Consider the following 133,790-nt stretch of genomic DNA (forward strand, 5'->3'; position numbering starts at 1 on the left):
TTTAGACCTGGTCTTTTCACGATCGGATAGCTATCCGATCAGAGAAAATGCATGAAGTCACCAGGTGCAAACAGACCCTTTGACGTTCTTCAAGCGCTTAGATATACACGGAGCGTTCGAAAGCAGGCGTCTATCAGAGGATCCCTAATATATGCTTTCAAATGCTCCCGTGTATATCTAAGCGCTCGGTGAAGAACGTCAAAGATGTCTACGACTGTCACATCAATGGTATAAAAGTGCGTCAAGACTTTGAACTTAAACGTGGCTGGGGCATCTATTTTACTCACACTGCTGTCCGCCATCCTGTTAATAACCTCTTTTTCTTAGGCTAGTTAACTTAAGTTCACGTTTCCCTCATTCATGTGTCGAGCACCGCCTTGAAGTAGGACGCTTTGAGCAAAGAAATCTATATATAGCGCTTTATTTTTTTTAATTAAAATATCGATATTTGGCGCAGCGATTCGATTCTCGTATCGCACAGAGAAGGATGACGATATATCGCCATATCGATATTTTGTCCCACCCCTATTTATGAACAACATTAGTTTCTCGTTCTGAAGCTAAAATATTATTCAATAAGTGATAATACCAGGCCATTGTCAGCACACAAGATCCAAATTCCCAAATCATTTTTAAAATAAATAAAGAGCAATAAACATTCAAGAAGGAAACCCTCAATTAAAAAGAATAATTACTTGAAGGGTCTATATGTAGAATTCAGAAACACTTGTTACTAGCGACATTGGTGGCCGTTAAGTGAACTGCAGCCAGCAACTTATTGCATGTGCACACATAACGATAGTCTACTCACTGCAAATTTTTCTATTGTCTTTTTTTTTTTTTTTTTTGCTACAAGTAAAAAGTTGGAAATACCTTTGCAGTGACTATTAACGTAACATCCAGACGCCGTCCACGCTGCTGTGAGCGATGGTTAGATGAATATGTGAATATGTCCTGCACGCTTTCCTCTCAATAACACAAATAAACACAAAAATAACAGAGGTGAGGAAGCAAGCATATGATCACTGCTATGTGGATGTTTGCACAAGCTCTGCAATTCATCATGTCGACAGATGAGGTAATTAAAATAAAATTATGATAGTTTGATTATAAAGTATATTTTAGACTATATAGAGTTTGTCTTTGCATGATACATTGACATTACAGTACAGAATAGCTCTCTCGGCATTACATTCGTTTCATGTATCAGAAGAGAGGCTCTTGTGTAAACGTCACATCCTTTTGATTTTCCCGGCAAAAACGTCCTGAGTCCATCATATAAAAATCTGTCTACATGCTTTCATAGCTTTCATCTAGGAAGTCTCGTTTTTTAGGTTTTGTTAAAAGTTGTTCACACATTGGTAATAAAAACCAATTTATTCATGAAAATTCTTACATATATCCCCTTTAAGGCAGCCCATACAGAGGGCCTAATTTCATAACAAATAAAGTGATTCGACAGGGAAAAATGCTCAAACAAAAATTCATTGTACAGATGAGGCAGAGAAACCCCTTCAGATATAAAGTAATCCTATACTGAGCTCATTTGTAGCTTCTCTGTATGTAGTTGCTGAATGGGTTTGCGCTGTTGTCTTTGTCACACATAATTATTGAGGATAATGCAAAAGAAATTAATGCTCTCTAGTGATAACTTCCCATCTGTTGCATCACAGTATGTTAGGAATAGGTGCGAGGTGAGAGAGCATGTTGTGAACCCACTGCCAACCTAATTGTATGTTGACTTTCTAACGCTTATGTAATTCACTGCATTCTCTTTAATAATGCCTGATTTCTGAATCCATTATTTCTGAAAAAAAAAATTGTGTTCCACAGAAAATAGAATAAAACAAGTAAATGAAGTATGAAGCATCAAGTAAATTATGGCAGAATTTGAATTGATTTAAATCTGAAGTTGAACATTTAAATTTCAGTGCTGACTAAAGTAATGTAGTCCTATAAGGTTTGAATTGTATTTTACCATTTAAGACATTAGAAGGAATTTGATGACCTTTATAAACATGACACTGAACTGCCCAACAGCAAATAAAATTCCAATATCAAATGCAATCTGATATATTGATATATTTATGTGGATTCACACACTCCAGAACATTAAATCACAGTGACAGACACCATCTGAAAGACATATGTTTGAGTCCACGCATACACAGCAGTTTCACATGCTGGACGTGGGACACAGAGATTTGTATGGTCACAAAGAAAACAGGTGAGAGTCTCCAAAAGTGATAATTCCCATGTACCTCCTGACCCAGGAGAAACGATCACCCTGCTGAGTGTGTGTGTGTGTGTGTGTGTGTGTTTGGTCTGGAATATGAGAAATTCATCTCAAAATACTGACAATTCACTCTACTTTGACTAAATCTCAGCTGCCAAACTGACATATAGTCTTTTGAGTAATTTAATTTATTAAAGATCTTATTCTCAATATTTTTTTCTGCTTCTCAACCTGTGTGAGTGTAGTACTCAAATATAATCTCTCTTAAGTCATGCATTTTGTACCTATACCATGGAATACCAGCTTTTTTTGGACATACAATCCTCGATATTCCTTAGAAGACATTGGTATGTAAATATGGTAGCCATTCACAGTATATACCAAAGCACCGTGGTATTAGCATCTCTGTACCATAGTACTGCCAATGGGGTTCATCCATCCACTTATCTGTCCATTGATCGATCCGTCCGTCCGTCTGTCTGTCCATCCACCATTCTGTCCAATTTACGAGCCTTTGAACATTTTCAATATAATCAAAACTAACATATTGAAATTATTAAATGATTCTTGAAGTGCTGCATGTATTCTTCAAAATTAATGAATTTGGCTTCAGTAAATTGAGTGTTCAGCTTGAAATTGAGTTGAAGCAAAGGTAATTATGGGAGAAGAAAAGACAAAATGAACAGGTCTGGGCATGTTCTACAGGTTAAAATGCATGACATCATACTTCCATTAACATCTTCATATTGGTACAACATCTTTGAATGAGGAGCACACATCCCAAATTTTACAACATAATTGTCTCTTTGCAAAGCTATAAAGAGAATAAATTGGTTATTTTATCAGAAAAATGTGGTTTGTAGCAACAGGTCACATTAATAGAGATATAATGAAGAAAGATAAAAAAAAAAAAGTGTCAAGGACAAGACAAGGAATTCTTGACCTGTGAAAAGCACAAAGAAAATACATCATATCACAGTTTATTATAGGTTTAGACAAATATAGAACTACACACAAACATAGATCAAAGGGGACAAGAACGTTTGTTGTGTATATATATTTAATTTAATTTTATATAAATATTTAATAATTAAATATATATATATTTCATTCAATGGGCCTTTATTATTACAGTATATATTATATACAGTATAGCATACAATTACATACTACATACATACTTGTATGCAAACTATTGGGGTACAAACAGACCCCAAACAATGTACAAAGTCACTTATCAATTCAGTTGGCAGAATGGCTGTTAATTCTATATGTATTTCATCTGTTTTCACATCTAGACAAGAAACGTTACACGCACACACACCCAATCAGGCTTTCCCACGCTCTACACTGGGTGAAGATGGGGGTTTCTGTGACCAATTGATCTTCGGCCCTGTCCAACAAATCTAGCACTGATCACCTGAAAACAGGAAACAGGTGGTATCAAGGGTTATGTCTCCACTCCTGTTCACACCCTCCTGGTGAGGATCACTTTTACACACACACACACACACACACACACACACACACACACACACACACACACACACACACACACACACACACACACAGCCAGGGATCATGCCGACATTTACGACAGGCCCTGTAGTTTGAGGTAAACACATGGTGAGGAAAGTAAACACATGCTCTCTCCATTAGTCACATGAACGACAACAACAACAACAAAACAACATTAACCAGTCAGAGCAGGACAGCATGGAAAACCACCATTGTCTTTAGAATCACAAATTAAACAGAGGACTAATGAGATTAATAGGATTTCAACACTAAACATATTTCTTATTTTTATGTTTGATTTTGACTCACATCACACACTTAAATATAAAGGTTCCAAAAAGTTTTTTTTTTTTTTTTTTTTTTTATACAGAAATGCCTTAGGCTTAGAACCGTTTTTGGTTCCCCAAAGAACCCTTTTCCAATATAAAAAACTTTGTGCATTTGAAAGGTTCCATGAACATCAAAGGTTCTTTAAAGTACCGTAGTACCTTTTATTTTTTCTGGTGCTGTTTGTGTTTGTTTAATATTTTTTTTTTTTTTAGGGGATTTTATGGTAGGCTACTACATTATATTTATGCAGTAGTTATAATCCATTTATTCACTTTTTGAACATACAGTTGTGGTCATAATTATTGGCACCCTTGGTAAATATGATCAAAGATGGCTGTAAAAATAAATCTGCATTGTTTATCCTTTTGATCTTCTATTAATAAAATTAGCAAAAAACTAACCTTTCATTGAAGGAAAAGAATTGAATGTGGGATGTTATTGGCATTCTTTTATTCAATACTTTTTGCAACCTCCTTTTCCCAAGATAACAGCTCTGAGTCTTCTCCTATAATGCCTGATGAGTTTGGAGAACACCTGACAAGAGATCAGAGACCATTCCTTCATGCAGAATCTCTCCAGATCCTTCAGATTCCCAGCTCCATGTTGGTGCTTCTTCTCTTCAGTTCACTCCACTCATTTCTTTAGGGTTCAGGTCAGGGGACTAGGATGGCCATGGCAGAAGCTTCATTTTGTGCTCAGTGACACATTTTTGTGTTGGTTTTGATGTTTGTTTTGGATCATTATCCTGATGGAAGATCCAACCATGGCCCATTATTGGATTTCTAGCAGAAGCGTTCAGGTTTTGATTTTTTATCTGTTGGTATTTGATAGAATCCATGATTCCATGTATCTGAACAAGATGTCCAGGACCTCCAGCAGAAAAATAGGCCCACAACATTAAAGATCCAGCAGTATATTTAACCATGGGCATGGGTACTTTTTATCCATGTGTGCACCAAACCCATCTGGTGGGTTTGCTGCCAAAAAGCTCTTTTTTTAATTTGATCTGACCATAAAAGCCAGTCCCGTTTGAAGTTCCAGTCTTGTCTGACGACTGAATATGCTGGAGGATTTTTCTTGAAAGCCTCCCGAAGAACTTGTGGGGATGTAGTTGCCGTTTGATCATTTTTTTAGGCTTTCTGAGTCTCAAGACTCAACTAATCTCTGCAATTCTCCAGCTGTGATTCTTGGAGAGTCTTTTGCCGCTCAAACTTTCCTCCTCACCACGAATTAGGACGATACAGACACATATCCTCGTCCAGACAGATTTGTAACATCTTTAGTTGATTGGAACTTCTTAATTATTGCCCTGATAGTGGAAATGGGGATTTTCAACTATTTTCTTACAGCCACTTTCTACTTTGTGAAGCTCAGCAATCTTTTGCTGCACATCAGAACTATATTCTTTGGTTTTACTCATTGTGATGAATGGAAAGGAAGCCATGGCTGGACAATAATCATGATCACCCTGGTGTGCCAAAAAAAGTAAATATGAATGGGAATATATTCCGAGAAAATTCTAGGGGTGCCAATAATTGTGGCCAACGTGTTTTGGAGAAAAACATTTATTTCATAATGATCAAAAGGATAAACAATGCAGATTTATTTTTACAGTCATATTTGATCATATTTACCAAGGGTGCCAATAATTTTGACCACCACTGTAGAGCTGAAAATGAAATTTCCAACTTAAACTGTCATAAATCTTGAATGCTTTGGAGCACAGACTGAAAGGGATAATTCACCCACAAATTAAAGTTCTGTCATCATTTACTCACCCTCAAGTTTCAAACTTGTATAAAATGTCTTTGTTCTGCTTCCAAATATCTTCCTGTGTTCTGCAGAACAAAGAAATTTATACAGGTTTGGAACTACATGAGGGTGAGTAAATGATGACAGAAATTTCATTTTTGGGTGAACTATCCCTTTAAGTTTGGTCTCTTTTTAAAGACAACACTTGGCATATTATTGCTGAAGTGATATAAGTTTTAAAAAGTGAACTTGAAAAAGTTATAAAATGTTACATTTATTGTTATGAATTTTTTTTTTTTTCAATTTTTATATGAAATATATATTTTCCAAAACACATTTTACGCTAAAACTGTGAGAAAATCAAAGTCATAAATCTGAACAAGCTGTGTTCCAAATTTTAAATTGATATCTCAAAAAATTAGCTTTCAATAATAATTTGTTTATGTGCAGTACCAAAGTTTCTAACAGATGAAATTCGCCTCCCATTCATGTCCAATGCAGTAATTTTTGACCACAAACAATACAAGTGTGACTTTTTTCAGGACCATTTAACCTTTTCAAATCATTTCCATGATTTTTGTTTTGTGTGTTCACATAGCAAGTGCCAAAACCTTTACCAAGTTTTGCACCATTCCAATAAAATGGATTTTTTTTAAGAGTGCATGTATGTTATGACTCATTACATTTTGATACTCCAGAACGTAAATAGGCTTATTACTCTCAAAACTCTGCATAACAAAACAAATTTTATAAACGCTATTAATATCTGTTTTTTAATATTTCAGACATTTTGTGCACCTATTCTGTTTGTCCTTACAAAACCTAAATTGTATAAATGTATAAATTATGGTAAGTGCATACAAAACCTCACGCTTTGGATAAAAGTGTCCTCCAAATCAATAAACGTGAATCACAGGATAATATAATCATACTCAAATATCTATAATAAGTTAATAAAGTTTTCATATACAGCAGAATTTCCGAAGTTTTACTGTGGCTCTACAAATATATAGATCAATTTTGTTTCATGCATGCTGTTATCTTTATGGGACCCTGTCATGGAACACATAAAATAGCAGCTGCCATCTAAAAAGAATACATTCAGAGATACCAGTGGATAGAGTAACACCAGTAGACTAATGTCATCTAGTAAGCATTCAGCTCATGAGGAGATAGCATGGCAAACCAATTACGCTGCCCCTGAAGAAAATGTGACAGACAATGCATTGAGGCATGACATAATCAATTATTGTTAGCATAGAAATAGCAGATATAAAAAAGATCACGAGGAAAGATATTTGTTATGCATGACACATTTGCAGTGATTCTTTAGTCACGGTACGCAACTTACATAAGCAGTTCACGACAGCAGTGAATGGGAATGTCCATATTACAATTTGACAGATGAAACAATCTGAAATGAAATTGGTCGTTTTCAAGAGATAAATCATGTTGATTAGGCATTGTTCAAATATCAATGATAACATTCATATGGAACACAATAACCTCATTACAACTGAAAATCACATATTGAAAAGCTGATCTTGTAGTTTGTACAAAAGCTGCAATTTTGTTGTGTAAATTAGATTACAGATGCCCAGTTCTATATAGCTATATCTGTTTGACTAGTTTTGATGTGATTGGGTTTCTATAAAGTGTATAAAAACATACTTAAATTGTTTTTTCATCGCATAACTCGACCCACTCCCACTCATGTCTACATGCAAGTAAATAGAATGTGAATTTAAGGAAGCAGAATTAACCCTAAAATGGGTTCAAAACGTGATATATATATTATATTAAAATATTATAAACTGCAAAAATTCAGGTCAAGTAAGTTTGAAAATGGGAGCATGCCATGAGAAGACCACTGATCGCAGTTCATGTGACTACAGTGGTTCAACCATAAAGTTATGAAGCAATGAGAATACTTTTTGTGTACCAAAAAAACAAAACGACTTTATTCAACTATATCTATTGAAGGGCGATTTCAAAACACTGCTTCATGAAGCTTCGAAGCTTTATGAATCTTTTGTTTCGAATCAGTGGTTCGGAGCGTCAAAGTCACGTGATTTCAGTAAACAAGGCTTTGTTACATCATAAGTGTTTCAAATTTCAATGTAGTTCATGTAGTTTCAATAGTTCAAAACAAAAGATTCATAAAGCTTCGAAGCTTCATGAAGTAGGTTTTGAAATCACCCATCACAGATATTGTTGAATAAACTCGTTATTTATTTATTTATTTTTTTGGCGCACAAAAGGTATTCTTGTCACTTTATAACATTAAGGTTGAACCACTGTAGTCACATGAACTGTTTTAAATATGTCTTTAGTAGCTTTCTGGGCATCTGAAAGTGTTAATGATCTTGCTGGCAATGCAGGCCTCACTGAGCCATCGGATTTTATCAAAAATATCTTGATTTGTGTTCTGAAGATGAATGAAGGTCTTACGGGTGTGGAACAACATGAGGGAGAGCAATTAATGACAGAATTTTCATTTTTAAGTGAACTAACCCTTTAATATATATTATTCAGTTTAATTTTAGATTTGTGTTTATTTTGTGGTACTTTAAGTGTTAAAATGGAATTAAATTCAAAGGAAAAAAAAAAAAAAAAAAAAAAAAAAAAAAAAAAAAATATATATATATATATATATATATATATATATATATATATATATATATATATATATATATATATATATATATATATATATATATTCCTTTGAATTTAATTCCATTTTAACACTTAAAGCACCACAAAAAAAAAAACTCAAAATAAACACAAATCTAAAATTAAACTATAAAATATAAATATATATATAAAATGACATTTGTATTTGATTTTTAAACATTTCAACAGTTCATTTCCCAATAAGTTATTATTAGTCGGGTCTGATTGGTGTTTGTATTGATCAATCAGAAGCTTAACTCTCTGAATGAGGTCCAGTGGGTTTGGGGTGTGTGAGGTCTGGGGGGTCTGGGGGGGTGTAGGGGGTGTTCAGGCTTGGCTGGTAAAACACAGTAGCAGGTGAGCTGGGACGATGTGGCAAGGTGGCCCCTGGGCTGAGTGATATCCCAGAGTGCACTGTAAATCTCTGCCTGCCGTTTTACTGCTGCACCGGGGCGGCTCACCGCTAAATCACCGGCTATGAAGCGATGACGGGAAGAATGACTGTTTTCATAACCTCGCTCGGCTGTCAGTGATATGAACACACACACCACATACACGTTCCCCCTCTCTTTTCCTGGTGTAAACACACTTTTCCTTTCAAGACTTTCATAAAAACACTTGAAGACAGGTAGAAAAGAATAAAAGCTTCAAAGAAAAGCTGCTTAATATCGCAAAGTTTAAGTATAGAGTATATTTCTTTCTTTGCTCCACATATATGTATGTGTGATACATACATATATGTGATTAATATGGTATTATGACATGGTACCATAGTTATTATGATGTTTTATTTGATATATACCATAAGACATATTCCTTGGTAATATACCATGGTATTTTTTGAAGTACCTTTGAGTTCTATACATGAAAGAGCATATGAATATGGTAATCATTCAGCAACATGGTAGAAATATCAAAGTACAATGGTATTACCATCTGACTACATCTGATACAGTACCATGACTATACTATGATAATCCTAAAGTATTTTTTGTAAGGCCATCTCTCTGTTCTCACACTTTAAATCTGTCAGGTGGTGCAGAAGGTGGTCTGCTGAAGAGACCGAAGAAATATTTTGTACACCACTGAAGGGTACATGATACTACAGGCTTTTTGTGGGAACAGGAAAAAGTAGTACCTACCTACATTTCTTTAGAGACACGTACTGCTTTGGACCATGAATTCTCTGCAAACAGCTGGTGGCTGAAAATGATTCACCAGACCTTCAGATGAATTAATCAGAGTTAGTAACTCAAACCTAAAGTCAGCATGAAACGGAAGCTGCAACCGAGATTATGAAACCACCACCGAACAAGAAAAAAACCACAAAAAAAAAAACAACATAGGATGGGACTTGATTTAATCCATTGGTTGTTGATTATGTTGTGAAAAATGAGCATCGCATACTGCAATGGAGGCAGAATGTGGTTAACTTAGAGGGTTCAAATGAAAATTCTGTCATTAATTACTCACCCTCATGTCGTTCCAAACCCGTAAGACTTTTGTTCATCTTTGGAACACAAATTAAGATCTTTTGATGACAGAATGCTGTCAGATTTCCTTCCATAGACTGCTTTTGGAACGGTTTAGTCCAACTTTTCTAAAGAGATTCGATCACTTTTTATGATGAACAGATTTAATTTAGGCTTTTACTCGCATGTAAACATTGATCAGCGAACATAGGCAGAAGCTCAACCGAACCTGAATAATGCAAAAGAACAAACCTCTTCCGTAAGCTCAAATGCACCCATAAGGTTCATTCTTGTGTGTTACGCAGAATGTTTGAGCTTCCGGAAAAGGTTTCTTGTGCGTTATTTAGGTTCGGTTAAGCTTCTGCTTATGTAAATGCTGGATTTTCATAAGTATGTGAAGTTTGTGACACTGTTGTTGCAGTAAACTTGCACAATGTTCTTGAATAAATAATTTATTAGATGCAAGTCGGTCTGTTATTATAGGGACATCAACTTTACATTTTCATGCCCCTAAACATGACACAGAACAAAAACTGTGATTGGTTGCGTTACATTCCAGTTAAACATTCTTTTGGGTGGTCCTTGGCCAATGAAAGCTGCGATAGAGTCCAGACCTTCTGCCGTCAGTCTGCAGGTCTGGATACGTGAGACTAGGTTAGGTTAGGGTAGTAGAATAAGCTGACATGTAGTTGCAAAGTTACTTATAGTCAGTAGAATGTCTGTTGGGGGACCATCGAAATAAAGTGTTATCAAAATAATGGTTACACTGTATTACAAGGTGTCCTTGTTACAGTGTAATTACACATTAAGTAATTTTAATTAACAACATGTACTTACTATATGGCGAGAGAATGGTTTAGGTTAGTTGCATGTAATTATGCATAATTTACTGTTATTACTGTAGTAAATGTATCGTGTAACAAGGACACTGTAATATAAAGTCTTACAAAAAAATAATACGAAATGGATGGATGATTTCACAATAAGACCAGTAGCATGCATTAAGGAAATAAAAGGGGTCAATTTTGATTTCGTGACAATGAACAAAATATGTTTGAAATAACGTATGCTCAAATGAGATAAGCAGATTCAGTAATATCATTGGCCTTGATTTAAAGAGTTCACCCAAAAATGAAAATTACTGAAAAAATTAATTGAAGAAAAAAAAGTCGAAAAATAGTCAGAATTGCGGGAAATAAAGTCAGAATTGCAATATATAAACTCGCAATTGTGAGTTATAAAGTCAGAATTGCAAGATATAAAGTCCAATTCTGAGGAAAAAAAGACTTTTTTTCAGAATTACTAGCCATTTTGCAATTCTGACATTATAACTCGCAATTACGACTTTTATATCGCGCAATTCTGACTATTGCGAGTTTATAACTCCCAATTGTGAGAAAAGTCAGAATTGTGAGATAAAAAGTCACAATTACCTTTTTTATTTTTTATTTAGTGGCGGAAACAAGCTTCTATAGTAGTTTAACTCTTGTGTGGGAAAAAATATAACTAAGTTGTTCTTGACATTGTCTAAAAATATTTATGCTCAGAATTGCCAAGATACCAAAGTCTACAATCAAAAATCAGAGATGTCAATATGAACACAGAGGTTTCTCAAATTCTCCCAAGACCAAATTATTCAATTTACTTTACTGTAAGTCAACAATTGACTAATTGTTGCAGTAAGTCTCGAAAATTACAAAAAGAGGGACTCTGAGAGATAATTTTTTCACTAGGGAAGATTTTCTTCTTTAACTTGCGGTTAATGAGTAACCCCCTGACGCAACGTATGACGTAGGATGTAGGAGTTTCGTAAGCTGAGACGCCTCTCGATCTAAACAAATAGGGCTGGGCAACAAACTCAAGCTCCTCTTCTCTTATGTCGAAATCCTCCGACATTTCTCTTTAAAATTTCTTGCTTTAGACTTCTAATTCATGACCGGTGTTTTGTTTTGCTCTCTTGCTCTTCCGTCGCAAATCGATGCGTACGGCCATCTGCCGAAAGCTAGTTATTATAGTTAAAAAAAATTTAAATATGGATATTCTTCTCACAAAAACCCATCGTTTCACTTCAGAAGGCCTTTATTAACCCTCTGGAGCCATATGGATTACTTTTATTACGGATGGATGTATTTTTTTGGCTTCAAAAAGTGGCCCCCCATTCAACATCAATATAAAGGTTGCTGGAGCAAGGATATTTTTTAATATATATCCGATTGTGTCCTCTAGCTTGAGGGTGAGTGAATCATGGGATCATTTTCATTTTTGGGTGAACTATCCCTTTAAGAGTGGTCTACCCTCATGCTGAGATTTTTTTTTTTTTTTTGCGGAATAACTTAACTGCCGACAAATATGCCAACAAAGGTGTCAATATGCAGTCCAAGACCACTTTTATATTAATAGTTCAGGAAAACGGGCAGAGAAACAAAACATAAATGACAGAAACATGAAAGAAAAACTTGTATTATCAGTGTAATCTGACAAAATCCATTTTTTGCAGGCAACATATAAATTGCAAAAATCTCCCTGATAATAATTTCAGTAGTGCACCTTTAAATGATATAATAATATAATATAATTCCACAATTTAGCCCTCACTCTGTCCCATGGTCTCTTATTCTGGTCACCTGGAAATGCTCTCCTGATCCACTGTTTACTGGAGCAGCAGGAATGACCATTATCCACCACGGATCACAAAGAAAGGCCTGCAAACTCCGGATACCGAGTGAGAGTGAGAAAAAAGAAAAAGGGGAGAGGAGAGAGAAAGAGAGAGGGTCACACTTCTCTGACATGCATTCATCCGATGGGTCGTTTCATCCCTGAAAAACAAAAACATCACAGAAGAAAAGCAAAACTGGAAACCTGCAGGAAGGAAAAAAGAAACCCAACCAGGGGGGATAGAGCAGTAATTTAACCTCTCTCTCTCTCTCTCTCTCTCTCTCTCACACACACACACACACACACACTTGATAGATATCGCATGAAAGCATCATAAACTCAAGCTCTCTCTCCCCCTCTCGCTCTGAACTGTGTGATAAATGTTTAATTAGGAGACTAATTGTGTGTATAATTAACAGTCATCAATCTCATAACATCGGAGAGTAATCATCAGCTAATGCTATCAGATGTGTACTCACACACACACACACACACACACACACGCATCTCTGCACAAGCACTCGCACCAAAATATGCCATACATTTTTAATATGTTATTTAAATATCCATTAACACTCTATTATTGCACTTTATAAGGAATAAAACCTGCATAAATTATATATTTACATTTTTGAAGAAAATATGAGTGGTGCTATAGGGGTTTGCCAGGGTGATTTGGGTGGTTACTTACTGACTCAGGTCAGGTCTGGACTTTTTTCATTTTATTCTCCAGCAGGCAATAAAAATGGTAAGTCTGATCAAAGCCTTAGCCAGCACCACTAATGAATTACAATTATAAGACAATTATATAACCGACTGTTCACTGGAGTTCCAATAAGGCTTTTCACACACATTATAAAACAAAATGTACTTATAATGCAAGACTAGCATCAAGATACATCAACATATGGTGTGAGTTTAGAGATAATTACAAAATCCCAGTTTATCTGAAGAAACAATGTTTTTTTTTTCAGCATAACTAAGATACATTTTTTAAATAAACTTTTTAATAGCTTTGTCACAGATATAGTGGTAAAGACGAATGCTTACTTGAAGTAAGTGCTATTTTTTTATTTTATTTTTTGCAAAGTGAGGATCACACAGGAACTGAATTTTGCATGTAAATCTCACTACAGATGTCAAAAATTTGCACATCTTATGCTGTCAAATATGATAGGAGAGTGACATCCTTAAATTTTACCCTAGACATGGAAGTGAAACACAGGCATGCATGTCAGCAGATGGTGAAAGGAAAAAAAAATCTGCTAATAGCATGATGGAGGCTAGAGATTATGAGGAGTAAGATTATGTCAATGTCAAAACACAGGCACGGATATACGAGTGTACACTGCACTGCTTTAATACCGCCGTATCTGTTTAGTCCATTATAAGCCTCTACACACACATGAACAAACATGCACACACATGAACAAAGACATACGTGGTTTTACTATGATACCAGATACTCCTGAATGTCAGATAGGATCCTTCTGAATTTCCCCTCAGGGATCTATAAAACACCTCTATCTGTGTATCTGTGAGTGATATGTGGCCACTGAGGGTAATGTTGTGTTTACGTATTTGTAGAAACGACTACTAAATGTCAACAAAGCAGATATTTTCAAAGAAATATTGTGGATTCAATCGAACAAAATCAGATACACATGGATATGATTTTACTTTGTTTCTGACTTTCTGTTCACCCATGTTATGTGATACTTCCCTACTTAAAAATACCAATTTGTTCTTTCTAATCTATCCGTTGTTTTAAATCACTGTTTTTCAAACAGAGATATTTTTCTTTGACTGTCTTTATATAGGTAATATTTCATTTCATGCCATAATATTTATGTTTACACTTATATTGGCTTTGTCAAGATCAGTAGTTTATGGAAGCTTGTTTCCAGCATGGAATAAAACAATTTTTAACTTTTTATCTCACAATTTTGAGTTCACATCTTGCAATTCTGACTTTTTTCATATATATAAACTCGCAATTGCAGGTTATAAAGTCAGAATTGTGTAACATAAACTCACAGTGGTGAGAAATAAAGTCAAAATTGCGAAAAATAAAGTCAGAATTGCACAATATAAACTCGCAGTGGTGAGAAATAAAGTCAAAATTGCGAAAAAATAAAGTCCGAATTGCACAATATAAACTCGCAGTGGTGAGAAATAAAGTCAAAATTGCAAGAAATAAAGTCCGAATTGCACAACATAAACTCGCAGTGGTGAGAAATAAAGTCAAAATTGCGAAAAAATAAAGTCAGAATTGCACAATATAAACTCGCAGTGGTGAGAAATAAAGTCAAAATTGCAAGAAATAAAGTACGAACTGTGAGAAATAAGGTCAGAATTGCAAGATATAAACTGAATTGCGAGTTATAAAGTCAGAATTGCAAGATATAAACTGAATTGCGAAAAAATAAAGTCAGAATTGCACAATATAAACTTGCAGTGGTGAGAAATAAAGTCAAAATTGCGAAAAAATAAAGTCAGAATTGCACAATATAAACTTGCAGTGGTGAGAAATAAAGTCAAAATTGCGAAAAAATAAAGTCAGAATTGCACAATATAAACTCGCAGTGGTGAGAAATAAAGTCAAAATTGCAAGAAATAAAGTCCGAATTGTGAGAAATAAGGTCACGATTGCGCGATATAAACTCGCCTTTGCGAGAAATAGTCAGAATTGCCAGAAATAAAGTCAGAATTGCAATATATAAACTCGCAATTGAGAGTTATAGTCAGAATTGCAAGATATAAACTGAATTGCGAGAAATAAAGTCAGAATTGCGAAAAAATAAAGTCAGAATTGCACAATTTAAACTCACAGTGGTGAGAAATAAAGTCAAAATTGCGAAAAAATAAAGTCAGAATTGCAAGATATAAACTGAATTGCGAGAAATAAAGTCAAAATTGCGAAAAAATAAAGTCAGAATTGCACAATATAAACTCGCAGTGGTGAGAAATAAAGTCAAAATTGCGAACAAATAAAGTCAGAATTGCACAATATAAACTTGCAGTGGTGAGAAATAAAGTCAAAATTGCGAAAAAATAAAGTCAGAATTGCAAGATATAAACTGAATTGCGAGAAATAAAGTCAAAATTGCGAAAAAATAAAGTCAGAATTGCAAGATATAAACTGAATTGCGAGAAATAAAGTCAAAATTGCGAAAAAATAAAGTCAGAATTGCACAATATAAACTTGCAGTGGTGAGAAATAAAGTCAAAATTGCGAAAAAATAAAGTCAGAATTGCAAGATATAAACTGAATTGCGAGAAATAAAGTCAAAATTGCGAAAAAATAAAGTCAGAATTGCACAATATAAACTCGCAGTGGTGAGAAATAAAGTCAAAATTGCAAAAAAATAAAGTCAGAATTGCACAATATAAACTCGCAGTGGTGAGAAATAAAGTCAAAATTGCGAAAAAATAAAGTCAGAATTGCACAATATAAACTCGCAGTGGTGAGAAATAAAGTCAAAATTGCGAAAAAATAAAGTCAGAATTGCACAATATAAACTCGCAGTGGTGAGAAATAAAGTCAAAATTGCAAGAAATAAAGTCCGAACTGTGAGAAATAAGGTCACAATTGCGCGATATAAACTCGCATTTGCGAGAAATAGTCAGAATTGCGAGAAATAAAGTCAGAATTGCAATATATAAACTCGCAATTGAGAGTTATAGTCAGAATTGCAAGATATAAACTGAATTGCGAGTTATAAAGTCAGAATTGCAAGATATAAACTGAATTGCGAGAAATAAAGTCAGAATTGCGAAAAAATAAAGTCAGAATTGCACAATATAAACTTGCAGTGGTGAGAAATAAAGTCAAAATTGCGAAAAAATTAAGTCAGAATTGCACAATATAAACTCGCAGTGGTGAGAAATAAAGTCAAAATTGCGAAAAAATAAAGTCAGAATTGCACAATATAAACTCGCAGTGGTGAGAAATAAAGTCAAAATTGCAAGAAATAAAGTCCGAATTGTGAGAAATAAGGTCACGATTGCGCGATATAAACTCGCCTTTGCGAGAAATAGTCAGAATTGCCAGAAATAAAGTCAGAATTGCAATATATAAACTCGCAATTGAGAATTATAGTCAGAATTGCAAGATATAAACTGAATTGCGAGAAATAAAGTCAGAATTGCGAAAAAATAAAGTCAGAATTGCACAATTTAAACTCACAGTGGTGAGAAATAAAGTCAAAATTGTGAAAAAATAAAGTCAGAATTGCACAATATAAACTTGCAGTGGTGAGAAATAAAGTCAAAATTGTGAAAAATAAAGTCAGAATTGCACAATATAAACTCGCAGTGGTGAGAAATAAAGTCAAAATTGCAAGAAATAAAGTCCGAATTGTGAGAAATAAGGTCACAATTGCGCGATATAAACTCGCATTTGCGAGAAATAGTCAGAATTGCGAGAAATAAAGTCAGAATTGCAATATATAAACTCGCAATTGAGTTATAGTCAGAATTGCAAGATATAAACTGAATTGCGAGTTATAAAGTCAGAATTGCAAGATATAAACTGAATTGCGAGAAATAAAGTCAGAATTGCGAAAAAATAAAGTCAGAATTGCACAATATAAACTTGCAGTGGTGAGAAATAAAGTCAAAATTGCGAGAAAATAAAGTCAGAATTGCACAATATAAACTCGCAGTGGTGAGAAATAAAGTCAAAATTGCAAGAAATAAAGTCCGAATTGTGAGAAATAAGGTCACGATTGCGCGATATAAACTCGCCTTTGCGAGAAATAGTCAGAATTGCCAGAAATAAAGTCAGAATTGCAATATATAAACTCGCAACTGAGAATTATAGTCAGAATTGCAAGATATAAACTGAATTGCGAGAAATAAAGTCAGAATTGCGAAAAAATAAAGTCAGAATTGCACAATTTAAACTCACAGTGGTGAGAAATAAAGTCAAAATTGCGAAAAAATAAAGTCAGAATTGCACAATATAAACTCGCAGTGGTGAGAAATAAAGTCAAAATTGCAAGAAATAAAGTCCGAACTGTGAGAAATAAGGTCACAATTGCGCGATATAAACTCGCATTTGCGAGAAATAGTCAGAATTGCGAGAAATAAAGTCAGAATTGCAATATATAAACTCGCAATTGAGAGTTATAGTCAGAATTGCAAGATATAAACTGAAATGCGAGTTATAAAGTCAGAATTGCAAGATATAAACTGAATTGCGAGAAATAAAGTCAGAATTGCGAAAAAATAAAGTCAGAATTGCACAATATAAACTTGCAGTGGTGAGAAAAAGTCAAAATTACGAAAAAATAAAGTCAGAATTGCACAATATAAACTTGCAGTGGTGAGAAATAAAGTCAAAATTGCGAAAAAATAAAGTCAGAATTGCACAATATAAACTCGCAGTGGTGAGAAATAAAGTCAAAATTGCAAGAAATAAAGTCCGAATTGTGAGAAATAAGGTCACGATTGCGCGATATAAACTCGCCTTTGCGAGAAATAGTCAGAATTGCCAGAAATAAAGTCAGAATTGCAATATATAAACTCGCAATTGAGAGTTATAGTCAGAATTGCAAGATATAAACTGAATTGCGAGAAATAAAGTCAGAATTGCGAAAAAATAAAGTCAGAATTGCACAATTTAAACTCACAGTGGTGAGAAATAAAGTCAAAATTGCGAAAAAATAAAGTCAGAATTGCAAGATATAAACTGAATTGCGAGAAATAAAGTCAAAATTGCGAAAAAATTAAGTCAGAATTGCACAATATAAACTCGCAGTGGTGAGAAATAAAGTCAAAATTGAGAAAAAATAAAGTCAGAATTGCACAATATAAACTCGCAGTGGTGAGAAATAAAGTCAAAATTGCGAAAAAATAAAGTCAGAATTGCACAATATAAACTCGCAGTGGTGAGAAATAAAGTCAAAATTGCAAGAAATAAAGTCCGAACTGTGAGAAATAAGGTCACGATTGCACGACATAAACTCGCATTTGCGAGAAAGTCAGAATTGCCAGAAATAAAGTCAGAATTGCAATATATAAACTCGCAATTGAGAGTTATAGTCAGAATTGCAAGATATAAACTGAATTGCGAGAAATAAAGTCAGAATTGCGAAAAAATAAAGTCAGAATTGCACAATTTAAACTCACAGTGGTGAGAAATAAAGTCAAAATTGCGAAAAAATAAAGTCAGAATTGCAAGATATAAACTGAATTGCGAGAAATAAAGTCAAAATTGCGAAAAAATAAAGTCAGAATTGCACAATATAAACTTGCAGTAGCGAGAAATAAAGTCAAAATTGCGAAAAAATAAAGTCTGAATTGCACAATATAAACTTGCAGTAGCGAGAAATAAAGTCAAAATTGCGAAAAAATAAAGTCAGAATTGCACAATATAAACTTGCAGTAGCGAGAAATAAAGTCAAAATTGCGAAAAAATAAAGTCAGAATTGCACAATATAAACTTGCAGTAGCGAGAAATAAAGTCAAAATTGCGAAAAAATAAAGTCTGAATTGCACAATATAAACTCGCAGTGGTGAGAAATAAAGTCAAAATTGCGAAAAAATAAAGTCAGAATTGCACAATATAAACTTGCAGTAGCGAGAAATAAAGTCAAAATTGCGAAAAAATAAAGTCAGAATTGCACAATATAAACTCGCAGTGGTGAGAAATAAAGTCAAAATTGCAAGAAATAAAGTCCGAATTGTGAGAAATAAGGTCACGATTGCGCGAAATAAACTTGCATTTGCGAGAAATAGTCAGAATTGCCAGAAATAAAGTCAGAATTGCAATATATAAACTCGCAATTGAGAGTTATAGTCAGAATTGCAAGATATAAACTGAATTGCGAGAAATAAAGTCAGAATTGCAAGATATAAAGTCCAATTCTGAGGAAAAAAAGACTGACTTTTTTTTTCAGAATTACGAGCCATTTTGCAATTCTGACATTATAACGCGCAATTACGACTTTATATCTCGCAATTCTGACTATTGCGAGTTTATAACTCCCAATTGTGAAAAAAGGTCAGAATTGCGAGATGTAAACTTGCAATTGTGAGAAAAGTCAGAATTGTGAGATAAAAAGTCACAATTACCTTTTTTTATTTTTTATTTAGTGGCGGAAACAAGCTTCTATAGTAGTTTAACTCTTATGTGGGAAAAAATATAACAACAAAGTTTTTTTTACAGAAAATATTCTTTACACAAAATGATGTTCTTGACATTGTCTAAAAATATTTATGCTCAGAATTGCCAAGATACCAAAGTCTGCAATCAAAAATCAGAGATGAACACAGAGGTTTCTCAAATTCTCCCAAGACCAAATTATTCAATTTACTTTACTGTAAGTCAACAATTGACTAATTGTTGCAGTAAGTCTCGAAAATTACAAAAAGAGGGACTCTGAGAGATCATTTTTTCACTAGGGAAGATTTTCTTCCTTATTCTAAAATCAAATATAATTAACCTGTAAGAGTGACAAAACAAGATTATTTCAAAGCCATTAGATTCAGATACAGTGAACTTCACTGAACCCAATGCTATTTCGACTTCTCAGACTGCATCAGAATCTGCCTGCCAAAACAGTACAGTCTTTGTGTGGAACCGGTTTGAAAACATACTTCCACTTTGTGGAAAGATTAAATGATATTTGTGAGGTGTTTATGTGGATCATGTAAACAACTACACCTTGTGATATTCCAGCCTCTTTCTCATTCTACTCTCTCTCTCTCTCTCCCTCTCCCTCTCTTCATGCTCCCTCACTGCCTCTGTCAGATTGACATATTGGGTTAATAAGTGCCTCTCCCTAGCCTGAGCAAACTAATTAAATATTAATCCTGAAGTGGAGGTCAGAGAAAACTAACAAACAACCGCATGGATGCACACATGCTCAGACATAAATACACACACATATCTGCATTATCAGAAGTGTTTAAGCTGTCTAATTAATTTTTCTCCCCATATGGTGGAACTTGGCTGGGCTTTAAAGTGCACTGGCATGTTCACGAACACAGATAATCTCTCATATAGACACACACGCAAATCCTCATGAGATCGTACTAAAGCATGTTCAAAACAATCACCCAAACAAAGACAACCATTAAGGTTTGTGATCATTGTGATCTTTAATACTTTTATTAAACAAGGATTGCAAGAGTTAATAAAATGGTGTTCTTTTGGATTTTCTCTTCATCAAATAATCCTGAAAAATTTTTCAGAATTGATAATAAGAAATGTTTCTTGAGCAGCAAATCAGCATATTAGAATGATTTCTGAAGGATCATGTGACACTGAAGACTGGAGGAATGTTGCTGAAAATTCAGCTTTGCCATCACAGGAATAAATGAAATTTTACAATATATTAAAATTCAAATAAAAATGCAGTCTTGGTGAGTTTAAGAGATGATTTAATCCCAGTCAATGTGAACACATCTCTTGTTTTACCATCTATGAGGGTCTTATATGTCAATGAGGGGCTGACGCAAACAATTAAAACAAGTGAATGTGTAACTAAGGCGGAAGAAAAGGAAATGGTGTTGGAGGTTCAAACATCGGAAGCGTCATTCCCAGTGGACTAGGAATTATGGCATAATGATAAATTTCCCCTCTCCCCAACCATCCGACTGGATTTATAGCTTCACTTATTCCTGTCTTCATGGAGTCATCTGCTCACACTTACTGTATATCATGAGCTGGGTGTTGGAGAGTTTTCTCATATGGTATTATAATTATCTATTTAACAGGATCTATTATGACGGCAATACAAAGGGGAATCGTTTTTTACAACCTGCCATCTGTGTGTGAGTGAGCAACAACTAGTGGATCATTTGCTGAAGTCTTCATAAGATGTTGTGAAAAATGAATTAGCATTTAATGCACACTCTTAAATCATACGCATTAGCCAGCCATGTCAACTACAGGACGTTTCCTACCAGCATACTGCCAAATCGAAAGATTGTAGATTGTTTATAGAACCAGACAAACAACTTAAATTTACAGTCAATGAAAGTAAAACATGTAATAATTCAGCACAGATGATTTCTAAAAACCTTTCTGCAACCTGACAAATTTTATAGCCTAATGTTACATAGCAGAAAACCTTTTTTTTCTCTTTTCTTTTTTTTCTTCACTGTATTTACAATAGTTCATCCCAAAATATTGGGAATAATTACTGAAAAAAAGGAAATTCTGTCATTATTTACTCACCTCCATGTTGTTCCAAACCTGTATTTTTTTCTGTGGAACACACACACACACACACACACACACACACACACACACAAAAAAAGATATTTTGAGGAATGTTGCAATTTTTTTTTTTCTGTCCATAGAATGGAAGTCAATGGTAACCAAAACTGTTTGGTTATTGGTTATTTGGCTAGTTATTCTTCAAAATATCTTGTGTTCCAGAGAAAGAAAAAAAATCATTTAGGTAAATGATGATAGAATTTTCACTTTTGGGTGCTATCCCTTTAAGTTTCAGGAACCGAGAGTATATATGTTTTGTGAATCTTGTGACCGATTCATTAAAACAAACGGGTTCATAAGAGTCATTTGTTCATGATTCGGACATCACGGCTCATGCCATGTTTGTTGTTGCCTCTATATACTCAAACTCCATTGTTTCCTCCTTCTTATATAAATCTCATTTGTTTAAAAGACCTCAGAAGAACAGGCGAATCTCAACATAACACCGACTGTTACGTAACAGTCGGGGTGTACGCCCCCAACATTTGCATATGCCAGCTCATGTTCAAAGCATTACACAAGGGCAGCCAGTATTAACGTCTGGATGTGCACAGCTGAATCATCAGACTAGGTAAGCAAGCAAGAACAATAGCAAAAAATGGCAGATGGAGCGATAATAACTGACATGATCCATGATATCATGATATTTTTAGTGATATTTGTAAATTGTCTTTCTAAATGTTTCATTAGCATGTTTGCTAATGTACTGTTAAATGTGGTTAAAGTTATCATCGTTTCTTACTGTATTCACGGAGACAAGACTGTCGTTATTTTCATTTTTGAAACACTTGCAGTCTGTATAATTCATAAGCACAACTTCATTCTTTATAAATCTCTCCAACAGTGTGTAATGTTAGCTTTAGCCACGGAGCACAATCAAACTCATTCAGAATCAAATGTAAACATCCAAATAAATACCATACTTACGCGATTAGACATGTTGCATGACGAACACTTTGTAAAGATCCATTTTGAGGGTTATATTAGCTGTGTGAACGTTTTTTATGTTGTTTAAGGCAAGCGCGAGCTCTTGGGGCGTGGAGCACGAGATTTAAAGGGGCCGCACACCCTGAATCGACGCATTTATAATGATGCCCCAAAATAGGCAGTTAAAAAAATTAATTTAAAAAAAACTATGGGGTATTTTGAGCTAAAACTTCACAGACTTATATTACATCTTTTAAAAACATGTTCTTCGGCACCTTTAATGCCACCTCATCTAATGAAACTGCATAAGTTTTCCCATTATTCTCATTATTTTCATTATATTATCACCAACAACAGATATAAAAAACATTGTGACCATTTTTGTGGCAGTCTGGGGCCCTGCACTACACAAACCATTAAAGTAACATTAATAACTTTACTAATCTCCAAAGAACCATAGATCCATGATCTCAAAAGCCCACAATGAAGAGGTTTCCTTGCTGAACTTGAGCTGCTTTAAAAAACTTCAACTGAAAATGTCACTTGCTTTATGCCGTGTCTCTTTTCCTTCCGGTTTTCACCTAATGAACCTCTATGAACGTGTTTGGTTTCAGTCTCCCTCATGCATTCTCGCACCATCTTACCCACACTCTCTTCTTCTCGCACTTGATAAGGCTCATGGGAACCTTTTCTTTTCAATCAAGAGAGAGGAACTATTTATATGACCTGTGAACTTTGACAGAGAGAGCTGGACCCTTTACACTCTTAACAAGATTATCAGAGGCTGAGTTTGTGCTGTGCATTACATGGAGGAAGCCTATCAGTAGAAAATAAAGACTCACACTTATCTTTTCTCAGTCTATCGCTCTCTCTCTTAGTCTATATGAATGTTTAATGTCTGGCAAATGAGCTTCTGAGGAGAAGACCATCTTTTCACAGATAACTGTAACTGATGTAACCCTGTTCAAGCAATCACACACACTTTCAACATCTGCACATTGAAACCCACCAAGCATACCGTTAATGGAATTTGTAAAGAAAAATAAGAGATGAGGTTGTTGTCTAGTATCCACACGCACAAAAACTCTCTCTCTCACATATATGCATGCTATGGCTTCCTCGTGTTGCACCAAGACAAGGTAACTCCCACAGTGTCAGATAAATTTTCAAACTGCTGCCATTGAAAAAAAACACCCTCTCAAATAATTAAAACCAATTCATGTCAATTAGTTCCACATGGAATGCAAATTAAAAGAGCATAATTAATCAGAGCTCTTCGTTAAAGGGGGGAGGAGTAATTAGCAGGGTTTAATTCCGTCATTTTAATTGCATTTTTCTAATTGAAATTTCGTACACTTCTCTCACGTTCTGACATGGCATTATCTCAGTGAGGTGGAGGATTGCGCTCGCAGCATGTGTGATTGTGTGTCTTTAGGTGAGGTATTCATTTGCACCGGTGATGTGTGTACTTTAGCTTGATGATCTCTTAATGTATTATAATTATAATGTCAATGTCAATGTGACGTTAGGTGGAACAGCTCCTCAAAAGCCTTTTCTCAGATGTTACAGATTGGTCCGTCGTACAGTACGGATGCAATTAAATGTTAAAATGAATATACATAAAGAGAATGATAATTGATATCTATGCACGCATACATGTATTTTAGGTCTAAACACAGTGTCTGCGCAATAGCTATTGTACAGCTGGTACTTTAAGCATGGGTAATGATGCAACAATTGCAACTTAATGAAGGCAAAAGCTGTAAGACATCCTGATGATGATGATGATGATGTGTGTGAGCTCTGAGAATTATAATAATATGCTATAACTATAACACAGTAACACATTACTATAATATTAAAGGTTACAATTAACAACAGAGCCCAAACTACCAGTATTAAATTCAGTTTCTATTTATTTTTAGATATAATAATCAACATGCAGGTTTTGCATTAACTTCTAAATCTAATTATACAAATTATTTTTCAATTATTTTTCTACTTCAATTAATTTTTTATATATATATATATGGTCGCCATGGACCAATGTTAGTTCGAAGGCGTTTACCAGCCGAATTAAACTTTTTTTTGGAAAGTTTGCTTTGGCAAGCTGTTTCAAACTCCTGAAACTTGGCCTGATTTTGTTCTAAATTACGTCACACCAGTTTGTTCTTCGATTTCGATTTCGCTTGAAGTATATTATCGCCTTAATGCCATCTCATCTAATGAAACTGCATAAGTTTTCCCATTATTCTCATTATATTATCACCAACAACAGATAAAAAAACAAAAAATGTGACCATTTTTGTGGCAGTCTGGGGCCCTGCACTACACAAACCATTAATGTAATATTAATAACTTTACTAATCTCCAAAGGGCTGTAGAACTATGCATAATTGTTTTTTTTTATTAATTTATTTTTTTATCTTTAATTTTAAAGATGTTTGTTTTAAAATGAATTGTGAGTTGTGGATTGTATGTATATATTGCTATGTCGTATTTAACCTAAGAAAACTTTCTATCATTGGCGATAGAACTCTGAACATTGATCCATGATCTCAAAAGCCCACAATGAAGAGGTTTCCTTGCTGAACTTAAGCTGCTTTAAAAAAAGTTCAACTGAAAATGTCACTTTCTCACTTGCTTTATGCCGTGTCTCTCTTTCTTCCGGTTTTCACCTAATGTACTAATGAACCTCTACGAATGTGTTTGGTTTCTGTCTCCCTCATGCATTCTCGCACCATCTTACCCACACTCTCTTCTTCTCACACTTGATAAGGCTCATGGGAACCTTTTCTTTTCAATCAAGAGAGAGGAACTACAATGCAGCTTTTGCATTAACTTCTAAATCTAATTATACAAATTATTTTTCAATTATTATTCTAATTCAATTCATTTTTGAAATATAATCATTTGCACAGTTACTGTCATAACTTGTTTTCATGACAGAGTTATTTAAATATATATTAAATAAGATGTTACTTAAAAGTAAAGTCAATATAATTAATATATAAGTTTGTATAAGCATGTATTTAGTGAAATGCTCCCCTCTAGAGTTAGTGAACTAACATGCTGTGGACACTAAATGACTTGCCTGAGGTAAATGTAATGCTACATGCGATATTATTCTCAAGCTGTTTTATTGATGTCTTTCTGCGTTTTAAACACCGGTTGAGAACATATCTATGCATAAATTGCCTGTTCTTCTTCTGCTCTTTTTCCTGTTGTGACGGTTAGCAAACAGCATTGCATTACCGGACGGATTTGACTGTGGATCGCCTGTGACTGACTGTATTCATCCTCTGAGTGTATGCACTGAACCGTGACGTCTGTACTGTGACATTTCGAGGCAAAAACATGTACCATTGTTACATAACACACCCCTGTTATATGGTACTCCAAGGTACTAATACCATGGTATTACTAAAAGAATACCATGGTATTACTTTGGTACATGTCCAAAAAACACTGTATGGTGTATTACCATGGTGCTTCTTTGTAAGTGAGCAAGGTCAAATGCTGAATTTAAATACCATACTTGCATACAGTTCCACGGTTAGTCCAATGTACTTCAAAGAATACTAAGGTATTACCATGGTACATGTCCAAATACCATTGTATTTCCATTGTACCTTTTTCCGAAATAGCTGTTTGAGCACACATTTGCAGATAAGTACCAAAACAGTACTATGTGCTACCATGATTTTCTGGACATGGTACCATGGAGAATTGACCATGCAGTATGTGAATTTCAGTATACTTTAAAAGTACCATAGTATAACCACCAGATTCCATCACTGTACTATGATGCTTTTAAGGGTGGTAACGTGGTATTTTGGTGTATATTATGGTATTTAAATTAATATACCATGATATTTCCTAGAATACCTGAAACTGTCATACATGTACAAAACATTGTAAAATTTTCAAAAATTGCAAATAGTACATTTCACAAATAAGTACAAAGAAATGTCAAGTAACACATTGAATTGAAAGACTGAAATATAACACATTAACACACTCCAATAATCTTTGTTTTATAAACTTTGAAAAATCAAAAGTTTTTTTTTTTTACAGTGTACTACGTTCTTTGTTAACATACAAATCCAGGACAGAAATCAAAGGATAAATCCAGATGTTAGATCTTCATGTACACACATACAGACAAATGTCTTGGTGACCGGATATTTTTCATGACTTTTTGACTCCTCACCCTGTGATGCCATTGAAAGGTCAAAGGGTCAGATCTCTGGACGGAAGCGACCCGGGTGGGAATGAAGACCGCAGCGTCTCTCATCCCGTCAACCGTGCACGCATGCACACAAACTCACACAACCGCAAAGACCTGAAGCTGTAACCCCCTCAGCTTAAAACACTAATTGTTTTTGGACAGTGTGACATGAGAGAGGGATGAACCTGAGAGAGGGATCAGCCGGAAGAGGAAAAGCGGACGACAGGACCATGGGGCCAGAGACGTCAAATAAATTATACCTCCACTGGATAATACATTTTCACCTATGCGGAAGAGTGAGAGAGAGCAAAAAGCAGAAAGATACTTCAGGTGGTCCTCTGAAAACCCAAAGCCTCTTTTGTCATGCATGAAACTAAGAAAAAACTTTGCACAAACACATGCACAAAACCTTTCCTTCAAGCAAAAGCAGCCTCATTTGTTAAAATTTAAGTACATTAGTTAACATGATCTAACAATGAACAACGCTTATGCAGCATTTTTTCATATTATTTTCAACATGTAACAGTCCTTAAAATAAAAAATGTGCATTTTTAAGAAAAAAATGTTAATACTTTACAATAAGGTTACATTAGTAAATGCTAGTTAATGAATTAACTAACAATAACTAATAATGAGTATACATTTTGTTACAGTATTTATTGATCTTTGTGAACATTAGTTATTAGTTTATGTTAGCTGAAGTCCATTAAATAATATTAACAGATACTATTTTTGATTTTAATAATGTATTAGTAAATGTTGAAATTAACTTTAACTAAGATCTGAGAATAATACATGATAATTCATGTTAACTAATGTCGTTAACTAATGTTAACGCTAATCAAAGGGGTCCTTGATTATGATTTCACTTTTTTAACTTTAGTTAGTGTGTAATGCTGCTGTTTGAGCATTAACAACATCTGCAAAGTTGAATGCAAAGGGAGATATTTTCTTTTAAAGAATTCTCTGTTTAAGGACTACAACAAACAGCTGGTGGGGACTACAGCAAGCTTCTTCCTGGGTTGGTGACATCACAAACCCCAAAATTTGCCTAAACACACAAAAAAAGGGGATGAGGCCATGTTGGGCTTCTTTAGAGAAGAGGAAGAGTTGTTGTAATAGAGTGTTGTTAACACACCGTCATTTTACACCGGACTGCTTCACAAATGAAGGGTTAATTCAACACTGGATTTGCACAAAAGATGAACATGACGGCACATGCTAGTCGATGAGTTGAATCAACTCCACAGCAACTACATAAATTTATACAGAAACATCCAGTTTCATTCTAAAAGTTGTAACTTCTTCCTGAGTCTCTCCATCAGTGTCCGACTAGTTTTAGAACAGCATGAACATTCTACAAAATATCTCTTTTTGTGTTCCACTGATGGATAAAAGTCAGATGAGTTTGAAACAACATGAGGGTGAGTAAGTGATAAGAGAATTTTCATTTTTGGGTGAACTATCCTTTTAACTGGGGTTCTAGTTGAACACTCTTTCGACAAGGTAAATGAGCCTAATTGAATGCTTTACACCATTAAAACTGCCCCAGCAGAGAGGATGCCAACCTGTGTGAGTGTGTTCCTACTGTAATGGCTTTTCAGTGTGTATATGAATGCAAACGACCCTCTTTTAAAAGCTCCCCCTCCCCACAAAACATCCATTAAGACATTTCATTTCACAGCCACAAAACGAGAGGGACTCCAATAAGTAACATATTAGACCACTTTAGCTGCATGGTCAACCCTGTTATGATGCAGAGAGTGGATTTCTTTGGATGTACGCACAGGTTAAAGAATCATTTATATGCATAAAAACTCAACCCCTGCCACTAAATAACGCTCTGGTTTAATTAGATTTGAAGGTCAGCGTGTGCTGATTGGGAAGAGCATGTTATATTATCATAAAACCCTTGGAAAAGTGTCAACATATTCAAATTTGACAGACCCTTATGTTTAATTCAATTGAAAAAGTGTGCATTAGTGCAAGCAAACCTTTCAACACATTTTCACATGGTTTTGTCAGGTAGCCTAAAAAGGTACTAAATTAGGTAGTTTTGTTCAAGACAAAAATATTTAATATTATTGTTTCAACAAGAGTACATTAGGTCAGATCAAGTATAAATATATAGAAAACATTTTTTTATTTTTTTATTTCTTGATTGAAAGTTCAAAAGAACAGCATTTATTTCCAATCATGTTATTAAAAAAAAAATACACTTCATTTGCAATGCAAACATAAGAGAGCAGTTTAAATCTAAACATGTCGTTAAAAAAGACAGAAATTAAAGTTTTGGTCGGTGCATTATTTGTAGCAATAACTAAATGTAATATTGCTTACAATAAGTAGCCTAATTTTTCAAAATTGTTCACTGTATCTTTTGCATATGGTTCACACGCAAAGTTGTCCTAATCATTTGCTATGTAAATGTGTGGGAGAAATGGAGAAAACAGTTTCTATGCAGGGTGTTTAGGGTCAGGTGGTGTTTGAAGGGTGACAGCTTGTGCTTTGATCATTAGAGGAAGAGGAAGGGACGATTCTTCATGGATTACACGATCAAACGCAGTGAAATGCACACACACAAACAAAAAGAAAAAAAAAAATTGTACCTACAGACACACACACAGCGACCGGAGATTTGCGAGTTCCACTCGACTGATAGTCTGACAGCTCTGACTAATCAATCACTCTCTCTTTTCCTCCATTCACTGAATAAACGAAGGGAAAAAACAAGAGTGAAGCTCTCCCTCATTTTCAGAGAGCAATTTTTCACATATTAACTTTAGCCCTTTCTTTTGCAAGCACACAGACATGAAAAGAAAAAAAAAACTACGGAAACAAGTAGAGCTTTATAATGTAAAACTATTATAAGGTGTTTTTTTAATATTACCACGTGTCAACAGACATGAGCTCATTTTTAGTTTTAGCTGCATCCACATTCTTCCAATTGGTGAGGTTTAGCCAGTTTCCAGGGAAGCTTGTTTCCGCCACAGAATAAAAAATAAAAATAAAAAGCTAATTGTGACTTTTTATCTCACAATTCTGACGTGTTTAAGAATTGCGAGGGAAAAAAAGTTATAATTCCAAGATATCAACTCATAATTAAGAAAAAAAAGTCAGCTGACCTTTTTTTCTCAGAATTGCAAATTTAAATCTCACAATTCAGACTTTATAACTTGCATTTTATATCACAATTCTGAATTGTTGGATGCAAACAAGCAATTCTGAGAAAAAAGTCAGAATTGTGGGATATAAACAATTGTGAGGAAAAAATAAATAAAGATTGGTGGGATATAAACAAGCCATTCTGAGAAAAAAAAACAGAATTGTGGGACATAAACCTGCAATTTTGAGAAAAAAGTCATAATTGTGGGATAAAAACTCATAATTCTGAGGAAAAAAAATCTGAATTGTGGGATATAAACAAGGAATTCTGTGAAAAATACTGGCAATTGCGAGTTTAAATCCAACAATTCTGACATTTTTCTCGTAATTGTGAGTTTATATCCCACAATTTTGAGGAAAAAAGTAACAATTGTGAGATAAAAAGTCACAATAACCTTTTCGGTATGAGCAGTATTGAATTAGATAAACCCTGGGGTCTTCAATAGTGAGTCTGTAAAATATTGTTTGATCTCAAACTATTTTGGTGGGGGGAAAAAATATGTCTAAGTAAAATAAAATGAGTTTAAATTGTATAAATTACAGTAGTTTCACTTTTTTAAAGTCAAATCTAAAGTTAATTTCAGCTAAATGTTTCACTGACCAAGCAAGTTATTTACAAAAAATGAAGGGGTTGCTCACAACTTGCTTCTAAGATCATAGTAAATATGCCAAATAAAATATGCATGATATAACAGAATAACATACAATACCCATGCAGGATATGCAATAGGTGAAGAGTGCAAATGTAATGAGCAGCTTGAATAATAAATAATAGACATTTCGTTTGGTGCTCATGACACAAAGTACTTTACCATGGTATCAATCATTTCCACATCATAAACAGTAAATACAAACACGCACACATCATTTCATCCAGTAAAATCTGATTTGATGTCCAACATAATCAGATGCATTAGTGTAAAATGCTTATGTGGTTGTAAATATGTTGCAATGTGAGTGTGTGTGTTTCTCACTAAAGCATTCAGTGTGTTTTTCTCATCGTGGGCTGTAAACTCTCTCCACAGGAGTCTAACAACACCTCCCCGCGCCACTCAAAACACACACACACACACACACACTCTCTCTCTCTCTCTCTTTCTCCTTGTTCTTTTGAAACCTGTGGTAATTGACCTGAGTCATTTTTATCATGGACTGCACTAGTGTCTGGTAAAACCATTGATTTGGCAAATGAGGTCAAATCTGGTTCACACACAACTGTTGTTTACTTAAGGCACAATATTGTCGACAGACACCACTGCGTTTGCCCACACGTGGCTGCCGGTGGACTTATCATTTGTAAATCTAAATGCTTGACAGCTTTAATACTAACAATAATCTCACTAAAAAAGTGAAAATGTGCAGTTGATACCTTAAGGAGCCATTTCTTCCCAATCTCAACTCTAAAATAACAAAACAAAAAATATGACAGCAGTACAAAACTTGATAATGTTTTTATTCACACTGATGCTTATATTGGATTACATTATTTACATGTTACATTAATTAAATCTTGCATTTACAATTAAAAGTGTCTGTACATTGCAAATGGTTGTATCATATATGATTAACTGTCCAATGAATTTGGTGAGTTCTTGATGCCCTTTAAATAAAATGCTGCCCTTTACCTTCACATTGAGATATTACCAACATTCAAGGTGTAATTTAATATCGTCCATTACTAAACTGGCACTGAGACCCTTCTCCATTAAAGTTTTATCACCTCTCATATGAGAGGAACCAATATTAGTTTTTTCAATCATTTGATTTCCTTGGTTTTCTAAATCTGTCTCACTAATCAAACTGCCTCTGGCAAACAGAAAAACAATCCTTCATTTACCTTCGCTTATCCCGTTTTGTTTCATAACTCAGGTGAACCATACATTTTTGTCTGTCTACTAAAGCCACAATTTACAGTTTCTGGCATTTTTTGCTTTAAAATTGCTTAAAATCAAAGGATGAATCACAAATGAAGAATTTAATTAAGCAATCAAATTAGTCTATACTGCTTGTATTCAGTTAACATTAAGTTAATTCACAATGTCTCATGCAAAGAAACTAAATTTGATAGTTGATCTGCTTGGTAGTTCAATCGGTGTAAAATTAAGATTGGTTGATGAAACAAAAATAAGAGATACAGATTAAAATTGTTTTGTCAGGTAACCAAAAACGTGCTTCATGTGGTGAAAGCAAAATTAGCAGATTTTGTTCAAGGAAAATTATTTTAATACTGAATCAACCTGAACACATAAGGTTACACCAATGAAATGATTATATCGTCGCTGTGGGGTGGAAACCTCTTATCTCCAAAATAGCTACTTTTCAGGTAATGGAAAAACCACAATTTTTTAAATAATTAAACACAGCATTGTCAAAGTTGATACTGTGGCTTTGTATGTGGTCAAGACAATTGCATGTGTCATTATATTATTACCATTTTACCAAAATCAAGCTCAAATTGAGTTTTTTGACCAGCGATTCTGAGAATTTCAGACATATAGTGTATGAACGTGTTTTGTCCGTCATTCGAACGGCCGCATCTGAGACGATAAGTTCATCGCAGTATGTTTTCATCAATTTACAGGTTATAAAGTTTACTGTAGCTATGTGAGCGCTCAGTTTTTCGGTCATTTGGCCAAAATCCCATGTTATTAAAGATGAAGTGCTATGCACAGGCTATTTAAGACCGTATTAACTTGATAACAAATGCTAGACTAAGACACTCATCTCTACTCCTCAAATACACTGATGTAATGCATATTTTTGAGTTTTAACAAGTTTTTCAAGTTTCTATTGTTAAATAACATTTCAAGTGTTTAAGTTAATTTTTTTTTTACCGTTTTTAATGTCAGGTGGTACAACCAACTAGTAGGCTAGTTGTACCACCTGACATGGAAAGTGTACCATACTTGAAATTAGCAGTTTTTACCAGTATTTGAGAGAGATCTACAAACCTTTTCACTTTGCCACAAGGATCATGTGGGGCAATGCATTATCATGTTTACTGTTGTCAATTGGTTTACAGAAAGTTTCCGTACTATATACGGTGAATAACTGTAATAGATCTAACGGTACGTTTAATGTAATTTTACGGTAAAATACCGTTAAATTCACCGTTTTTGGAAGTGAAAAATAACAATTCATTGTAAAATTTACAATGAAAAACCGTAAATTGACATTCCCACAATTCCCTGCGTGACACTTCACATTTGATATATTTTCGTTGAAATAACTCTGTTTCTTCTTAGTTTTTCTCATTTTTTTCTAATCAGTTATGTACATTAGGGTTTTATGTTACATCTAATGTTGTTAAATTAATGTTTATTGCATTTTTAAAATTTCATGCATGTTACCATGATGGTGTTTAGTGTGTGTGTGAATGACACTGTGGTCCTTCTATATATTAGTATTGTCCTCCTCAGCTTGTGGAAAAGCTGATTGTGATGAACTTTGATTCATCATGTGACTCTCATCACCACTATGTTTGGTGACTGTCAGTGTATTATAAAGGTACAAAACAGATATTAGTACTTCATTAGGTTGGTAAATTAACATTATATCAGTTAATGAAATACGTTATTTTACCGTAAATTTAACAGATTTTGTTTTACGTTGTTACTGTATTTTTTACGGTAAAGTTCTGGCAACCACAGCTGCCATTTTTTTACCGTAAATTTTACTGGGATTTTTTTTACAGTGTATCTCAACAGCTTTAAAACTATATAAAATGTATAAAATTTGTTTAAATGAAAGGTTTCAAACCTAAAATGATGCCATAGTATTTTTTATTAATAAGACACCTTTTTAAATAGTTTTCTTAGTCTGTTCATTTGTTCGGACAGTTGCACCACCTGACATTTTGGGGGTTTAAGATAGCAAAACATATAATAATAATATGTATTATTTAAATGTACTAAAAATGAATACAAACTAAATAGGTTTTTATAGAATAAAGTGATATATGTCATGAATTTATCAAATTATTTTAAAAGGAAATAATGCACTTGGACAAAAATATGCAAGTCATGTCACTGACCCAAAAACAGAAAGGTAAAGGGTGACCAATAGTAATGAATTGTGAAAAAAATAAAAATGACGAAATATGGAGGTACAAAGTTCCCGCTCGACAGAGACAACGTAGTTATTTAGTGAAATACAAAGGTTTAAACGTTTACACAGAGGTAAGTGGTGCTTTTCTAACAGCTGTGGTACATGCCGTTATATTCATGTAAATATAAACAATATATTACTTAAAATGTCAGGGTTGCTCATAAAAGATTATTTACAAAATAAATTAAAATGCAACACATTAACAGTATGATGTATAAATAATATAAATTACAAGATGTAAGAATTATTTACTTGGAATTGCGAGATAAATAAGACTGAAAACACAATAAAAAACGGATTAATCAAACGTAAGTAAATCATTTAAAAGCATTCTGAAATCTGCTTAGAATCAGTAGATAATGACACTATAATTTCCTCCAGCCTCCCTCCTTATTCCACACGCTCCGGTCATGTTAAAGCGGTGATTAGGTGTTAACTAATCTCCACTGCCCAGGGTGCGACCAGCTCCTCCCCCTCTTTCCCTCACCGAAAAAGAAACAGTACAAAAAAAAAAGAATATTTGTGCTGCAATTCAGTATTTTTATGCTTTTCTTCTGTCATGAAATCATTAATGCTTGACATTTTTATTGAATTACTTCTGATTGTTGACGCTGCCTAAATGTACCAATTGTAAAATTATTCTACTTATTTTAATGTAAAACACATCATAATTCCTGAAGATAAAGCTGAAAACAGAAATAGAGGATGAGAGAACAGACTCTTGGTAAAGACATTTATTTAAAGAATTTTTATCTCTCTAATAAATGGATTGGTTGTGCTTCTATAACTCAAGACACAAATGAGGTTGGCTTCCTGGGGACCGCTGGAGATCAGGTGTATTTAACCCCCTGTGTTTCCCTTTCTTGCTCGCTCTCTTTTTCTTACATGCTCTCATTAGAAATGTCGGATCCTCAGGAAATCCTCTAAAAGCAATAACTCAGAGATATAACGGTCACTGATATTATATTGGTTATGATAACCACAACAACATAACCCCACCCTCATCATTTTCTTGCCATCCTTCGGCCCATCCCCCTTGAGAAACCTCCGCTGAAGTCTCTTCCTTTCTTTCTTTTCCTCCCCCTCGCCTCCACCACTTCCCCTTCATTTCTGTAAAATAGATTTTTCAATTATGCGTGGAGTGGAGGGAAACGTCTCACATCTCAGGCCTTGACCCCATTTGGGTGCCGAGTTTTTCTTGGGCAAATTGACACACTTAACTCCTTCTCTTACCATAATCGGCCTAGATGAAGGCCTCTCATCATAAAACCAGACGTCTTGCGCTCAGGCAATCAATGAGCCAACAAATACCGTAATTGAACATGAACGCATTACACCCGCTCGTGTTTAAATGCAGTTTGCAGTACTTTACTGTAGATTTACCGCAAATCACTTCTAAATCAGATTTCAACATCTCTACTGGGTTTCTTTCTCTGGGCAAGGAATGAAAATCTTTCATATGCACTAGCGTGAAATGCCTGATGAATTAGTTATACAATTTATGTATAAAGCCTTAAATATAAAATAGATTTTTTCATTTTATAAAGGAAATGAGCGTTGCTGAGTTGCTAAGGTGTAGCACAGCTGTGAGGTTGCTATAGGGTGTTCTGGATGGTTGCTAGCAGTGAAAACTAAATAATAAAAAATTTTTTGTTAATTAACCCTTTGATGTACAACATGGGTCAAAAATGACCCAGCTGAGTTTTTATTTTCTATATCTTTGCAAGAAATTAATTTCATCATTCAGTATTCCAGGTATTCCTCAATTAACTTGTTTTTGATCATCACAAATCCTCATTTTCATTTTTTCTTTCTTACTTTTTGAATAAAAATAATTTTTGTATCACTACCCTTCCAATGCACAACATGGGTCAAAAATGACCCGTATTCATTTCCGATGTAATTTCAATCATGGTTGAGTGTTTCTTTGCTGAATCTTTAAAAGAAATGTATTTTATCATTAATTTATTCCAGGTATTCCTTAAATATCTTGTTTTTGATTGTCAAAAATCATTATGTTCATTTTTTCTTTCTTACTTTATAAACAAACACAGTTTTTGTATGTCTACATCAATTTTACACACATGGGTCAAAAATGACCCGTATTCATTTCCTATGTAATTTCAATCATGACTGAGTGTTTCTTCACTGAATCTTTGAAAGAAATGTGTTTTGTCATTTATTTATTCCAAGTATTCATTAAATATCTTGTTTTTGATTTTCTACAAATAATTGTTTGTTTTTTCTTTCTTACTTTATAAACAAACACAGTTTCTACATCAATTTTACACACATGGGTCAAAAATGACCCATATAGAAATCTTTAATATTTGCAAATTTTTGCAAGTAGGAACATATTTACTGCAGACAACTGTTCATCTGCCACACATTTCACATCTTAACAAGGCTACTTTTATATATTTGATGGATGTAAGTCTTATTATATTTAATATATTAGGCTATATACTTCATAATTTTTAATTTTTTGTCATAAATCAATGCAATTGGTCACCCTTTAAGTCTGTCAGTGTTCCTGAAAAGTAACAGTTTTGGACATATACAACATGGGTCTGACGTGACCTGAATGAGTTATTATTTTCCATATCGCATTACAATAAATTAATTTCATCATTCATTATTCCAGGTATTACTCAATAATCAACAAATCACATTTCTTTTAAAGATTCAGCAACAAAACACTCAACCATGATTGAAATTACATAGGAAATGAATATGGGTCATTTTTGACCCATGTTGTGCATTAGAAGGGGTTTTCATAGCTTGTGCATCAAAGGGTTCAAATAAAAAAACTAACATAAAAAGGAAAACTAAACTAAAATACATTTGTATGACTCCAAAAACAACAAAAAGCTAAAATAAAAATGGCCACAAACTAGTTTTAGTTTTATGCTGTGTCCCAATTCGCAATCTACCCATCCTAAATAGCATTCGAAATCAGAGTGTCCCAAATCACAGTATGTTGAAATTAGTATTCCAGAGATAACGTTTTCCGGAAGTAAGAGCGAGTAAACCTCACTTTCCAGGCTTCAAGTCCTTGTTGGTGTGCCGCCTCCCATGCCTAAGATGCTGGTTCGAATCCCACTCAAAACAGGTTACATTTGGTGCCGTGACCCGGGTGGAAGTGAGTTTTCAGGGGGTGAGCCTAACAGAGGCCAGCTAGTAAGAGCTGTGTGAGTAAACCTCACTCTCTTGGCCTCAAGAGGCACATTGGTGACTGACGCAAGATACTGCGGTCTTTAGTGTCCTTGTTAGCGCCCGCCACCCATGCCAGTTCGAATCTCGCTTGGAGCAGGTTGAGTATGACCGGTTATATTTGGTGCCGTGACCCAGATGGGAGTGAGGTTTAAGGGGGTTGAGCGTAACGAAGGCCAGCTGGTAAGAGCTGTGTGAGTAAACCTCACTCCCCTGGCCTCAAGAGGCGCACTGGTGGCCGACGTTAGAGTCTGCGGTCTTTAGCATCCTTGTTAGCGCGCCCGCCTCCCATGCTGGAGACGCTGGTTTGAATCCAATTCTGAGTGGGTCGAGCAGGGGACCGGTTACACATACAAACTCTAATGACTAATATGCCCACAAACCATTGCGCTTTGGACGACGATTCAATTAGAACTACAAATACAAACATGGCGAATGTGCAAGACTGACGGTTGAATAAAGAGGGGTTTGACTTGTGATTGATAATCAGTATCTAACCTGACGGAAAAAATATTTATTCAATTTTATCCGCATTATATTGAATCTTCCACAACATTGAGAACTGTCACTTTCACGTCCTCATAGAAATTGTAATTACAACTTGTAAACTGGGAATTTTCTGAGAGCTCCGACTTGTACCACGTGACCTCTGTACCACCAAACCACTTCAGATTCATACTGCGTTCACGCCATGGCGTAATTACGTAAATAAAGCTCTGTATGCTTTCAAATTGCTCTTGCGGTACCTCGGTGTCATACACCAATCGGTTGGCACAGCGCCACTTAAAGGATTAGTTCACTTTTAAATACATTTTTTCTGATAATTTACTCACCCCCATGTCATCCAAGATGTTCATGTCTTTCTTTCTTCAGTTGAAAATAAATTAAGGTTTTTGATGAAAACATTCCAAGATTATTCTCCTTATAGTGGACTTCAATGGACCCCAAACGGTTGAAGGTCAAAATTACAGTTTCAGTACAGCTTCAAAGGGCTTTAAACGATACCAGACGAGGAATAAGGGTCTTATCTAGCGAAACGATCGGTCATTTTCAATGACAAAGAAAAAAACAGAACTGGCGCTGCGTTTGTTCCGTAAGTAGAATAGGGAAAGAGTAGGACATAGAGCGTAAGCTTTTTGAAGAATACGAAAGTGCGGTTTTGGCGGAAGCACTCGGAAGATGATCATTTGTTTATATAAAGCATATACATTTACATTTTTTACGATCGTTCCGCTAGATAAGACCCTTATTCCTCGTCTGGTATCGTTTAAAGCCCTTTGAAGCTGCACTGAAACTGTAATTTTGACCTTCAACCGTTTGGGGTCCATTGAAGTCCACTATATGGAAAAAAATCCTGGAATGTTTTCATCAAAAACCTTAATTTCTTTTTGACTGAAGAAAGACATGAACATCTTGGATGACATGGGTGTGAGTAAATTATCAGGAACATTTTATTTGAAAGTGGACTAATCCTTTAAACATCTTAAATCTGCAGTGGTCAGGTAGTACAAGTTTACATATTGTAATTACAAGTTCTTCAAGCTCTAAAAGTTCTATAAGCACCTTCATTTTGCCGTTGATAGAAATGCGTAATTCCGAGTCCGAGGAAGTGAACAGCTACAAGTAGAACATCAAGTGCCGTCATCTCGAAATAACAGTAATTACGACATGGTGTGATGATCAAAATGACCCTAGATAGAAATAACACTAGACGACGCTGGGAAAATTTAACATGTTAAACATTTTTAAATGATACCAGTTAATGCATTAACATTGGTGGACTGAACATATTAAAACTGAAACTAAAATAAAAACTAAAATTGTACAATAATGTACTGAAAACTAAGAAAAATAAAACAGAAATAAAAACTTAACTAAACATTCAAACCCTAATAGCAAGATTATTTGCAAAAGCTGAGCACTGCTTGCTGGACAACTTAATAAATTAAAATTTGAATTACTTCAGGTCACTTTTTGCTGCTGTAAAACGCTGTCAGCATGAACATCCTCACTAATAAAATTGTAAATGTATGTAATGTAAATGTTGAAATATTCAAAGTGAATCTTAAGACAGCACGCACACAACGCCAAACACACACACACTATCACTGCTGTTCAGTGAAGGAGATATAAAGATACAGTTTATGGTATACAATTCCTGATCTGTGATTCAACGCCTCAGGTTATTAAAGGCAGCTTAGAGGCTGCATGCGTATCAGCTTGACTCGTGTGTGTGTGTGCGCGCGCGTGTGTGAGGGCTAAAGGGGAATTGATTGCCTCCGGGCATGTTTAACATGCTCTAACAGAGACCAGAGATATGGCGAGACGCGAGTCAGATGAACACATAAACTCACACACAAAGGGTGAAGCAGGGCAATGGTCAGACTCTCGTCCTCTGCCCCTCACCCCTCCCTCTCTCTCCCTCTCTCTCTCAGAGTGGGAGCAGCTTGAGACTGGGCGGATAGTAATTATGGGGGAGTCACGGTTCACGCGGTCCACACCCCTCCTATTGTCTCCGAGTGTGTACGTGTGTGTGTGGAGTATATTGAGAGAAAGTGCATGGTGGGTAACATGCTGTAAGGGCGTGCTGACAGCAGCATCTGGACACCAGTGGGTGTTCAAAAAGCTCTCGCACACGATCGCAGCGACACACGCTCACCCGGGGCTGCAGAGCAGAGAGGTTCATGCCATCTTGTGGTCAGTGAACACAACGCATTACTGTTACGCTGAAGCATACATTTCTACACCTCATATGTCTTTATATACTGGATAAAATATTAAATACCTCTGTTCAAATAATTTTATACAATTCATACATTTCTACATCACAAATGTCTTTATATAGGCCTACACTAGATAAAATATTAAACATCTCTTTTCAAATAATTTTATATAATAATACATTTCTACATCTCATATGTATTAACATAATGGAAAAATATTAAATATCCTTTTTAACTAATTTTATAAAATGTATAAATTTCTTCATCACATATGTCTTAATACACTGGATAAAATATTAAAGTCACATTTTATGAAATGGAAATCATGTTACTTTTCTACCACCACAGTTAGGTGAATTTTAAATAATTTCATAAATATTATATTTTTATTATTTAAGTATTTTTGTTTCAATCAATGCATGTTGCTATTTTAACTTTAAGAAATATTTACAGGTGTTTCTTCATTTTTTCTTTCTCTAATCAATTTTTATTCAAAGAAAACATGTTTTCTTGGTATATTGTCTTAATTGGTAATCTTTTTTTTTTTTCTTTTTTCCTGTGCTCCCTTTTTATTCATCTAATTTTCCTACAAAAGCCTTTTCCTTAATGACATCATCCTCCAGAAAGGGATATCTTTTTGATGGGAAAACAACAGCACAAATATTAACAAGTACTGGCAATGGATTTGATGAATTCTGTGATGTTTTGTGGCATTACGCAAACCAATTAATATGATCTTATCCAGTTTGATATAATTACAGAAAAAAAAAAAAAAAAAAAATCAGTAAAATAGTAAATGTTTGTTTAAAGAAAATCTAAATGATTTTCAAGTTTATTGCTTCATGTGAGCTCAGTCCCTCGATGCGCAATGGCTAACTTTAGTTTGTAGATTTAATGAGGTTATTTTATGTTACCTCAATTTTAACCTCAATTCTTTGTTATTGAGTTTAAGTTTATGTTAATGCATTTTAAAAATCTTTATTAAATTACAAAACAGTATATATTTTTAAAGTTACAAAGCTGAAATTGTAGTGACAAAAGTGACTCGAGCCACTAAAACACTGGGAGGATGAATTATAAAAACAGCCATCCAAATATGATTCACTTTTAGCCATTTAGATCAAGAAATTCAGCAGTGTTTGTGTTCTACCACAGAAAATTGACAGAATTAAGGCATAATTATAGTGGAACTTGCTATTTTGGAGACATAATGTCAGTATGCTTCATTTGGCTTCTAGTTTAATCCATAAATAATGCAAATTTACATAATTGTTTCAAGGCCAACACTGCAGGATTAGACATTCCAGTAAAAACCAGAACAAGCAGAACTGTAAAAGAGAGAAAAAAATATGTATGAAGCAACAGAGAATAATCCGGCAAACAAAGAGTTTATCAACTACACTTCTGCTTCAGCTTCTTTCTTTTTGTCTCACATTTAATGAACATCCAAAGGTGTAAATATTACTGCACATCGTGTTAGTTTGCAGTGTAGGCTCCAATAAAGTGATCCGGATCACACATACAAGCATGAGAGTAAAAATTGCTAGAAAGTGCAATTAGTACCATCCAAAACATTGCATACAGTGTGAGCCTTTTCATGAGAGTAACTTCTTTTTCTTTGTAATACACATAACTAATTCACAGTACATGTAGATGATTTTCCTGATCATTCAGTTCCATGTTACTCTCAGTTTGTGCTCAGCAAAGGAACCAGTTTAACAAATGTAATGAAGCATAATATAATGAACTCTCCTATTATTATTGGATCTTCTCTGTATAGGAAACCAAACTTAAGCTTGTACTGCATTTATCCAGCCCTTAATTTAATCAGTTTTTGATATGTCTCGTCTCCATGTTAACTTTCATAATCCTTTTTTAAGAAATTACATGCCGTTCTTTTTCCCCGCCAACGGTCCAGAGTTGACTTTGTTTTTTTCAACCTTTGGAATTTTTACCTCCCATCAGAAACCAAACTAACCAAAACCAGTTTTGTGCTCCAGCTATGTTTGTCCAGCTGGCTTTGACGTACATATGCTTGGTTGGCTCTTAATGTGACACACTGTTATTTTAATTTATTTAAGCTGTTTTCCAGTCTCATTTCCAATTTATCTCAACGAAACAGTCCTGGTTTTATATTCATGAGTAATAAAAAATAATTTTAGCATTTATAAAAAAATAAAATAAAAAAAAAAACACTTTTTAAAAACATCAACATGTTTATTTAAACATCAAGATTTTAGGTTAAAAATCTAATGCATATAATATATATAATATATAACCCAGTGTATATATATATATATATATATATATATATGTATGTGTGTGTGTGTGTGTGTGTGTGTGTGTGTGTGTGTGTGTGTGTGTGTGTGTGTGTGTGTGTGTGTGTGTGTGTGTGTGTGTGTATATATATATATATATATATATATATATATACACACACACACACATATATATACACTGGGTTAAAAACAACCCAAGTTGGGTTGAAAATGGACAAACCCAGCGATTGGGTCATTTTAACCCAGTGGTTGGGTTAAATGTTTGGTGGTGGGCAGTTTTATTTAACTCAACTATTGTTTGAAAATTAATATATGGTTGGCTTAAAGTTAACCCAGAATAGGTTGTAAATTGAAAATCAGATACATAATTACTAGATTACAGTAACAATCAAAAAGTGAATAAGCAATTTAATAAATGTTTATTGTTTAATTAATATTCATTAAACTTATTAATACGTTCATTTATTAAACATATTTCCAACATATTTTGGGTTCATTTTAAGCACACAATAAAGTAATTTTTAAACAATAGTTGAGTTAAATAAAGCTACCTAGCAGGTTGGGCAAACATTTAACCCAACTGCTGGGTTAAAACAACCCAACCACTGGGTTTGTCCATTTTCAACCCAACTTGGGTTGTTTTTAACCCAGCATTTATATATACACACACATATATATTATACATATACATATATAGTCATTAAGATGATTAATATGTAATAGATGGGTAATAGATACAGTTTAGCACAGGACACTGCTACAACAGCTTGAAAATTGCTCATCAACTAGTCATTTTTAAAAATAAACTATCGTGAAAGCATTGCAATGACATTTGTGTAACTGAAGGATCTACAACCTCTTTGAAGAACTATGACAACATCAGCAGCACCATCATCAGTAATATGGCGACATAATGTTAGCATGACAAATGGCTTTGATAGCATAACACACACTACTGTCAGTGAGAGTTAATATGAGATTGTCTGACAACGCCTGCAGCAGTGAATGAGCATATTAGGAGATGTAATTAACCATGAGACGGAGCCGTGCACAACTGGTGATCTCTAGAACCAAAAGACAGATGGACAGAGATTTCATTTGGAATAAATAAAGACAGCGAGCACAGCTAAAGACAATGCGATGCAAAGAGAAAGAGAAAGAAACAAATAAGAGAAAAGAAAGAAACAAGAGAGAGAGAAGGAGAGAGAGAAAGAGAGAGAGAGAGAGAGAGAGAGAGGGAGGCACCAGCCAACACTTAATTAGCTGTCATCAGCTCAGCACCACAGAGAAAAGAGAGTGACTAATAATTAATGATAAAAATGAGAAGGGGAAAGGGAGAGAAACACAAAAGAAGGGGGAGAAGGGTTAAAGAGTAGAGGAGAGATGGGGGGAGGGAGAAAGTGAGAGTAAGAAAGGGAGAACTGATTTGAAACGAGAACTAGCAAAGCCCCAGGGTCATTAAAGTCAATGAGACAAGCGTGTGTGTGAGAAATGAGAGACTGAGCCTTTAAAATCAAACGGTAGGTAATTGCCTGGCTTAACCTAGCCTGAAGCTCCAGGCTATATGATGTCATGAAGAGAAATGAAGGGGAGAGGAGCAGGCGACCAATCCTGATGTGTCCCAAATTTGTGATGTCATCACAAACACAAATTTTTAATATTTTATATAATTGTATATTTATATTAATTTAATGCAATTTATATATATGGGTCATTGACGAATAAGGTTTTTAAAGGTGTAAAAAAACATAATGGATATAGAATTACTTTTGAAGTTTTATTAAGTGTTAATAAAGAGATTATCTGGTTTTTTATAATCATTTAACACCGCTTTTGTCATTTTTCACAAGATGAACAAAATTTGTCACCAAAAAAGTCATTCTGTTTAACCAAAATTTTGGTTTTACTGAATGACACTTTTGGTTATCCTGAATGACAATATTTTCAAACAAAGCTAACAGGCTGATATCTATCTAGTCAGCTTGCTAGTTAGCTAGCAAAAGGACAATCAAACATTTTATATTTAGTACAAGTTTTTAAAATATTACACCATTTTCCATGTTTTTTAGCCGAATGACCTGATGTTTCAGGACATGCGTATGAGCAAGTAAAAACATTAATTTTTCAAATAGTTAAAAGAGAGTTAGTTACTTTGCTTCATGACCGTGTAGTCCTTTGCAGGTGTCTGAATGATGTCACATCCTGTCACATGATATTGACTGCTTGACTTGATCCAAAATGGTCCCTTTATTTTGGTTACTTCGAATGACATCAATTTTCTCTCTCATAACAAAGCAACGACTTCTACACATAATTTTAATACCATTTTGCACTATGTTGATATACAAACCCGATTCCAAAAAAGTTGGGACACTGTACAAATTGTGAATAAAAAAGGAATGCAATAATTTACACATCTCATAACCATATTTTATTCACAATAGAATATAGATAATATATCAAATGTTGAAAGTGAGACATTTTGAAATGTCATGCCAAATATTGGCTCATTTTGGATTTCATGAGAGCTACACATTCCAAAAAAGTTGGGACAGGTAGCAATAAGAGGCCGGAAAAGTTAAATGTACATATAAGGAACAGCTGGAGGACCAATTTGCAACTTATTAGGTCAATTGGCAACATGATTGGGTATAAAAAGAGCCTCTCAGAGTGGCAGTGTCTCTCAGAAGTCAAGATGGGCAGAGGATCACCAATTCCCCCAATGCTGCGGCGAAAAATAGTGGAGCAATATCAGAAAGGAGTTTCTCAGACAAAATTGCAAAGAGTTTGAAGTTATCATCATCTACAGTGCATAATATCATCCAAAGATTCAGAGAATCTGGAACAATCTCTGTGCGCAAGGTTCAAGGCCGGAAAACCATACTGGATGCCTGTGATCTTCGGGCCCTTAGACGGCACTGCGTCACATACAGGAATGCTACTGTAATGGAAATCACAACATGGGCTCAGGAATACTTCCAGAAAACATTGTCGGTGAACACAATCTACCGTGCCATTCGCCGTTGCCGGCTAAAACTCTATAGGTCAAAAAAGAAGCCATATCTAAACATGATCCAGAAGCGCAGGCGTTTTCTCTGGGCCAAGGCTCATTTAAAATGGACTGTGGCAAAGTGGAAAACTGTTCTGTGGTCAGACGAATCAAAATTTGAAGTTCTTTTTGGAAAACTGGGACTCCATGTCATCCGGACTAAAGAGGACAAGGACAACCCAAGTTGTTATCAGCGCTCAGTTCAGAAGCCTGCATCTCTGATGGTATGGGGTTACATGAGTGCATGTGGCATGGGCAGCTTACACATCTGGAAAGGCACCATCAATGCTGAAAGGTATATCCAAGTTCTAGAACAACATATGCTCCCATCCAGACTTCGTCTCTTTCAGGGAAGACCTTGCATTTTCCAACATGACAATGCCAGACCACATACTGCATCAATTACAACATCATGGCTGCGTAGACGAAGGATCCGGGTACTGAAATGGCCAGCCTGCAATCCAGATCTTTCACCCATAGAAAACATTTGCCGCATCATAAAGAGGAAGATGCGACAAAGAAGACCTAAGACAGTTGAGCAACTAGAAGCCTGTATTAGACAAGATTGGGTCAACATGTTCCTAAACTTGAGCAACTTGTCTCCTCAGTCCCCAGACGTTTGCAGACTGTTATAAAAAGAAGAGGGGATGCCACACAGTGGTAAACATGGCCTTGTTCCAAAGTTTTTGAGATGTGTTGATGCCATGAAATTTAAAATCAACTTATTTTTTCCTTATAATGATACATTTTCTCAGTTTAAACATTTGATATGTCATCTATGTTGTATTCTGAATAAAATATTGAAATTTGAAACTTCCACTTCATTGCATTCTGTTTTTATTCACAATTTGTACAGTGTCCCAACTTTTTTGGAATCGAATTTGTATGATGTTATAAAATCATGCCAGAATAATATAAAAAATATATACATTTATTACATTTTAAGATGTTTTAATCAAAAATGAAATGGCTGTATTGGCCTTTGGACGGTTAAACCTAATGACCTTTTGACACTTCAAAATCTTTAAAATACCTTTATATGTAGCATCATATAATTAAAACCTTTTGGATTCAATAAAACAGATCTAGTTGTATTGCCTTACATACGTTGGATGTCATATCTTTGTGTTTTATTTTTTTAAGGCCTTTGGACAAAAAAAAAAAAGAAGAAACAAAACAAAAAAAAGACCTGTCAAGTCATTGACCCATATACATATTGAAAAGTTTTTATATTAATTCTAAATATTTATATTAATTCAAACATTTCAATGTTTTAATTTCAAACATAGCTGTATACATTTTCAATTAAGTATAGGTTTAATAGTTTTTAAAAATGAATAGGAATGAATTTCATAGTTTTGATTGTGTACATCTTATTTCATCTGATTTAAAAAATACTACAGAACAACAAAGAATTCCAATTAAATTCCTTTATATAATTTTAATTCAATAAAGTTTTAATTTTTTTTTTTTTGAAAAAACAAAGTACTTTCTTTGTTGAAAAAAATCTAATATTTTTTCCAATCAAAAATGTATTTTTAATTTATTATAGTTTTAATCTGCTTGATACTGATAATTTATGCCATGAAAAGTATTATTCACAAATGCAGTGATCACTTTAAGACTAGTTAATTGTTTTGCTGTGTAATTCTTTTAATTAGCTACAGCATGTTTGCAGCATGCCAAAGGGTATAATGAGAAAAACATAGCAATCGGCATGATGAAACAGATACACGAGGATTTGACTATCCTACAGAGGAGAGACTGAAAGAGCTTTTATTTGAATAGCCGTGTGTGTATGTGTGTGCGTGTGTGTGTGTGAAGGAGAATATTGTAAAATCAATGTGTTTGTCTATGGATGCAAGGCTAATTGGAGGTGTGTGGACTGCACTGAAGCACATATGCCACACAGAGCGGTGCTGAGCCAATAACTCAGCAGGAAATGGTACTGACAGATGAGCACACAGAGAGAGAGAGAGACAGAGAGAGAGACAAAAAGAATGAAACATACTCATAACTGTGTATTTTAGATGCCCCTCATCTATTTTAGGGTATAGACATTGCTTAATGAGTTTCAAGGTTAGTTGCGACTGTGATCCCAATAACAGCCTTGCAGAAGATGTTCAGAGACTCCAAGTTATACCTCATAATCTATAAAGATGCCACTTGAAGAGCGTACTCTGAAAAGTTGACAAAATAAACCTTTAGCAGATATGCAAATTACAAATGTACAGTCTTTTCCTTCTGGGACAATGGACCAAAACTATTAAAGTGGTTATAGAAATAAAATGGTTTATAGCATGAAAACATCCCATTATACTAAATTCCACAAAAAAAAAAAAAAATTCACCTGCCAATGACAATAGCAAATCATGGCCAAACAAGGCCTTCACATGTTCCACCTCAACATCCAATAGCCTACCTATCTTAATATATACGTCAAAACAATTTTTTTTTTTTTCAATTTTCTACACTAAATGTACTTGTCCCCTAATTTCTGAAACCATTATTCCATTTGAAAATTATACCAGGCCTAACCATAAGATCTTTTATTACATAATTTATAAAAGTGGGTCAGTGGCACCACCAGACTTTATAACTGAGTAAAGTGTTTCATTACTGAACAAATCAGTATTTTTGATTGAACTGGTTGAATGACTCACTTATAAGACAGCGTGACTATCCTCACCACTAATGCACAAATTGTCAGTCTGCCCGGAACGTTCAAACAAAAAACATTGAAAAGTTCTAGTGTTCTATCGGCACTTACTATAATTAACTAAATATTTAGATTAGATTGAACTTTATTGTTATTGTGAAGATATGTAAATAGCCTAGCCTATACAAAATACTACGTTCTAAAAAAAGTGCAAAAAGTATAAGGTAGAGACCAACTCAGTGCAAATGATAAGGTGTACAAATATAGAAGGTGCAAATTAGACAGACCCTAGGCCTGTTATATTATATTATATTAATTATATTATATTATACACTCTAAAAGATAATGTGTTGGCTCTACAAAAAACAGTTTGCATCAATTTTTTTTGAGTTATGACAACGTTGAGTGAATTTACGTTCAACCAACAAGTTACACTGAGTTAGAGGAACTTCATAATTTGTAGCATAAACACGTTTTTAAGTTGATTACAAAAATGAAGAAGTCGCTCCAACTACCAGAGTTGTAGCCCTGGAACAAATTAATCTTAACTATATTTCAAATCAACAGCTATCATATCACATGCTAACATAACTTATTTATTTAATGAACAAGTAAGATATTACTCGTCACTGGCATTAGCGCAGATTATAGAGTCTGCTTATAGAGTTGCTTATAGAGTCATTGCTAATCAGTAGTGTTTACTTTCATGTATCTACTCTTCAGCACAACGGTAACCACAAAAACTTCAACATTACAGAAACTCTTTTAAATGTGAATTGAACACTAACTGGTCTTTCCCTTCACTAAAAACAAATAAATTAACACTTAATTTCAACATTTATTCTCCTTATCCAGTCCTAGGCAAAGCATGCTGAGAACTAGAAATCCACTACCTAATTTCCAAAAGTTATCAAGATAATTTCATGAAGTTACTACAACTTAATTAAAAAAAAAAAAAAAAAAATTAACAGAAATTTGAGTTTAAATTACAAATGATATTAAGTTGATGTAATTATCAACATTATTATGTCAACAGAACTCAACAAAATAATGTTTGCAACATAGAAAAACAATAAATTAGAATTTTTAACTTGCAACCATGCATTTATTTAAGTTGTGGTAACAGGTCCCCGGAACTACTTTTTAGAGTGTGTATTACAGCCTATTATATTGTCTTATTTAGAACACCAAAGACTGCAACTGGTGCCCTTTCAAAAATGGTGCATTTAATGCCCCTACCTTGGGGTATTAAAGGTGCTAAAGAGGATGTTTTGTTTTATACATTTTTGCAATATTACTTGAAACAGTCTTTACTAACTGATAAAAGACTATTTATAGGTGCACTGAAAGTAATAATATTAATATACATCATCTGTGCATGAGGTAGGGCCTTAAAAACATCAGCCAATCGTTTACGCGATCATTGCGTAAACGACTGGCCCTCTGGCTTGTCAATCACTGCCATGACGTTCCTTGTGAGAGACGAGCGCGGCTGCGCGCTCCAGTAACTTTCCACACTCTACAGGCGCCGCATGCAATGTTTTTGTCAGGAGACAGGAGTAACAACTGCAGATTATGAGTTACCTGCGGTGAGTCCGACATAATGAATCCACTAACACGACACAGCGAATGCCGGTGGTAAACACTCGTGTTCCAATACTCGTGCACGAGCTGTGAAGGAGGGGGGCTGTTCTTACGCATGCACTCATTTCAAAAACTCAGTAACAGTCTTTGGATTCTCAGTCAACGAAAAAATCCTCTTTGTCACCTTTAATTATCCTAATTAATGAATGTGAATGAACCCTAAAGTTTCAGATTGCAGGGTCCATGTCCACACCACAGAGTCCCATCAGTGTAACTGTGAATGAACTTATCTTTAAACAAATTTACAGAAGATATCCACACTGCCAGAATAACTCAGCTTGACATGGAATGCTCATCTATGAGAATGGATGATCTGCTGATTTCAAATCATGGGTAAAAAGCACATCAAGTAATAGAACAGACACTCTAAAGGATCCCAGTCAGCATTTTGGCATGAGTCCTCAGTGGTTCATTTGGGTTGGCATGAATCTGACAGGGATATTTCAGTCTGAGGTTTCCCTACACATCCATCTCTATTTCTCGCTCTCTCTCTTTCTGGCCAGTGTTTATTTTCATTTGGCTTTCCACTATGCAATATGGAAATCAGAAAAAATTAGCAGCACTGGAAACCTTGTGATGTATGTGTTTTAAACATGAGCGATTGGACTTTATTTTCATATAGCCATGTTTCAGATGTAGTGGAGAGCTGAAGATCAATACTTAGATGCTAATATATAACACAAACCAACAGTTGAATTAACAGTCTAATATAACTGATAAAATGTTTTTATGGTCACTCTAGGAGTATTTCAAAAATGGATATGCTTTGTGCTCGAGTGTGTCAGTGATGAGTGTCTATTTAGCAGTAAAATCAATACCTAAAAAGAGATGCATCTCAAAAGAAAAGCCATCTTAGACAAAACACTGTTGATAATATGGTCTATCCTAATGATCATGCGCCCCATAAGCACACCTCTAGACATCACACTCTGCTGTGACCCCTGTGCCGCTACCATGGATGCTGTGTGTGGTAACATTATTACCCATGGGCCTTTGAGTCAGAGGTTTGCCAGTGGGATTTAGTAAGAACAATCTCAGAAAACAGCTCATACACAAATGCAAAACAAAAACGCTTTGCTGGTCACATACATACAAGCTAACAGAAATATGAACATAAATGGAATAAAATTCACATTTATCCCATTCAAAGTCTTGTTTTGCTGAACATTATTCACATAAATTATTCAAATCAGAAAGAAAATGGTTTAAAAATCTGAATATTAGACTTCATATTTTATAGTCAAACAACTAACATATTTTTCAGCATGGCTTTATTTAATAATTTGCGGCTTCTTTAAGTTAAACAATATGCATGGTTTTGTATATTCTCAATTCACCAATATGTATGATTTATATTTGGATATATCTGGATAAATTTGCATGGGCATAAATTTACATTAAGCAAAAATGTTTTTCACTCCTCTCATGTGGATCTCAATCACAGGCATAATCATTGGGCCATTTCTAAATACCATTCAAAAGATTTTTTTGTTACAAAAGATCTCTACGGTTTCCACAAATAAGCAGCAAAAAAAAAAAAAAAAAAAAAACGATAATACATAGATGATAATAAGAAATTTCTTGAACAGCAAATCAGCATATTAGAATGATTTCTGAAGGATCATGTGATCATGTTGCATGGTAATACTGTATATATGGTCACATGACAACTTACACAGTTTGCTGGATTAAATGGGAGACAGTTTATCCACTGTCACATACATATTGCTATTATTACTGTTTTTACTATTATTTGATCAAATGAATGCAGCTTTTGAATGGTAGTACTGTATATATGGTCACATGACAAATTACAGCTGGATTAAGTAGAAACGCAATCCCTGTGTTCACAATATCATGTCATAAACTGGGAAGACAAACAGAGAGGATTAAACTATTAAGTACTGTAATAAAGTAAATTAAGCATATGTATTTATGTCGATGCATTAATTTCAAACCAATTACTTTATAACTAACTTAAAATCAACAAAGTTTATAAACAGCTTAGACCAGCCTTCATTTTAGACATTAATTACAAAATAATCATTCAAAATTTTGTTTGATGTTGCTTTCATTGAATGTGCATATGCATGTTATTTAGTTCTATTATTTCAAAAAAAAAAAGAATCAAGAAGAGCCATCAAAGAGTGCAGAGACCATTTCCTTGGAGAAATTCTAATCATAAAAACATTTACAGGTAGCTCTAGATGCTGTGATGAGCAGAGTTTGTTAGATTTGTTGCTGTTTGTATCCAGGCACCCAAATACACATGTGCAAACAAGCTCATTAGTCTAAAGGGTTTTCTGAGTCTCAGAGCGCCGTTTTGGACTTAAAATCCTCTCTGTGGATCAGAGCTGTATTTTAAACCACATTTAATTGCTTAATACCTGGGAAAGGAAATGATTCAAATTCCCAGTGTTTTCTTTGCGCATCGCTTGCTCCCCATTGAGTATTTGTAACCACTCCAAGACTTGACTTCTCTTGATAGACTCGTTATGTATATGACTGTTGCTACCGTTACTAGTGATGCGGTCACATTAGCAAACTTTAAGGGCAAAAAAGGTCAATAGTGTAGCAATGAATAACGCACTCAGTGCTCACACAGAAGTCACTTTCAAACCAAGCAGCTTTTTGTTGGTCAATGCAGCAAATTAGTGTGACCCAATTTAACCCGTTGCAAAATCTGCATGTGGAAATTCCTGATTGTGTGGATTGAAATGACTGGACTTCACCTGGACTTCAATGTCTCCATGTGATTCATAGTCAACAATGACTATTTTTCTTCTACTTCTATACTATATTTTAAAGGGTTAGTTCACCCAAAAATGAAAATTCTGTCATTAATTACTCACCCTCATGTTGTTCCACACTCGTAAGACTTTTGTTCATCTTCAGAACACAAATGAGGATCTTTTTGATGAAATCTGAGAGCTACGCAACTGACACTTTGACTCTTAGAATAGATATAAATGGATCATAAAACGAATCAATATAAATTGAGCAGTTTAGTCCAAATTTTCTGAAGAGACACATTCGCTTTATATGCTGAATTTAGGCTTTTAATCACAAACATTCATCAACACATACATCAGTTGTGGTAAACGATGGCTCAAGCATGTTCGCTTGCCATGCAAGAACCTCATTCTCATGTTACACAGCACGTTTGAGGCCCCGTTTACACTAGTGCGTTTTAGTTTTAAAACGGCATTTTAAAATGAAAACGATCCTCGTCTACGCTGGTGTTCCCACAGCATTTCAGAAACGATCTCCGTCTACATGACTGAAAACACGTCACATGACCATTCATGCACACTTGGCATGCGCGTACAAGTGTAAACAGTTGCCTCTTGCGGATGCAAGTAGCTGCAGTATTAAAACAATGCAGAGTTTAACTGCACAATGGCTGCTAAAAATGACAACAAAGCCAGCAAAGATTGCAGTTCAATCTCCATGTTATTGTTTACATGGTCGTCAAGGATACGCAGAGCGAAAGTAGGCAGCCACGCCATCATTTTCAAAAGTCTCAGTTTTGGTCCGAAATGCAACCCTAGTGTTTTCAAACTAAAACGGGCTCTGCAGCATTTTCGGAAGTCTCCGTTTTCGAGGTTCAAAAACCATCTAGATAATTGGGACTTTACTTAGGATTGTCGAAAGGGGAGAAAGCAGTCTGAAATCGGTCCAAAATCACCCCGAATATCTTGTAGTGTGTGGCAGGCTTAGGCAATGCAAATCATCATGCAGCAATAATTCTTAAATAAGGTGTTTACTTAGACAGCTTAAAACTGAACTAAACTACTTTAAATGTTGTTTTCTGGGTAAAGCAAGAGTATGTAATTAAAGTCTTGGAAGGGGAAATATATAATATATAGTTTTTGTCCCATATAATTAGCATAATTAATTAATCCTAACAAATTATTTTATTGCTGGCGTAATGTAAACGACAGGCGTAACCACAGCAAACCTTACGTGTTTTAAAATGAAAACGCACTAGTGTAAACGGGGCCTGAGCTTCCACAAGAACCAATGAGGTTTGTTCTCGCACGTCACGCAGGTTCGGTTGAACTTCCGTTTATGTTTGCTGATCAATGTTTATATGTGAATAAAAGCCTTAATTAAATCTGTTCATCATATTAAGCAGTCGTGTCTCTTCAGAAAATTTGGACTAGACCACTCAATTCATATGGATTCGTTTTAAAATCTCTTTATGAACTTATTGAAGCGTCAAAGTTTCAGTTGCGTAGCTGTCTATGGAGGGACAGAAAGCTCTCAGATTTGATTAAAAATATCCTCATTTGTGTTCCGAAGATGAACGAAAGTCTTACAGGTTTGGAACGACATGAGGGTGAGTAAATGATGACAGAATTTAGACTTTTGGGTGAACTATCAATTTTGATTTTTGGGTGAACTATCCCTTTAAGCGTAACTTGTGTGATCAAGTACTTGAAATGTAATTTAGACATCATTTTTATTCCTGTTTCTTTACTAAGATTTGAAAGCCTCTCAGTGCTGAGCTTTGGGAATAAATCTGACCCCTTGTAAGGTAACTGAAGTATGTTTTATCTAATAACAACTAAGGACCTGACAATGATAAAAGGCCACAAAGTACTTTGCTGTATAACCCATCAGAAATTTGGAATTATAATTGGAGTTAAACATTCTGTAACCAGATATTGCATGTCTTGGCTTCTGACATGTGAGGCTAAATATTCATCTCCTCATTATTGATGCTTAAGGGACATAATCATGACTGGCCTCTAATGAAACAGAAGTAAAAAAAAAAAAATATGGAACAGAAATCAGATCAATGGGCATCAAAGTGGGAATTTCCAAACCCGTCACGACATTTGCTGGTATAAGGCAGAGAGACAGACAGAGATGTTGATTCAGTGTATGTCTGATTTAATTGCTGCCATATGCAGCTTTAACAGGCGCTTCTTTCCACTAATGAGACCCAAGAGGGAGAGGGGTTAATTACTACAGCTGCAGCAGTGAGAGAGAAGTGAGTGAAAGAGAGAGAGATGTTCCCCGGAGTCTTCATGTCTCTCTCAAGGAGATGTTTAATGAAGTGCTAAACAGGCAGAACAGTCCGAACATACACATATATACATATGCACCAGTGTTCGCACCTTCTTTATTCATTATTTGTTCTTCTTTGGTCTGGTATCTGGCATGACACCACCGAAACCACAGATCAAGGGTGTGCTTTTCACATGCTGTATGTTTACACAAGCTGATGCCGCACTATAAGTTATATTTCATCCTAATAAAGCAGATAAAATTAGACCGGGAACAATGGATTTTAATGTCAGGTTTTAATGTCATGAGCTTTACACGTGTACAGTGCTAATACAATGGTGCTCTGATATATATGGTGTGGAATTATTAGCATATTCATGTACCATGGTATTTAGATGGTAAATGTACTTCAAAGAAGACATGATGCTGCATGTAAATAGAGCTTTTGATACTTTTTGTTAGAATAATTTTGCATCATTGTATTTTGATAAACGGCATTTAAATACAGTTTTTTTTTTTTTTTACACAAGATATAAACACATTCCTACTAATTTCTACTGTTTTCTATTTTCTATCTATTATTGTGGTATCGAATGCATGTACGTATACAAAATGGTAACACTTTATATATAATCCATTTAAAAAGTATTTCTAATGCATTCTTCTGTGTTCTATGAAAATATAAATATTGCAAATATTTAAGTGGCAGTGTTGCGTTCATATGGAATATGGAAGAAAGTCAAACATTTGAAAAAAAAGAGTGATGAAAACTTATTGTGTTAAGTCTAAACACACACCGAGACACAAGCTTGGGTGGTATTTTGTCAATTTGCACATTTTATTCTGTGTTCAACACACCCAGTTTACATAATTTACACATCTCGGCCCAAATGTTTGATAAAACATTTGGAAAGTTGATTAGCAGTTTTTTTATTGCATGTTTAAAAACAAATTGGCACCTATTAGTCAAAGCTCTGTTTTTCACGATTGGCAGATGTTTGAGAAACGCACGGTGTTGCAAGAAAAAGCAAACCGCTAAAGCTGGTAAGAGTGAGAGCTGAGAATGAGATGAGGTGAATGTGAAAACACATCCAAGAAGCGCACAAGACATTAATCAAATCTTTTATCAAGATGATGTCATGTATCTACGTGCTAATATCAAATTATATGATAGATGGCACGGAGTCAAATTGCTGTTATCACACAAAACAATTAACAGATGATATTTACCAAAATATGCATAAATAAATCAGATAATTACAAAATATCTATGAATTATAGTAACAGCACAGAAAAGAAATAAAAAGTAGATGTTTATCTTAGCCAGCAATGAAATTAAATGCAGAGAAACAGTGACATTTGTTTAGGAGTCAAAACATACTCTAAGCAACCACAAAAATGCAAATGTTTCTAGCTAGACAAGTTTGATTTCTAAAAATTATACAATTTGTTCTTTCTTCCAAAAATTGTTCATTTACCAGTATTTTACTGTACAATTACATGAAATGTCCAGTTGGACCTATTGCAGTTACAAAAAAAACCCTTTTATCTATCCATCCATCCATCCATCCATCCATCCATTGTTCAAAAGTTTGGGGTCAGTTCAATTTTTAAATGTTTCTCATTTTTGAACATGTTTGCATCAAGTTTGCATTTCTATGGTCAAAAATGCATTAAAACATTAAAATTGCGAAATATTGAAATATTATTAAAATTTCAAATTACTCAATTTAATAATAAACAGTTTAAAATTCCCATTTAAAATATATTTTAAAATTTTCAGCATCGTTACTCCAGTCTTCAGTGTCACATGATCCTTCAGAAATCATTCTAATATGCTGATTTGATGTTAAAAAAACATTTCTTATTAGGATCAATGTTGAAAACAGCTGTGCTTAAGGGAGTCCTTGATTATGATTTTACTTTCTTAACTTTAGTTAGTGTGTAATGTTGCTGTTTGAGCATAAACAACATCTGCAAATTTACAAAACTCAAAGTTCAATGCAAAGGGAGATGTTTTCTTTTACAGAAATCACTTTTTAAGGACTACAACAAGCGGCTGGTGGGGACTACAACAAGCTTCTTCCCGGGTTAGTGACATCACAAACCCCAAAATTTACACAAACCCTGCCACCGGGAACACACAACAAAGGGGGTGAGGCCATGTCGGGCTGCTTTAGAGAAGAGGAAGGGATGTTGTAGTAGAGCGTTGTTACCCTGCCATCATTTTAGCCAGACTGCATCACAAACGAGGGTCAATTCAACGCTGCATTTGCACAAAAAATTAACATGAAATGCTAGTGGATGAGTTAAATCAACTCCACAGCAACTACATAAATTTATCCACTAACCATTCAGAAACATCCAGATGCATTCTAAAAGTTGTAACTTCTTCCTGAGTCTCTCCATCAGTGTCGACTCCGGTTTGAACAATGTAAGGCTGAACACCGTTACTGACAATCGTCATTTTGGCTGCGTGAGATTCTTCAGTTTTGTTTTGTTGTTGAGCAACCGAAGCGTGAGCTGTTAAAGCTCCGCCCTCTTCTGGAAAGGGGGCAGGGAGCAGCAGCTCATTTGCATTTAAAAGGACAGACACAAAAACGGTGTGTTTTTGCTCACACTCAAATAGGGGCAAATTTGACAAGCTATAATAAATGATCTGTGGTGTATTTTGAGCTGAAACTTCACAGACATAACCAGAGACTTATATTACATCTTATAAAAGGGGCATTATTGGTCCCCTTTAATACTTAATATTTTTGTTGAAACAACGATACATTGTTTCAGGATTCTTTGATGAATCACCATTTTTTTTTAAACAGAAACAGAAAGTTGACACTCAAATGAAACATCTCATAACTCTGAGTCTCCTCTGACTTGGACCAATAAAATGTTTCCTCCACACAGTATCAATAACTGAAAACACTGCTGCACCCAGCAAGATTTTGGCACTCGCACACATGGGGCAGAACGGTATCACAGTCACACTGAACAGGGACATGAGTAGCTATAGTGATGTGCACTGATATCGCCATGGTGACATCGCTCCTGCTATCACTATGGCGGATACCCACAGTGATGGAGCACAACACACAGCCGGAGAGAGGCAGATACACACACATGCTTCCTACAGATGCTTCTCTGTGAGTGACACCTGTTCCCCGAGCGTATGAGCTTCCTGCCAGTACAGGAAGTTAATCCAGTTAAACACGGCTCTCAGTGTGTAGCAAATGTCCACATGTAAAAAAAGTGAGATGTATACAGTATGAAAAATCGAATTACTTAATAAATAAATAAATGAACATGAAATATCATTATTATTGGTGTTTCTGCTTCATATTAATGACAGACAATTAGATTCGTCAATGACATTTTTCAATCCCTCTTCCTCACTCTCCATATTTTGTCACCTGATCTGTCATTTTAACCTCTTCTGCCAAGCATCAGACACAAATTTAGACACACACTCACACACACACACGCACATGCAGTACACAGACGCAGTACACAGACGCACACACCAGATGCCAATTTCAAAAGAGACATCTTAATAGTGCTGTCAATGAATTAATTAGACGTGTTAATGAGCTAATGGCAGCTCACTCTAAATTAAATTAATGCTGTAATGGGTTCAGACAGAGAGAATTAGCTTCAACTTCTCAAAACGATTCTTGAGTGTGTGTGTGTGTCATCTGCTGTAAATGGATCTAAAATGTACACAAAGCCCAGGCTGTCTCCATCCCCCAAAGCTAATCAAGAGACACTTTGCAATTAAAAGCTTAATTACAGAGAGAGAGAGAGAGAGAGAGAGAGAGAGAGAGAGAGAGAGAGAGAGAGAGAGAGAGAGGGAGTGAGAGCGATAGCATAGATGGTTTCAATGAATTTGAGAAGTCTCAGGGTATGTTTGCACGACAACGATGTATTAAAAACTGAAAAGTCCACGATCCACGTTCACAAGGATCTGTGAAAATGACCAAAATCGCTGTTATGCTGCCAGGCCAGTAGTTGGCGGTGTCACTTTGTAAAGAAACACTATGCACCTACAGACTAAAATATGTAATAACGCATGCGCATGATGTCACCAGTTTCACAAATTCGTGTTTTTGTAGTTTTCAAAAGTTGATGTCAGGAAAATGAATGACCAAAATGCATTTTTTTTTTTTTTTTTTTTTTTAGTTGAAAACGGTGTCGTGTAAACGGCCCCTCAATCACTGCATCACATATACTTCTACTATTTGAATGATGTGCCTACTTTGGTGGTGATAAATGGTCAAATTTTTTGACGTATAGTAAGACAGTACACCAAATTTGATAAATTATTTTTCATTTTTTAACTGTAAAAGACTAAAATGCTACAGTAAAAACCTGGTACAGTAAAAACTGGTTAACAGTAAATTGGGAAAAGATAAATATGGAAAAAACTATTATAAATCTTTACATTTAATTTTACAGTAAAATACTGGTTAATGCATAATTTTTGGATGTAAAAAAAGAACAAATCACCTTATAATTTACAGTGAAAAGTCATAAACTGACATTACCAGAATGGGCCACTTCACATTTGATGTTTTTTATTTTAATAATTACGTTTATTCTTAGTTTTTTGTTACAAGTTAGGTTATGTTACATCATATGTTGTTAAATGAATGTTTATTGCATTATTTTAGTGTTTTGTGTGTGTGTGTATGACACTCTGTGCACCTTCTGTATATTAGTATTTACATCAGCTTGTGGAAAAGCTGATGATCTTTGATTCATCATGTGTTTTTCTCTTTACCCCTGTTATTATGGTGGTTGTCTATATATGCTAAAGGTACAAAACAGATTTTAGAAGCTACAGTACGTGGCCTTGCTAATTCAACAGAAAAGGGCTATTGTATTTACCAGCTTAAATTTTTTGTTGTTGTTGTTGTTGTAAATTAGTTTTAAATTGTAAAATTTACAGGTTGTTCTGTAAGTATGTTTTACTGTATTTTACAGAATTATTATTATTATTTTACAGTGTTCCAAAGGGATAAGGTTTGGCTGGTTAGCATGGTTGGCATGGTCGATTAATATAGTAGCTTAACCCTCTGGTGTTGTTCAGTCATTTTTGACTGAAAAATGTTACTTTTTTTTTTTTTTAAAGGTTTTGGTGTGTTCACTTGATACGTGAACACACACACACACACACACACACACACACACGAAAATCATGGATTTGATTCAAGGTTAAATGGTCCTGAAAAAAAAAAAAGTCACTTGTACTGTTCGTGGTCAAAAATGACTGGAAATGAATGGGAAGCGAATTTCATCTAGTGGAAACGTTTGGTACTGCGCCCAAACAAAATCTTAATGAAACCTCAAATTTGGAACACATCTTGTTTAGATTCATGATTTGATTTTCTCAGTTTTAGAGTAAAAGATGTTTAGGAAAATATATATTTTACAAATAGCATTTTTATACATTTTTCATAATAATAAACTTCTATACTTAAAAAAAAAAAAAATGCTAACTTGTTTCCAGGTTTTAGGACTTATTCCTGTGGCACTCTGTTCTTGCATAATATTTAGGACAAAAAGAATGAAAATTGGTATGCAGCTAACGAATTTTAAAAAATTACAGAAATAAAATGGTGGGACGTGCAAAGGAGGCAAGAAAAAGAAATGTCTCTTTGCCGAGATTGCTTTGGGATACAGCCCGATACCACATACTGAAGAAACACTCTTTTTTATGTTTTCTGTTATTCCAAAATGTTGAATTGACTTCATTGCTTTTCCAATTTATTCATAAAATCTGCCAGCCACTTATTTTGCACATCACTTTTACCTTCTCAATTCACGAAGGGACAAAGTCACAGACTAATTGTGTGTATATGTGTGTGTGTTCCTGGTGTCTCTCTCTGCTGGGAGCTAGCATTAGTTGCAAACACCATCTGCTAACTACAGGATCACCTGCTAGCAAACATTTAACCAACAAACACACACACAAATACATACCTGCCTGTCATTGAGTAGCAAAGTCATTTATGTAAGAACATAGTGTGTCAGAGTTCAAAATAAAGGTTGATTTTTTTAAATCAACCTTTATAGACCTATAATGTTTTTTGGACATGTACAATTTATATATTTATTTATTTTTACACAAAAACTCAAACACACCTTTGAACTTATTCGCTAAACCGGACAGTAAATAACTAATAATTATTCTTTAAGCTACTGTATATATAATGTGTTATACTTATTCATTTTATTAAGAAGTATAACCAACTTATTAAAGTTATGGAAGCTGGGAAAAGAGGAGCTGGCATGCAATTAATCGTTTCTACGATGCATCGACATACGGAAGTGGACGATTCTGCACCGTAAACGTTTCTCTGACGTCATTCATCACATACATGCTTCTCGCGCTAGCATAAAATGGCGGAGAGAGGCGAAACACAAAAGGAAGTAATAAAAAAATTCACCATTTTAACATTTACAGTGTGTGCGTGTGTGAGAGAGCGCGTACATGTGAGCGTGTGTAGCCTATGTGTGAGCGTCATTGTAACTTAAGTACACTAGGCCCACTTGACAGTTTTATGCACTTTTAGTATTGTTTTATTAGTTCTAAATACCCCTGTCTTATGTTGTGTTCAGACTTAAAGGGTTAGTTCACCCAAAAATGAAAATTCTGTCATTTATTACTCACCCTCATGCCGTTCCACACCCGTAAGACCTTCGTTAATCTTCAGAACACAAATTAAGATATTTTAGTTGAAATCCGATTGCCTGGAAAATCCAGCCTCACCACTGTACCAGCAGATGAGTCTGGTCGGCCATTGAATCAATTCGATTTCTAGGGCGGAGCAAATCCGAGCAAACAGGAAGTGGAGTAAACCAATCAGAGAAGGGCAGAAATGACGTTAGGAAAGCGACAAGAGAGTCAACAGTGAAAAGTAAATAATTAATGTGTTTTTGGTCATTTAAAACTGAATTCACGGCTGAATAGAACAAACTCTCGGGTCTCCCGTGCCTAATCTTTGTTGATATTGAAGGGGCTTTCGCCGCACTAGAGTGATGCTGTTTGCGTCACTGAAATAAACAAATCTGATTGCACGGTACGGTTTGGAGTTGACTCGAATCGCGACGGAGGGCGGACTGACCAGACTGATATATCTTGTAGAAGATATATATCAGTCTGGCCTTGCCAGGCAAGAAATCCGATAGCTCAGTGAGGCCTCCATAGGGAGCAATGACATTTCCTCTCTCAAGATCCATAAAGGTACTAAAAACATATTTAAATCGGTTCATGTGAGTACAGTGGTTCAATATTAATATTATAAAGCGACGAGAATATTTTTGGAGCGGCCAAAAAAAACAAAATAATGACTTATTTAGTGATGGCCGATTTCAAAACACTGCTTCAGGAAGCATCGGAGCACAGATGAATCAGTGTGTCGAATCTGCTGTTCGGAGCGCCAAAGTCACGTGATTTAAGCCGTTGGCAGTTTGACACGCGAACTGAATCATGATTCAACACACTGATTCATTTGTGCTCCGATGCTTCCTGAAGCAGTGTTTTGACATCGGCCATCACTAAATAAGTCGTTATTTTGTTTTTTTTGGCGCTCCAAAAATATTCTCGTCGCTTTATAATATTAATATTGAATCACTGTACTCACATGAACTGATTTAAATATGTTTTTAGTACCTTTATGGATCTTGAGAGAGGAAGTGTCATTGCTCCTTATGAAGGCCTCACGGAGCCATCGGATTTCAACAAAAATATTTTAATTTGTGTTCTGAAGATTAACGAAGGTCTTACGGGTGTGGAACGGCATGAGGGTGAGTAATACATGACAGAATTTTCATTTTTGGGTGAACTAACCCTTTAAGTTTTGTTTGATGCATTCATGAAGTGTAGCTAGCCTACTTTCTTGGAGTAGATAAAATAAAAAGGGAGTTTATATACCTGACTACTTGTATGCATTGACTAAAATGTAGCCATATGCAGTAATATTGAAAATTGAGGATGCGTCGTGGAATCGAATCGAATTGTTGACATGATAATCGTAATAGAATCGAGAGTTCAGTGATGATTCGCACCCCTAATAAACAGCTAGCAAAATTAGATACAAACATAAAATAAGTTAATAAACAAAATAAAAAGTTCTTCGTCTTGTGAAACGTAACATTAATCTGCTACTATTTTCATATAAGTAGGCTACAAACTGTCTTGTATAAGTTGTGTAGTTTGTATGAAAGTTGTTCTGTGGCTCTTCATCCTTACAACCATCATTCAACACAACAAACACTAATGCTGTGAAAGGCTTGTAGTTAATCTGGACTGCATGAAAATTAGTTTAAATACAAAAAGCTTTTTGAACAGATGCTACAAAATTGGAAAGTTTGGAAGAACAATGTGAAGAAAATGGACAAATTTAACACACACTCATTCATAGAGAAAATCGCTGTAAAATACCATACGTACAATAGCAGGCTTACGCTTTTCCCTGGCCAGGAGTTTGTCTCTTATTGCTTGTTAATTACTTCATCCTGCTTTTTGGCCAGGAAAGAAATAAATCATGATAATCTTCTGAAGAAACATTCCCTTGTGGAACCTATAAAAGAACCTTTCAAGGTGCAAAAGAAAGAACGGCGATCGACGCAGCCCTCCATTTCCGAGCCGAAGCGAGGATTTCCAAACAATTACACTTTGTTTCTGTGCAGCAAGAGTGATATTAGTCACCCTAATTCTGACGCTTTTGAAACCAGAATGCTTTCAGAGGATGTATTAAACGGATATAATGAGGTTATCACAACACTGAGGTTATTCAACAAGATGTTTCATGTTCGACAAGAGTGCCTTGCGCAAACACACACACACACACACACACACACACACACACGAGCGCCACAGCCAAGCAGCTCATCATTAGCATACAATTGCTATACTGGGAGCATTGTTTCTGAATCTCTTTAAAAGGGGACTTAAATTAAATCAGTCTGATGATGGCTTTTCTTCTCATTCTTCTCGTCTTCAAGCACTCTTTTGTCGTCCTGTAATCCCCCTGGCCCAAACTCTAATCCGTTTACCAAAGATACAAACACAGTGTTTCCGAAAACTCCAGAAAAACTTTCAGATACATTAAATGCCTTCCAGGGCCTGAAAATCTCCCATATGGATAGAATTTGCTCCACTGAATGTTGCTGTACAACATTTGAAAAGAAGTACCTGCACATTCCCGCGGCTCTGGTGTAGCGCTCTTATCAAATCGAGGATGTCCGAACCTGATCTGCTTGTAAACACAGAAAACGTGTTTTGCGGAAAGCATGAAATGCTTTGTGTTTGCCAAACTGAGAATGAATAAAAGTCATTTTTCCATTGCTTTGAGTTCCATAAAAAAATTCTGAATGAATACACAACACATCGTATAATTGTAAATAAAATCGACCAACAAGACAGTGTCGCATTTTAGGATCACAAGAGAACCAGACACACCAGATTACAATGCATATGCGACAAACACACACACACACACACACACACACACACACACACACACACACACACACACACACACACACAAACAGAATTGATTCTCTCAGAGCATGCTCAGGATGTTTTTCAAGCAGGCCTCACTCAAAGGATGTTTGAATGGTGTGTTTGACACATTTTCTCTGCATTAAAAGGCATGGAATAGAAAGCACTTCGGATGATTGGCTTAGAGGCCCCTCGCTGCGGGACTCGATTCCACTGCAGGCTGTGACAGACAGCAAAGCAGAGGGTGAAACCCTTTAAGGTAGACACGCCTGAAGGTTCTGAAGTTGTTGAAGATCATATATATAATGATGTTTTTACAATAAAATTATTTGAAGTATTAGTTCACTTCAGAATTAAAATTTCCTGATAATTTACTCACCCCCATGTCATCATGTTTATGTCTTTCTTTCTTCAGTCAAAAAGAAATGAAGGTTTTTGAGGAAAACATTCCAGGATTTTTCTCCATATAGTGGACTTCGACAGTAACCAACAGGTTGAAGGTCAAAATGTCAGTTTCAGTGCAGCTTCAAAGGGCTCTACACGATCCCAAATGAGGAATAAGTGTCTTATGTATCTAGCAAAACAATTGGTAATTTTCTAACAAAAAAAATAAATATATATACACTTTTTAATGACAAATTATCATCTTGCACTAGCTCTGCGATGCCCCACGATTATAATCACGTTGGAAAGGTCACATGTGATGTAGGCGGAAGTACCGAGCAAGTGTTTTCAAAGCGAACATGCAAAGACTTAGTCAAACAGCCTTTACAAATTAAAGGTAAAACAACGATGAAAAGAAAATGACAAAATGACATTTTTCACCCTACTTCCGCCTATGTCACACGTGACCTTTCCAATGTGATTATGTCATGCGTGGCGGATATCAGAGCTAAAGCATGACGAGCATTTGTGGTTAAAAAGTTTATAAATTTTATTTTTTTCAGAAAATTACAGATCGTTTCACTAGACAAGACCCTTATTCCTCGGCTGGGATCATGTAGAGCCCTTTGAAGCTGCAATGAAACTGCAGTTTGGACCTTCAACCCATTGGTAACTGTTGAAGTCCACTATATGGAGAAAAATCCTGGAATGTTTTCCTCAAAAACCATAATTTCTTTTCGACTGAAGGCATTTTGGATGACATGGGGGTGAGTGAATTATTTGGAAATTTTAATTCTGAAGTAATCCTTTAAAGAAATTACAAGAATTATGAAGTATAATATTACCAAATTTTTTTTAGACATGGGCTAATATAGTAATACCATGGTTTTTGAAAAATAAATACCATGTTCATAATACCACGGTATTCTTTGTTTTTGAAAGAAGTCTCTTATGTTCACCAAGGCTACGTTTATTTTATGTAAAACACAGTAAAAAAGTGATATTGTAAAATATTGTTAATTATGATTTAAAATATCTGTTTCTAATTTCATATAAAAATGTATTTTATTCCTATGATGGCAAAGCTGAATTTTCAAATGCAGTCAAAAAGTATTTACTGTCCATTTAAAGATGCTAAAGAGGATGTTTTGTTTTATACATTTTTGCAATATTACTTGAAACTGTCTTTACTAACTGATAAAAGACTATTTATTAGGTGCACTGAAAGGAATAATATTAATATACATCATCTGTGCATGCACGAGGTAGGGCCTTAAAAACATCAGCCAATCGTTTACGCGATGTCAATCTTGTCAGTCACTGCCATTACGTTCCTTGTGAAAGACGTGCGTGGATTGGCCCTCTGGCTTGTCAATCACTGCCATGACGTTCCTTGTGAGAGACGAGCGCGGCTGCGCGCTCCAGTAACTTTCCACACTCCACAGGCGCCGCATGCAATGTTTTTGTCTGCGGTGAGTCCGACATAATGAATCCACTAACACGACACAGCAAATGCCGGTGGTAAACACTCGTGTTCCAATACTCGTGCACGAGTTTTGGGAGGCGTTCCTGTGAAGGAGGGGGGTTGTTCTTACGCATGCGCTCATTTAAAAAACTCACTAACAGTCTTTGGTTTCTCAGTCAACGAAAAGATCCTCTATAGCACCTTTAATGCATCATTGCAAAATATACTGTAACTATTAATTTATTTTATTTTATTAAAATCATACTGACCCCAAAGTTTTGAAAAAATACCACTGTATATGTAAATTCTGTTATTAAAAAATATTGTGGAAGTACCATGCTATGTTAATGATACTGAAATTCATGTACCATTGTATTTTTACATATACTCTAAATGCTTCTCAGAATACCATGGTATAATTTCCAAAAAAACATGTAATTTTTGAATCGTACAAAAAGTACTGTGGTAATACAATGGTACTTTGAAATGCAGGATAATATGGTACAAAAATATATATACCAGGGAATTTACCAAACATGGTAGTCCTATAGTAGCGTGTGGTACAGTGTTGTTTTTACTTTATTTCTCTTAAAACAAAAGTACTGAGATGGTAAAATGATCAACTGTTGAATATTGCAAGTTTTTTTTTTTTTGTATATGAATAATACATTCACTATATGAAGTGAAAAGTTAAAGTGAGACCCCTGAGGTAAGGCAAGGTAAAAAAAAACAACACCACTTCCTTTATCAGGCTACAAACACACAAAAAAACACACTGAAATAAACAAACTGATATACATGCAACCCACAGACTTGCAGCAGTGCAAACGCGTACACGCATGTGCACATGCATACTCAAAATGCTAATTACGATGAAGAGTGTGAAAGCTCATTCGCCGGCCAGACTAATTAAACAGCATCATCTCATCTATATTCGTAATTAAACACTTGAGCATAATCACACAGCGCGCCAGGACTCCAAATGAATCAATTAAAAGCATCTGATTAATTAATTTATTCTGACTACATTTGTCCCACTTTCTAATAAATGGATACTTTGTAGCCATTTCACTTTAGCCTCATTTATCTTTTTTTCTAACCTCTTTGTTGTTCTTCGTAATATTGACCACAGGGCAAATCCATGTCATTTACATTTTTTCTGTTGCACTATTTTCTCTTTTAAGTTGTGTTAAATTGAGGCTGCTCGAGGCAAGTGCTTTAAAGAGAAAGAGAGAGAGAGTTTAAATACACACCCAGTGCTTTGATACCATTGATTTAACATGGTTTAACATACTGTACAGTCACCGTGATTTTCCCAAGAAAGCCATGTTCCTGGATCAACATATTTAATTGATCCTGGAACAACATTCCCGTTGGAAAAAGTAGTCCTAACCGTATCCCTACCCCTAAACCTAACCCTACCCATAACTTTTCTCAAAAAACAGAGGAATATATTAGATTAATAACACTGATGTAGAAGCACCTAACCCTGACTGTAAGCCTAAATTTGACATACAGGTCATACGGGTTTGAACAACATAAGGCTGAGTAAACCATAACAAACTTTTCATTTTTGGGTGAACTATCCTTTTAAAACACAAGCATTGCATTCATACTGCCAGACACATACAGTACCAACAAATATATGCAAACCAGTCTTTTAAGTTTAGCACCCTTATCGTTTCTATGTACTGTGCAGGGCAAGAATGAAAAATGTATGTTGACAGACGAGTGTGTGTGTGCTCCATCGACTGCTCCCAGCCCCAGCGGTCCCATTTACCTAGTACAGTGTTCAGGTCTGCGATATTAATTAAGATAAATTCGCCTCCATATTCAGCTGCTGTGCTATCACCCCATTTATCAAAATTAGGTTCATTATTTCTGTGCGCCAGCAGAATTATTACCTTTTTCATGTCTGATTTTTATTAATATTCATAATTTAATAACGCAGCATTTGAGGCTGTCCGCAGAGGGAGCATTTATGAGATAAAGAACAGTGACATTCATAGACAGGGCGGGCAGAAACACACACACACACACACACACACACACACACACACACACACACACACACACACACACACACACACACAGACTGTGTTCACACAAAGCCTGTGTTGATAATTTATTTAGAGAATCATTCATTATATTTACATAAAGCTGTTTAGATTTTTAGTAGCGAAGTATATTCATGAGTATGCATACCCTTATAAAAACACTTACGTAAAATTATGATTTACTATGGCAGGACCATGTTGCAATAACAGTATCAAGTGGTAATATATGCTGTGGTACTGAATGATATTCATATACCATGGTATTAAAACGAACCATAGCATTACAATGATCACTATGCGATTTTGTAAGGGTTTTTATATTCCTCGTTTTTACATGTACTGTGGAAGTACCGCAATATAGTTGGGAAATCATGTAAATAACATGGCATTTATGGTAATCAGTTGCATATTAAGGTATTATCATCCAATACCATTACTGTACCATGCTACTGCCACAGTAATCTTTGTTTGTAACTGAAAATCATGTATCATGGTTTTTGTAAGGTACTTCTACATGTACATGTAGAAAATACCAAAATAGTATCATGGTAAATGTCCAAAAACCATGATAGGTTACGTTTTTTATGTGTAACTGGGGTTGTCAAAGTACTGACTTTGGTACTGAAATTTAAAAAATGTGACGATTCCAGCATTTTCCCTGGCATTTTGAGCTCTGTTGAGCGAATTCTCAAACAAGCATTTGAAAGCATGTGTCTATCAGCGAATCCGTTTAGGGATCTGCTGATATACGCCTGCTTTCAAGTGCTCCCGTGTGTATCTGTGTAAGCACTCAGTGAAGAGCAAAGATGTCCATTTACAACATGTTTTTGAAGCGTTGATCATTGTAGCCAATCACAGGCATATCTGTTGAGTGCGTGAACACAATAGCCAATCAGAGGCGTTTAAGAATCCGATCAACAGCACTCAAAAGGGGGAAATGCTGGTATCATCACATTTTTAAAGGTGCCCTAGAACTTTTTTTGATGTAATATAAGTCTAAGGTGTCCCCTGAATGTGTCTGTGAAGTTTCAGCTCAAAATACCCCATAGATTTTTTTTAATTCATTTTTTTAACTGCCTATTTTGGGGCATAATTAGAAATGAGCCGATTTAGGGTGTGTGGCCCTTTAAATCTCTTGCTTCACGCCCCAAGAGCTCGCACTTGCCTTAAACAACATAAAAAAAGTTCAAACAGCTAATATAACCCTCAAAATGGATCTTTACAAAGTGTTCATCATGCAACATGTCTAATCGCGTAAGTACAGTGTTTATTTTGATGTTTACATTGATTTTGAATGAGTTTGAGGCTGTGCTCCGTGGCTAACGGCTAATGCTACACTGTTGGAGAGATTTATAAAGAATGAAGTTGTGTTTATGAATTATACAGACTGCAAGTGTTTAAAAATGAAAATAGCGACGGCTCGTCTCCGTGAATACAGTAAGAAACGATGGTAACTTTAACCACATTTAACAGTACATTAGCAACATGCTAACTAAACATTTAGAAAGACAATTTACAAATATCACTAAAAATATCATGTTATCATGAATCATGTCAGTTATTATTGCTCCATCTGCCATTTTTTGCTATTGTCCTTGCTTGCTTACCTAGTCTGATGACTCGGCTGTGCACAGATCCAGACGTTCTGCCCTTGTCTAATGCCTTTCATAATGTTGGGAACATGGGCTGGTATATGCAAATATTGGGGGCGTACACCCCGACAGTTACGTAACAGTCGGTGTTATGTTGAGATTCGCCTGTTCTTCAGAGGTCTTTTAAACAAATGAGATTTATATAAGGAGGAGGAAACAATGGAGTTTGAAACTCACTGTATGTCATTTCCATGTACTGAACTCTTGTTATTTACCTATGCCGAGGTAAATTCAATTTTTGAATCTAGGGCACCTTTAAAATTTCAGTACTGACCAGGTACCAAGGTCGGTACACTTTTGACAACCCTATGTGTAACCATAATGTCCAGTCCAAAAAAAAAACATGGTAATACCATGGTAAATATAGGCTATGCTGAAGGTGAGTGTATAATGAGGGGGAAAAAAAATGCACAACCGTGAAGTATTTCGATGCTTTCAGGCAATGCCAATAATTGTGAAGATTTCAGATGACGGCAACTTTGGATCGACACGCAAAACTTTCAAATATTATCCTTATATCGTAATCATTATGAGTATGTAACTGCTGCCTGACATGTTCATTGCGTTAGCTTAACTAAATAAATGTAGTAAACTAACCACATAACATACAGTATTATAGCTGTATATTACTGCCATATGGACATTGCTTTGTTACACTCATCTCTGGCTGATAACAGAATAATTCCTAAAGTGTAACACTGAAACAAGCATGTTCTGTAAAGCTGCTTTGAAACATGAAAAACGCTATAGAAATAAACCTGGATATTTGAGAAAAGATGATCCAGCTATGATGTTTCTTCAATATCTGTCCCTCTATTTAAAATGACGTTACTACGACAACATTTCCTTTCCTCACACTCACACTCACCTCTCTTCCCTCCATCCATCTCATGTTCACCCTGCAGGTGAGCTGAGCTGAATTGACATTTTCCTCCCCTGTTTTCTCTCACCCTCCGCCTCTCTGGTGCTGTAATTTGGCATAATTAATGCTAACATTACTGTGGCGACCAGGGCGGGCGAGAGCCGTGAGGGAACGGCGCGAGGCCGGTGGCGCGAGTGTTAATGAGCTTCACCTGGGAGGCGCACCGGCCTTGAGTCCCTCACGGAGGAGCTCCGGGAGCATAAAAGGAGGAGCGACTACAGTGAAGGACGAGAGAGGACCAGGCCTGGACTTTACGTTATGTTTTATTATGTTTGTGTGGCCGGCAGACGTCCGCGAGGGTCTGCCGGCATTACTTTCGTTTTGTTCTTTGTTTATTTTATATTAAAGTTTTGTTGAACGTTCGCCGGTTCCCGCCTCCTTCTTCCCACATCTATGAACCGTGTTACATTGGTGCCGAAACCCGGGAGGAAGGAGGGACATGCTGTCGAAGAGCCCTCGCTGCTGAGGGGGATCGCGGTGCTGCGGAGTTCGGGCAGCGCGGGAGTGTGTGTAGACCGCGAGAGGCTGCCCGAGGCGGTGGTGCTGGAGCCTAGTGACAGGTGGACGGAGAGCTCGAGGCTGTGCCCCTGGGACGAGGTGGGGTGGCTGCCGTCCAAGAGGGAGCGGAGGAGTCGCCGCCGTCTGCCGTGGGCCGGAGCCTGCTGCCGTCCGCCATGAAGGGGAGGAGCAGGGGACGGGGGACTCGCTGCCGGCTGCCCTCAGCCGGAGGAGCCATCGCCGGCCGCCAGGAGGCGGTCGAGGATCGGGCCGTCCACCGAGCGTCCAGTGCCACCGCATGGCACCGCGAGGAAGAGCCTCCCGGCTGGCTGAGGACCGAACGGCAGTGTGTCGGGGAACCGGACCAAGAATTTTTTTTTTTCTCTTTTTCCTCTCTCCCCTCTCTCGTCCTGTCGCTCCCCTTGCTTCCGTCTCCTTTCTCTCGTCTCGTCTGTCCTTACCCCCAGGTGCTGCGGCCGCCGAGACAGGCCCCGGGGGGGAGTAGAGCGCAGTCTCGGGAGTACCCCCCGGCCTGCGAGGGGCGATGGGGGTATGTGGCGACCAGGGCGGGCGAGAGCCGTGAGGGAACGGCGCGAGGCCGGTGGCGCGAGTGTTAATGAGCTTCACCTGGGAGGCGCACCGGCCTTGAGTCCCTCACGGAGGAGCTCCGGGAGCATAAAAGGAGGAGCGACTACAGTGAAGGACGAGAGAGGACCAGGCCTGGACTTTACGTTATGTTTTATTATGTTTGTGTGGCCGGCAGACGTCCGCGAGGGTCTGCCGGCATTACTTTCGTTTTGTTCTTTGTTTATTTTATATTAAAGTTTTGTTGAACGTTCGCCGGTTCCCGCCTCCTTCTTCCCGGGTTTCGGCACCAATGTAACACTGTTCGTAAATACGGGAAGAAGGAGGCGGGAACCGGCGAACGTTCAACAAAACTTTAATATAAAATAAACAAAGAACAAAACGAAAGTAATGCCGGCAGACCCTCGCGGACGTCTGCCGGCCACACAAACATAATAAAACGTAAAATAAAGTCCAGGCCTGGTCCTCTCTCGTCCTTCACTGATGTCGCTCCTCCTTTTATGCTCCCGGAGCTCCTCCGTGAGGGACTCAAGGCCGGTGCGCCTCCCAGGTGAAGCTCATTAACACTCGCGCCACCGGCCTCGCGCCGTTCCCTCACGGCTCTCGCCCGCCCTGGTCGCCACAATTACTGCTGATAATTTAGCTACTTAATTAAACTCAGAGGACTTCATTAAGGCCGGGATGGCACCGTGACTCGTGTGTGTGTGTGTGTATACATCATGAGTGTCAGCAAATGTGTGTCAGAGACTGGGTGTGTGCGTGTGTGTGACATAATTTGGTTGCGAATAGCGGCTGGGTGGGTAATTGTTTTTGTCATTAGATCTGTGGCGGCGATAAAGATGTGCACAGATAAGGAGCTTACTATGCATGCATCAATAGGCTATTGTTATTTTTGTCCTTTCAAAGGGCAACTTTTGACCCCATGGTCTGGTTATGTAAACTATAAGAGGGCATTTTGCTAAGATTGCATTTTCAGCAGGGCTTTAATAACATTCCTTATTTGATCTTCAACTCACCAGTCTAATTGACACATAGCTTTTGAGTAGACTGGTATACAACATACGATTAATTAGTATTCAGTATGTATGTGCACAGTAATGACATTTTTCAGTATACTGTCTAAATGTACAAATCAACACTCCGTGCAATACTGTATCCCATAGTGCAACGGGCTCAAATTGTTTGTCTACATAGGCAGCTTCCTTGTTAGGTTGAATCCTAACAGAAACACAATTCATCCTTCGCCTGGAGTTTGATTGACAGGCGATCTGACCAATCATAATGCAGAATCCGCCATTTTGTCCGACAAACAAACCGACTTTCCGCGGTTGAAACCTTCTGATGTTAATTCATGTTTATTTCGTGCTATAGTAGGAAGAGATGATCGGTTCATGTGCCACTTGAACTGAGGTGCTACAGCGATCTGTCATGACACATTAAAGAGCCACAAAACGGTATTTATTGTTTGAATTTCTTAAAAAAAAAAAAAAAAAAAATTGAAAGCTGAGGCTTTGTTTCATACCATAAGTCTTGTCTGTTGATGTGTTGTCAGTGTCCTCTTTGCTCCACGATACATATTTTTCACTGCGTGAGAACATGATGTGTGGCGTGAGAGCGCCATGGCTTGTCGGACCATTGCAACAGTAACTAAAGGGGGCGGGTCTTTGCGAAGGGTCAATTGATTTCAAAAGTGTTTTGCATTAGCATGTTGCTAACAACGTAATACTGTAATAAGCATAAAATACTGTGTACACACAAATATTACATTAAAAATTCAGTTTTAATTGAACTTTTAGTTGATCATTTGGGGATTAAATGAAATATTTTTAAATCCGTTCTGCCATCTTGGATAAATGTTGAGCTTTTTTCACAATGCGTTCGGGGACTGTCTTATGCAGAAAATATAGATCAATGCCTTTTGAAACTATGTCTAAAAATACACTGCCAAGTTTGAGATCAGTAAGAAGAAATAAAAAATTAATACTAAAAATATTAGGCAGCACAACTGCTTTCAACATTGATAATAATAAGAGCAGCAAATCAGCAAATTAGAATGATTTCTGAAGGATCATGTGACACTGAAGACTGGAGTAACGATGCTGAAAATTCAAAATTCAGTCCCCCTGTGGTGAAAATCAAGATTTTAAATGTTGTTTATATGTCTGTGTGGTGTTTAATATGCTTTAAAACAAACCATGTGCAAATTCATAAGTCAGCACCATTGCTGAGTATTTTCTCCGTAAAACTGCAGTGATCTATCGAAAACGCGGTTTGAAATCGCTGGTGTTTCTGGCTTCACAAACAACCTTGTAACCAATCATGTCAATGTGCCGACGGGCTTTAGCATATCATTACTATGCCATGAAGCAGAGGAGTCTCAAGAGAATTCAGGTTATCCCTTTTTTTTTTCTGCTGATATGAAATTTGGGTAGATTTAGCAATATAGCGGGTGTATATTACGATGTTATGATCAACTATGCCTTTCTCCACTGACGTTCTGAGTTGTTCAAAGCGTTTCTAGGGATACTGATTTTCAGAAGGCAGCTAGTGACTGAGGTGGTGAACGGGAACATGGTTTGTGTAACATTAGCAACACGTCATTAGCAGCTGTTTGATAACAGTCAAGCAAAAGGCTAACCATTAATTATTGTTATGTGTCCGACGTTGTAAAAAACGCTACAATTTTGCTGCGTTTACCTCAGTAAGTTGCCCGAGTGGATCTCTGAGCTTGTGCGAGTAAGTGGAGGCGGGGCTAATTTGCATATTCCGTGTATACTAAATGAAGCAAGGGTGTAGAGTTACATTCAAGCTATTTTAAGGCATGATGATTTTTTTTTTTTCCACAGGAAAAAAAAAATGTTTCAATATGTCATTTTGGTGATCAAAGATGAGTTTTAAGGGATACAATTGACTACAGGGAGACTTAAAATTGTAATTTAAAAAAAACTTTAATACTGTATTTTCAATCAAATAAATGCAGCCTTGGTAAGAATAAGAGACATCTGCTCACTACGTTTTGGAGTCCGTTTAATGAAAATTCTAGCAGTGAGAGTGGACTAAAAGACCCATTTAGAAGAGGATGCTATTTTAGCTAAAGCAGTTTTAGTCTATCTGCTATAATAATCACTGTCCAAACGGTGGAATGAATTATGCCTCATTCATTCATTATGCATGCGAATCACTGTGTGTAACTTGGCCGGTGAGTTTGAAAGGTCCTATAATTCACTACTGTTTTCTTATTCTGCTCTGACCTCTCTCCGCTCACTCTCCACCATCCTGCCACGTCTTATTAAAGTCATTATGAAGCAAAAATTGACCCAATTTATTTTGTCAATACATAGTCCTGGTCTTATCACGCAGGATTCATTCATGCACAAAAAAGGTTGTCATGTAAATGTAATGACTTGCTTTGCCCTCTGAAACAACTTTTCTTTTCAGCTGATGTCTAGGCCAAATATACTGTTGACCAATAGCCAAATAGCTATTCAGGCATTCAAAACTCATTTTACTCATTAAAAGTTGAGGGTCATTGACTTTTTATAAAGAAATTAATATTTTTATTTAGCAAAGATGTTTCTTGAGCAGCAAATCAGCATATTGACATGTGACACTGAAGACTGGAGTAATGATAAACTCTGCCATCACAGGAATAAATTAGAAAAAAAAAAAAAAAAAATTACATATATTAAAATAGAAAAATACGGAGCCCCTCAAAGGACATGGAGAAGGGGAAAAATATGGGATGGGAGGAAAAATTATTTGTCAATGCTTTTGCGCTCTCTCGCAAATGTTTTGCGTTCCCCCAAGAAACTTTGCATTCACTCGCAAAATGTTTTGTGTTTCCATGAGAAACTTTGCGAAACTTTTGCAAAACATTTTGCAAGTGAACGCAAAGTTTCTTGGGGAACGGAAAAGATTTGCAAGAGAACGCAAAAGCATTGACATAATTTTCCTTCCCTTTAGGGGCTCCATAGAATACAGTTATTTTTAATTGTATCCATTACCGTGCTAAGAATCTTCAGAGAGTTGTCATGATAGAACTTTAATTTTGGAAAAAAAAATAAATAAAATATCACTTTGGTGCCACGAGTAACCCGTGACGCGATGCATGACGTTGGATGTAGGAGTAGCGTAAGTTTAGATGCCTCTCACGATCTAAATAAATAGGACTGTGGAAGAAACTCAAGCTCCTCTTCTCCTTTATCGAAATCCTCCGACATTTCTCTTTAAAATTTCTCATTTTAGACTTCTAATGTGTGACCGGTGTTTTGTTTTGCGTCATTACTTCATGTGTCGGGTCAGAGGTTACTCTTCCACTGCAAATCGCGTATGGCCATCTGCCGGAAGCTAGTTATTATAGTAAATAATGTTTTAAATTTGGATTTTTTTTTTTTTTTTTTTTTTATTCACTTAAAAAGAGCTGACCTTCATCCTCCACAACCTGCTTAAAAACCCTCCTCAAAAGTGGGCATCAGTCCTGTTTCACTCTGAAATACATATTACAAAAGTAAAATGGGATATGAATGTCATTTTCATGTTGACTTTCAGCTATTACCTGACCAGACAGAAAGGTGGTGATCTTTTCACAATAAGTCCAGTATGCTGTACTCAAACCAGGGAAAGTGTTATTAGATTAGAAAGTGTCAGACTGGAAATGTGTTTTTAAGTCTGCATGTATAGTATGTGTGTGTGTTTAAGGTGTGTACCTGTGTGTATTAGTGTGCTTGTAGTGGCAGGCTCCAAATCGGTCTGTTCACATGCTGAGTGGGTTTTGGATTATCTGTGTACTAATTAACGCCCGGGCCGAGACGAGGAGAGAGGGTCTGTCTCAACCCCATGAAATGCACACATGCATGCACATGCAGGTACATGCAAAATGCACACCAAATTAGACACATCGGTCACTGATGAGAGCATAACCAAACACACACACACACATGTCCCCAAGGCTGGCATGAATGTAAAGCTCCCTGAATTTGATGAACTAGATTTTTACTTTTTACTGAAGAAAATGTTTTTAATGCAAAACTCGCTGCCATGGTGCTAGGGTTCTCCAGGATATAGTGGTTGTTAGCATGTTGGTTTCTAGGGGGTTATGTAATAACCAAAGTCAAAAAGTAAAAAGGCTCCATCCTTCATTGGAAGTCTATGTGATTTTTTTGGGTGCATTTTATGCTCTGTCAGTTGTCTGACTTTTAAAAAAATAAATAAAGCACCTTTCCTCAATACGTCACACAAATTAACAGGTAATGATGTACCAAAATTCCTTTTCAGTTTAACTGTAATAGTTTTGGATGTCCAAAATCAATGACCAAACCGATAATGTTTAATTAGCGCTTCTCCAATGATGTACCTAATTTGTGCACACATGTGGATAAGCTACAACAGGTAAACATGTTAGCAGTGTGGACGCACTTCACAGTGACCAAAAAGAATGCTAAAGTAGCAATACATAAAATTTGTTCCGCTGAAATATCAAGAGGAAGTTTGTTGCTGAAGAACTTTATTGTACTACAGCAGAACTATTATCCAATTACAACTCTAGATGGCGCAAGCTGATGGGTCCTTAATGCAAACTGATGATATTCTTAGCATTAACTACTTGGCACATGTTGATTGGTTTGTGTTGCATCTGCAGCCAATGAGCTTGCTGCTCAACATTTAAATGGCTGTTTAGCATTCACTATAGCAGTTAGCAGCACGCTTTCAGAGTTCCTCTGAAACCCTCCACTTTCCCCAGCTCCACCAGTATTGATCTGCTATGGGTAATTGATATATGTGCTATTTGTGTATGTATGTCTTACATACTCACATCAGCGTATGTATTGGCAGTTGCAAGTTCCAGAACTTACTCTGCAGCAGTAGCAATAATCTACAACAACAGCAATAATCAACAGCAGCAGCAATTCAGCAGCAGCAGATATATTCTGCCAAGACCAAATACATTAACAATGTCATATCCATTACCGTGCCAAGAATCTTCAGAGAGTTGTCATGATAGAACTTTAACTTTGGTAAAAAAAAAAAAAAAAAAAAAAAAAAATCAAATCACTTTGGTGCCACAAGAGTAACCCGTGACGCGATGTATGATGTTGGATGTAGGAGTAGCGTAAGTTTAGACGCCTCTCGTGATCTAAATAAATAGGACTGTGGAAGAAACTCAAGCTCCTCTTCTCTTTTATCGAAATCCTCCGACATTTCTCTATAAAATTTCTCATTTTAGACTTTGTGACTTTGTTTTGCATTATTACTTTGTGTCGGGTCAGAGGTTACTCTTCCACTGCAAATTGATGCATATATGGCCATCTGCCGGAAGCTAGTTATTATAGTTAATAATGTTTTAAATTTGGATTTTTTTATTTATTTTTTTACAAAAACCCATTGCTTCACTTCAGAACACCTTTATAAACCCCTGGAGACGTGCAGAGTACTTCTACGATGGATGGATTTTTTTTGCTTCAAAATCGTGCCCCCCATTCACTGCCATTATAAAGCTTGGAAGAGCCAGGATATTTTTTAAATATATCTCTGATTGCGTTCGTCTGAAAGAAGATAGTAATATACACATAGACCTTTTTATTTCATCAAGCTTTTGGAGTTTGATTAGGTCAACTGTGAGTAACTGATTGCATGTTTTTCTTGGTGCACTGTCATTTTATGCTTGTATTAATTATATAAATTCTATACTACTTATGGACAGCACTTTGGTCCATTTTTATGGTTTTGTAAGTGCTTTACAAATAAAAATTGAGTTGAGAATTGAGTTGACATAGGATGGCTTGAGGATGAGTAAATCATGGGACAATTTTCATTTTTTGGAAAACTATCCCTTTAATACTCCTATGTTAGCTAAACCAATGTACAAAACTCTGAAGTCCTTCTCATTTTCTAATAATCAACATGACTATCTGGGTGTTGTTAGAAACTGGGACATTTTATTGCCAGATCTAAACTACAAGAGATAGTACACCCCAAAGATACGCAGTATCTTATGATTCAATCTCTAATCATCCTTTCATAACTAACTATAGCCCATTCATAACTCGGTTACAAGTGAACTCTTCTACAGTATATGAGAAGATACAAGCTATCCATTGCTATCTGACTCTCTCGCACAGACCATGAGAAATAGGTTCGAAACATGCCTGGAAGGCATTAAAAAAAGATGCGAAATTACTTGCAAAGAGAGGGAGAGAGTGCGAGACACATAGAGAGCAGACCTATCAAACGACTCCAGGCAAGATGATACGATAAGGGCATAATCAATCAGGAGCGTGCAGAAATCCTTAAGTGGTTGGTGTAGCCTCCCTCAAATTCAATCAGCCAGCCTTAGAGGAAGCTTACATGCCATGAAGACATGCTGGAATGGGAAGCTCAGATATCAGCTAATTCTATCATAGGGGCATGATGAAGTTCTACACGCCCGTTGGAAAGGCAAAACTAAAAGGTCGGGGGCTTTTTTAATATTGAAAACTGAGGAATATTATATCATTCAATTTGTAATAGAGGGAGGGGAGATCTGATTAGGCCGTCTAATGTGCTTTGGCTGAGAGAGGTGTCTCTTCTTCAATGGCAAGCCAACAGAGAGGTTGTAATATACTGTGATTAACTATCTAATCCACTAAACGAAGTAGGATCTGTCTTTATCTGTGCAGACTACATGGGCTGAAATCAGGTTAGCTTAGAAACAAGACGATGGAACGCAAAAGGAGAAAGAGGAGAGGACTTGTAATGAGACGATAAAAAATAAAGGGGTAGAAATGAGAGGAGATAATGGGGAAAATAGTGTAATGAAGAGGATAGATGGGGATATATGAGAAATGAATGGGCAGAAGTCGACGTGTATATGTCTGTAAATATTCTTTTGGCCTACTACTTCTTTTATTGATTAGATATCAACAATGTAGTAAAATTAGAACCAATCATTCTATCAATTCATAATCTTTTTTTTCAATATTACATTGCGGTGCCTTTTAATTTTTTTCTAAGTAAACATTCCTTAGATGGACGTGTTTGGCAGTTGTGTCTCTGCATTTCGGTGTTTTGCTGCGTTATCAAAACGCTGTGACAAGTTTCACTTTTAAAATTGTGACTTAAGATCAACATGAAATGCTGCGTCTTGTACTTTTAAAAGCTTGTCTTCAAATGTTTTTTTAAACATTTCTGTCTGCCTGTTATGCCCCAACACATGCATTTTAAAGTGAATAGCCTATACTACATCGCTGCCATTTTCTAAAGCATAAAATTCAGCTACTCACTAGGATTGGGTATCGATTCAGATGTCACGATTCGATTCGATTCACAAGATCTCGATTCGATTTCGATTCTCGATTCTATTCTCGATTTTCAATTCGATTTAATGGATTCAATGATTACATTTTCACTGGCCCCACCACAAAAAAGTGATAAATGAATAAAATAGTTGTATAACCGTATTGTAATAAATAAGGATATGACACCCAATATTTTAGATATCAGTGAAATTTAACAATTCACAATTCCATTTAATACCACAGCTAAAACTACTAATATACATTTCAAAGATTATTAAAGACAAGGAAAGTAAATAAAAAGAACAAATAATTAAACTACAAGCAATAGCACAAATAAATAAAATAGAACAATGATACAAATGAAATAATCAGCGCTTTTAAGGTTTTTCATGTAGGTCTAACAGTAGTTTTCGGATACAGAAATTGAATAAAGTAATCAAATGTCCCTACTACTCACATGGGTTCAAACTGTGTATCAAAGTCTTGACTCCTCCCATTCAAAACTACTCTGAACAAACCAGACAGCAAAGTTAATTAGTATATAAACATTGGTGGATGTAAACTTGAAAAATGGTGTGTATTGACATTCGGTGGTTGAAACAACATACCTTCTGATGTTCATTCATAGTAGGAAGAGATGATCGGATCACACTTGAACTGAGGCGCTACAGCAATCTGTCACCACACATTAAAGAGCCACAAAATGGCATTTATCGTTTGAATTTCTTAAAAAAAAAAAAATGACACAATTTGACCAGCTCTGTCTTGTCTGTCTGTCGCCGCGTTGTCCTCTTTGCTCAGTGAACTTTTCACTGCTTGATGATAACGTGCAAGTCAGGGTTGCCAGGTTGCCAGTTGCTATTCAAAACCTGCCAAATCACAGCCCAATCGCATTACAAACAACCCGCGGCAACAGTGTAAAAGCAGCCCAATTCCATGGGAAAACCCTACTTGGCAACACTGTGTGTGGCGAGTGCCCCGTTTTAAAAACGCTGTGACAAGTTCGACTTTTAAAAACGCGCCGTTCACATATTGTGTCTGTCTTTTGCGCGCTCAAATTCGTTATTTCAAATATAGTCATGCTCATACCACTGCATTCATACGGGGCGTCGGCATTAACGCTTCTCATTTACTTTGAATGGGTGAAGTCATGCACTGCCGAACAGAATTGTGGGTTCCGTTGCGTTGCTTCACTTGCGGTGGTCATGGCAGAAGTTGAAGATTTCTCAACTTTTTTAGGTCCAACGCAGGCGTCAGCCAATCAGATTACAGACGCTATCCAATTCCGTTCATGCAACACCGGAAAGTAATGTGATTGGCTGTTGTACTATGACGGTCGCGTCAGCTCAAGTTTCAGACACGCCCTCCGTCAAGCGTTGACACTGACGCCCCGTGTGAATGCAGCGTAATGGAAGCGACGCGGTCGTGACGTGTATGTGGTGCGTTTTCCAGGCACATCAAGATGAAAAATTCTCAACTTTTCAGAATGCCGCAAGCGGACCGTGGTTCATGTGACAAGAACCAGTAACTTTCAGTAACAAATCATCGAAAGCTCAGCCGAACAGCTGATCATAGCTGTACAGGGTGGTTTTTATATATCATCTCCATTAATATCTCTAGTAGTAAAGCTAATGCAAGGGCTGGAAATCAATTCATCTTTTGCTGAAACTTCCTAGAGCACAGTTCATGGTTGCATAGCAACGACAGACGCCACGGGAGCGCAAGCGCTTTGGAAAGAAGGAGAAAGTGGCACGGCTGTGCTTTTTTTTTTTTGTCTCGTACTTGTAAACACTTGTCTTAAAATGTTTTTTTTAAATGTTTGTGTGGATATTAATAAACAAGCAAGTGAATTGCCTATGTTACTTCATAACATCGCTGTCATTTCAACAGCATAAACTTCAGCTACTCACATTGGTTCATGTGGCCCAGTGTTGCCAAGTCCGCGGTTTTCCCGCGAAATTGGGCTACTGTTGCCACGGGTTGATTTTCATGCCCACGGGTTGAATCAACCCAAAATAACATGATATTTGGTCCCTGGAATGGGACTATTACCAGAAGAGCCCCGCCAAAAACACAAATTTTAACCTCCGGAACGCGATTTTATCGTGGGACCCTCCTGGAATGCTATAGGTTTTTCCTAGTTTTGGGCTAGTTTTGAGGAGCAATTGGGCGATGGAGGAGATGTGGCCTGTCAATGTCTTGACTCCTCCCATACAAAAATATTCTGAACCACCGTTTAATTTAATCCTCTGATTCCTGTATAAAAAAAATAAAAAAAATAAATAAAAAAAAAACAGTGGGCCAAATTGCAAGCATTGGAAAGTCTGATTCATTCAAATGAATCGTTTTGTCCTAAACGGCCCTATGCAGCATTGAACAAACAGTCCGATAGGCTACATATGATTTGGTTCATCCTAAATGGTCCTACAGCTAGTAGAACTATCATTGAAATGTCTGATCCAATAAACCTGTGAATCGATATGTTCGGACGGTTCTTGGATTCAATTAACAAGATAAAAAAAAAAAAAAATTATAGATTCTATTCCCTAGCATTTTAACTCACTTATATAAATAAGGATGAATTGTAGTTATGACTGGTGTAAATTTATCAGTAAGTTTGATGTTTTGACAAAAAAACTCTGCCAGAAACCTAAAGCTCAAACTATAGTAGTCAACATTTGAATCAAAACCTTTCATCAAAGATGTCCTAAAACCTTCTTCTTAGGACAACTTAGTTCTTAGGACAACTTTGATGAACTTTTTCGATCCACTTCAAATGTTGACTACTGTATATCGCCCATAAAGGGATAATTCAACCAAAAATGAAAGTTCTGTCATCATTTACTCACCCTCATTCCAAACGACTTTCTTTCCTGTGTGACATGAAATATATGTTAAGTTTGTTTGTATGTTTTTTGTTGTTGTTGTTGTTGTTTGTCCATACTATGGGCAGTAAAACTGTTTGGTTACCAAACATTCTTCAAAATATATTCTTTTGTGTCCCGCATACACATTTCATACACATTTTTGGGTAAATTATCTCTTCAATGTATACTTTTTCTAAGTAGCTTTTAATATAGCTAGCTTCTAGGCTAATTTTAACTTTCTTCCACTTATTTACTCTGCTGTGAATTTGTTATAACTCCCAAAAGCAGGACAATCAGCTTCATTTTGCTAAATTAATATGCCTACTGGAAAAACCCTGACGTATTCTCATTTCTTCTCAATATTTAACAGTCTTATGGGACAATACATCATAAACTGGAATAATACAGGATGGAATAACTCTTGAATAAGTTGTCACATTTTGGGCCTGGTCTTGTTGGTGTGGTGACGCCAGTGTGTGTTTTTGGGAGATGGTTAGTCATAAAGTAATAAACGTCAGCAAAGAATCATAGTCACGATGATGGACAGGGCCAAAATCAGACCCTGCTTCACATGTTGGGTCACAGTCGCCTGCGTTCAGACAGACAAACTGCAAAGTGCTGGACGAAACCGCACATGAGCCACAACATTCAATCGCACACAAAACAAAAATACCAAGAGAGAAACTTCACTTGCTACTGACGTCAGTTTGTGCACAAACACACGTCTTTAAAGCGATAATTATGCCAGCGCCATGTTAGGCTTGGCAACCGGTCCTTCTTCACCATGATTTTGAATTATCGCTTTGGAGAGTCTATATACGTGTGAGTGACAGAGAGACACCAATGACAAATTGTTCATGCTCTCTGACACTCGCGTCAATGGGGGTGATTCACAACCTTTTAGATCGAAAAAGCAGAACCGCTTTGAATTACACAACAGAACACACACATCTAATAAGAGTGGAAAAGTAAGGGCAAAAAAACAGAAAACAAGAGAAAAGGTGAGATAATTTAACTTGTCTCACTCTCTCACATAACCTACAGTGATGTCAGCTGCCTCAGAGATCAAGTGAAGCTGTGCGACACAAACACAAACACACACATACACACACACACACACACACCTAGGTGTATATGACTTCCTTGTTTCTGGTGAAGACAATCTGAGACGTATTAATAAATATCCTGATGCATCCAAGCTTTATATTGGCAGTATGCTTACCAAATGAGTATGAGCTGAAGAAAGTTTCTCCATCCACATCCATCCATCATAAACATATTCCACGTGGCTCCGGATGGTCAGACCGCCTTCCGTATTCTTCAAAATGCTTACGCTGTTACGCCTATGTCCTATTCAACTTACGGAACTGACGCGACGCCAGTTCCATTTTTTCCCGTTATTTGAATACGGAAGGCTGTCTGGCGGCCATTATAAAGCTCGGATGCATCAGGATATTTATTAATATTTCTCAGATTGTCTTCGAAAACAAGAAAGTCATATACACCTGGCTTTAGTAAATCATGGGCTAAATTTAATTTGAAAGTGAACTAATCCTTTAATTTCTTCATTTTCAAATGTTAAACCATCAAACTTTTACTTTGACAGAAAGCCGCAATGAGTCCTTAAAGGCACAATATATAAATTTTTTGGATTAAAATATCCAAAAACCACTAGAACAATGTTATTTTGTTGACTTGTGCACTTACATTATACCAAATGCTTCCAAGAATGTTTAAATCCAGAGAAATAGGCTATTTTAACCAGGACTCAGGACGTTTCTGTGCGTCGCTCATCAATGACATTATACCCGCGTTATCATCGGCTTCCGGTTTTATTTAGTAGAAACCATGGAAACACCAAAGACGCTTTAATATATTATGTGTTTTATTAGACAAGGGAACAACTGTTTGGGTGAATTCATTGACAGAAAACTAATCATGTTATATAGCTAAACACAGTAAGTGGTATTGTTTAAATCTCGTTTTCTTCATTTAAAGCGAGTACCATGTTACCATGCCTAATATCGATCTAGCTTACTGCAGTGTGCAACAAGAGTCTAATAGTAGCCACCGAATGAACGCACATAACTTTCAACACAACAGTGCTGCTTTACCCCACATACGAATGACCGGAAAAAGCGTAAAAGGCGACTGCGGTATAATAAAAGTTCCGCTACTCTCAAGACGCGTCGCGCTCGTCTCTCATTAGCAATCGCTCCAACGGCCTCGTTTCTGCTCTCACATCACTCGGTCCTGCTCTGCTTCATACTACAGTAACGTTATTAATCTCATCCATGAACATGATTTCTGCCAGAGTCCCCTCTAGCGATGAAAACTCTTTACTCTTTTGTTTATACACGCTTCGTTTATACACGAGAATATGCATGTTGTGTTCAGATTCAGATGGAGTTCGTGTGCACCAGCACTTACTTTGAACCGAGCCGCTCTGAGACACTATAAACATCAGTGGTTGATAAGCTGTCATGTGTAAGAAGAACACAGTGCCGTGCTTCACTCTGAAATACGCAGCGCATAAATTTAATTAAATCATACTAAGCCATATTGCAATTTTGGTTTTATTTTGATCGTGCAGCCCTACTGGCAACCACCTAGTAATGCCAAAGAAACCACCCAGAACTCCCTAGAATCATGCAGGCAACTTTTACAAGCACCACACTAATTTACTTCAGAAAATGTAGTTTTTATTGTTAATTTTTAGCCTTTTCACCACTTAAGAGTGGCGAGGATGACAGGAAAGATAAGTAGGGAAAATTGGAAATGAAAATGGTTCAACAAGTAAAAGCTTGCGCTCTATAAGCCACATCTCTGACAAGACAGTGGTTGTTTTTTAAGTCGTTTTCTTACATGATTTTTTTTTCAAAACACATTGGCAAGACGCCACCTAAACAATTTCTCTACAAACAGACTAGAATGTCCATGCATCTAGGTTGTCCAATAAATAACAATACGTGCAATAATGAAATCAGCATCACTACACAGTACATTTTTTTTTAAAGTTTTTGCCAAACCATAACTTGTTCGAATACCAAGTCAGAAGCAATTACATTGAGGAAAATCAAACCAAAGAATGAATTCAAATAGAGAGTGTGCACGTCGTACAGAACTATAAGCATTCTATCATGATAAACATTCAATAATGGTAAAGAAAGGTGTAATCTGATAAAATACGAAATACAATGTATTTGATGTGTTTGTTTCCTGTAATGATTTTTCAGTATGGAGAGACTTCAGGCAAGTCGTCATTTTCTATTAGTCTTTTACTAAAACAACAGATTGTAAAGACTTAAAAGAGAGGTACTTTTTTCATATTTTAAAAACAGATTTATTAATGGATAATAAACATTTGTATATTTCCAGCAAATTATCAATTTGCATATTTGTACTGAATTTTTTTCAATATGGCAAACAACAATAAGCTACGAAAGGTCATGTTTTACAGTGATTTTACCAGAGGTAAATATATTTATAACTACCGTATGAATGACATTTATGTAATTGTATTTAATATAAGAATTATGTCCAGAAAAGAGTTCACTCAAAAAAATGAATTGTTGGATTTACTTAAAAAATAAGTGTCAAGTGGTTCCACGCAACAATATTGAGTAATTTTTACAAAAAACTATTTAGTTGAATGAACAAAAGAAATTTAAGTAAGGCTGACAAAATTTCTTTGAGTAAATACAAATCATTTGAATGTCACTGTTACATAATATTTATATGTGCAGTTTACTTAATAAATTTATGTTGATTACGTAAGGTGAACATTTTTTTTTTTTTTTTTTTTTTTTAATAATCATTTAAATAAAAAGGATACAACATATCAGAATGCAGCCCCTCACCCCAAAATGCATTCAAAAAAATCAATTGAATTGAGAGCAGGAATTTCATCCTATAAACATGCGTATATGAGTGCGCACAGCCTAAACACAGGCGACACTCTTCTGCATGATGGTAACCACAAAATTCAAAAACATTACAGAAACTACTCTAAATGTCCAACATAACTGAACATTAAACACTAACATAAACTAACAACATCTTTCCCTTTACTGAAAAACACATAAAATAACACTTTAATCCCTAAATTTACTCTCCTAATGCAGTCCCTTGCAAAGCATGCTGGGAACTACGGATCCAGTGCACAGTTAGTTATGTCAACAATAATGTGTACGTTTCACAAACACTTACTAAGTAAAGCTGACAATACTCAATTTTAGTAGAAACAACACAGTTAAATTACGTTCATGTAGTTACATGAGTTTTTTAAGTAATGTGAACAAGGGTGGTTTGAGTGAAACTAACAACAGTGAAAGTCCATTTTTTTGAGTGTTCATTATCCAAGCAACAGCAAGTTTCGGCATTAATATAGAATGTGCAGTCAGATTTTTATTTTTATTTTTTTTATTTTAATGTTTTTTTAAAAAAGTTTAATGACTTTAATTTATAATTCAGAGTGTGAACAGTTCAGCAATGTTGTGTACGTGTATATCACCCATTAGCCACTCTGCTCAATATAATCAATATAAATAATATGGAACATAATAAAATATGAAATCAATATAAGCCATGAAACCCTATATTCAAAACTAGTCATTTCTCTTATTTCTGTCTCTGCAGACTTGAAAAACTTTATCTTTTCACAAATTGAAAAATGTAATGTTCACATAAAATAGGAAACTTTCTCTATGCTCACAACCCTTCATGGGTGTTTACAGTTTTATTGAGCCATCAAATACAACATGTGCATTTGTGTAATTGATAGTTTTGGGCTCAAACCTGACTCAAATACTTGAGTGTACTTACGTGTGCACTCATGAAGCCGTGTGTGTGTGTGGAACTCTGCACATGCTGGCTGAGTCTGACATGGACAATCTCTCCAGGTCAGTGTAGATAGCTTTTCCATCTCTAATGTCTTTCCCAGAAATCTCCTCGCACACAATGAGGGGCTTATATTCTGCCTTACATGTGTATGTGTGTGTGCTTAAATTCATTTAACCCAGAGCAGTTATGACGATAAATTACACTACTCAGCACAGTGAACCAACTGAAAGAAAACAATTATACACATTCAGAGATTAAGCACCTGCAGAGAAATTCTCTGTGTCTTTCACAAAAAAACCCTCCAAGATAAAATTGTTTCTAAAATCACAAGCCACAATAATATTGTTTAAATAGCCTTCAATAAATAGCATATTTCTCTCACAAATCACAATTTTCTGTTTCCAGGTAGAATGTAGGTCCTTGGAGGAAAGAGAAAGAAAAGAAAAAAACAACAAAAAAAAAACAGCACAAAAGTGACAAATGTGGTATGACTCATATTGGTTATATTAATGTTATATACATTTGTTATAAATTAAAAATCTTCCTCTCTCAAAGCTTTCAAAATATGGAATGTTCACTGGATCTTTTTGGAACTTGTGAACAAGTGAATGTTTCACTATATGTAAACATTCAGGCTCATTGGAAAAATGTGCCTATAGCAACATTTATGCAAAAATGATATTACGTTGCTTGGTGTTGGGGGTAACGCATTACAAGTATCATAAATTATGTAATCAGATTACTAGTTACTTGAAAAAAAAAAAAAAAAGTAAAAAGTAAAGTAATGCATTACTTTTAAATTTACCACAAAATGTTACCTTTTCAAATAGCTAATGCAAGTTACTTTGTTTTCCTATGTATTGACCGACAGCTCTCCTGACCCCATGTTGAGTGAAATCGGGATTAATAGAGGTGTTGTGTGTGCTGTGTAAACATGGTTATTGTAGTTCTAGATTAAATGTGAGCATACATTTACTCATCTCATTTGCACAAAAACAAACTCAGTATTCCTCAAATGTACTTTATGTATTTAATCTCACTTTATTAATCATTGTCTTTGCTGCTGACCTTCGACAATCCAATTCAACCATACTAATAAGCACAAATTACTTTAGTAAACATCACTTAATTTGTTAATATTGTTGAAGTAAAAGTTTTGAACTTTCTTCTCCTGCTTCCTATACTTCTGTAATCCAGAATTGCAGCATGTTTGAGCTGCGTACTCCACTGTACTGGACATTTCAAAGTGAAAAAAAAAGAAGTGAATTCAGTTTTATCTGAAAACAAATGGATATGAATCTGGCAATGTTTTAATATTTTGGTTGTTGTATGTATTGTGGCAGTTCTGGAAAGAAATGTCTGGCGTTTAGTGCTAAAAGGTTAATGCTCTATTGGATTTGAAATAACATAGAAACTTTGCTAAAGTCGACCCTAAACCTAACCAATAATTTTAACAAAAACAAACGTGAGATAAAAACACATTTGCTGAAGCAACATGTCATTTTAGCTGCTTTTACAAGTCTTTGAGCTGTTCACAACATTAAGGTTGAACCACTTTAGTCACGTGGACTATTTTAACGATGCCTTTAGTACCTTTCTGGGCCTTGAATGTGGTAATTACGTTGCTTTCTATTGGGGATCAGAAACCTCTCGGATTTCATAAAAAATATCTTCATTCTTACGGGTTTGGAACTACAAGTGAGTGTGAGTAATTAATGACAGAAATTTAATTTATGGGTTAACTAACTGTTTAAGAGCTCCACAATGCAAGTGCAATGCTGTACAAGGTGAGATTCCAAGCAAGTTGACTATGACAGAAAAGCCACAGATATAGAACTGGTTATGTGATACAAAAGTCAACATGTATGAAGTCATGCAAATGGTAAATGTGTTTTGAGGCCACAACACAGTAGTGTGTTGCGATTATTAATCAATATTTTGACACTGTAATTAATTTGTGTGACATGTACTGCAATAGTGTTCATTTCAGCTGGGAACTTCAGTGAATTATATGTATAGGTATATTTTTGGAGTTGCAAAAAATGTAGGCATAGAGGCATGTTTTTTCACTAGTCTAGGTTGCAAAAACAGCAACATGAACATTCTGTTAAACGTCTCTTTTTGTGTTCCAAGGAAAAACTAAAAAGGTTTGGAATTTTTAGCTGAATTCTCTTTTTTTAACAGTGAAACAAATGAGGCAAGACCACAAACCTATATTCATCACTCAATTCAAGCGGCACCAAACAAACACACTTAGCATAAATGCATATCAAAGCAGTGCCACATGTAAAGCTCAATGGGGTGTCCTCGGTTGTAGGCACTTTCAGTGGATCAGATGGAAGGAAACACAGGTAATCCACTCGCCATATCAGCGCTAACAGAGTATCAACACATACATTAGCATATGTTAGCATTCCCATTCTTGTGGTCTCACATGCTGTATAATCTGTGTCGCAGCAGATTTCTTCATTGAACGACAAAACCAAACAGAGACAGAACCGGAATAAATTTGTATGCATTAGAAGCCCACAAACACATGCTGCAAGACAAATGCTAACATACATTATTGAGATGAGTCCTGGTCAGGTAAGCGTGTACACAGACACAAAGTGTACCTAGCCAGTTTCATAGGGATTCCCCAAAATAAGACCAAACATCCAGTTTATTATAGGATTCTGCACTGTAAGGTGTTTACTCTAACTTGTTGTTTAAAGCATTTAAGTGACATTCTATTCTGGATCTTTCATACAGGAGACATGGAGTTTAACAGCTACACATTATTTTACCTAAAGGAGCAGTGTTTTTTTCCCCCAGTGTCCACACACCACTGTTCAAAACTTTGGATTAAAGAAATGAACACTTTTATTCAGCAAGGACCTATTAAATTGGTAAAAAATTATATTTAAAATATATTTGGTTCTTTTTAACATTCTATTCAAAGAATACTGAATTAAAATGTATTACTATATCCACAAAAATAGTAAGCAATACAACTGTTCTCAATATCTCAGCCTATGAGAATGATTTCTGAAGGATCATGTGACACTGAGGACTGGAGTAATGATGCTGAAAATTACAGCTCTGCCATTACATAAATAAATATTTTAAAATATATTAACCCTCAGGTGTCTGAGGATTTTTGGGACCCTGGAGAAGTTTTGACATGCCCTGACATTTGTGCTTTTTTCAGTTGTTCATAAACATATTAATGGAAAAAGTGTCATTACACTGTATTCAGCACAAACTAGGCTACAATAATATGTGAGGAACATGTATGTACATGTTTGTGTTTTTGAAGGAATAACGTTTATGTGTGGTTATTGAAAAAACAAAAAACTTAAGTCACTGAAATAAAGCCAAAAAATATATATTAAATCTTTGTTCACAAGACTTCTGGGTATTTGAGGTTGTAGACTAGAGTTTTTGCTTCAAAATGAGGTAAAAATTATGCTGCCTGCTTGTTCATATAAAACAATAGAGAGATTTACATTTTCTAAAACATCTTTGGTCAAGAAACACAGTATGCGTGGAGGCGTGAATCCTCATGCATAATGGGTGATTCTCACCTGAGAAGACAAAAGAATCACATAATAATGACCTGAAATGACTTGCATATTAATGAGGCCTTTCAGTCAGGTAGGCTGTGAAAAAACCCTCTGTGATCATGATTCAAATCTCATCATGGTGTAAATCAAACATACAGAAAAAACAGCAATACTGTGAAATATTATTACAATTTAAAATAATGGTATTCTATTATATTCTTTAAAATATAATGTATTTCTGTGATGCAAAGTGTCTGAACAATTATGTTACCTCTATGGCATTTCATATAGGCTTTTAGCTTAAAAGCATGCACATTTGGAGAAATATAGATGGATTCTCATATGTTTGTCAAATTTCTATACAGAAGAGTAATATTTATTCAGGATTTATTGTCATTACTATGAGTGCTGGATACTGTGTTTTCAATTCATACTTGCAGCCGGAGGGCGCTCTGTACACCTTTAGTCCACAAATGCCTGAGCACTAAAGAAGAATAGGCAATCCAGGAACTAACCGAACTAACAGAAGACAGAGATAGCTAACTATGGCTATTCAAAACACTTTTCAAGACAATAAATACACGATTGAGACGATGTATGCACGTATTGACTCAGAATTTGCGTCTGAATAGCGCTCGCTCCGTGGGCGTGGCCGCATTAGCGGATAATGAGCTGAATCACGGATTTCTGACATGGCTCACTTTTCATGCAGATTACATAAACACAGAATGTTTGTTTTCTATTTGACTTACAAGATTTAAAACCTGACATTTCAACTTTTTTTTTTAGACATAAGTCTAATTTTTTTGTGATTAGTATTCACTAAGTTACAGTTCATTTTCTGAGAACTATCAGATTGGACTTCCTTCAGAGGGAGACGAGAGATCATGCATCATGTTAGTTTTCTTTATTTTACAAAAAGCACAACATTTTGTTTTTACTCTGAGTGTACACAAATAAAAGATATTCCACAGATTAAAATTGTGTATAACTCTTAATTGTATGTGCAACATTGACGGAGTATTTTGAGTCTCTTTCACACTGGTAAGAAAAAAAACGCGGTGGTATCGCCGGCGATACCCTCAGACCTCAGAGTGTTAAAGCTGCAGTCTGTAACTCTTGGTTAAAAATGATCCAAAATCAATTTGAGCAGCCAGTGTTCAAAACTATGTCCTTACCTTAGCCCGATTCACAACGGTAAGCTTGTAATAATGTGTTCTAATTTGGGTGGTACTGGTAGGTTTCCGCGGGAAAAGGGTTGTTACATCACGTCTGTTTAGGAGAAGTCCCAGTTACTAGGCTATATCACGTATGAGGATGCTGAAGGTGGCGGATCATTTATAGCCTTTTCTCATATCAGCTGGATAAATTAAACTTAATTTGATGGCGGATTGTATGGTGTGACAATTAGAGATTAGACTGTACAGAAAATGAAATCTACAGGTAACGCTAATACACACTAAATATAGTCACCCAATGCTGATGTTTTTTTTAACATTAACAATTTGAGAACAAAGTATAACAATAATAATCTGCATAGTTTTATGTGATATGATCGAAGCGATCATTAGATTTAATCACCGTTGGCAGTGCGATTTATTGTAATGCTTTTCCCCCTCTCGGTCAGAACAAAGGTGGCAGATGTTACTTGTTCGGATGACATTTTCCTGTGAAAATTCTTATTTTAGTCATACTTCCAAGATTCAGAATCTGATTCCAAAGTACAGTATCCACCAGTGCGGTGACTGACAGCCACACATACTCAAAACATTAGATTCATTCGCGCTTGAGGAGCCGAGCCAATGTACAACCCACGAAAAGATGATAATTCCTCAAATAACTACAATTGCAGGTTTCAAACAGAGAAGGCGATAAAGAGGCAAAACTTACGGACTGCAGCTTTAAGATAGTAACAGGCTATAATAATAACAACAGGCTCAGATTAGCAGTTTCCTGGTGTAAAATCACAATGGCCATACCTAAATTTCAATTTTTTATTTTATTTTTTTTTTGCATTCATTACGTAGTAATTTAAAATGGAAATTTGTAGTGCTCATACAGCAATCCTGGTTAAAAGTATGCAAACAAATTTGTTTTGCTAATGGAAGGGGCAACTAAAAGAGAGAAGGTAATTATATTCTGATAACTGCAGATGGACTAAAGAAAAAACATTCATGTTGATTATTAAAATTTATTGTGTACAGTATAAAGGTTTGGAAATAAGTGTTGAGTACCAAGTAAAAAATGATTTTGGTTTGGTTTTTGGTAGAAATACTTAAACAGTCTGTTACACATTTTAAGATGTACCTTTGATCAAATACAGTGAGAAAAGCAGACCATACGCAGACCCAGACAATTCATATTTACGGAAAAAATAAAAAGCTGCCTGGACAGTGGTTAAAAGCATAATCCTAGTACCGTAGCAACATTACAGACTCTTAAATGAACAATCCTATATAATTTCTTAAAAAGGACCATATTAAATCAGTGCTCTCAGTCTGTTGAGAAATTAAATGGCAAACAGTGTTCTTGCTGAAATCAGTCACTGTCTGCCCCCTGCTGCTGAGATAGTGTATAAGTGTGTCAGGATAAGAGACCATTAAAATGATTAAAATTGGAAAGAAATATATTCTTAACTAAAATACATGTTAAAACAAACAAAAAACAAAAAAAGTCAAGCATCAGAGTGTGAATATAGTAAGGTCGGACCTCAACCTGTCCATTTCAGCTTTAATCCAATATGAATCAATAAGTAGCAAAGAATTCCTTTCTCTCAACACTGTCCAATTCCCCAATGAAACACTGACTGAGAGAAACAAATCTACATTATTCAAAGGATTCAAGTGCAAAACATTTGCTAACAAGTGCGCAAATCACACCCACAAAAGACAGGAGATGAAAAATGCGCAAAAGTACGTGAAAAAAATAAACAGTGTGACAATACATAATGATGTGATTTCACAAAAATACCATTTGTTAAAGTCTGTGTATCTGCAATTTACATTTTGTGATTTGACCTCAAACTGCAGCAGAAACATTCGGTCTGAGACAAAACACACACAGCCACACCCTCCATGAGGATCAGTTCTCTGCAGACGCCCGTTTACTTTTCATGCTAAACCACCGGGATATGGGAGATTTTTTCTTGACTTTTTCTTTCTTTATATCTGCAAATGGTAGAGCATAACACATACTTAACTGTAAGGTACATAAAGTTCATTTCAAGAGGTCATTTACTAATGGTGACCACAGTCTCATTTGATTCCACAGAACACCAGTAACAGCTTCCAGGGCTTTCAGACCATTTTTATGTCATGAATTGCAAATGGTTATGACTTTTGCCCACATTTATGCATTGGTTTAATTAGGTTGGTAAATTATACATTTTATGATAACTCATTTTAGCATATAAAATGCAGACAGATCATTAGCTAAGGCTAGATACCCATGTTTTCCATTAGTGATCATTAAATCAAAATTGGTAGCAAAACGTGGCATATATAAACATGCACTGAGTAATTACTCTCATGATTCATAGCAATTTGAGTTGGTGGGCGGAGAGTTGAACAGGTACTAGTTATTCCAAATAGCAAACTTTAGTTTTTGCATCAGTGATAGAAACTAAAAAAAGAAAAAGAAGCTGGGTTAAAAGTGCCAACAATATTGTGAAATTAATGCATGTTTTTAGATCTGAAAACTTTCCAAGCTTTCCACATTTAGCACATCGGACACTAATGCCTTTAAATGAAAATGTTGCCCTTGCCTTGAGTAAAATCTCATGTGCAGTAGGATTTACTAAAATGGTTTACAATTACACACTAAATATATAGGTTTATACTATTATGTTGACTAGAAACAGACACTAAACATTAGCAAAAATAATCCTCTGTGCCATCATTGAACAAATGGTGACAATAAACAATTGTCTCTCTGTTGCCAGCCTCTCAATATTTGCAAACAGGAAGGGATGTTCATTTTGAATCATTTAACAGAATGGACTATAATAAATAGAGTTGGCTGCACATTTCTGCCTCTTTAAAATCAGAGCCAGCTGGTACACAGTAATCGGTTTCTAGCTAGGGAAATGTAATCTAATCTATTGTACAAAAACTGCTGGGGAAATCTGTGGCAATTTCTGTTAAATTTCCTTACAATATTATTTATTGTTAAAGGTTAAATATTTACTTCCTTTGCTCTAGTTTCTCCATATTTTTTTCAAAGCCCAATGGGGGAAAAATATGTAAAACATTTTTATTGTCAGGGTTTGATGCTACATAATCATACTTACCAAGATCCTGCATCATCTTATTCAGCTGCTCATCCTCCTCTTCCTCTCTGTGGATGCAGGTGTAAAAAGAGCCACAAATGTCACATTATGTAAAGGTTTTAGATATTCAATAACAGTCTGGTTAAATATAAACAATATTAAGTTTAAACAAAGAAATTAATATTGTGCATAGTATTATAAAGCAAAATGTTTTTAATTTTTTCATCAAAATTATGTATATGCAAGAAAATTCAGAAAAGTATTCTGTTTATTTATGCAATATTAAGCAGTAAGATAAGATTAGGTAAGATAAAGCAATATGATATATGATATTATATAATATGATCAGTGTTGGTGGTAATGCATTACAAGTACGTAATCAGATTACTTTTCCCAAGTAACTAGAAATTACTTTTTCAAATAAATAATGCAAGTTACTCTGTTTTCCCATGTATTGACTGACAGCTCTCCTGTCCCCATGTTGAGAGAAATCAGGAGTAAGTGCAGAGGTGTTGCATGTAAACATGATGGTTATAGTAGTTCTAGACTAAATGTGAGAATGCATTTACTCATCTCACTTGCACAAAGAGATATGATATGAGATATATGATATATGTTGCATCCTGCACACCTCAGTCTGTCTTCATCCAGCCCCTCTATTATGGCGTTCCGGTCATTCACTATCTCCACAAGTTTGGCCATCAGCTCCTCCTCTCGTTTACGATCACGAAAGGTCTTCAGACTATCTATGGGATAAAAAAAATAATTGTGTAGCCAGATTAGATTTTACATAGAATGTGATATGAAGCAGTTAAGTCTTTAAACAAATTAGACCTCTTGAATAAGACCAAATCAAGCTGTTTGCATTTACTACAATAGTCTACACAAAGCTTCATCAGCATCCTGAGATGCAGTGACCCCAAAAAGTATGAATGCCATAGCGTTATACAAACAAAATATTAAACCAAGTGGATGATGCTAGACTTTTTCCAGTGTCGTACCAACCTGGTTTCTCCATTAGTCTCCTGAGCTCGGCCTCAACACTGGGCTGCTCTTCTTCTAGATCCTGCGTCTTGGCACTATCATAACAGACAATAACACTGTTCAATACACAGAGCACTCAGAAATACAGGATATTCACTATCAGCTTTCAACAGTTTGCACATACATGTACACAAGCTCGGATTCGCGTCTCATGTAGACCTGTTTGTTTCGGATGAGGGTAAACCAGTCCACCATTAAGTCATTCATTAATGTGTCCTCTTGTCCTTCTGAAGAAAGAAAAAAAGAAAAAAAGAAAAGAAATGAAAGATTCCTTTAAACATCATTACATTCACAGGGCTTAGATTAAGCCAGGATTAGGCCTTAGTTCAATTAGGACATTTAAGTAGCTTTTATAAACATGCCCTAGAAAATACATTACTGGTGTGCATCTTGAGAAAAAACAAAACAATAAAACTGACATATTCTAATATATGTCAGTGCAAGTTGCTTCAGTTAAAACAGCTCAAACATGCATTTTAGTCTGGGACAAAGCCTTATCTATTAAACCGGGGGAAAATGTTAAGAGCTGACAATATACATTTGTAATATTTGTCTCCACCTGCTGGAGCACCAGAGGACAACATCAGTCTATGAATGCTTACGTTTCAATAAGCATGTTTAAATAATGCTTAGAGCACCAAAACATTCTAAAACATAGATCCTCTTTTCTGAGTTCATTATTTCATAGTAAGGATGAATCAAAACTTTCATATAGGCATTGTTATGAAGTTAAAAAAAAAAAAAAAAAAAGAAATGAAAGTTTAATGAAAGTCACCGTGAAATCAAAATTGACTTTTTTTTTAATATTGCATTATTATAATAAATTTGTCCATGCACTTTAAAAAAAAAAAAAAAAAAAAAAAAATTAATTTGCCCTCATTGTAATCTTTAGTCAAAATCTCTTCCCCTCCCTCTAACAGCGACATCATCTCTTCTCTTCTCTGATGAGGCGTTTACGGACGCGAGGGCGGGACAACCTGTCACTCACATGAAATCACAGCAATGGACCCTTTTCACATTCTCAGAAGAGGAAGTCCAATAGCAAAAGAAAAAAAGGTAACACTTTACTTGAAGGGGTGTGCATAAGACTGACATGACTCCATCATAATCATGACATGACACATGTCATGAATAGGAAGGAGGTTTTATGAATGTTTATGACAACTGTCATTAAGTGTCATTCGCTCAGTTATGTCATTTTTAATGCAAAGATGACATTGCTTGAGATGTCCGAGTTACGACAACTTGACATAAACCAACACATCATAACCTGTCAGTGTCTTTGTCATGACAACTTGACATTATTTAGCTTTATGTGTTAACATTACATTAAACTGTCATGTGGTTGGTTTTGACATTGGCTGTCATGAGGCCATTATAATAGTGTCATGAATATGTATCTTGAGCTCAAGTAAAGTGGAACAAATTGAACTTGTCATTAAGTGACAATACTCTGACAAATAATTTTATAACAGCGTCATGACTATTTTTCATTTCATGTTTTTTTGTTTTTTGTTTTTTTTTAAGTTTCCTCCAACAGAAGGTCAGATAATAGACAATTTCAAATTTCTTAAAAAAGATGACACTGTTATAAAATAATGGTAACACTTTATTTTAGAGTCTTTTAACTAGTTGCTTATTACTATTAGCATTCATATGGCTAAAATATTGGCTATTTATTAGTACTTATAAAGCACATATTAATGCCTTATTCTGCATGACCTTATTCTACATTCTTAATCCTACCCAATACCTAAACCTAACAATTAACTATAATAAGCAGTAAATTAAGAGTTTATTGAGGGAAAAGTCATAGTTAATCATTTTTATATGTGTTCCCTATACTGAAATGTTACCAAAATAATGTAATGTAATGTTAACCCATAAAACTAAGTAGTTTTTTAAGTTTGATAATTAATCTGCTATGTCATGTTTATGACAGGTTATGATGTTTTGCTAATGTCAAGTTGTCATGACAAAGACACTGACAGGTTACGATGTATTGGTTTATGTCAAGTTGTCGTAACTCGGACATCTCAAACAATGTCATCTTTGCATTAAAAATGACATAACTGACCGAATGACACTTAATGACAGTTGTCATAAACATGCATAAACCCTCCGTCATATTCATGACATGTGTCATGTCATGATTATGAAGGTGTCATGTCAGTCTTATGCACACCCCTTCAAGTAAAGTGTTACCGAAAAAAATTTCAACTTTCCACAACTTTCCAAAAGAAGGAAAATGTATAGAGATTGATTACGTTGGTCAGAAGAGACAAAACTGTCAAATTTGCCATCACTCCCTCAGCCGTTGTATTAGAAACACCCTCGCAGCAGTATTCACTTGTTTTTTTGTCATTTACTGACAAGGTAATATAACAATATTTAGTGTTACAAATGCGTATTAAATTTTTTAAATATGAAAAACTAGATTTACGATGTTGATAACTGTGGAAATGCATCAGTCTGAGAAAAGTGTCCATTCCAAATGACAATAATCCAAGCAATTCTCAAACAAATTCAAGCAATACCCTAAAATTTTTTTTTCTTGTTCTAGAAGCCATTTGTCACATTAGGGAAGGAAAGACAATTGCAACAAGTTGCTACTGAAATTTAAAAAATGTGATGATACCAGCATTTCCCCTAAGCATTTTGAGCGCTGTTGAGCGGATTCTTAAACACCTCTGACTGGCCACTATGTTCATGCACTCAACAGATATGTCTGTAATTGGCTACAATGATCAACGCTTCAAAAACATGTTGTAAATAGACATCTTTGACACTTTTCACTGAGCACTTCTACAGATACACACTGGAGTGTTTGAAAGCAGATAGAAGCTGATAGACGGATCCGCTGATAGACGCCTGCTTTAGATCCAATAGATCCACTTCTCGGTAAAATAAATCTTCCTTTGTCATGTGAGTCTCTATGTATTCCTTCATATTATTTGAATAACTGTAAAAAGTGAGATGTTTTTTAGAGTGTGTGTTTTTGTACAGACCCTCATCACATTGTCTGAGTTGTTTTTCCAGCTCTACTCCTCTTTTCTGCAACTCGTTCATATTCATCTCAATTTCCTTCAGTTCTTTCTGAATGTCTTCTTTCGGAATGTAGCCCGGCTAAAGCAAACAAACACAGAATATGTCAAATGTGAACTTTTGCACATTACTCTGTACAGATCCACAGTGGTTTATTTATTCAATGCTTTTTTTTTTTTAGTCTATCTGAGGAACTGAATAGAGTCTGGGCTTACTATGAAGTCACTCTATTTTGATTCTAGCAGTCTATTCAAACATAACTCTGCCCCAAAGGTCCTTTTGACTCTCCAAAACAGTCTAAATAGGCCCCTTGACAAAATAATCCCTCAACACTCACACACATCAGTGCAGACAGAAATGCACAAGACCAGATAACACATGTAATTATTGTTTTGACACACACCTTGTGCGATTTGTGAGTTTCAGTCCCTGAGGGACTAACGGGAGATACACTGCTGCCACTGCTGGAGTCTGGAAGAAAGACAGAGAGGAAAACAGACAGATGAACGGAGAAATTGAGAGAGAGAGAGAGAAAAAAAAAAAAATGAAAGTACTGCAATCAGTGCTCCTTTATTCATGTTAACACAATTAATACTAATGTTAACATATTAATGCAAGTTTGGCTGTACCTGGCACCCTTACAGAAAGTATCATGGTATTACCTTGGTTTTTGGACACAGTACCATGTATATAAAGTTAATTACATCAAGTTGATATCTTCTGAAATAAGTTTGAAGGACTGTGTGTATATCCTGATGTGTGAATATATGGCAATCATACACTGCAAAAATATCCTTAAATCAGCTTCTTGATCTTGTTTCACACAAACAAGACGCATTTACCCGAGAAGCAAAATTGTACTGTTTTCAGCAGTGTTGTTATTGTTAATTAAAATCATTAAAAATCGTTTTCAGTGATTGTACACTCTAAAAACTGCTGGGTTAAAAATATCCCAAGTTGGGTTGGAAATGGACAAACCCAGCGGGTTGGGTTAAATGCTTGCCTAACCTGCTAAACAATAACTCAAATATTGTTTAAAAATTACTGTATTGCTTGCTTAAAATGAACCCAAAATATGTTGGAAATTAACATTTATTAATAAGTTTAATGAACAATATTTAAACATTTGTTAAATTGCTTATTAATAAATGTTCACCTTTTGATTATTTTTGTTGCCTCTAGTAATTATGCGTCTGATCTTTAATTTCTAACCTATTGGTTTGATTATCAGCCAGACATATAGTAATTTAACAATAACAATAGTTAGATTGAATAAAACGCTGGGTTTGTCCATTTTCAACCCAACTTTGTTGTTTTTAACCCAGCATTTTTAGAGTGTAATGAAGCCAAAAAAACAAAAAAAAAACAAAATATAATATAAACAAAAACTTAAAAGGTGCTACAGAGGATCTTTTCATCGACTGAGAAACCAAAGACTGTTAGTGAGTTTTTGCAATGAGCGCATGCGTAAGAACAACCCCCCTCCTTCACAGCTCATTTCGAGGGAACGCCTCCCAAAACTCGTGCACGAGTATTGGAAAACGAGTGTTTACCACCGGCATTCGCTGTGTCGTGTTAGTGGATTCATTATGTCGGACTCACCGCAGGTAACTCATAATCTGCAGTTGTTACTCCTGTCTCCTGACAAAAACATTGCATGCGGCGCCTGTAGAGTGTGGAAAGTTACTGGAATGCGCAGCCGCGCACGTCTCTCACAAGGAACGTCATGGCAGTGATTGACAAGCCAGAGGGCCAATCGTTTACGCGATCATTGCGTAAACGATTGGCTGATGTTTTTAAGGCCCTACCTCGTGCACAGATGATGTATATTAATATTATTCCTTTCAGTGCACCTAATAAATAGTCTTTTATCAGTTAGTAAAGACAGTTTCAAGTAATATTGCAAAAATGTATGAAACAAAACATCTCCTGTAGCACCTTTAAAAAGGCCAATTTCAAAATATTAAATTCTATAATAGTATAATAATAGGGAAAAATCTCTTTTTCAGAGGAAGTATTTTATCTTAACTGTGGTATTTTATAAGCATAAATCTATATAATTAATAATTTTGTTAAGCACAACCCTCCGTTTTAACTTTTATATTATATTATAAACTCATATATATTTTATGCTTACAAGCTTATGCTTAACCCCTTTTATAAAATTCATTGCTTTATTATACATTGCTAAGTATTTGTTGTGTGACCTCCACTTTTGAATAAAGATTTTTATATATATATAATATATATTATACACACACACATTATATTTCTTATAAAAGAAATATTTGACAAGTCCATTTCCTCACATTTTCCTCAGGTCTTACCACTAGGTTTAGGCCCATTTTTCATCGGGCTAGGCGAGGGCGCTTTGGGGGAGCTGATGCTAATGGAGATGCTGGTGGTAGATGGAGCAGGAGTGGATATCGTGGTGATTCCAAGACCTGATGTCCGTGGAGAAGAAGCTGCTTCTGGCTTTTTGGAGGGTGAGCCGGTGTTTTCTATAGGACTGGCAGTTCTAATAAATAGGAAACAAGAGAAAGATATTAAACTTTTCTGCTGTGTTTCTGAGCCACTAAACGTTTAGCATCCCTTCTCTCACCTCTGACGGGTGAAAGTTTGGGAGGGTGGGGCAGGAATTTAAAGGGCTAGTTACAGGTGAAAGATCTTCATGGGGGAAGTGCTTGTGCAATGAGCTCTATCGCTCGGGGCACTATCAGATACGACCCACCGCTGGTCTTATTGGGCGCAGCGGGTTTACACGGCCATCAAGAGAACCAATCACAATAGAGCATGAAGAAGTGGGAGGGACAGACCTTCTGGAGAATGAAGCAGTTAATCAATGAAGAGCAGGATTATTTGGTTAGGGAAATCATATAGAGAAGAAGATAATTTTACTGAGAAAGAACATGACATAAAATGATTCATCTATTCACTGTACACAAAAGAACAAGGCAGTATTAGTACAAAGATCAGAAGCTGGTTTCATTTGGTTGAGACGATGGAAATGAGCAAACTTACTTCACAGGCTTGAGCATGGACCTCCAGCCAGATGGAGCTGTATCATTTTCTGAAATTACATCAAAAGATTTGAATTATAGCTAAATAGCTTATAAAGTTTACATACATTTTTTTACCGACCCAAACTTTTTAACAGTGTATTTTATACCTCTAAATCGTATAAACCTCAAATGGAAACGTGACATGACACTTTATATTAATATAGTTAATTAATATACATTTTAAAAACTTATTTGTTTTTTAAATTATAATAATGTAAAACGTCATGTCATGTTTCCATTAGAGGTTTTGAGGGTTTTTTTTTTCTTTCACAGGAATGCAATCAAAAACCAACAAAAGCTTTTGATACTGATTTTGAATATATCCTAGTTTAAAGTCACTGTAAAGTGAGGATTTTAAGCATCTATATTAAATAACGTATCAAAAGGTACAGAAAAATCAAATCCGTCAAGCAAAACTATCTCTGCAAACAACCAATAAGACCCAGCTCTGTAAATTATCAATCTAGAAATGACAGTATATTGGCGAGTTCATCTTCCTCACCCTTGCTGTTGGATGACAGCGTGCTCACAGGCCTGGATAAGGTTGTATCTTTGATCCAGAATGGTGCTGTAGCGGCGGGGGCAGTAGGTTTCACATCGGTATCCAGTGCTTTGAGACGCACCCTACTAAAGGTGCCTTTAGCACCCGATTCCACAGGGGAAACATTACTATGGAAACCAAAGTGAGAGAAGAATGTGTTAATGGATGTGTATTTGTACACTAACACGTCAACAAACACTTCAACATGGATTTAAACAATACTCAAGTACATATAGAGGGTATAATTCTGTTTTATCATGATCCTTTATCACTTGTTTTCATAGGGTGGAAGTATACAAGGCCAACTATGTAGGTGAATGTAGCTCACCTGACACTTGCTTTCAGCCCAACTGAACTCGGAGACGAGTTGTTATTTTTTTCCACCGTCACCATCTTTCCGATCACAGCCTTGGCTTTCTCTTTTTCATTCTCCTTCTCTTTTTCTGTGTCCTGTGTTTTTGCCCAGTCTCCCACCCGTAGCAGAACTCGGCTTTTACCTGCTCCTGCAGTGATTTTAGGCGTTGTACTCTCTGTTGTAGGAGTTTTAAGGCTTGCTGGGCTCACAGATGTAGTTGAGGTGTATGGTGAGGTGCTCTTACTGGCAGGCACAGTACTGCTGGGACTACTGCTGGGACTGCTGCTGGACTCAAAGAATCTAACCAAGAAAACAAAACCAATATTAAAAGGTTCTGGTCAGTACAATTAGTTGAACATTTAGTCAAGTTATGGTCTATAACCGATAAAAAATTCTCTCCATACTATGGAAGTCAGTGGTGCCCCACAACTGTTTGGTCAAAAACATTCTTCAAAATATCTTTTGTGTTCAGCAGAGCAAAGAAACTCGTATAGGTTTCTTTGGAACAACCTGATGGTGAGTAAATGACAATTTTAATTTTTAGGTGAACCATCCCTTTAAGGTTACGTTTACATGACAACGATGTACTAAAAACAGAAATGTTTTTCCTTTACATTTTTGAAAGGTTTCATGTACAGATGACAACGTTGTCAAAACGATCCCCATTCTCACAGTTGATTGAACGAAAATTATTAAAATGATTAAAAACGCTGTATTACACTGCCAGGCCAGTAGATGGCGACATCACTTTGTAAAGAAACACTATGTGCCTAATGTTTTCACAAATGTGCATTTTTTTTTTTTGTTTACATGGAGACGATAATGGTAGTGTTTTCAAAAACTTGCACTTTGAAGCCCATTTTTAAAAGTTTGCATTTTCAGGCCCCAAATCGCTGCTGTCGTATAAATGAACAGCCAAAACGCATAAAAAGTTTGTGAGTTTAGGCATCTGGGGCCGTATTCACAAAACATTTTATCTTACCACTAAGAGTTCTCCTAAATAGCAGTAAAGGTTCTTAGCTAAGAGTTTTTTCTTAAAACCTATTCACAAAGCTGCTGAGACAAACATTTACTAAGGAATAGACTGAAGTCTTAAGCTAAGAGTAAGGGCGGGGTTGACCTTGTTGCTATGGAGTATACACACAGTGATTGGCTGATGGGGGAGGAGTCAGCGATTTAATCATAGAAATATTGTAGAATGAAAAATAAAGGTTTTAAAATGCAAATGTTGCCCTATTCAAATAAATATTTTTTAATAAAAAAGTCAAAATAAAATGTTGCCATTGTTGCCATAAAGGTTTTAAAATAGGACAATATTTATTTATTTGTTAAAGATTTTTTTTTTGGCATCTCATTGTAGATTCAAATCTATAAATCAAAATGTATTGCATTTATAAAGAAAAAGTTCAGCAACTAAGGCTCTATCGCTATTGCCTCAATGGTGTACAGAGTCTTTGGGTGGATTAGGACTGTTTGTGATTTGGTCTTAGTGACTTAGGAGTCCTCTTGACTACTCCTAACGTTTCACAGACTTAGAAGCTAGTTTTAGCGCTAAAATGCTTTGTGAAATACTCTTAGAGCAAAAATTTAGAACTCCTAAAATTATGACTGACAGGCCCATTATTTTTAAGAGTTTCTCCTAAATCGGCAAGTTAGGAGCTACTTTTAGCCTTAAGATGTTTTGTGAATACGGCCCCAGAACTTTATAATGTATAGTATGAAAAATGTATATTTATTTTGAGATTTACAATGTTAAATTATTAGAGTTTCTAAAGATCAACTTTAAATGAGCATTGCATGACAGTAAAGGGAGATCTAAAATGTAAAAAATTGGGGAAATGATAATACACAATTAAATATCCAATACTGGCCAATAAACCGATAAATACCAATAAATTAAAAGTTGCAATATTAGCAGACATGACACCGTCACATATCATGCATCCCTAAATACAATTCAACAATCTGATATATGATAAATTCTTAAACCACCCATATTTTATGGAATTTAGCACTATTAAAGTATAGGTAATAGGTTCAGCTTACATTTTTGTCATTTTGTTATGCGTTTAGTGGTTATTTTTTCTATTTATTTTAAATTGTTTTATTTTATATAGCCTTCATTTATTTTTATTTTAGTTTTAGTCATTTTGGTACTTCAACAAACATTTTTAAGTTAACTGACAAGGCAACATTTCTATTTTCTTTCAAGTTTTTAATCTAATATTTATAATTTATTTCAAACGAAAACGTTTTTTATTTTACATTAAAGGTGCTCTAAGTGATCCTGGGTGGAGTAACTTCCTGTTGACGTTTGAAGTGTTGTCAAACAAAACAAAGGCTTCCTGAAACATTCATGAAGCAGTCATTCTTGTCAGTTATTGGCTGGAGCATGTTTATTATGTTTCGTGGTCCAGGCTGCACCAGTTTGTTTTTATTGCCATTTTCGGAGCTTGTGGCGACTACAGAGACCGCGTCTTTTTACAGTGTGTTCAGGGGACAGGAAGCTAGCGGATAGTGAGGAGATGTTTGCTGTATGTGACAAAAAATGTTTTGGCCTAAAAACGCGTGATATCGCTTAGAGCACCTTTAACAACACTGATCCGAAATGCAAGAGAAACACATTTACACTGTCAGTCAGTACTGATCACAAAGTATTTTTTTTCCAAAATCTACATTTTTTTACAAAGAGAATATCAGAATACTGAACCAAAAGACATTCACCTCTTTCTGGCTTCTTGGCTCTTCTGTGCGCTGTTGCTTACAGCTTTTAGAGGCTCTGTGGGTGTTCTGGGGTTGAAGGAGGTTTTCAGAGTTGTTATCTCTGGTGTTGGAGTTGTTTTTGGTGCTGGCGTGAGCTGAACTGCTGGAGAAGGTGTGACGTCTAACCCACGGGCGGGTGTACGGTCAGTTTTATTGGCCAGCCAACCCGGTTTAGATGCGTTAGGTGTTAAACCAGCTTTTCCAGTACCTCCACCTGATGCATTCTGGTCAGTCTTGGTTATAAAGGTAGACTGCGTCTTCGGTGGAGGCACTGTGATGTGTGTGGTCGTTGTGGTTAGAGGCCTCTCTGTGCTTGTGTGTGTCTTGCAGATGAAAGTGCCTGGTTCTTTTCCAGCCTTGTAGGTGCCAGAGAGAAGAATAGTGGAACACTCTCTGCATCTGTTGACAAGGGAGGTTGAAATGAACAAAACAATACAGACTTAAACACAGAAGAAACCGTGCATTTGCAATTGCCGGTCCCAAACTCTGGAACAGTCTCCCGAATTCATATTAGAACTGCCCCTTCTATTTTGGTTTTTAAAAATTGACTTTAAACGCAACTATTTTTATCAGCTTTTCACCTTCCTTGAACCTTCTCTGCCTCTGTGAGTGCATCTCATGTTTGTTTGGTTTGTATACTTTTATTGCACATCATTTTTGTCAAACTCAGTTGCTTTTAAATGTGCTATACAAATAAATATTGTACCGTACTGTATTGTCAAAAAAAAAAAAAAAAAAAAAAAAAAGGGGTAGGGGTACGGAAGAGGATTAGGGCCAAGCAATAATAAAAAAATAAAACCATCTCGAGATTAAAGTTATTAAATTTCGAGAAAAAACTCGTTAAATTTCGAGAAAAAAAGTCTAAATAAAATGTTGAGAATAAACTCGTTAAATTTCGAGAAAAAAAGTCTAAATAAAATGTTGAGAATAAACTCGTTAAATTTCGAGAAAAAAGTCGAGATAAAATGTTGAGAATAAAGCCATTAAATTACGAGAAAAAAGTCGTTAAATTACGAGAACAAATTTGTTAAATAAGAAAAATGTCGTTAAATTTCGAGAAAAAAAAGTCACGATAAAATGTTGAGAATAAAGAAATTAAATTACGAGAAAAAAGTTGTTAAATTACGAGAACAAATTCGTTAAATTACAAGAATAAATTCGTTAACTTAATGACTTTATTCTCAACATTTTATCTCGACTTCTCTCGTAATTTAACGAGTTTTTTCCCGTAATTTAATGAGTTTATTCAACATTTTATCTCGACTTTTTTTCTCGAAATTTAATGAGTTTTTTCTCAAAATTTAACTTTAATCTCGAGATGGTTTTATTTTTTTTTTATTATTGCTTGGCCCTAATCCTCTTCCGTAGTAGGGGAGAGCAGGGCACAACCTAATATTTTTTGACTTTCTTAATTTGTGTAAATCCACTTAAGGTTCAGTCTCTTTATTTTTTAAATTAATTTCACACGTCTAGTAAAGTTATGTGGTTTTGTTTCATTAATACGGTGTATACTTTTCTTTATTTACCCCGAAAGAATGCAAGTGAAATGTGATAACATGCCTCAATGTGATATCTTCCAAAGATTTTTGAATTTTTCCGCATTTTTTGTTTTGTCATGCTGGTTACAATTAGCCCCGCATTAGGTTGTGCCCTGCTCACCCCTATTTGCACTGGATGGCTATCTGATCATTTTATATAAAAAAATAAAAATAAAATAATAATAATAAAATAAAATAAAATAAAATAAAATAAAATAAAATAAAATAACAAAATAAAACAAAACAAAACAAAACAAAACAAAAAAAAAAAAAACCAAAAAAAAAAAATAAAAAAAAAAAAATAAAATAAAATAAAATAAAATAAAATAAAGTGTAAAGGCTTTCCAAGACATCAGAAGGTGAATGATTTCTAGTATATTAGTCAAACAGATATCTATATTCACTCCCTTTTAGTCATGGCAAAAACTACTGTACAACTACTTGTACTGCTATTGTACTAAATGATCAGGTGACAAATCACAATGAACTATGATAGCTGACGAACAGCAAGCTATTACTGACAGGCAGCTATTACAAAAATGTTTCCCACATTATACTGCACACATGAAATCATTGTGATGTCATTTCAAGCATGATTCACTAGACATGTGAGGTGGATGCATTTGCATAGATGTGCTATTTTTACCCTTAAAGTTAAAAATAAATTAATAAAAGGAACAATGGCTCAAAAAAATAGAAGTGACTTACTTAAAGCAATTCCTGTGGTACAGTTTCCCATCTACTAGGTGGCGCTGAACAAGGTGAACATGTTGGTTACACATGCTACAGCTGCTGCTCAGAGATCCTGATTTATTGGCACGTTCAGCCAAAACTTCTCTCTGGAAATGACGACAAAAAAAATCATTTAGTCTCTGTGCAAACACCTCAATATAATGTATATCTCAATCAATCAAGTAATCAATAATTATGACAATATTGACATCAGTTATCTCAGAATAATGTAACCTAAGACAAGGGCAGTGTCCCGTTACACACATTCCACAAAAATAAAGAACTGTCAAACAGTTTAAAGTTCCTATACGAGTTAACAGATGTCAGATAAGTTACATATTGTACCTTATTTTCATTTGCTGGTTTAGGCGTCTTATTCTCTGTGGCTGGTTTAGGTGAGGCAAAAACTTTAGCTGTGACAGGTTGGTTCTTCTTCTCAGATGGTGCTTCATCAGACTCTTCGGCTGGTCTTTTAATCCCCGCCATACCCCCAACTGCACATCCAAAGAGTGAAATTTTTTAGCAATGCTGAAAATGACCACACGGTAAACATGTTTTTAAAGAGGACCTCTTATGCCTTTTTTTTTCTTTTTTTTTTTTTTTACATTTTCAACTTTCTTTAGTGTGTAACGTTGCTGTTGAAAAATGTCTGCAAAATAAAAAAAAAAGTCACTCCAAAGAGAGTTATTCTCTATATCAGTATGAGTTTTCCTATTTGAGTTTGGTTAGTAGTGTGTTGACATTAGAAGAAATGGAAAGTGGAGTGAGATTTCCCCAAACAAGCTGAAGGTGTTGTCCAATCACAACACACTGGTCTAACCGACCAATCAGAGCACATTGCACTTTTCAGAAGGAGGGGCTTCATAAAGACAGGATCTAAACTGGGCCGCGCTTCCGAAAACATCATATAACCACCATTGCTCTTTATAATCAACTTGGCTCACAATGCTTTTGAGAAACGCAGCCCAGAGCATTACTGACGGACTGGGAAGAGAGGTGCAGTAACAATGTACAGTAACTTCTGTGGATATCTGTACATCTGAAAACAATTATAACTTCTGTAAATTGGGTGGGTAACAGCTTTGCAGCGAAAGTACTGAAATTTGTGTGTGTGTATGCGCATGTCTTACTGGGAGAACGTCCATGGAAATAATTGTAGTACTGGGACACATAGGTCAGAATGCTGAGCCGATCAGGCACTTTTAGAGCCACCATGTCTTCGGCATCCAGCAGGGCAGGTATACCCAACTCTTTCTCTGCCACCTCAAAAGCCTGGTTAAAAAAATTTAAAAAAAAAAATGAATGAGAGGGGTAAGAATTACACAAGAGGGATTTAGCTCTCACCATTAAGGATGTTTCAGTATGTGTGCATGTACAATATCGCGGAAACATCTCTGTGGCAGAACAATTGGAGGATTTCCTATTGAAAGCGTTTTTAAATTAATATATTCCTTTTATAAAGTGCTAGACCTGCAGAAATCATTCCAAATTAAGATGTTTGATATCTGCAGGCTGCAAAAGGGAAAGAACATAACTGATACAGTCTGTTGATGAATATTATCCTTGTCTGTTCTATATTACATTTAAAGGCGCAATATGAAACTTTTCACGCTAGAGGTCGCCTATTCAAAACAAAGAAGTAGCTTGATGACGCCAAGATTGAGTGCGGAGTCATGGTAGATGTCGTCTTCACCTCATAGCCGGTGGAAAAGAATCTTGACAGGACTCGGGCAGACATCATGTTCATGGATGAGATAATTAACGCTACTGTAGTATGAAACGGAGCGATGCTGGAGCTGAACGAGGCCGCTGGAGCGATTGCTAATGAGAGAGGAGCGCAACACACGTCTCGAGAGCAGTGGATCTTGTATTATGCCACAGTTGCCGCTTCCGCTTCTTCAGGTCAAGCGCTTCTTCCGCAGAGCTGTTTGATCATATTAGATACATTTGAGTGTGTGGAAAATTATAACGTTACTCTGTGCGTTCGCTCAGCAGCTGCTATGAGACACTTGTTGCGCACTGCAGTAAGCTAAATCGATTAATAAAGTCAAGAAAACGAGATTCAAACAATAAGAGTAAACATGTTGAGCTATATAACAATGAGTTTTCTGTCTATAAATGTATCCAAACAGTTGTTCCCTTGTCTAATAAAACATAATATATTAAAGCGTTTTTGGCGTTTCCTGGTTTTATTTTGTAAAGCGGGTATGACGTCACTAATAGGTGACGCACGGACAATCGGACACATCCATGTCCTGGTTAAAATTTCTTATTTCTCTGGATTTAAACATTCTTGGAAACATCTGGGATAATGCAAGTACACAAGTCAGAATCATTGTTCTAGTGGTGTTTGGATATTTGAATCCAAAAATCTTACATGTTGTGGCTTGAAGTTTTGTTTGTTTGTTTGTTTTACAAATTAAACAACTATATTTCTGCTTTTATCAGCTCTTACAAAGAACATATTGATTGACATTAGCTATTAAAACTGAGGAAGTTGGTCAGTGTTATGCTATTCACAATGGTGCAAATGTCACTAGATCAACTTTTAACACATAGCTTATGAATAGTTAACAATGTTACAATAATGAACAGTTGGGAAAATGTTTGTAATTTGTGGTGATTTTCCATCCTGGGGTAGAACTATAATTTCACCATGCCATTATGCACACACAAAAATGTGAACTTGGCCTGGATTTCTTTGGGAGAAAAAAAAAACAAAAAAAAATAAACAAGAGCAGACATGATCAAGCAGAGAGAAATGAAAAAGAGAGAAAAAAAATCTCTTGATAAAATCTAAATGTAGAGGAATAAGGAGGCATTTCTCTGTAAAGATTCATTCAAGAACTCACAGAACAGGTAATGAGATTCAAAGACCACAAATCTAAATGTAGACACTAGGAATCACTACAGATCATTACTAACACTTCCAAGTCAAAGCTACAGTTGGCTAACAACTGAGAATGTTAAGACTCATTTACTTTGCACACAGTGTATTTTATACATACATTTTCTCCTTTTTTTTCTTATTTATAAAATAGCACAGCACTTAGAGGGGACAAAACATTTCATTACTTTGGCGCTATTACGCATGTGACAAAACGTTGAACTCTTAGTCAGCGCCAGGTTTCTATTTACCTTATCCTGAATCTCCACCCTGTAAACCATGCATTACCTTATCTTAACACTTTCACTTTCTCCGTCTCTCTCTCTCACACACACACACACACACACACACACACACACACACACACACACACGTGTTCAGTTTGGAAAGAGACTGTTGTCCTTACATGCACACAAAGCTATTCATTAGCATTTCTTTTGTACTTTCATTATGCTTTTGTATTCTCTTTCACAATAATGCCCTTTTGGACAGCATTCCTTTTTCCGTGGAAACAGGAATGGAAGTGTGTGCAGATGATGATTTATAATGGTCTACGACAGCACAACATGTGATTCAAATGCCCCAAAAACAGAAGAAACCACAAGAATAGGCCTTGAGCACGCATTCAATCGGTCACATCATAGCCCTGGTCAACCACACATGGGTCAAATAGCTCCATGAGAGGTCTAGGAAACATAACTTCCTGGAATGAAGGAATTTCCCAAAAAACTTAAAGTTGTTGATCTGCTCACTTAAAAATAAAGACCCAAAGCAAGAGCTTTACTAGCAGAGGCCATAATAGAGCATATTTATATTTCACAAAAAAACTTTTATTCTCTAGTTCTTTTTTGTGGGAATGCTTTAAAGAACCTAAAACTGTAATGTATAAACAACTTATTTTTTAAAACTGAAAGAAACGTAAAGTCAATCCAAGAAACCCACAAACACAAAGATAAAGGTTCTAAAATGGTATTCACATTAAGAAAAAAATGGTTCTTTTAAGAACTGTGCACTGAAAGATTCTTTGGGGAACCAAACATGGTTCTTCTATAGCACAAAACCCCTTTTGGAACCTTTATTTTTTAAGAAATGTTAATCTTCCTTTTTCATATAGTTGATAATCACTTTAAAGGGCTGTCAGTCATATGAGGAAAAGTGTTAACTATTGTGGAGACAGTTAAAAGATACAAAAAAATAGGTCATCGTATGGTAATGGAAACTACAGGGGGGAAAAAAAGTGATAAAAGTTGATAAAGATAGAGTAAATTAATAATATCTTACCCGTTGATTGTTCTCGTAAATATTTTCCTTGCTCAAAGAGTCAAAGTCTCTGCAAGAGAGCAAAGTAAACATGAGTGAGTGAACAGAAAAGGGATTTTCCCATGCCAAATGTTAACAATGTAAATCTGACACTAATACAAACACAAATAAAGGATGTAGGCTACCAATGCAGTGTCATCACAAGTGCCTGATACCCACTTGAAACAACTAGAATGTTAGAAGATGTAAACGGTGAATAAACACAAAGTTTGAGTATTTTAAGCACATAATCTGTTTCCCAAGATCTAAAATAGGTTTTTAAAGTTCCAACATTCCCATCATAACATCTAGCTTGAAATTATAAATTTTCAAAATGTTTGTACTAAGTTCTAATTTAATGTAACTCAAGTTCTAAAAGTTCTAATATCCTGGTCCTAGATGAAAAAAAAAAAGTGATTTTCTTAGTCATGAAGGACTAAACATTTAATAATATTAAGTTTTAAGGTATAGTACCCATGTTATGTTCCTAAATTCTAAAGGTCTAAGAAGTCCAATTTTTCCTAAGTAATACATTTCTTCACCATGAATTCTAAAAGTTCACATATTTCTAAAAGGAATAAAACGTTTACTGATGTCATCTTACGTTCTGAAATGTTATGCCCTCGACACAAGTTCTGTTTTGAACCACAATTCTAAATGTTCTAAAGTCTGATAGGACTGTAAACAAACTCTACGTTTGAATGTTAAGCATTTAAATGCTCGTCCAAATTTCAGAAGCTGTTCTTTCTGAGCACAAAGCAACACCAACCCGCGCGTTTGTTCTGTGGGGGATGTTACTTACATCAACTCCGGTCTGTGTTTGTGAATTAGAGCGCAGAACGCCAAACCGTCCCGGAAAGATGTGGTCATGTTGGTGATCGACACGTCCCGGTATCCTTCACATTGGATTTTGCACCACTGTTGAAGCGCCTTCACAGCAGCCATGGTGCGAATGCGATTCAACCCGGGACTAGTACTTTAAACTGAACACGGAATCTGGAATCGCCTCCTTCCTTCCAATGGGATCTCGAAAGCTGAATGTTGAACGCTTTTGGTTTTTTCACTCACCCACACCAAGTGATTTCACCCTCAGCTGAAGTTGAGAAACCCCTGAAACTCCTGAGAAGAGTTATGACGTCTTCATGGGTGGAGTTTAAGGTAAGCGTTTTTAAAGGACTTCCCTTACAAGAAATGTAATATAATGGTACCAAATGATAATGTCACGGTACTTTGATAGCCTATAGGCTATAGCATAGCCTTGAGTCATTTACATATTCATGTACCAAGCACTTAAAAGTACCAAAACATGTGTGTTCCATTGCAAGTGCCATGATAATCTTGGAAAATCTATGAATGCTATTTCATTGGTTACAAAGCATCAAACCAAGTGCAAATAAATGCTAAAATGTAAATGTATGAAGTAATTTCCCCTCAAGTTCACACAGGTGACCCACCAGGTGTTGCTCATTACATTAACTATGAGAATGTTATACTAACCTTTGACAACCAGAAAGTGTCCATATACTCAATTTTGAACAAGTACGTGTTGCTTTCTTACACAAACTTATTTTGGGAAATGTTTTGCTTGAAAAGTGTAGGCTACTTTAGATCATTCCTTAAAATAAATGCCACTATCTGATTTTTTTTTTTTCTAATTTCAGACTAAAATGGAATTGGTAGTGTACATACTTTATATTTCTGTAAATCCATGACTTCCTGTGTATTCCTGCAGGTGTTACTTTAGGTGCATTATTGCAGGTCAGTGTTCACATGCAGGTGGTGTTCGTTATGTTCATATGGGTGTGTCTTGGCTGTGTGTTGTTGGACTTGTCTAATCTTGCTGAATCACACTGAAGGAAATACAAAATCGAGGCTTGCACTTTAGACATGATTGACCTTTAACTATTTTAAGATTTGCGTTATATAAACGGTATACATTTTTAGGTAGAAACCAACTTTAAAACTGGACTTTCTGACTTATTTGTTAATATTTAATTATCAACATGTGCCACTGTTTAGTAAGTGTAGTGAATAAATTAATGAATTAATAAAGTTTCACAATAAAACACAGTATATAATTTAGAATGTGTATAAACAGAATCTGTCAAACATTTGAAGACTTGGAATGGTTGTCATTCATTATTTGACCAATAGATGTCAGTAAGAGACCAAATCATAGTTGGGTAGTTTGACAACATTAATGTAAGAGGTAATTTGATATAGGCATACTGAAAAAAATAAAATAAATAAAAATAAATAAATAAATACACACCACGAAAGGCCTCCAAAATGGAAGATGTCCAAAAAATAATGATAACACCTTGGTATGAACATAACATATTTGTTATGTTGAACGCTTTTGGTTTTCACTCACCCACACCAAAGTGACTTTCACTGATATCACCGTGTGAATCTGAGAATCCCCTGAAACTCCCGAGAAGCGTATGACGTCTTCATGGAAGGAGTTAATGCTGCCTTCACATACTATAGGAAATTTGATAATTCCCACTTCTGAAGTCATGATTATGAGCTCATCGCATTCAAGTTTCGAAATGGAAGAGCGTTCATGTGCAATTTTTACCTAGGAAACTCGTATTCCAAGAGCACATGAAGACAGCATAAGGTAAGCGTTTTTAAAGGCCTTAAAGGGTTAGTTCACCCAAAAATGAAAATTCTGTCATTTATTACTCACCCTCATGCCGTTCCACACCCGTAAAACCTTTGTTAATCTTCAGAACACAAATTAAGACATTTTTGTTGAAATCCGATGGCTCAGTGAGACCTTCATAGGGAGCAATGACATTTCCTCTCTCAAGATCCATAAAGGTACTAAAACATATCTAAATCGGTTCATGTGAGTACAGTCGTTCAATATTAATATTATAAAGTGACGAGAATATTTTTGGTGCGCCAAAAAAAAAAAAAAAAACGACTTATTTAGTGATGGCCGATTTCAAAACACTGCTTCATGAAGCAGTGGAGCACAATGAATCAGTGTATCGAATCATGATTCAGTTCACGTGTCAAACTGCCAACGGCTGAAATCACGTGACTTTGGCGCTCCAAACAGTAGATTCGATACACTCATTCATTATACTTCGATCCTTCCTGAAGCATTGTTTTGAAATCGGCCATCACTAAATAAGTCGTTATTTTGGGGGGTTTTTGGCGCACCAAAAATATTCTCGTCGCTCTATAATATTAATATTGAGGCACTAGGCTACACATGAACTGATTTAAATATGTTTTTAGAACCTTTATGGATCTTGAGAGAGGAAATGTCATTGCTCCCTATGGAGGCCTCACGGAGCCATCGGATTTCAACTAAAATATCTTAATTTGTGTTCAGAGGATTAACGAAGGTCTTACGGGTGTGGAACGGCTTGAGGGTAAGTAATAAATGACAGAATTTTCATTTTTGGGTGAACTAACCCTTTAAATGGACTTTCTTACTATTTTGTTCTTATTTAATTATCAATGTGTGCTAAGTCTTTGCTCATAGTTAAAACAGTATTGAATGAATAAGCTATTTTTGTTAGTAATGAAGTTAATTCTAGTTTGTTCTAGAATTAAACGTGGTTTGGTGTATAAACAGTATAAATAATTGCAGCAGCAGCCCACACATACCTTTATCTTAATTGGAACATACAGAAGAAACAAGAAATTCATTTTTTGGTCAGAAACGCTCAGACTGCATGCCAAGAGATGTTTAAAACTCATTAAAAGTGCAAGTGAATGAACCATTTCCTATAAACTCTTGCATTGTGTATGTGTGTGATAAAATGTTTCTGCCTCCTTAAAGCCCTGTGAGTTACCTAAACATACTGACAGAAAGAAACTGTCTTAACGACAACAATTCACTTCTTTGGCAGATAGAAGTAAAGCAAGGCAATGAAAGAATGAGAATGTGGAACATCTGGAAGCTGTTATCTCTGAAGCCCTCAATATACACAGAGAATGAGGGGGAGTATGTGATACTGTGTTATTGTTTTCTTCTAGGCTAAAATGAATGCTGTTCTTACAGCCAAAATAAACATTATTTCATTCTGAGAGAAAAATAATGGTAATGATTTCTGTTTAGCAAATTAAACTGGAACTACACAGACAATGCATGTAGATCTGCTATGAAGTAAACCAACAACATTCCAGAATTAGTGTTTATTGCGTGTTCATTTTATTATTATAAATTTGAGAGGTGTGGTTTCTTGCAAACTTGCTAAACGCAGTCAGTGCTGATTTTGTGATTTTTAAAGACTTCAAACAATGGTCATGAAAAAAAAAAAACAAGCATAACTGGTGCTTTGTACATTTTAGACATTAGGTCCATGCAAGCTATTTGACTTAAATTTGTCAAATAAATTGTTTTTATATGATTTAGAGATACTTGTACTGCTTAAAAGTAAGACTTTTTTAATATAATTTTATTCAGCAAGGATGCATTAAATTGATCAAAAGTGGCAATAAATGCTGCACAAATAAGACAACACAAAATGCAAAAGCTTCAAAAGAAAAATGGCACAACTCTTTTCAAACTTGACATATATTAGAATGATTTCTGAAGGATCATGTGACACTGAAGACTGGAGTAATGTTGCTGAAAATTCAGCTTTGCATCACAGGAATAAATTACATTTTAAAATATATTAAAATAGAAAACTGTTATTTGAAATGTTAATAATATTTCACAATCTTTTTTTCTGCATTTTTGATCAAATAAATACAGTCTTGGTGAGCACAAGAGACTTTCAAAAACATTAAAAAAATCTTACCAGCCCCAAACGTCACGTATAAATTCCCACTATGCACTAATAAAACTAAATAACCAAAAATCTTTGCATGGAAATGTCATATTTTTTATCTGAATGTCATTTATTATTGCGGGAGAAGGGTTTTTATTTGACTTTTAACAGTCCTCTATCCAGTGGTTCAGATTTCTCACTGCATATTACAAGGGAAATGGAGTGGATAATGACAGGCACTTGCTTTGACATGTTTCATATTCACCATTAACTTGTCAAAAACACATTTGCACTGTAGTAATTATGACCATTATCTTGGTTTGCTGTATTTTGTCATGTTTTAAAGGAAATTATGATGGTTTTGTTGTTAATAATGAAAATCGTTTGTCAGAGGAAACTAACGTTTTCATAAATGTGTTTTGGACCTTTGGAAAACATACTTTTCTACATGCAGGATTTCTTAAAAATGTTTAATTCATTTTAATGAAGTAACCAATCAAGAAATGAAAGTTCTGCCCCATACTTATTTCCATCTTATGATGTTTCTTTTTGTCTTTTTCTTTCTGCTTGCATCAGCCCATACAGAAGCATGGCTTTCAACTTTCTGTCATATCATACTGGATGTGGAAGCAAAAGTCTGGCTTTGATCTTCAAACAGGTCTTGTGTCAGTGTGAGATGAAAGCTGAAGGTGCAGATACACTCCTAGAGGAAGCCACGTTTGACTATCAGCTCTGGGTTTACAACAATGCTTCTTAAAATGTTTTCTTAAATGCATTTAAAGACAGAAACACATTTTGCCTAAAACAACAGTGTCAGAAATGCCGTCCACTAATATTGGCACCCTTGGTAAATATGAGCAAAGGCAGCTGTGAAAATAAATCTGCATTGTTTATCCTTTTAATCTTTCATGCAAAAAAAAAAAAAAAAAAAATCACAATTCTATGGAAGCTTGTTTCTGCCATGAAATAAAAAATAAAAAAAGGTAATTGTGACTTTTTATTTCACAATTGATATAAACTCAAAATTGCGAGTTCTAAAGACTTTTTTCTCAGAATTGTGAGATATAAACCCGAAATTCCGTGTTATGTCCAATTGTGAGGGAAAAAAGACTGACGTTTTTTCTCAGAATTGTGAATTTATATCTCACAATTCTGAGAAAAGTCAATTGCGATAAAAAGTCAGAATTGTGAGTTATAGTCAGCGATATATAAAGTATATATTGTGATATATATAGTCACAATTCTGACTTTATAACACAATTCTGACTATAACTCGCAATTGCGAGTTTAAATCTCGCAATTCTGAGAAAAAAAGTCAGAATTGTGAGAAGTCACAATTCCTTTTTTTTTTTTGTGGCAAAAACAAGCTTCCATAAAATTCTAACCTTTCACTGAAGTGAAACAATTGAATGTGGGGGGAATATCTCATTATGAAATAAATGTTTTTCTTTAGTTCACATTCACATTGGCTACAATTACTGGCACCCAATTATTGCAATGTCCTTTTTAACTACTTCTCTCCTATAATGCCTGATAGTTTGGAGAACACCTGACAAGAGATCAGAGATCATTCCTTCATACAGAATCTCTCCAAAACCTTCAGATTCCCAGCTCCATGTTGGTGCTTCTTCTCTTCAGTTCACTTCACTCATTTTCTTTAGGGTTCAGGTCCAGGGACTGGGAAGACCATGGCAGAAGCTTCATTTTGTGCTCAGTGACACATTTTTGTGTTGATTTTGATGTTTGTTTTGGATCATTGTCCTGATGGAAGATCCAACCATGGCCCATTGGATTTCTAGCAGAAGCGTTCAGGTTTTGATATTTTTATCTGTTGGTATTTGGTAGAATCCATGATAGCATGTATCTGAACATGATGTCCAGGACCTCCAGCATATTTCATTGTACACATGGGGTACTTTTTATCCCTGTGTGCACCAAACTTATCTTGAGTGTTTGCTGCCAAAATGCTCATTTTTTTTGTTTCATCTGACCACAGAACCAGGTCCCGTTTGAAGTTCCAGTTGTGTCTGACAACTGAATATGCTGGAGATTGTTTGTAGATGAGCGGGAAGATTTTTTCTTGAAAACCTCCCAAACAACTTCTGGTGAGGTACTGATCTTTTTTTTTTTTTTTTGGCTTTCTGACTCCAAGACTCAACTAATCTCTGCAATTCTCCAGCGGTGATCATTGGAGAGTCCACTCAAACTCTCCTCCTCATCATCCATTAGGACGATTTAGACACATGTCCTCTTATTTGTAACATCTTTAGTTGATTGGAACTTCTTAATTATTTCCCTGATGGTGGGAATGTTTTTTTGTTGTTGTTGTTGTTGTTGTTGTTTTTTCCAATGCTTCAGCTATTTTCTTACAGCCACTTTCTATTTTTTGTGAAGCTCAACAATCTTTTGCTGCACATCAGAACTATATTCTTTGGTTTTTCTCATTGTGATTAATGATTAAGGGAATTTGGCCTTTGTGTTTACACATATTTGTACTCCTGTGGAACAGGAAGTCTTTGCTGGACAATTTCATGCTCTTAGTCACCCTGGTGTGCTTAGAGAAAAACAACAACAAAAAAACTTAAATATGAATATACTTCAGAGATGATTTACTCATAAGAATTTCTAGGGTTTTTTTGTGTCCAACATGCATTGAAAAAAACATTTATTTCATAATGTGAGTTTCCCCTCCACTTTCAACTGTTTTACTTCAATGAATGGTTAGAATTTTACTTCAATGAATGGTTAGAAACAACAATTTTTTTGTTGTTGTTTTTCTCTAAGCACACCAATTGCGAGTTATAGTCAGAATTGTGTTATAAAGTCAGAATTGTGACTATATATATCACAATATATACTTTATATATCGCTGACTATAACTCACAATTCTGACTTTTTATCGCAATTGACTTTTCTCAGAATTGTGAGATATAAATTCACAATTCTGAGAAAAAACGTCAGTCTTTTTTCCCTCACAATTGGACATAACACGGAATTTCGGGTTTATATCTCACAATTCTGAGAAAAAAGTCTTTAGAACTCGCAATTTTGAGTTTATATCAATTGTGAAATAAAAAGTCACAATTACCTTTTTTTATTTTTTATTTCATGGCAGAAACAAGCTTCCATAGAATTGTGATTTTTTTTTTTTTTTTGCATGAAAGATTAAAAGGATAAACAATGCAGATTTATTTTCACAGCCACCTTTGCTCATACTTATCAAGACTGTCAATATTAGTGGAGGCCACTGTAACTACATTAGTTAACAAGAACTAACAATGATAAATACTTCTTAATCTTGAAATGAACAATGAACAGTTGTATTTTTATCAACAAATGTCAACAAAGAATAATAAATTACTTTAACAAATATTACATAACACTATTTTAGTGTCCTTGTTGCTACATGTAGTTACTGTAGTAATAACTAGAAATTATGCATACATGTAGTTTAGTTATTATTACTCAGTACTTAAACGTAATTACACTGTAACACAAACACCTTAAAATTACACGTTGTTAGTTAATGCATTAACTAATGTTAACTAATAGGGCAGTTATTGTAAAGTGTTACAAAAAAATCCTTTTAAATTTGACTTCTTTTTCTGATGGCATATAACTTTATAATACTAGAAAAATGATTTGTTTAAATAGCTACCTGACTTTTCCTCAGGGCTCTGTACTGAGTGGAGAAAAGCCATTTCCTATAACAAAGTGAAGGAAGTGCCTCCAAATCCAGTTTCGTGTGGCAATAACCTGGCCACATACTGTATAACTAGAGCTCTGACTGGAAGACATAAAGTAATCAGGTTTGTAAGGTTCAGGTAAAAGGATGTTTCTTTTTATTTCCTACAAATACATGCTGTGGTTTGAAAGTTCATATATGCTGGACACTAAGAAGACCAATGGAGGTAAATGAAATCAAAAGAAAAACACAAGAAAAGATGAACACTTTGAATTTTTATTGCACACTACCCTGTATGTCCTCTGAAACTCTGTACAGCAGATTGTTCGGGGTCATTTAAAGAAAAGAAGCCTTAAATAGGCCGTTTCACTCATAGATATATCTTTTAGCTTCCGTTTTAGGAGCACATGTCTATATTTGAACTTTTTTGTTACATTTTGATAAGTCGTAAAGCAGCCCAGTGTTTTCGAACAGAGGGTTTTATACATTCACAGTAAAGCCACTGAATGTTGAATCACAGCTTTGATGAAATATAAGGCACAATGTTATGCTATAAATGGTAATATCGACAGCATGTGGTAGCAATTTACATAAAACTGCACAATTATGTCTCTTTAAGCCTTGATGAATACTTTACAGTGATTTACTTCCATAATATTTTCATGGTATTACATTTTAGAATGATTCATAAGTTTCTATTGCTGAACATATTGGATCATGTTAATTACAAGCCTGTCAGTACATGGAAAAATGTTTGCAAACTAAAGCTTAAACATGCATTTCTTCAGCATCAGAATGTCCTGAACTGTGCAAACATGCTTGTAAACAATATATACACATATGCGATTCAAAATAATACTAACATAATTTGGAAAAATCTGAAAGGTTATGAGTTCAGCAGGATCACTTTTGAATTTGCAGTTGTTTTGTTGGTCCACTGAATCACTACAAAAATATTTGCTTTAAGATGCTCAAATTCATTTTGAACTATAGGTTGTGATGGCATGGCCTACTTTAGGATGATAGACTTATTCACAACTAAAAGATTTAAAACAGAAGAATAATCTTTATGCTCTAGAAACAATATCAGCAACAACAGGCAGTAATATAACATCATAGGTAAAAATATCTATCCAATCATTAGATCAAACAAAATACACAGAATTCTTCCCTTCGGTTTTGCTTCCTCTGAGTGCAACTGACCACCCCCTGGGTCAATAATAAAGAGTACACTTAAAGTGCACATGAGAAATTCAACATACAATCAATAATCTGTCATATCCTTTCTGGTTCATATTTGATTTCAGGCTGGAACCAGAACCACCACTGTCCACGTACTGAGATAATGTCAGTTGAGATGTTAAGATCATGATTTCAGCAGCAATTAGCAATTCAGAAACAGCACTGATGATTCACGTTTACATCCAACTGATTGTGAAGTTATGACTGAGGTTCAGGCCCAAGTCTGTTACTGTCAGCACCTAGACAGACATAAAGCAATAAATACATTTCTTTAAGGCTCGTTTTGCATAAGTCTTTTTAAGGCCCCAAGGGGTGAAGGTCCCTATTGTTTTCCTATGGTAATTTTTTCTCAGCCTTTTGGGCAATTTGGGGTCCTTAACATGCTCAAAAACATGCTCATTTTTTAATATATAGAGACCTCTTGTAACTTTAATTGAATAGCCCTGACCTATATATTTTAAGTATTTAAATATTTTTAAAGGTGCCCTAGATTCAAAATTTGAATTTACCTCGGCATAGTTGAATAACATGGAAAAACATGCATTGAGTTTCAAACTCCATTGCTTTCTCTTTCTTATGTAAATCTCATTTGTTTAAAAGACTTCCGGAAAACACGCGGATCTCAACATAACACCGACTGTTACGTAACAGTCGGGGTGTATGCCCCAATATTTGCATATGCCAGCCCATGTTCCCAACATTATGAAAGGCATTAGACAAGGGCAGCCAGTAACGTCTGGATCTGTGCACAGCTGAATCATCAGACTAGGTAAGCAAGCAAGAACAACAGCGAAAATGGCAGATGGAGCAATAATAACTGACATGATCCATGATATCATGATATTTTTAGTGATATTTGTAAATTGTCTATCTAAATGTTTCGTTAGCATGTTGCTAATGTACTGTTAAATGAGGTTAAAGTTACCATCGTTTCTTACTGTATTCACGGAGACAAGAGCCGTCGCTATTTTCATTTTTAAACACTTGCAGTCTGTATAATTCATAAACACAACTTCATTCTTTATAAATCTCTCCAACAGTGTAGCATTAGCCGTTAGCCATGGAGCACAGCCTCAAACTCATAGAGAATCAAATATAAACATCAAAATAAATACTTTACTCACATAATTCGAAGCATGCATACAGCATGCATGACGAACATCTTGTAAAGATCCATTTGAGGGTTATATTAGCTGTGTGAACTTTGTAAATGTGCTGTAATATAATCGAGAGCTTGTGTGGCAGGGAGCACGCAAATTAAAGGGGCGGCGCGCTGAAAAAATCAGTGCATAGTTAATGATGCCCCAAAATAGGCAGTTAAAAAAATTAATTTAAAAAAATCTATGGGGTATTTTGAGCTGAAACTTCACAGACACATTCAGTGGACACCTTAGACTTATATTACATCTTGTGAAAAAGCATTCTTGGGCACCTTTAAATGCATTACAATATTTTTTATTTATTTGTTTGTAATTCAGTATACCACAGACAAATATTCCAAATTATTTTCAGCATAGCCTAATAAAAGCTTATAGAGTATCAGATAACTGCTGATGAAAGTACTGAACATATTTAAATTTTCAATATTTAAACTTACTGCAAACACATGAGCAATCGTCAGTGTATTTATAACAAGTACCTTCTTAAAAACAATATTAAAGTATATTACCTGATTGTCACGGTAAGTGAACAAGGCCTCTTGTGAATTCACTGTTACATTTTCTGGCTCCGCCTTCACCCCATAAAAGGAAACAGTTTCCACTGTGATGTAAGTAGCCTCCTCATGATTATGCAGCACCTCTGATGTCATTGTGTTCTGAAGATCATTAACAATTAAAGATCATAATCTATATGATTGTTTACGGAAACATTTAAGAACAATCAAGTGATGCATTAAATAAAATACCATTGAATAAAAATGTGTATAAACTAAATATTTAATGAGAAAAGTTAACAGAGGTGATTACATGAAATCTGAGAAGCAGCATGTAAAACAGGTGAATAAATAACCTTTTATAACGTGCCTATAGTATGAGGATCTAATGAAAGCTTACTGAAAGTAAAGCATTCTGGTGTGCTGCAGTAAAGGTGAATGGTGCTGTTTTCTGTACCTTGTCTACCGTGAAATAGACGTAAGCGTACTGATCAGTCTCATACGAGTCAAGGGTCTCTCCGTCATCCCAGTACAAATCACCCTTGGCCACACCGTCCTCACTCAGACTTGCAATCAGATGAAGGGGCTGACCGCTGCTCACCCACAGGGTGGTGTTCGGTCTCTAAAACACAAACATACAGAACAGAATTCAAATAAACATGCCTATGGATCGCAGTGAATGGACGGCCTACACAACTACTCGTAAACAGAGTTTTGTAAACTGAGAAAGACCATTAAAATCTGGATATGAACTGGATTTTGTTTATAAATAAATTATATATACTAAATTACCTACATATCAATAAATTGACAAAGACTTCCTTAAGAGGTAATTTATTTATTAAATGTATAAATGTAAAGTTTGGAATAATTAAAATTAATGTTTTGAAAGACGTTTCTTATGATCACCAAGGCTGCATTTACATGATCAGAAATACAGTAATATTATGAAATATTATTGCAATTTAAAACAAAGCTGAATTTTCATTACTCCAGTCTTCAGTGTCACATGATCCTTCAGATATCATTGTAATATGCTGATTTGCTGCTCTAGAAACATTTATTATTATCATCAATGTTAAACAGTTGTTCTGCTCAATATTTTCGTGGAATAAACTATTATTTAAAAGTTTGGGGGTAAAAAAAAAAAAAAATTATATATATATATATATATATATATATATATATATATATATATATATATATATGTTTTTCTTCAAAAAGTGACAGTAAATACATTTGTTACAAAACGGTACAAAACAATGTTTTCAACATTTATGATAATAAGTATATGTATAAGTATACATATACATATATATACACACACATATATATATAATATATATATATATAAGTATATAATAATAAGTAATGTGCAGCAATAATAATAATAATAATACTTGAGCACTAAATCAGTATATTAGAATGATTTCTGAGGGATCAAGTGACACTGAAGACTGGAGGAATGATGCTGAAAATTCAGCTTTGATCACAAGAATAAATACAATTTTTAAATATATTCATATAGAAAACAGTTATTTTAGAATGTAATAATATTTTTTAATGTATGAATGTAAAATAGTTTTTAATGTTGAAATAAATTGGGTTTTTTTTGTAAATGGAGAAAACCTCCTTTACATGAAATGTATTTATTATATATAAAATCTGGATTATATTTATAAATAATTACATATAAATTACTTGTTAAGGAAGTCTGTCTCCATTAACTGAAAAACAGTAACGTACGAATATGTACACTACCGTTCAAAAGTTTGGGATCGGTAAGATTTTTAATATTTTTAAAAGAAGTTTTGTCTGCTCACCAAGATTGCATTTATTTAATTAAAAATACAGTAAAAACAGTAATATTGTGAAATATTATTACAGTATAAAATAACTGTTTTCTATTGGAATATAATATAAAATGTAATTTATTTCTGTGTTGGAAAAGCTGAATTTTCAATTATCATTACTCCAGTCTTCAGTGTCACATGATCCTTCAGAAATCATTTTAATATGATGATTTGCTGCTCAAGAAACATTTATTATTATTATTATCAATGTTAAAAACAGTTGTATACTTTTTTTTTTTTTTTTTCAGGATTCCTTGATGAATAGAAAGTTCAAAAGAACAGCATTTATCTGAAATACAAAGCTTTTGTAACATTATACACTACCGTTCAAAAGTTTGGGGTCAGCAAGAATTTTTATTTTTATTTTTTTTAGAAGAATTTAAAAAAATTTATATTTTTTTCAGCAAGGATGCATTAAATCAATCAAAAGTGACAGTAAAGACATTTAAAATGTAACAATAAATTATATTTCAAATAAACACTGTTCGTTTGAACTTTCTATTCATCAAAAAATCCTGAAAAAAAATATTTTGTACATCTGTGCACATTAAATGTTTCTTGAGTAGCAAATCAACACATTAAAATGATTTCTTAAGGATCATGTGACACTGAAGACTGGAGTAATGATGATAAAAATTCAGCTTTGCCAACACAAGAATAAGTTAAATTTTTCAAATATTTTCAAATAGAAAATTAATTAATAATATTTCACAATATTACTGATTTTACTGTATTTTTAATTAAATAAATGCAGCCTTGGTGAGCAGACGAAACTTCTTTATAAAACATTAAAAATGTTACCGATCCCAAACTTTTGAATGGTAGTGTATATATTGTGATTCTTTTTCACCTGTGTAGGTATGATGGATCCCTCTCTGAGATGCAGGTTGATTTTGTCCATTGGAGCCTGAAGTTTGATCTCTTCTCCTCTGCTTACCAATGAATCACCCTGTATGTGACACAAACAAATGTGAATGTTGTATGAGACTATAAAACAAAAGAACTGTATGTTTCTAAAAGGGTTTCTAGAGAGGATGTGACTCACGGTGTGGAAATCGTACCAGAGACCTTTAGGGAAATATCCCACAACATAATCTTGTCCTGCCTCCAAAACCGGCGTGACCAGCAAACTCTTTCCCCATAGGAACTGTTTATCTATTCCATATGTCTTCTCATCGGTAGGGAACCTAAAACACAGCACAGACAGTGATTATATGCAAAGAAGTCAAAGTGAAATGATGAATATTACGTGCCTGGATCTGTTTCTAGATTCTTCACTAAAAATGATAATTCTGTCATCAGATGCTGCTATAACTCCAAGGTTTGGAGTAAACTATTCCTTTAAGAATTCAATGCACATACAATCAGGGTTTGAAATCACATGTGTTTATCTTACTGAAAGAGTAGTGGTGTGGCGACCGTGTGTCCACTGATGTGTGCGTGATGGAAGAGCGTGTAGAGATATGGGAACAGGGAATAACGGAGAAGGATGGCTTCTTTCATTGCTGTACGAGCTGCAGGACTGAATGCAGTTGGTTCCTGATCCTGTTGTGAAATGGGTTAGGGTTAGGGTTAGGTCTTAAGTTAAGTCTTGCCTTTGGAATAAAACACTACAAAAACAGAATATTGCACTGGCAAATCAACAGACAGATGGGTAACTAATCAGATGAACAGACAAAAACGTCTCAAGACTGCAGAAAAACAATAAGATAAAACAGTTGTAAAACAGCAGATCCTTTAAGGCAGCACAAATCTTAGCATTATGAGTTGTGACCAGCTGCAGCTGCACATTTTGCTGTAGTCTAAAGCTATAAGAAACAGTCATAATAGCGTTTGGACAGGAAGAAAGTTCACCTGTTCATCTATGGAGTTGTGGTTTCTTGAAAAAGGGTATAAAGCTCCGAGCTGGGTCCATCGGACACACAGTTCTTCTGTAGTGCTGCCCCCAAAGCCACAGATGTCTGCCCCAATAAGAGGAATTCCCAGGATGTTAAATGTCAGCATACCTGGAAAAAAGAAAAGAAAATGGTTAGTAAAATTGTAGTAAATACAACACAATATGGGACTAACTCTGACCTCAGCAGAGCATGGGTGTGTGCGCTTATACCTGATATAGATGTGGCCAGATCTTTCCATTGACTCCTGTTGTCTCCGAGCCAATGGCCCGAATACTTGCCCTGACTAGGAAACGTAGAGCGGGAAATGATGAAGGGACGCTTCCCTGTGATCTTCCTCAAAGCACTGAGAGAGACAGATGAACATGATCCACTACCGTTTCACAAACAGAAAGTGTCCAAATACTTTTTGTCTTTATTTAGAGAAGTAAACTTGAAACTTTTTGGGGGGGTGAAATGTTTTGGTTGAAAAGTTTGCTTGCACCATCTTTCTTTTTAAGTGGCACTTAGTTTGACAAAAGTTTGGGGTCGTAAGATTGTTTTTATTTTTTTTTTAGAAATTTGCATTAAATTGATAAAAAGTGGCATTTACAAGGTCACAAAAAATTCTATTACAAACAATTCTATTACATTCTATTAGCTACTTTGTAGTTTTACTGAGTAACAAAGATATTAGGAACTTTTAAACTCTTTGTGACTACATTTTTGAATAAGTATGCATACTCTTTTCTCCAATACACTTGTGATGAGTAATGCAGTTACATATTACATTTTGCATGGCACTAACTTTTTCTGCAGCTGTTTATTTCTTCTATAAAGAAGCGATATTGCCGTCTAAGGACACTGAAGGTACTATGTTTTTGTATGAGTAAAATACTTAAGTACTGTAAAAAATTAAATACTCTAAGACTTTTACTCAAGTCGCATTGGAATTGGTAACGTATAACTTGTGATAGAGTCATTTTGGCTGTAAGGTATCTGTACTTTTACAGTTTTTTATGGTTTTCAGGTACTCTACTCCTCTGGAAAACAGTTATGTAAATTGTATCAATATTTCACAATATTACTGTTTTTACATTATTTTTCAAATGAATGCAGCCTTGGTGAGCGTAACAGACATTAAAAAACATTTCAAAAACATTAAAAAAAAAATATTACAGACCCCTAACGTTTAACGGTATACAGTATGTATATATTTTTGTGTCTTTTTTGTGTGATTGTGTGTACCTTTCAGTAGCCTTAGCTTCCATGAGTCCATACAGACTGTGTATGTTGTAGTGAGAGGAGATTTTCTGACGAGCAGATGCACACACAGTCTTGGCCTTTAATGTACCACCCAGAATACCTACAGCAAGACAATACCATGTGTCTTATTGTTGGAAGAAACATAGCATGAATAATTTAGATCTCCACATAACAGCTAATACACTGATACCTGGTGTGTAGGGAGGATTTTCAAGTTCATTGTCTGGACAACCATTCAGTGATCCATCAAAGAAATTAGACGGCTCATTCATGTCCTTGAAGAAGAAACAAAAAGAAGAAGAGTATATTGGGCATATTAAAAAGCAAGATCAATGCCTGGGTAAATAAAAATAATTATGAAAGCTTGTTTCCGCCACTAAATAAAAAAATAAAAAAGTTATTGTGAAATTCTCAGAATTGTGATATTTAAACTAGTAAAAGTGAGTTTTAAAGTCAGAATTGCGTGATATAAAGTCAGAATTGCGAGTTATAAAGTCAGAATTGTGAGATATAAACTCGCAATTCTGAGAAAAAACAGCAGTCTTTTTGCCCCTCACAATTGGACATTATAACACGCAACTGCGAGTTCATATCTCACAATTCTGAGAAAAAAGTCAGAATCGCGAGATTTTAACTTGCAATTGCATGTTATAAAGTAAATTGCGAGAAATCAACTCGCAATTCTGACTTTTTTCTCGCAATTGCGAGTTTATATCACGCAATTGTGAGTTTATATCTTGCAATTCTGAGGGGAAAAAAGTCAGAATTGTGAGAAAAAAAAAGTTGATTAACTTTTTTTATTTTTACTTCATGGTGGAATCAAGCTTCCATAAATAATGAACCATCAAACAAGGAATAATACAAATGCAAAACATACAATCCACACGCCATCAAATGCCACTTTGTCATGGAACCTCTGCAGATTCTGGTACCACCATTCATGTGTGTCTGGATTGGAGAAATCTGGAAAAGCAGTGAGACCTGGCCAAACCTTAGAAACAAGCAACAACAACAAAAACATCTGCAGTCAAGTCATATATAATATTCATAATTACTACATTTTAATTTAATTTTGTTTAAAGGTGCCCTAGAATTAAAAATTGAATTTATCTTGGCATAGTTGAATAACAAGAGTTCAGTACGTGGAAATGACATACAGTGAGTCTCAAACTCCATTGTTTCCTCCTTCTTATATAAATCTCATTTGTTTAAAAGACTTCTGAAGAACAGGCGAATCTCAACATAACACCGACTGTTGCGTAACAGTCGGGATCATTAATATGTACGCCCCCAATATTTGCATATGCCAGCCCATGTTCAAGGCATTACACAAGGGCAGAACGTCTGGATCTGTGCACAGCTGAATCATCAGACTAGGTAAGCAAGCAAGGACAACAGCGAAAAATGGCAGATGGAGTGATAATAACTGACATGATCCATGATTACATGATATTTTTAGTGATATTTGTAAATTGTCTTTCTAAATGTTTTGTTAGCATGTTGCTAATGTACTGTTAAATGTGGTTAAAGTTACCATCGTTTCTTACTGTATTCACGGAGACAACACTGTCGTCATTTTTTAAACACTTGCAGTCTGTATAATGCATAAACACAACTTCATTCTTTATAAATCTCTCCAACAGTGTGTAATGTTAGCTTTAGCCACAGAGCACAATCAAACTCATTCAGAATCAAATGTAAACATCCAAATAAATACTATACTTACGCGATTAGACATGCTGCATGACGATCACTTTGTAAAGATCCATTTTGAGGATTATATTAGATGTGTGAACTTTGTTTATGCTGTTTAAGGCAAGTGCGAGCTCGGGGGGTGGGGAGCACGAGAATTTAAAGGGTCCGCAGCCTAAATCGGTGCATATTTAATGATGCCCAAAAATAGGCAGTTAAAAAAAAAACTTCACAGACACATTCAGGGGACACTTTAGACTATATTACATCTTTTGAAAACACTTTAATTATAATGTTTTTAAGCTTCCAAGCACTCTTAAAAATGCTAATTAATTACTAAGTTTCTGTTTAGGTTTCACATGGTCTTGGACTTCATATTGACACCTATTGGTGCGAATGCAGCATCACATTTAAGTTTATTGATTACAATGCCATTGTAGAAATGTTTAATGATTAATTTATTCCACAATAAATAAAGCATGAAATTATTTTGGAAAAGTCAGTAGTATTCATCTGGACATGTGATCATGGTGGCCAGCATCCTTATGAAAAATAAAAATAGCTGCCAGAGTCAGCACATTTTGGGGTCAGCACATTCTTTTCTTCTTCGGAAATGAATACTTTTATATAGCAGGGATGCATTAAATTAATCAAAAGTGACAGTAAAGACATTTACAATGTTGCAAAAGATTTCCATTTTAATTAAATGCTGTTCAATTCAACTTTCTATTCATCAAAGAATCCTGAAAAAAATATTTTTGAGTATTAAGCAGCACAATTATTTTCAACACAGATAAGAAAGGTTTCATGAGCACCAAAATCACCATATTAGAATGATTTCTGAAGGATCTGGGGTAATAATGATGCTGAAAATTCAGCTTTGATCACAGGAATAAATTACATTTTAAAATATATAAAACAGTTATATTAAATTGCAGTAATATTTCACAATATTACTGTTTTTTACTGTATTTGTGATCAAATAAATGCATGCTTGGTGAGCATAAATAAAAAAAATGTAAAAAAAAAAAAAAAAAAAAAAAGTACCTTCCCAATAAGGACGTCTCCATTTGAGTCATTGATGAAAATCCCTCTCTTCTTTCCTTCCTCATATGGCCAGTAGGAGCCAGAAGGCTGAGAGCTACTGATGCCAGGATCCTGATGAGGAAGCGCAAAAGAGACAAACACACAAACTGCAGTTTAAATCAAGCACACTTCAGCTAAATCCACAGTGACACATCCAAATGCTTTACTGAAGGTTTCAACATTTAGTTGCCAAACAGGCCTCATGACTGTCAGTGAGATTCTAATGCAACACAAAAGAGACGAGAGACTAATGAGGAAGTGTGTCACATGGATGTTTAATAAACCCACATGACATAGAAGTTCCTCTCATTTTGATTTTTAGTTGATTTGCTTTCTGCAAATTAATCTATTGACAGTCCCCACAAATTGCTTAAGCCAAATTGAACATGTATGAATGTCACTGCATATCAAATCATGCGACATCTTCAAACAAATGATCATTTGGAGCGGGAAACTAACTTTAATTTTCACAGTCATTTGTGCAATGATGCTCAACCAACTGGTGATTTTTAGTGGATGTATGCAGTAGGTTGTCACGGTATCAACATTTCAGTAGTCGGTTCTCAGTGCAAATTTTAAGTACCAGAACTTGTGTCCCATTTCGTCTTGTCTGTTTGTTATTCCTGTCAATCGTCGAAGTTTCCAATTCAATTGCGCATTTAAATTCGGTTGTCAATCCAGAAACTTTGCAGTGTACTTAGCAATATGAAAAACTAAACTTGCGAAAAACCCCCGTTATAATAAAAAAAACACTTAATTGTACAATGAATCTCTTATTTACACCGTGTTTACACTTCTTTGGTTATAATGAAAGGATTCGCAAGCTTGTGCGTTTTCTGTGGTGTTAAGTGGATTCTGACTTACTTACTGAGTAGCACCTCTGATAGGCCATTGAGTTCAGGTGCTCAACAGATATGATTGTGATTGGCTACAATGGTCAACACTTGTAAAAACAAACTGTAAATACAAATTTAAACCTTTGACGCTCAGAGATAGCTCAAAAAAACATGAAAGAGAGCATTTTAAAGCAGTGGATAACGAATACAACCAGTACTCGGTACAACCAATACTGCAGTAATGCTGGTATCTTCAACTTTTTTATATTTTTAGTACCGAATGATACCAGTTGTAATGGTATGTTTGACAACCCTAGTATGAAGTAAGTTCCACTATCACTTCAAGATCATTTAGGTGTCCAAGCAGAGTAACCTAAGGTATAGCTCATAGTCAATCAAAGTGTGTGTGTATGTGTTTGTACCAGAATCATGACGTAGTGTTGATCATGTCTGTGAAGGTCTTTCACAAGGTCAGGTAGGGTGGAAAAGTTCACAGGCTCATAAGTGAAGTCTAGAGCACGATCCATGTAGTCAATGTCATTCCACTGAACGTCCTGAAAGAAAAAAAAAAACAATTTGCTTTGTACAATTTGCAATTAGTCATTTTGCTAAACGCACAATGCTAAGTCAGTGTTTTTCTGTGGTTCATTACAAAAGCAGAAATCAGACTTCTCTTTGTGTGTCAGCAATATGAGGCAAAGGATCAAGAACAATATGCAACATTAAAATTCACTAGATTTCAAAAGTGCTGTTTTAATGTCCCTGTAAACAACAAATGTTTGTATTGGGGTAAACTAGCATTGCAAATAGACAACAGTATCAATTATTTATATATTATTATAGTATGCATTTAT

At 35.4% G+C, this 133,790-nt stretch overlaps 2 protein-coding genes and 1 long non-coding RNA gene across 3 annotated transcripts in view; all 3 read right to left on the reverse strand.

The window, feature by feature from the left end:
- Nucleotides 1-2,045: 2,045 nt before the first annotated feature.
- On the reverse strand, nt 2,046-80,886 carry LOC125272731. The gene is made up of 5 exons (XR_007185911.1): nt 80,831-80,886; nt 80,680-80,730; nt 12,606-12,797; nt 7,188-7,250; nt 2,046-3,656 (listed from the first exon to the last, which is right to left on the reverse strand). It is a non-coding gene; the product is annotated as an uncharacterized LOC125272731 (long non-coding RNA).
- A 12,767-nt stretch (nt 80,887-93,653) lies between these two features.
- On the reverse strand, nt 93,654-114,713 carry micall2b (mical-like 2b). Its single transcript, XM_048197806.1, has 18 exons — nt 114,699-114,713; nt 113,812-114,128; nt 112,992-113,040; nt 109,954-110,095; nt 109,169-109,317; nt 108,800-108,930; nt 106,515-106,952; nt 103,764-104,090; nt 103,397-103,563; nt 102,854-102,902; nt 102,160-102,350; nt 100,236-100,303; nt 99,796-99,913; nt 96,912-97,014; nt 96,749-96,822; nt 96,375-96,489; nt 95,765-95,811; nt 93,654-94,643 (listed from the first exon to the last, which is right to left on the reverse strand). Exons 2-18 carry the CDS (start codon nt 113,952-113,954, stop codon nt 94,558-94,560), a joined length of 2,397 nt encoding a protein of 798 aa, XP_048053763.1. The 5' UTR covers nt 113,955-114,128; nt 114,699-114,713; the 3' UTR covers nt 93,654-94,557.
- A 6,982-nt stretch (nt 114,714-121,695) lies between these two features.
- gaa2 (alpha glucosidase 2) overlaps nt 121,696-133,790 on the reverse strand; it is a 20,309-nt gene continuing 8,214 nt past the window's right edge. The window contains exons 8-20 of the mRNA XM_048197805.1: nt 133,359-133,490; nt 132,062-132,172; nt 130,200-130,313; nt 129,513-129,597; nt 129,305-129,422; nt 128,290-128,423; nt 128,037-128,188; nt 127,579-127,727; nt 127,228-127,369; nt 127,033-127,131; nt 124,787-124,951; nt 124,345-124,491; nt 121,696-122,914 (exon numbers count right to left, since the gene is read on the reverse strand). Coding sequence (XP_048053762.1) covers nt 122,852-122,914; nt 124,345-124,491; nt 124,787-124,951; nt 127,033-127,131; nt 127,228-127,369; nt 127,579-127,727; nt 128,037-128,188; nt 128,290-128,423; nt 129,305-129,422; nt 129,513-129,597; nt 130,200-130,313; nt 132,062-132,172; nt 133,359-133,490 — 1,611 coding nt within the window. The 3' untranslated portion in view covers nt 121,696-122,851. The remainder of the gene's footprint in view (nt 122,915-124,344; nt 124,492-124,786; nt 124,952-127,032; nt 127,132-127,227; nt 127,370-127,578; nt 127,728-128,036; nt 128,189-128,289; nt 128,424-129,304; nt 129,423-129,512; nt 129,598-130,199; nt 130,314-132,061; nt 132,173-133,358; nt 133,491-133,790) is intronic.

The sequence above is a fragment of the Megalobrama amblycephala genome, linkage group LG7 (assembly GCF_018812025.1).
Source record: "Megalobrama amblycephala isolate DHTTF-2021 linkage group LG7, ASM1881202v1, whole genome shotgun sequence".
Taxonomy (NCBI): domain Eukaryota; kingdom Metazoa; phylum Chordata; class Actinopteri; order Cypriniformes; family Xenocyprididae; genus Megalobrama; species Megalobrama amblycephala.

Bases quoted from the DNA above. Each gene is read 5' to 3' on its own strand.
- micall2b (XM_048197806.1), bottom strand. From the start codon at position 113,954: ATGGCTGCTGTGAAGGCGCTTCAACAGTGGTGCAAAATCCAATGTGAA. The intron at 110,096-112,991 runs GTAAGATATTAT...TTTTTTAACCAG, and splicing joins TTTACGAGAACAATCAACGG to GCTTTTGAGGTGGCAGAGAA. The intron at 104,091-106,514 runs GTGAATGTCTTT...TTTCTTGGTTAG, and splicing joins AGCCAAGAAGCCAGAAAGAG to ATTCTTTGAGTCCAGCAGCA.